The 144,179-nt window shown below is 46.2% G+C and overlaps 1 protein-coding gene across 1 annotated transcript; it reads right to left on the reverse strand.

The window, feature by feature from the left end:
- Positions 1–3,123: 3,123 nt before the first annotated feature.
- On the reverse strand, positions 3,124–98,860 carry NR2F6 (nuclear receptor subfamily 2 group F member 6). The gene is made up of 4 exons (XM_029613747.1): positions 97,007–98,860; positions 91,281–91,375; positions 71,523–72,047; positions 3,124–6,422 (listed from the first exon to the last, which is right to left on the reverse strand). Exons 1-4 carry the CDS (start codon positions 97,276–97,278, stop codon positions 6,148–6,150), a joined length of 1,167 nt encoding a protein of 388 aa, XP_029469607.1. The 5' UTR covers positions 97,279–98,860; the 3' UTR covers positions 3,124–6,147.
- Positions 98,861–144,179: the final 45,319 nt, after the last annotated feature.

The following is a 144,179-nucleotide window of genomic DNA, read 5'->3' on the forward strand; positions in this document are numbered from 1 at the left end:
CTATGAGGAAAGTGCATAGTGAAAAAACCCATGGCCCGACAATGAAGAATTGAGGGGCTGAGGTTATGGAATATGCGCGCAGGGACATGTAGGAATTTATTAGAATGTCTGCGGGGTTGCTGGACAGGAAGGTCATTGTGACTATGGTGTCCAGAAGTGTTCTATAAGGGATTTATGGCAGTGACAGTAATCCCAGGTAGTAAATTTATAGTGAGTCATGAAGACGTTAGAGCTCCTTGCGTGGAATGACTATGGTTATGCAGCTGTCCATGCAAGGAAAAACGTGAATGATGTTGCACTCCGTAGAGAAACAGCAGTGATCGATAGTGATTCAATGAAATATCCCAGTTGCCGGAGCTGGTGCAACCGGCAGAGCTTGGGATTGTAATATTGTTGACTCACCATGAAGCACATAGAAAGATTAGAGGTAATGTACTTATTGCGATATGGAAGCATGGTGATGAGAGATACCATTTTACCTGTGCCTTCTGAAGAAAGTTGGTATTTCTGAGGTCCAGGATGGGCGGAGAGTAACTACTTTCTGTTGAAAGAAAGAATAGTGTAATTAAAACTCCCCAACCCCCCTCCCTCCTGCGCTTTGTAGCGTCTGGGGGAGTGTACCGGGAACCTTGGTTCAAAGTGGGGTGGCCGCTCTGATATCCGGCCAGTTGGGAGACCAGGAGGTGTCCAACTGGCGGGGCTGATGTAATCTGGATATCATGTAACCTCCCACGGGAGCATGAATTAGGAACCAGAAGCCAGAGCATTAATCAGTACAGAGTCCCGTTGCTGAAAACGGGAGGCTGTCCTGATGCAATCCCAAAGAGATGATAGAGGGGTTCTCTTGGTATTGTGGCTGACATAGCTGGCAATAGCGATATGTAACACTAATACGGTTCTTGGAAGGTAGATGACCTAGAACTTTTCTAACCATGTGGTTCGAATTAGAGAACACAACTCAATGGGAATGCCGCAGAAGCGGGTACTTACCATCTGACGTGGATTGCCGAAGGACGAGCCGGTGAAGATTGCTGGCTCCGTGGATTTCAGGAGTCATCGAGAGGTAGCCTGTCGGACGTAGACGTCAGTCTCAACTCTGATGCCTGGTATGGTGGCGCAGGTATAGCGGAGACAGGCTGAGCGTGGCTGGCACTACCACAGTAATTTGTGTAGGGACACAATCCCGCACCAATGTCGGTGGAGCACACCTCGGGAACAGGGGAGCCATCTTTGGCTCGTGAACCCGGCCCTCGTCGCAGCGGCTCGATGTCTCGTGATGCCAGTGCAGAATTCTTCGGAACTCGTTCCGGTGTTTCTGGAGCACCAAGGACTGCCAGCACTGTGGAGAACAGTGGCAATGGCAGTGGTGATGTTGCTCAGCCCAGGCATTCTCCGCACCGAGAAGGATAGCACCAATGTGCTGGATGGCGTCGGTGGTGGACGATCACCATGTCGGTGACGATGAGTGCCATGGTGCTCGGCCCGGTCTTTCCCCAGCGCCGAGGTGGATGACCTTGCTGTCTTGGATGGCGACTGATGACGGACTGTCAGCATGCCTGCACTGCTCCTGGCACTATGTAGTGTCATAGGCTAATAAGGGGCTTTAATAAGAACCCAAAGCATGGAGCACTGTGTTTAAGCGAGGGCATTACGTAGAGGTGCTATGTCGGTATCGACTGTGTCGATGGCGGCAGAAGCGGCCTCTAGGGTATCGTCAAAAATATATATAAAAATACGTCGATGACCCGGGCAGAGCAACGATGACAGTGGCGGAAGCACTGATGGCATCGGCGTAGGTATCTATGGAAATGATGTGGCATCGAATAATCGAAAAAACATCGTTGGCATCAGAAAAATGATACCAGCATCGACGGAGTCGATGACTGCATCAATAGGAACGTCGAAGACAACAATGGAAACGACGTGGGTGTCAACTGCATCGATGTATGGAGGCGGGTGCCGATGGCATCGCCATGGGTGTCGATGTATCGATTGGATTGACTCGGGCAACAATGGCGTCGATGGCGTCTATGCCGATATAGGCAATGATGGAATCAATGTTGGCATGGACTCTATCGATGGAATTGACATTGGCATCGATGCCATCAGTGGAATCGACATTGGCATCTATGGAATCGACCCTGGCATCGATGCCACTGACGGAATCGACTCTAGCATCGATGTCCCGATAGAATCGACTTGGGCATCGATGCCATGGACCATGGCATCGATGGAAATGTCCTGGGCATCGATGACATTGATAAAATAAAGGATGGCATCGATGGAAATGACCCTAGCATCCATCTGGGCAATGATGGCGCCGATGAAACCCAAAGAAAAATCAGTGCCATGGATGAAAAACATGGATGGCACTGATAAAAACGATGCAGGGACCAATGGCATCCGAATACCACGGGGGGGTACCGATGGCATCTAAGATTCCAGGACGGTCTGAAGGGGGTACCGACGGTAGCGATGGGGGCATCAACTGCGCGAGGGTACTGAGGAAATCGAAGGACCTGAAATCGACAGGGGTCCTGGCGGCAACGGAAACTGTGGAAGTCCCTGTCCCACTAGCGCTAATAACCAGGCAAAGTGTCACAGAGGGACACTCGCAGGCTATGTGTGGCTAACTAAAACATAGGGAGAGGGAAGGCCACAGTCGGTTGGCAGGCCAGGAGGCGACAGGAACTGACCGAAAAACAGGGCATAGTATTCACCGAGCGTCGAATAAATGTATAAGAAGGGAGACCCGTGCAGGGAAAAGTGTTTGTGAAGTAAAAGTTTAAGTGTTTCCGTGATGAAAAAGTGTTAGAATTTCTCACAGAGCTCCTAACCGCTATGCTTACTGCAGAGCGGAAAAAAGAAGACTAAGGGAGACACCTGTGATCACAGGGATAATAGCAGGCTGAGTATGCTCAGTGCACTTAGTGTGCCAGTGTCAGTCAAAGCTTTACAGAAACTTTGACAGAAAAGTTTTCCGTACAGGGCTCCATCCTGTGATGTCACCCATATGTGAGGACTACCATCCTGCTTGTCCTGGGAGAAACTAACTTGCAACACTAGGAGCAAAAACAGTATGGAGGATGGTTATGCATAACAGACAGCACACAAGACACCAAGTATAAAAACAAATCTTTAATTTCTGTTTCTTTGGCTATACCCCCTCCAAAACAGTTTTTGGCATAACACAGTGTTTCAGTTTAAGACATTCAATGAGGTTCTTATAGATTTTGTTTAAAAAATTACAATATTTTTCTTACATGGTTCTAGTATAATGGCGAGAATAGAATATTGAATCCATTTTATAATTCAGTCACCCAAGAAAGAAAGCTGCAAGAGAAAATAATACTATCCAAGGTTAAACACATTCACAACAGTGTAATATGCTGGAAGAGGTCAGAATTAGTCTTCTACATATTCTGGTTGGTTAAGCTCATTCTTCTGCTAAGGGCCATCTTTCCTGGCACTCCTTAGTTATGTTTACAATCTGACAAGATTACAGGTCAAGTAAATAAATCTATAAAAAGTTACTAATCCTTTCCTCCTCTATCCCTTGCTTCGGCTTGTTCAATGTTCCCCAGAGAAGCAGGAAGATGGCATGGAGAGGAGGATGATGCTGTTAGGACACAGTGGATTGGGTACTGTACAGCAGGAACAATGTGCAGGATTCTTCTTCCAAGGAAGCAGCTGCTGGACATCCCAGCCTTGGGTGCTTGCTCTGTGGCAAGGTTTTCTCTGTACAAGTAGCAGCAACTGCACTATTATATAAATACCCTTTGTATATAATCAGGACTGGAATTTTTTTTTTTTTAAAGAAAACCTAGGTGCCATCCAAAATACTTACATCCAGTTGAAAAAATGATTGTATATTTTTCCCCTCCTTTTTGAAAATCTATATTATTTTACTCACTTTTCCTGTTCCTTAACCCTCCTAAAATTTTTCTCTTTACTGCATCTTGCCCCACCCTACCTACTACTTCTTCTACAGTCCCAACAGCTGCTCCCAGTTCCACGCCATTGCCATGGCTCTTTGGCCCTGGTTCTGGTTCCTCTATCCGGCTCCAGGAATGAGTTTTAGGCACCTGGGTTTTTTCCAGCCCTGTAAATAACCATATCATCAATGTCCTGAACTATATACAACCCCTAAACTAACTTTTTTCTCCTACATAAAAAAAAATAATTTCCAAACCTAACTCCATTAAAAACTTAGCAAATTTAGATCTGGATTTTTTCAGCTGTAGTCAAATTATAATGCTGAACAAACTTTAATATAATTTAACTTCAACTCCCTATCACGCTATAAAAATATACATGTATTTCCCCAACAACTAGATTTGTTAAAGCTATTAATTAACTGGACTTGCACCACACATCTTGCCACCTATTCCACGTGCAGAGCTGCCAAGTTATCAGGTCCAGGAGGGAGAATTTAGGCCAGTCCTATATTTCTGACAACCCTATCCTAGAACATTATGGGACTTGCAACACTGATTTCAATAGGCATAATCAGGGAATACAAATACCACATTGCTTTGCAATGTAAGCTCAAATCCAAGACTGGCCAAAAAGTCTCCCTCTGGGTACTCAGTAGCTTGGCAGCTCTACAAGTGTTCAAACTGAAAAATAAAAGTCTAGGTTGGTTGATAAATTTTCCAGAAATGAGCAAGGGTTCTGGCATGCAGAGAGCTATATTGCTGCACAATTGTAATCAGTCTGTCTGTACCTCTTCAAGCAGCAAGCTTTAGTGACATTTAGCAGTATTTCACTGGTAACTAGAATTCGTTTATAGGATTTGGTGTCTGAACTTATGCACCAACAACAGTAACCAAATAATCAAAAAGATATATATAATTCACTTGTCGATTTGGTATTTGAAATATATATGTATATATACACATATACATACACACACATATCAGAAAAGAGAAAAAAAATCAAAAATCAGTATTACAAGACCGAAGGCCAGCAAGATGCCTTTTTCACATCACTCAGTTTATACCAGGATTCCTCACTATACCAGCAATGTATGCACATGTTCATGGTAATGCAAGGCCATTGACCTACAAATTGATTTTGGCCCACTGTGACTTCATGTTGTGTCACAGTTCAATTAATTATATAAAGTAATCAATTCAAAATATCAGTCCTCATGGTTTGCCAAACCTTTCCATAGTCTGTAGATTTTAAAAATTCAACTTTTGTCTTGCATTTCAGTGTGCTGAAAAAGCAACAGTAGCTTAATACCCAGAAAGTTGAAGTGGTTACAACACAGTATGTGGCTTTGTCATACTGCTTCAGTGAATGGGGAATTGTGTCATAATATGTGGGGAGTAGAGGATTATCCATGCTTTTATGTGCACCAGAAAAATCATCTTTTCACCTGATAGATCCTACTAAATAAGAATCTGGAGCTGATATTCAAAAAATGAGGGAACCTCATGATTGCAAAACTCACAGGGGGTGTAGAGTTATTTACAAAGAGTTCTCTGTAATCCAGTAACCTAGTAATCTACTCTTTTTAGAGTGACAAAGTTATAGAATCTCAATTATCTATTAAAAGAAAAACAACCCTCCCTCCCCCATCTGAAGAAAACTCCTATTCCATCTGTATTACAACCTACAAAGTCTAGTTTTCTCCACAATCAATACAGCTACTAGAATTCTACATTTGAGGGAGAAACTATAATGTAGTGGTCATCAAGGAAAATTCTGCTTGAAAATGGATGGACATGCTTAACTTTGCAACCAATGCAATCTCTGTGCGAAGGTTTCCAAATAACTAAGAAAGCTTTAAATCTTCAATGTGAGATTCTAAGGTTAGAAATGAGCCCAAAGTATATAAAAAATATTATATTATGGCATTAACATGAAGACAACATAAAAAAAGTTGTCATCACTATTCTCTGGAAACATGCCAAATAGTAAAGGGCTATATAGCAGATATATAGAAAGGAGGCAAGAAAGTTTAGTGGACTGTAATATTGCTATTGTTGGAAATTCCACACAAGCTGGAAGGTTTATGTTTTCAATCGACTTCTTGCATTACTCTAAATGGGATCAATGGCTCCAGTTGGGCTGGAAGCTGTATGTAACCAAGGATTGGAAAACTCCCACATTTTGTACTGGATCTTTCCCATCTTGTTTTCACTGGCCTGCTGCATATGGCCAGTTGAATGTACTGCCAGACAACAGCATGTCCCTAATCAGTGTTTCAATGGGAGTCTTCCCCACCAATCGCATAAAGAAGAGCTGTGAGATGAGAGAGGCTGGAACAGCTCGAAGTGCTGGCAGTCGCAGAAGAAGCCGGCCAAAGCGCTGTGGCTGTGAAGGATACTGGGAGCGGACGTACTCTGTGAGGGCCACTTGGGCCTTCTCCTGCAAATTCTCTACATGACTAGGGTCAGTGAGTCCACATGCATCTGGAGAAAGGCATTAAAAAAATAATTAGTGCACACACAACACATCAACAAGAAATCCTTAAGTATTAAAGTCTACAGTAATGTACTTACCTGTAGCAGATGTTCTCTGATGACAGCAAGATTTAAGTCCTCATAAGTAGGTGATGTCAATGGACAGAGCCTCAAGCAGAAGCTTGACTGCACAGCTTCCAGAACTTTTAGAAATTCTTCTAAAAATGTGTGGGATTGTCCCGCATCACAGCAATCGCACAGGAACCCTCCCAGTTCTTTAATTTAGCTAACAAGGAGGCCATCTTCTAGAGGAAGTGGTTGTGGACTGTGAGGACATCCTGCTGTCCTCGGAGAACACTGCTGCAACTAAGTAACTTATGCTTTCTCCAAGGACAAGCAGGATATGAGAGTCTTCAGAGGTGGGGAACCCCTAGCTGTAAGTTCCTTTAAATGAAAAAGGGAGATACATCATGACATGCCAATGGGCAGAAAAATGTTTTTGCTGGCAACCAGCCATTCTGAAATTTTTTTTTTGCAACAACCTGAAAATAAAAAGAAAGGGCCTTATGGAGAATGAAGTTGATTCTAAATCTCAAATAAATCTTTCAGGTCAGAAAGACCAAACTTACTGTCACGTCAGGAGTCTCTGTCCAAACAGTAATGAGATGTGAACGTGTGGACTGAACACATCACAGCCTTGCAGATATTTTTCATAAAGGCTGCTATCAGGTGGGCTACCAAAATCACCATGGCTTCAATACTGAATTTTGAAATGCCCTACCAAAGTCAAGCGTGCCTGGGCATAACAGAGCCATAAACGACCATCCAATTAGACAGTGGCTACAACAGTTCAAAAAGTGGGGTAGACTTTTTAAAGGCTAAAGCTCTCTTGCACTCTAAACTGTGTACAGACTGTTCACCCGTGTGGACAAATGTCTGGAAAAAAATACTAGAAGGGTTATTGACTGGTTAAGATAGAAGTCTGACACAATCTTAGGAAGGAAGGGATATATGCACAGAATCACTATTATGAAAAACCTTTGTATAAAGTGGATAAGTCACTTAAGGCCTAGTAATCATTAACTCTGCATTTCAAAGTGACCACTGCCAAAATTTGACCTTCCAAGTCAGCTACTTCAGCTCACAGTAGTCTAATGTCTCAAACGGAACTTTCATCAGCTGCAATTGTAACATACTGAGGTCCCAAGAAACAGTAGGAGATTTTAAGAGAGGCTTTGCAAGAATTTGACAACTAAAGGCAATACAGAGATGTATCTACCTTCTACATGTGATAAGCACCAACTGTTCTTACATGAACCTTAACAGAGTTAGTCTTGAGACCAGACGCAGACATGTAGAAGGTATTCAAGCATTTTTTATGTGGATTAGGAGAAATGAACTAGAGCCTTTCCCTCATTCCAGAAGGTGAACCTGATTCTGTGTGATGAGTGTGGGAGAATTCCTCAATCAAACTGGATCCCTAGACAGGTCCCAAAGAAGTGGAAACCAAATGTATCTCAGCCAATATGGAGCTATAATGATCATAGTCTCTCATCCCTTCCGAGTTTTAGGAAAGTCTTTGTTACTAAAGGAATTGGCGGATGTGTTATAGAAGAACCCCCACCCTCCAATTCAGAGAGAAAGCATGTGAAGCTAGTTTGTCTTTTGACTCTCTTCTCAAATACTAAGGGATGTTTTTGTTTAGAAAAGTTGTAAAAAAAAAATCCATATCTGTTTCTCACTCATTAGAATAACTGGTTTGCTACCCTCCTACTACCCACTCCTCCTTCCACTTCTCCCTCATGTGGTTCTAAGTACCTGCTCAGGTTGTTCACAAGATAGGCTCCTTGCCTGGCAGGTATGTGGCATTGATGGTCATCCCTTGTGAAATGGTCTAGTTTCACATCCTTACTGCTTCCCAATACAGGAGGTATGATCATGTTCCTCCCTGCTTGTTCAGGTAGAACATAGCTACCAGGTTGTCCATTTGGACAAGGATGACTGTAGGCCAATTCATCTCTGAAAGCCTTTAGAGAGTGAATGTTTAAACTTCCTAGAACTAAGAGTAATCCTAATCTGATGACGTTTTTCCTGGAACAGACCAAAAGGCCTTGGGTATGGAGCCTCTTGACACCATCAGGCCCACATCCTCAACATTTCTGCTTTCTCTTGTTGCTTCCACAGTGAACATCAGAGTGATGGCCCTTTCTTATGGAAGAAAGACTTTTGCAGAGCTACTATGAATTCCAATTGAGGTGACAGTCTCAGAAGAGATTTGGGTTCATTTCTGATGAGCCCTAGCAACTCCAGCATCTGAATGGTTTTGCTAACTGATTTGTTTGCACCTTCCTGAGAGATACGCTTGACTAGCCAATCATCCAGATAGAGAAGCTCATGTACTCCTTGCATGCATAGGTGCACTATAAACACCCTCTACCCCCCATGTTACCTGAAGTCACCATTTGTTATACAGTGCTCTACCCAGTTTGTATTCGTTGTTCCCCCTTAACCTCACCCTAACTCAGTTCTCTGCTAGGGTGCCCCAGTGTTACCAATTTTGTTACCAATTTGTTACCAATTTGTATAAGTTGTTATCTCGTAAACCGGAGTGAAGGCAACCCGCTAAACTTCGGTATAAAAAAGCCCCGAAATAAAAATAAAATAAAAAAAAATTTTGTGAATACTCATGGTGTGGACACCAGGCCGAAAAACAGGATATGGTACTTCCTATTTCTTATGACTTGGATGCATCTCTATGTGGGTGTATGCATCCTTTAAATCTAGGGGAGTCCTCCCATTTTCTTTGGTACCTAGAAATACTTATTTATCTGATTTATACTCCAAGTTTTGGCACTTCAAAGCAGATTACATTCAGGTACTGTGGATATTTCTCTGTCTAAAGAGGGCTCACAATCTAATTTTGTACGGGAAGCAATAGCGGATAAAGTGACTTGCCCAAGATCACAAGGAGCAGCAGTGGGATTTGAACCCTGGTTTGTAGCCCAGGGCTCTAATCACTAGGCTACTTCTCCACTCCTTGGAATAAAATCCCTACTATATTTCCCTGATGGAGCAGGCTTTACTGCTTTGGTCTTCAAGAGGGAGGAGAGCTCCTTTAGCAGTAGTAGCAATAGTTTCTCAATGGGCATGAAATCTAAATGATGGTGAGAACCCACTGGGCCAACAGTTTAGGAAAACTTTAGCCTTCTCCCTATAGAAAGATTCTGTAGGATGCAGGCTGTATATTCCTGCATCCTGTCAAAACCCCATCCTGCATTTTGGTTGGGGAGTGGTCTGTCTGAATCATTGAGGACCCTCTTAAAGGGGGATGAGGAAGCAGAGGATAATGCCGCTTTGGAAGACAGAAATGTCTCCTGGGCACCCAACTTTAGTACCTCCTTGATTATGTGCAGAATGGGTTAGAAGTGATGTAGAGAAAGCCGAAAGCATGGTGGTAAGTCTTATTTGATCCACTGCATCCTTGATTTTCTCTCTCTTACAAGGAGAGTCAGCAAGCCTATTCTGAGCATCTAGTTTAAGGTCATAAGCCTATAGTCATAACAGTCTGTGAGTGCAGATTCCAATGGCAGAGGCTCTTAATATATTCTCAAAACTATAGGTGAAGAAGACCAAGTGTTTTCCACAGTCTTGACCCTTATCCACTACTGCTTTTAGGTCATCCAATGCCTTTTGAAGAAGACCATTTGAGAGTGCCCTGATCTTTTCCAGAATACTATGCAAGTACTGACTCATAAAAGGTCAGTAGGATGCTATGAGGGCCATCAGAATAGCATTCTGGTAAAACTTGCTCTCAAGTGTGTTAAGGGTACAAGAGACTTTCCCAGTGGGGACAGAGGAGTGCATCTTGGTCCTTTCTGCCTTCTTAAGAGCTTATTCGACTACTACAGATTTATCTGGAAGCTGTTTGTCAAATCCAGCAGCTTTTTGAATATAATGCATCAGCCTAACGAGGTACAGAAAGGGGGGAGAGGAAGGGCTTTCCGACATTATTATCTGTGCTTTCTTAAGGATAGCATCGACGGGCATTGCCAAAATTTCCTTTGGGGGACTGAGTAATTGCAGGATATGCAAAAATTCAGCCTCATTCTCTAAATCAATTCAAATATACTTGGACATTTGTCTTACAAAGTTGAAGAAAAGGTCCTCAGGTGGGGACTTTTTCCTTTCTTATGAAGGATACAGGTTGGAAGGAAGACCTGTGGATTCCTGCTGTTCAGAAAAATCCTCATATGTATAACCCTATCCTAAAGAACCCTCATTCAAATCAGATGGTGAGATTGGTGATGTGGCCTGAACTTGCACCTGTCTTTCTAACACCTAAAAGATTTGAGTAGATCCCAAAGTAATTTGGTGTGTTAGAGAGGCTTCCCCCTCCTGACGCACTGGAGATAGACAACTGTATGGGTAGCATAGATACTGATGTCCCTCTGGTTACCAGTACTGATGCCATAGGTGCCAGAGCACTGAGAGCCTCCAAAATAGGTTGGACCTCATTCTGCATCAATGTTAATGCTGGTGCACCGAATCAAGCCAGTTGATGCTCCAGCATCTTCTGATATTCTTAAGTTCGGCCTCAAAGATTGCAGATGCCAATATGGAGTTAAAGGCAGGAGAAGACATCTTTCTGGATTATCTGAGGGGTCTTGGAGGTTGTCACATTCTCCCTGACTGTCTTGAAAGTGAGCAACCTTCTCTATAAAGGTCACTTGGGAGGAGGTATGGCTGCTGCTAATGCTTCCCTGCGCTTGTCACGGTGCATCTACCAGGACTTATGTCAGCGCTTCTTCACTTGATGCTCTGTGTTAATGTTTCTCAGTATCAATATTGAATATTGTTTCATCGGGTGGGAAAAAGTAGCAGATGCCGTGTCTCCTCAATCTCAATGTTGATAAAGTTTAATGCTTCCTTGATACCAATGCACCACCAGTGTCTGGTGTATCTCCTGGGCCCTTTATGATGATGCATAAGATGCCAATGGCTTGTATTTATCCAACCCGCAGAGCTTTTCCATGAGCTCTAAATGCTTTCGATGGCCTCTGAAATTCATCCTCCTACATGTTGAGCATCCCAAGATGGTGTGGTTCTGCCCAAGGGACAGCTTACGTTGGTCATGCAGCTGCACACTTGGAGCACTTTGAGAAATTACTGGTCCTCTTCTGCTTGGTGGACACTGGGTGAAAAAATAGCTGATGCAAAATCAAGCGACTCGATTTTTGCAAACAAAAGTGACTCAATAGTTGCTGCTTCAATGCACCAGTATCTGTGTTGATGCAGCTGAAGAAAATAAAGAGAATTTTAAAAAGGATGAAAACCCTAACTAGGGAAATAAATGGCAAGTGAAAAAATGTCACATCAAGGGTCCCACATGAAAAGAAAAACAGCTGGAGGGCAGCAGAAAGCAGAGGGGTTTTTACTTCAGCAGTTGTGCAACCAACTGGCTTTGCAGAAAAAAGAAGAGAAGAACAGAGGGTCCCTGTAAACAGCTGCAATAAAAGACAAAAGACGAGCTTCTGAAAGCTCTAGAATCTGTGCAGTTAAGCTTCTGACCAGGGCTCTGTCTGATGACATCTCCCAACTGGGAGGATTTGCAACCTTTTTGTCCTCGGAGAAAGGAATTCTTCACTACAAGCAGCAGTTTCACTAAAGACATTTTTGCCACCTATCAATTAAGCATTACCCCCATAAATGTACATAACAAATTAGTGGCACTAACATTTTTTTTAAATGACCCTATTGGTTTCTAGCATGTAAAAGTTTATTTCTTCTTAAAGATCCACTACATGATCCATTACCATAATCAACTACAAAAATTACATGGACAGCATCATTCTCAGATCAAAGAGTCAAGTTTTAATAATTTAATCCTAGTATGGATCAAAAAGCAGTTAAGGGTCTTGCAGGGAAACCCTGAACACACAAAATTAATTATGTCTAGTTTAAAAGCACAGTACAATACAACCTCTACAGAGCAGTCAATTAACAATTTTACATTATTTCTTGCTGATTTTGACTACAGTAGTTGGGGGGTAGCTAACAGGTTTGGGGACCAAAGACTAGATTACAGGAATGTAACTGGATAATAGCATGTAAAACCAGAACAGGCAACATAAGAAGTACCTTTTAAAACCTGGACTGTCTACTTCCTATTTACTCTTTAGTCATTTACACATTCTTAACCAAGAGAAAGATGCTTTCTAGGTATCTGAAAAACAAGGCATGAGGATCATCATAAAAAAACAGCATGTCTAATCCCCTCAAAATTTAAAAGTATAATATATTGTGGAGACAAAAAATAAAGATGACCTAGAGATAAGACCAGCAAGACAAACAAAGCCAAGAAATGTGTAAGTTGATATTTTGAGGATTGTGGATAAGTATTGGAGGTATGAATCTGAGAAGGAAAAATTTGGTTCTTACCTGCTGTCTTTTCTTGAGTCCTAGCAGGCCAGTCGATTTTGCACCCTTAACAGCAGATGGAATCAGAAAAAAAAGAAATTGTTTTGATGTCACCCTTATAGGAAAGTATCGGACTCGTTCTCTGAGAGACAGGAGCTCTTTGCATTTCATGCACATGTACAATTTCTCAGTGGCGGGTAAAGTGTCACATGTATGATTTTTTACCCGCCATTGAGAAATTGTACATGTGCATGAGATGCAAAGAGCTCCTGTCTCTCAGAGAACGAGTCCGATCTCTGGAGGCTAGAGAGGCAGACCTGGAGGAGCTGAGGCAGACAGAGACGTATATAGATGAGACCTTCATGGACATAGCAGGCAAGTCTCAACTTCAGACTGGCAGCCCTGGTGCTGCCTTGGAGGAAGAAGGTCTCATGATCGAAGAGCATCAATCTGGTGCAGCAGGAAAGAATCCTGTAGCAAGGACCTGCTCTCCAGGTGGTGCATTGTCCTTTTGCACCGAGGATGTGTCTCCAAGGGCTACTGCCCAGGAGTACTGCCCAGGAGGGAAGGGTTAGGTCGGCCGTCATAGTTGGTGAATAGATTATTAGGAATGTAAACAGCTGGGTGGCTGGTGGGCATGAGGATTACCTTGTAACATGCCTATCTGGTGCGAAGGTGGTGGACCTCATGCGTCACCTAGATAGGATTTTAGACAATGTTGGGGATGAGCACGCTGTCGTGGTACATGTGGGCACCATCGACATAGGAAAATGTGGGAGAGAGGTTCTGGAAGCCAAATTTAGGCTGTTAGGTAGAAAGCTTAAATCCAGAGCCTCCAGGGTAGCATTCTCCGAAATGCTCCTGCTCCACGCACAGGTCCCCAGAGGCAGGCAGAGCTCCGGAGTCTCAATGCGTGGATGAGACGATGGTGCAAGGAAGAGGGAATCAGTTTTGTAAGGAACTGGGGAACCTTTTGGGGAAGAGGGAGTCGCTTCCGAAGGGATGAGCTTCACCTTAACTAGGGTGGAACCAGACTGCTGGCGCTAACCTTTAAAAAGGAGATAGAGCAGCTTTTAAACTAGAACAAAGGGGAAAGTCGACAGTTGCTCAGCAGCGCATGGTTCGGAGGGAGGTATCTTCAAAGGATACTAATGATGTATTAGAATTAGGGCATCCCAACAGTGAGGTTCCAATAATAAGAAAAGTAGTCCAAGAGCCTGTAACTAAAAACTCACCTCAGCTAAAAACTTCTAACGTATCCCTATCAATTAAAAAGCAGAATGAAAATACAAACAAAAAACACACTTTGAAATGTTTGTATGATAATGCCAGAAGTCTAAGATGTAAGATGGGAAAATTAGAATGTATAGCAGTGAATGATGACATAGACTTAATTGGCATCTCAGAAACATGGTGGAAGGAGGATAACCATTGGGACAGTGCTAAACCGGGGTACAAATTATATTGCAATGAAGAGGGGACATCCGGGAGGCAGTGTGGCACTTTATGTCCAGGATGGCATAGAGTCCAACAGAATAAACATCCTGCATGAGACTAAATGCACAATTGAATCTTTATGGGTAGAAATCCCTTGTGTGTTGGGGAAGAGTTTAGTGATAGGAGCATACTACCGTCCACCTGGCCAAGATGGTGAGACTGACAGTGAAATGCTAAGAGAAATTAGGGAAGCTAACCAAATTGGTAGTGCGGTAATAATGGGAGATTTCAATTACCCCAATATTGATTGGGTAAATGTATCATCAGGACATGCTAGAGAGATAAAGTTCCTGGATGGAATAAATGACAGTTTTATGGAGCAATTGGTTCAGGAACTGACGAGAGAGGGAGCAATTTTAGATCTAATTCTCAGTGGAGCACAGGATTTGGTGAGAGAGTAAACGGTGATGGGGCCGCTTGGTAATAGTGATCATAATATGATCAAATTTGAACTAATGATTGGAAGGGGTACAGTAAGCAAATCCATGGCTCTCGTGCTAAACTTTCAAAAGAGAAACTTTGATAAAATGAGAAAAATAGAAGAAAACTGAAAGGAGCAGCTACAAAGGTAAAAAGTGTGCAAGAGGCGTGGACATTGTTAAAAAATACCATCCTAGAAGCACAGATCAGATGTATTCCACACATTAAGAAAGGTGGAAGGAAGGCAAAACGATTACCAGCATGGTTAAAAGGTGAGGTGAAAGAGGCTATTTTAGCCAAAAGATCTTCATTCAAAAATTGGAAGAAGGATCCAACAGAAGAAAATAGGATAAAGCATAAGCATTGGCAAGTTAAATGTAAGACATTGATAAGACAGGCTAAGAGAGAATTTGAAAAGAAGTTGGCCGTAGAGGCAAAAACTCACAGTAAAAACTTTAAAAAATATATCCAAAGCAGAAAGCCTGTGAGGGAGTCAGTTGGATTGTTGGATGATTGAGTGGTTAAAGGGGCACTTAGAGAAGATAAGGCCATCGCGAAAAGATTAAACAATTTCTTTGCTTCTGTGTTTACTGAAGAGGATGTTGGGGAGATACCAGTTCCGGAGAAGGTTTTCATGGGTAATGATTCAGTTGGACTGAACCAAATCACTGTGAACCTAGAAGATGTGGTAGGCCTGATTGACAAACTGAAGAGTAGTAAGTCACCTGAACCGGATTGGTATACACCCCAGGGTTCTGAAGGAACTCAAAAATGAAATTTCAGATCTATTAGTAAAAATTTGTAACCTACCATTAAAATCATCCATTGTGCCTGAGGACTGGAGGGTGGCTAATGTAACCCCAATATTTAAAAAGGGCTCCAGGGGTGATCCAGGAAACTACAGACCAGTTAGCCTGACTTCAGTGTCAGGAAAAATAGTGGAAAGTGTTCTAAATATCAAAATCACAGAACAAATAGAAAGACATGGTTTAATGGAATAAAGTCAGCATGGCTTTACCCAAGGCAAGTCTTGCCTCACAAATCTGCTTCACTTTTTTGAAGGAGTTAATAAACATGTGGATAAAGGTGAACCGGTAGATGTAGTGTACTTGGATTTTAGAAGGCGTTTGACAAGTTCCTCATGAGAGGCTTCTAGGAAAAGTAAAAAAATGTCATGGGATAGGTGGCGATGTTCTTTCATGGATTACAAACTGGCTAAAAGACAGGAAATAGAGAGTAGGATTAAATGGACAATTTTCTCAGTGGAGGGGAGTGGGCAGGGGAATGCCTCAGGGATCTATATTGGGACCCGTGCTTTTCAATATATTTATAAATGATCTGGAAAGTAATATGACGAGTGAGGTAACAAATTTGCAGATGATAGCAAATGTTGCTTACCTGTAACAGGTGTTCTCACAGGTCAGCAGGATGTTAGTCTTCACAAATGGGTGATATCACAGGATGGAGCCCTGTGCGGAAAACTTTTCTGTCAAAGTTTCCACAAAGCTTTGACTGACACTGGCACACTGAGTGCACTGAGCATGCTCAGCTTGCAATTATCCCTGTGAGCCACAGGTGTCTCCCTCAGTCTCATCTTATAGCTAAAAGCGCAAGCGAAACTAAAATAAACGTGAAAACGTATAGAGACCCAACTCCGCGGGGTGGCAGGTGGGTTTCGTGAGGACTAACAACCTGCTGTCCTGTGAGAACACCTGTTACAGGTAAGCAACATTTGCTTTCTCACAGGACAAGCAGGATGGTAGTCCTCACAAATGGGTGAGTACCGAGCTGAGGATGCCCGAGAGTGCACCAAATGCACCCAAGACGCGCGAAGGGTGTGATGACGTGGGTGGAGGTTGGAACGGAGGGCATCCTGAAATCCTTAAAGGGTTGGTGGAAGGATGTTGGGTAGTTAACCCGAAAGGAATAGGAGTAGACGGATTGGCCAAACATGGAGCATGCCGGCTAGTCATATGTAAGCAATAATGGGCTGCGAAGGTATGGAGAGAACTCCAGGTTGCAGCCTGATAATATGTGCACAAGCAGCAGTGGCCGAAGGGAAGCTATTAAGGCTGAGGCGGATGCAACAGAGTGTGGTTACACACAGTGTTGTAGTGAAATGCCTGCTTGTTGGTAGGAAAAGAGATACAGACCATTTATTAGGAGGAATAGGTCTGTTTGCCAACTGGAACTCGCAGCTTGGCTCTTGCCACAGAAGGAAAGAGTTAGGTGGAATTCCTATGGAATGTAGGCAAGCTAGGTAGAATGCAAGCATAGCCTTTTCTGTCCAAGAAATGGAAAGAATCCTCTCGCTCTGGTGAGAGAGAGGTGTTGGAAAAAATGGGCAGAGTATATCCTGATTAAGGTGAGATGCAATGTCTACCTTAAGAAAGATAGAAAGTTGAACACGTGAAAACCACTCAGTGACGGAGGAACGCAGGGTCAGATGAGTATGTAACTAGAAGTGTATAACTCATTGACACTGCTGGCAGAAATGACATTTATGAGGGAAGAATTTCCCATGCCAAACTGTGAAATGAGAGGAATGGAAAGGCTCGAACGGAGAATGTATGAGACTTATAAGCATGAAATATATGTTCCATTCCGTGACTAGTGAAAATAGAGGCGGCTTGATCAGTGGATAATCCATGGTAAGCTGACTCAGAAGGGATGTACCGTAAATCGGGTATCCCCACTCCCAAATGATACACCAATTGGAATAGAGGTGTACATATGTGGAGGATGTCTGGGGAGCACAATCTGAGGGAGCAAGAGAAAAGAGTGGTGTAGAAAAAAGAAAAAGGGTAATACCCTTTTGTATGCGTCATGGACTGAATCAAATCACGGTGAACCTAGAAGATGTGGTAGGCCTGATTGACAAACTGAAGAGTAGTAAATCACCTGGACCGGATGGTATACACCCCAGAGTTCTGAAGGAACTAAAAAATGAAATTTCAGACCTATTAGTAAAAATTTGTAACTTATCATTAAAATCATCCATTGTACCTGAAGACTGGAGGATAGCAAATGTAACCCCAATATTTAAAAAGGGCTCCAGGGGCGATCCGGGAAACTACAGACCGGTTAGCCTGACTTCAGTGCCAGGAAAAATAGTGGAAAGTGTTCTAAACATCAAAATCACAGAACATATAGAAAGACATGGTTTAATGGAACAAAGTCAGCATGGCTTTACCCAGGGCAAGTCTTGCCTCACAAATCTGCTTCACTTTTTTGAAGGAGTTAATAAACATGTGGATAAAGGTGAACCGGTAGATATAGTATACTTGGATTTTCAGAAGGCGTTTGACAAAGTTCCTCATGAGAGGCTTCTAGGAAAAGTAAAAAGTCATGGGATAGGTGGCGATGTCCTTTCGTGGATTGCAAACTGGCTAAAAGACAGGAAACAGAGAGTAGGATTAAATGGGCAATTTTCTCAGTGGAAGGGAGTGGACAGTGGAGTGCCTCAGGGATCTGTATTGGGACCCTTACTGTTCAATATATTTATAAATGATCTGGAAAGAAATACGACGAGTGAGATAATCAAATTTGCAGATGACACAAAATTGTGCAGAGTAGTTAAATCACAAGCAGATTGTGATAAATTGCAGGAAGACCTTGTGAGACTGGAAAATTGGGCATCCAAATGGCAGATGAAATTTAATGTGGATAAGTGCAAGGTGATGCATATAGGGAAAAATAACCCATGCTATAATTACACGATGTTGGGTTCCATATTAGGTGCTACAACCCAAGAAAGAGATCTAGGTGTCATAGTGGATAACACATTGAAATCGTCGGTTCAGTGTGCTGCGGCAGTCAAAAAAGCAAACAGAATGTTGGGAATTATTAGAAAAGGAATGATGAATAAAACGGAAAATGTCATAATGCCTCTGTATCGCTCCATGGTGAGACCGCACCTTGAATACTGTGTACAATTCTGGTCGCCGCATCTCAAAAAAGATATAATTGCGATGGAGAAGGTACAGAGAAGGGCTACCAAAATGATAAGGGGAATGGAACAACTCCCCTATGAGGAAAGACTAAAGAGGTTAGGACTTTTCAGCTTGGAGACGAGACGACTGAGGGGGGGATATGATAGAGGTGTTTAAAATCATGAGAGGTCTAGAACGGGTAGATGTGAATCGGTTATTTACTCTTTCGGATAGTAGAAGGACTAGGGGACACTCCATGAAGTTAGCATGGGGCACATTTAAAACTAATCGGAGAAAGTTCTTTTTTACTCAACGCACAATTAAACTCTGGAATTTGTTGCCAGAGAATGTGGTTCGTGCAGTTAGTATAGCTGTGTTTAAAAAAGGATTGGATAAGTTCTTGGAGGAGAAGTCCATTACCTGCTATTAAGTTCACTTAGAGAATAGCCACTGCCATTAGCAATGGTTACATGGAATAGACTTAGTTTTTGGGTACTTGCCAGGTTCTTATGGCCTGGATTGGCCACTGTTGGAAACAGGATGCTGGGCTTGATGGACCCTTGGTCTGACCCAGTATGGCATTTTCTTATGTTCTTATGTTCTTATACCATTTTGAAAAGAAAATTATTACTTACCTGCTAATTTTCGTTCCTGTAGTACCATGGATCAGTCCAGACCGTGGGTTATGTCCCCAATCCAGCAGATGGAGTCAGCCAAAGCTTTGAGGGGGCGTCACCATAAGTAGAACTACCCCCTCTGCAGGAGTTCAGTATCGAGTATATCAAAGCCCGAGTAGAAAAACCGAACCCCCTCATTGAATCAAGTTTATCAAGTTTATAGAAATCGGCAACAACCAGCCATGTAACTGTAGTAACCAACTAACAGTGAGCGTCCTACAACGTGTAGGAGGCTGCAGAGACAACAAGTCAACTTGTGAGGAGCTGGGACAACAGTGAGAAACTGACAAGTGGTGAAGTACAGATACCCTTACCGTTCCCACGAGCAAGGTGGAGCAGGATTAGAAACCCAAAAGTGGTGGGCGTCTGGACTGATCCATGGTACTACAGGAACGAAAATTAGCAGGTAAGTAATCATTTTCTTTTCCCTGTACGTACCTGGATCAGTCCAGACCGTGGGATGTACCCAAGCTTCCCTAAATCGGGTGGGGCCCTGCGAGGCCTGCTCGGAGAACCTGTTCACCAAAATGTCCCGTGGCTGAAGAGGCGAGGTGTAGGCGATAATGCCTCGCGAACGTATGCAACGACTTCCAGGTAGCCGCCCGACAGATCTCCTGGGGTGAGACCGAGCGAACCTCTGCCCAGGAGGCCGCCTGAGACCTTGTAGAATGCGCTACAATGCCGGGCGGAGGCGTCCGCCCCGCCCCCACATAGGAAGCGGCAATACCCGCCTTCAGCCATCTTGCAATTGTTGTCTTGGAGGCCTGGGAGCCTTTCTTCGGACCGGACCAAAGGACAAACAGATGATCGGAAGTCCGGAACTCGTTGGTAGCCTCCAGATAGAAACGCAGCGTGCGTTGGACATCCAAGAATCGAAGAGACTTCGGCTCGGAGGCGGAGAAGGACGGCAACTCCACCGTCTGGTTCACATGAAAGGCAGAGACCACCTTCGGTAGGAAGGAAGGGACGGTACGGATCGAAACTCCAGAGTCGGAGAAACGGAGGTAGGGCTCCCTGCACGACAGAGCCTGTAGCTCTGATATACGCCGAGCAGAACAGATTGCCACCAAAAATACCGCCTTGAGGGTGAGATCCTTAAGTGTCGCGGTGCGCAAAGGCTCGAACGGAGGCCCCGAAAGGGCACGAAGCACCAGGTTGAGACTCCAGGAGGGACAAGGATCCCGTAGCGGAGGCCGTAGATGTTTGACACCCTTGAGGAAACGAGCAATGTCCGTGTGCTGCAAGAGAGATCCCCCATCACGCAACAGCGAACCAAGCGCGGCCACTTGAACCCTCAACGAGTTGTAGGCTAGTCCCTTGTCCACCCCGGCTTGTAGGAACTGAAGGATCTGAGGAACCGAAGCCGTTGTGGGACTGGTGTCCTGGCTGGCACACCACAGCTCGAACACCTTCCAGACTCGAACGTAGGCCACCGACGTGGACGTCTTGCGCGCCCGCAGCAGCGTGGATATTACCGCCTCCGGGTACCCCCTGCGCCGGAGGCGTCGCCTCTCAAAAGCCAGGCCGCAAGACAGAAGAGTTCTGCCTGCTCGAAAAATACCGGGCCCTGGTGTAAGAGGAAGGGGAGGTGCCCCAGCCTGATCGGGCCGTCGACCACCAGCTGCAGCAGGTCCGCGAACCAGGGTCGCCTGGGCCATTCCGGGGCGACGAAGATCACAGCCCCCCGATGTCCTTCTATTCTGCGGAGCATCCGTCCCACTAGGGGCCACGGTGGAAATGCATAGAGCAGCAGATGTGCCGGCCATGGGAGCGCCAGGGCGTCCACCCCCTCCGCCCCGCGTTCTCTTCGCCGGCTGAAGAAGCGGGGAGCCTTGGCGTTTAGAGCGGATGCCATCAGGTCTAGGTGGGGGGCCCCCCACCGATGGACGAGGAGTTGCATCGCCTCGTCGGACAGAGACCACTCCCCGGGATCCAGCCGTTGGCGACTGAGGAAGTCCGCTTGAACATTGTCCACTCCGGCGATGTGTGACGCTGCTAACCGGACGAGATGACGCTCCGCCCATTGCATGAGCAGCGCTGCTTCCAGCGCGACCTGTGGGCTGCGCGTGCCTCCTTGGCGATTGATGTAGGCCACGGTGGTCGCGTTGTCCGATAGCACTCTGACTTCCCGGTTTCGGAGGAGCGGGAGAAAATGCCGCAGGGCGAGTCTGACCGCCCTGGTCTCCAGACGGTTGATGGACCATGTCGCCTCCACCGCCGACCACGTTCCTTGCGTGGCGCTGCGATCGCAGACCGCGCCCCAGCCCGCTAGACTGGCATCGGTGGTTACCACCACCCAATCCGGTAGGTCGAGGGACACGCCTCGGGCTAGGTTCACCGGATCCAACCACCAGCCCAGACTGTCCCTGGCCTTCTGAGGGAGTGGAAGAATCATCTGGTAGTCCTGCGAGACCGGCTTCCAACGGGAGAGGAGCGCCCACTGTAAGGGCCGGAAATGCGCAAACGCCCAGGGGACCATATCGATGGTGGATCCCATCACCCCCAGGAGTTGCAGGTAGTCCCAGGAGGTGGGCTCCGGTAACGCAGAGAATCGTCGTATGTGATCCCGCAAAGAGAACGCTTTGTCCTGTCGCAGGAAGACCTTGCCCAGTCGGGTGTCGAAGGTCGCCCCCAAGAAATCCAAGCGCTGTGAGGGCACGAGGGAGCTCTTGGAAAAGGTCACCACCCATCCCAGGGAATGCAGGAACTGTACCACCCTGGACACGGCTGCCTGGCCTTGGGTGAACGACTTCGCGCGAATGAGCCAATCGTCTAGATAGGGATGAACCAGGATACCCTCCCTCCGGAGAGCCGCAGCCACGACTATCATGATCTTGGTGAAGGTGCGTGGTGCCGTCGCCAGCCCGAACGGGAGAGCTATGAACTGGAAGTGCTGGTCCAGGATCTTGAATCGAAGGAGACGATGATGATCCGGGCGGATGGGGATGTGTAAGTAAGCCTCCGTGAGGTCCAAGGAGGCGAGGAACTCCCCCCGATGCACCGCTGCAATCACCGACCGCAGCGTTTCCATGCGAAAGCGGAGCACTCGGAGGGACTTGTTGACCTCCTTGAGGTCCAGAATGGGCCGAAACGATCCGTCCTTCTTTGGCACAACGAAGTAGATGGAATAGTGGCCCAAGCCCACCTCTCCGAAGGGCACGGGCGCAATAGCGCCTATCTCCTGAAGCCTGTTCAGCGTTGACTGCACCGCTTGCCGCTTGAGAGCCGAGCCACAAGGGGAAAATACGAAACGACTCTTCGGTGGTCGGACAAATTCCAATGCGTAACCTTGCTTTACGGTGTCCAAGACCCACTGGTCTGAGGTAATCCGCGCCCACTCCCTGTAGAAGAACTTCAGCCGCCCCCCCGATCCTGGGGACGGTGGAGTGGGCGAACCTGGCATCATTGCGAGGACTTGGGGGAGGGGTTACCTGTCCCGAGAGCGGGGCGCGCGGGCCTGCGGCCGCGAAAGGAGCACGACCAGGGCTGGGACCGGGAAGCGGCCGGCCTGGAGCCCCCCGGCCTGTAGTTCCTGTAACGCCGTTGCGCTCTGGCTCTAGTCCGGGACGAAGCGAACGCCCGGGAAGGGCGATATCTATCCTCCGGGAGGCGGTGAACCGCATTTTCCCCCAGCGACTTGATGAGCTGATCCAGATCCTCCCCAAAGAGGAACTTACCCCTGAAAGGCAGGGAGCCCAGACTCGATTTGGAAGACGTATCTGCCGCCCAGTTGCGAAGCCACAGCAGCCGTCTGGCCGCCACCACCGAGACCATGGACCTTGCCAGGACGCGAAACAGGTCATACGAGGCATCCGCCCCGTACGCCACTGCAGCTTCTAACCTATCCGCCTGGGCGGCCTCTGCCGCTGGCAGATCCTGGGAGGTGAGAAGTTGTTGAACCCACAGGAGGCTTGCCCGCTGGGCAAGGGAACTGCACATCGCTGCTCTCATACCCAGCGCGGAGACCTCGAAGACTCTCTTCAGGAAGATCTCCAATTTGCGATCTTGCGTATCCCGCAAGGCCGTGCCACCTGTCACCGGTATTGTCGTCCTCTTCGTAACCGCCGAGACTGCGGAGTCAACTCTCGGAACCTTGATGAGATCCAGGAAATCTTGCGGTAGCGGGTACAGCCGTTCCATGGCACGACCCACCTTCAGAGACGCTTCAGGGGTATCCCATTCCCTCGTGAGAAGCTGCAGGAACGATTCGTGAATGGGAAAAGCCCGCACCCTCGGGCGCAGGGCCGCCAGGACCGGATCTCCTTTCTTCGAGGATGTGACCACCGCCGGCGCTACTGGAGCGGGCGGGTCCGGCGGCGGATCCAGATCCAGCTCCTGAATGATGCGTGGTATGAGCTCGTCCAGCTCTTCCCTCTGGAAGAGGCGCAGCGTACGCGGGTCGTCCCCCTCCGTCGTGGCGTCCCCTTGCCCCAGATCCGTGAAGTCCGGGTCCAGGTCCACTGGGTCCGGCATCGCTCCCCCTGTCGCTGGCGAAACCCGGGCACGTGCGGGAAGACGAGGGGCCCCCGCTCCCGCCGCAACGGGGGGGGCCTGAGCCGAAGGCGAGGTCCGGCATAGCTTGGCAGGGGGGGGGGGTCCACCGGCGCATCCAGACCCTGCAGGTATGCCGTGTGCATAAGCAGGACAAACTCCGGGGAAAACCCCGGTCTCGCCGCGGGGGCTCTGGAGGGGGGCACATCCGCGCTCTCCTGCCCCTGCGGGCCTTGCTCCGGCCGCAAGGTCGGGGGCGAATCCGGTTCCGACTCCCTGTCGTTCGGCCTCTCCTGAGGTCCCTCGGGGCGCCGGGTGTTCAAGATGGCCGCCGTTCCCGCCAGGACTGGGGGAGGGGCCCGCCCACGGCGTCCGGGCAGAGGCGCGAGGAAAGAGAAATCGGCGACGGGCTGTGAGGTGCCTTCCCCCTCGGGAAGGCACCGGGCACAGATGCCCTCACGGGAGATGCGGGACCCCGGTTCGCCGCAGGCCGCGCAGTGCGTGGGCCGCGGCATCGGATCGTCGAAAAAAAAAAAAAACCGCGAAAAACGAAACGCCACAGAGAAAGGCAAAAAGTGAGCCTCGGGGTCCCGCGAGCCGAAACGCCGCCGCCGCGGGGGGGCCCGATGGCCTGCACTGCCCGCCGACGTGAGGAACAAGAAGCCGCGGGGGGGCCCTCCTGGCCGCACTACCCGCCGAGAAAAAGGTGCCTGCCTGCCTGCCTTCTCGAGCCGCCCACGAGGCGCTCAAGATGGCCGCTGTCAGTGTGGCAAGGGCGGAGAGGCCGGTGCTGCCGGCATCCGCGAGGTACCAGAGGTTTTTGGGGAGCTGAAAAGCAAAAGGCACATAAACTTACCCCGTCCGTAGAATAGGAAAAGAAAGGACACACACAGAGGGTAAGCCACGCCTCCCCAAAGTTGAACCCCTTAATTAGTTAATTAACTTAATCAATCCTTTTTTTTTTTTTTTTTTTTTTTTTTACAAACTTGATTCAAAATAAATAGGCAGTAGCCCAAGCAAAACAAGACCAAGGTAAAGGCAAGAGCTTATGCTGAATTGGGAGCACTCCAAATTCCCTACTCGCATCTGCTGGAGTCAGAAAATACTGAACTCCTGCAGAGGGGGTAGTTCTACTTATGGTGACGCCCCCTCAAAGCTTTGGCTGACTCCATCTGCTGGATTGGGGACATAACCCACGGTCTGGACTGATCCAGGTACGTACAGGGAATGGTAGGATTTGTGTGTGGAAGGTTTTGTGACGCTACCAGAAACCTGAGAACATCAGGCAGTCTACGATTTGGGACTGACTGGTGAGAAGGTAGATTGGTTACTGGTGTGATAGATTGAGAAGTATGGGAAGCATACTGGTCTCGGTCAGGGCGAGAGTTAAAGGAATAGTGAACCTCGTCCCAGTTCAACATTAGAAGAGTGCTGGCTATGAGAGTCAGCAGAAGAGATATATTTAAGAAGCCCTTGATGGAAGAAAGGCATCTATGGGAACGCATTGGAAACATGTGTAGGGACTAGAATCTATGCACCGTATGATTCGATTCAGACGCAGAGGGCAAGTTCGGTTGACCTCAGCGTTAAAAGATTTTTCTCTTTATACATGTAGTCGGAGACCATTCAAGAGAATAGAAACCTACATGGAGAAGGTCTGCTAGTGCGTTCAGAAAATCTCTTAGATGAGTGGCCTGAGGATGCATGAAGCAAGCAAGGGCCAAGGATAGAGCTGCGTAGCTTCTCAGCAGGGCAGCTAAGGTAAAGCAAAATTGCTTACCTTGTAATAGGTGTTATCCCAGGACAGCAGGATGTAGTCCTCACATATGGGTGACATCAGTAATGGAGCCCTATATACGGAAAAACTTCTCTCAAAATTTCTATGAAACTTTTGACTGGCACCAGAGTGCCTACTGAGCATGCCCAGCATGCCATGATATTCCCCAGTGACAGCAATCCCAGTTAGGAAATGTATAGTGAGTCATGAAGAAGTTAGAGCTCCTTGCATGGACTGACTGTGGTTGTGCAGTTGTCCATGCAAGGAAGAGAGTGAATGATGTTGCAGTCCGCAGAGAAACAGCATTCACCAATAGTGATTCAATGAAATATTTCGGCTGCCAAAGCTGATGCCAGCGGCAGAGTTGTTGACTCACCATAAAGCACTTAGAAAGATTAGAGTAATGTACTTACTGCAATCTGGAAGCATGGAAACAAGAGTTACCATTTTACCTGTGACTTCTGAAGGAAGTTGGTACTTCTGAGGTCCAGGATGTGCGGAGAGTAACTACTTTCTGTTGAAAGAAAGAATAGTGTAATTAAAACTCCCGACCCCCCCCCCCCCCTCTCTTCCCCCTATGCGCTTCGTAGCGCTTGGGGGAGTGTACCGGGACTTTGGTACAAGGTGGGGTGGCCGCTCTGATATCCGGCCAGATGGGAGACCAGGGGGTGTCCCAGTGGAGAGGCTGAAGTAATCTGGATATCATGTAAGCTCCCACAGGAGTGTGAGCGGTAAAGTCGTACCCGCATTTCTGTGTGCTGTACAAGGCGACACTAAGACCTGACGTCAGGCTTCAAGGTGGACTTGTACTTGAGGCAATATTTGCTGAAGCTCGTGTTTAGCAGATCAGCAAACGCACCTGAACCTTGGTTTTGAAGCAGGAACCAGAGGACAGAGCATTAATCAGTACAGAGCCTCATTGCTGGAAAGGGGAGGAAGCCCTGACGCAATCCCAAAGAAATGAAAGAGGGGTTCTCTTGGTATTGTGGCTAACATAGCTAGCATAGCGATATGTGACACTAATACAGTTCTTGAAAGGCACATGACCCAGAACTTTTCGAACCATGTGATCCGAATTAGAGAACACATCTCAAAGGGAATGCCGCAGAAGCGGGTACTTACCATCCAACGTGGATCGCCACAGGACGAGCCGGTGAAGAGTGCTGGCTCCGTCAATCTCCGGAGTCCTCGAGGGGTAGGCCGTGGACATAAACGTCCGCCTCACTCTGAAACCTGGTATGGTGGCACAGGTACAGAGGAGACAGGCCGGGCGTGATTGGCATTTCGACTGCTATTGAAAACAGAGGGCCAGAATCCCACACCACTTGACGTTGGGGCACGCCGGGAACAGGGGAGCCGATTAATGAGCTCATGATCCCCTCCCTCGTCGCAGCGGCTCGATGTGTCATGACGCCAATGCAGAATCCGTCGGACCTTGATCCGGTGTTTCTGGATCACCCAGGGTTGCCAAAACTGTACGGATCAGTGCTGATGGCAATGGTGATGTTGCTCTGCCCGAGCATTGTCCAGCATCAAGAAGGATGGCACCAATGTGCTGGATGGCGTCAGCAGCGGACGATCACTGTGTCGGCAACGATGGGTGCCATGGTGCTCGGCCCAGTCTTTCCCCAGCGCCGAGATGGAAGTCCTCGCTGTCCTGGATGGCGATTGATGACAGATTGTCAGTACGCCTGCTCTGCTAATAAGGGGCTTGAAAAAGAACCCAAAGCGTGGAGCATTGTATGCAGGCGAGGGCATTACGTGGCGGTGCTATGTCAGTATTGACGGTATCGATGGCAGCTGAAGCGGCCTCGAGGGCATCGTCAAAATTGGATATGAAAAAACATCGATGACTCGGCCAGAGTAATGATGGCAGTGATGGAGCACTGACAGCATCGGCATAGGTATCTATGGGAACGATGTGGCATCGAATAGTCGAGAAAAACATCGTCATTATTGAAAAGAGATACCGGCATCGACGGAGTTGGTGACCGCATCGATAGGAACGTCGAGGACACCGATGGGAACAACGTGGGTGTCGAGGGCATCGATGTATGGGGGCGGGCGCCGACGTCCTCTGTGGCATAGCCACGGGCATCGACAGTATGTCCAAGGATGTCGACGGTATCGATTGGACCGACTCAGGTAGCAAATGTGTGCGTGGAATCGGCGCCATGGACAGGGGTGTCAATGGCACCGACCTGGGCACCGATGGAATCGATGTTGGCATGGACCCCATGGATGGAAGAGACACCGACATCGATAGATCCATATTGGCATCGATGCCAGCCATGAAATTGGCATTGGCATCAATGGCATCCATGGAAAAGGTATAGGCATGGATGCCCATCGATGGAATCGACCTGGAATCGATGTCCATCGATGGAGAACACCTGGGCATCGATGTCCATCAATGGAAACCACCTGGCATCGATGGCCATCGATGGAAACCATCTGGCATTGAATAATGTCCATCGATGGAATGGGCCCTGGCATCGATGTCCATTGATTGAATCGACCTGGCATCGATGTCCATCGATCACCTCGATGGAAAGGCTCTGGACATCGATGGCATCCATAATTTAAGGGATGGCATCGAGAAAAGTGACCCCGGCATCGATGGAAGAGTCCCGGGCAATGGTGGCATTGACCTGAGTATGGATGGCAGCGACGAGACAAAGTGTGCGTCGATGGCATTCACCGGGTAAGGCGGCACCGAAGAAGCCCAAGGAAAAAACAGCGCGAAGGAGTAAAAAACCTGGCAGCACTGATAAAAGCGATGCAGGGAGGATGGAATCAGAGTACCGCGGGGGAGGGGTATTGATGGCACCTAAAAATCCAGGGCGGTCTGAGGGGGGGTACCTAAGGTAGCGATGGGGCATCGACTGCGCGAGGGTACCAGGGAACAAAGGACCCGAAACTAAAGGGGCCCTGGCGGTAACGGAAACCGTTGAAGTCCCTATCCCACTAGCGCTAATAACCAAGCAGAGTGACACAGAGAGACATTCGCAGGCTATGTGCAGCTAACTGAAAAAATAGGGAGAGGGAAGGCCTCAGTCGGTTAGCAGGCCAGAAGGTGACAGTAACCGACCGAAAAAATAAGTCAAAGTACTCACCTAGCGTCGTAAAAACGTACGCGGAGGGAGACCCGTGCAGGGAAAAGTGTCTACTGAAGTAAAAAGTAAAGTGTTTCCATGAGGAAAAAAGTTAAAATTTCCTCACAGAGCTCCAACCGCTATGCTTACTGCAGAGCGGAAAAAGGAAGACTGAGGGAGACACATGTGGCTCACAGGGATAATTGCAGGCTGAGCATGCTCAGTGCACTCAGTGTGCCAGTGTCAGTCAAAGCTTTGTGGAAACTTTGACAGAAACGTTTTCCGTACAGGGCTCCATCCTGTGATGTCACCCATTTGTGAGGACTACCATCCTGCTTGTCCTGTGAGAAACAAAATTATTCAAAGTAGTTAAATCACAAGCGGATTGTGATAAATTGCAGGAAGACCTTGTTGCGCCTGGTCGAGGATGGCTGAGCCCTCTATTGCTCACCTTTTTTCTGCCTGACTCAGTTCCTTTTGGGAAGATGGCTGCCTCTGCTTCTCAATGCTGACCCCTCCGGCGTCCACAGTTCAGCATGGGCGATTGCATTCACCATCTTTCTCCTGGAATCACCTAGGTCACGTGAGCGCGTGCAGCCCCGTCCTTTACGTGCGTTATGGCGGGAACCTCGGGGGCTCTGGTATTTACATTCCGCTCACGATTCCTAATACGAGTTAGCAAGGAATCCTCCATGCTGATCTCTCTACGTTACCAGACACTCCCGCTCTGTGTACTCTCGCTCCAGGACGACTTAGGTATCCGCTCCACGGGGGTCTTGCCTTGCTCTTCTCCACCCTTTGGGGTTACCTGCTACCCACAAGGACGCCTAAAGTACCCGCTCCTCGGGGGCCTTGCCTCACTTCTATCTACCCTCTGGGGTTACCTGCTACCAACAAGGACGCCTAAGGTGCCTGCTCCTCGGGGGCCTTATTTTGTCCCGGACCTCTGCTTCTCAGGGGTTCCCACCTACTACAATGGCGAAGCACCAGAGTGAGTACTACCGCTCTCTGCATTGTCTCATCTCCCTCTTCATAGATCCTCGGCCTAACCTGCATCGCGGACCACTACCGGATTTACTCTTGCTGGCCTTTCCTTCTAGGCCTGGGGTTGGCCTACCCCGCTTCACAGACCATTACCAGACCCATCTTCCTCTCGGGACCTGGTGAGACTATGGAGCTGCCTTTTCCACTCTGCTGCCTGCAGACAGAACATAGTCATCTGACATCTCCTCTGCTGGTTGGGATCATTACCCGTTCCTCAGGTTACCCTCTACGTTGCAGTATAATGAAACCTAAATTCTCTGTGTCCATCTCTGCTCCGGAGCTAGCCTATCGCTGCAAGTCCCCACAGGGCGGAGCCCTGTGGGAGGTGCCATCTCTTGCAGCAACCAAGGGCCCACTCCTCAATGTCCAAAATACAACAGATTGCTAACTCCATGGACCCGGCTCAGCTCGTAGCCTTACAGGCCATTCCTAGCCTGGCCCAACAGATTACAGAACAGAAAACTCTGGAGACACTAGCTGCTGCTTTCAACCAGTTGAATGCCCAACTGAATATGCCAATGGTTCCAGAGAAAGATTCTTCTCCTCAAGTGGTTGCAGTCCGCACCACTGTACCGCTTCCAGCTCCTATCCTCTTCTCTGGTGATGCCCAGATGTGCAGGGGTTTTATTAATCAGAGCTGTTTGCACTTCTCATTGCAACCAAACTACTTTCCTAATGCTGTTTCGAAGACTACCTATATCCTATCGCTACTCGATGGAAGAGCCCTGGCTTGGGCTTTGCCTCTCTGGGAACACAAATCGGTATTTGATGATCCAGCACATCAGACCATCGCAGGGTCTACTCTGCTTCACCTTCAACAAGGAAGTAAGCCTTTGCCAGACTATGTTATTGAATTCAAGACACTAGCATCTGAGCTCCATTGGGACTTGGGATGTCTACGTGCTATTTTCTTAGAGGGCCTCAAAATCCGTATAAAAGACGAACTAGCGGCTCGTGACTTACCAGACACTCTGGAATCTCTCTCATTGATTTGGCTGGGAGAGTTGATCGCAGGATACGCAATCGGAACCAAGAGGCAAAGTGTCACAAGAAGCACTCTACGGGAAGTAATTGCCCTTGAGTCTTGCACACGACTTCAGCCCAATCTTCTGCGCCCAGTGAAGAAGAAGAACCTATGCAGTTAGGACACAGTCACCTGACTTCAAAGGAAAGACGTTTTCGCAGACGCTCAGGTCTCTGTATGTACTGCGGCCAATCCGGCCATGCTGTCCAGACTTGCCCTATCTGTCCAGGAAAAGGCCAGACCTAGGATCTGCTGGAGGACTTCTCCTAGGTCTAACTGCACCTTCTCCTCCATTATCTCTCCCCGTCTCTCTCATCTCTGGAGACCTTGAATTTTCAACACTCACACTTGTGGACTCAGGTGCAGGAGGAAATGTTATGCTAAAGAGAATCGCAGACCATCTGCGAATTCCCACTACACCAATAGCTACCCCATTACTACTCTCTTCTATACATGGAGAACCACTTCCAGGGGAGGTCTCGTTTACCACGCAACCCATATGCCTTCACACAGGGGCCTTACACACTGAGAGCATCTCCTTTCTGCTCCTTGAGAAGGCCATTCACCCAGTGGTACTTGGCTTACCGTGGCTACAGGAACATATACCTCAGTTCAATTGGACCACCATGGAGCTTTCTGAGTGGGGCCCTGGCTGCCATGATCGTTGTCTTGCCAAAGTTTCACCGCTGCCCAGCATGACAATGACTCCCTCTCTACCACCACAATATGTGTCTTTTCAGGATGTCTTCTCCAATCAAGCAGCAGACGTATTACCTCCACACAGGACCTTTGATTGTGCGATAAATCTCAAACCCAACTCGGAGCCTCCCAAGGGAAGAGTATACCCCCTCTCAATAACCGAGACTGAGGCCATGTCGGCCTATATCCAAGAGAACCAGCAAAAAGGGTTCATCAGACCTTCTAAGTCCCCGGCTGGCGCGGGGTTCTTTTTTGTTGGTAAAAAGGACGGATCCCTTCGCCCTTGTATCGATTACAGAGGTCTCAATGAAATCACCATCAAGGATCGCTACCTCTACTGTTGATAACCGAGCTGTTCGACAGACTCCAGGGGGCCAAGGCATTTACTAAGCTGGATTTAAAAGGGACCTACAACCTGGTCCGAATCCGTCACGAGGATGACTGGAAAACAGCTTTTAACACCCGTGACGGACACTTTGAATACTTAGTCATGCCCTTTGGATTGTGCAATGCACCAGTGGTGTTCCAGAATATGATGAATGATATTCTGCGAGATCTATTGTACCAGTGCGTGGTAGTATATTTAGATGACATCCTGATTTTCTCTCAGGACATCCATATACACCAGACAGATGTGATAAAGGTACTCCAGGGGCTAGGGGACAATCACCTATATGCAAAGCTCGAGAAGTGCGCTTTTCACCAGGAATCAGTGCCCTTTCTGGGGTACATTGTTTCCAAGAACGGCTGCCAGATGGATCCTCAAAAGCTGAAAAGCATTCAAGAGTGGCCTCAACCCACTGGCTTAAAGGCATTGCGCCGATTCCTCAGCTTCACAAACTATTACCGTACCTTCATCAAGCACTATTCCTCTCTAACAGCACCACTCACGGCCATGACCAGAAAAGGGGCTGATCCATCTCTATGGTCTGCTGAGGCTGTAGCGGCCTTTCGAACTCTCAAAGAAGCTTTCCAAAACAAGCCTTGTCTTAGTCATCCCAATCCTCAGCATCCTTTCATCGTCAAGGTTGACGCCTCCGACGTCGGCGTAGGAGCAGTACTCAGCCAATACAGTGATGCCAATGTCCTCCATCCCTGCTCTCTCTTCTCACAACGATTTTCTCCCGCTGAGAAGAATTATGGAATTAGAGATAAAGAACTGCTAGCTATAAAATTGGCCTTTGAGGAGTGGCATCCTTGGTTGAAAGGTGCGCAGCACCAAATAACGGTGTATACTGACCATACAAATTTGGAATATCTATGACATGCCCAATGCCTTAATCACCGACAAGCGAGGTGGTCGTTGTTTTTCAACTGCTTTGACTTCCTACTAAAATACCGTCCTGCAGAAAAGAATGTAAGGGCAGATGCCCTTTTGCGCTCCTTCTCTACGGTGGATGTACCCAACGAACCTCGTCACATCTTCAATCCGGACAAGGTGGTGTTAGCGGCCACTCACGCCGAGCCCGCTGGGAAAACTGTGGTGCCGCTGGGAATGAGAAAAATTACTAAAGTGGGCACATGACTCCCGCCTGGCCGGCCATCCCGGGCAAGGCCATACATTAGCCATACTTCAATGTTTCTATTAGTGGCCTACCATGAAGACTGATGTCCAAGCCTACGTGGACTCCTGCACCACCTGCGCAAGACAAAAACCTCCTGCTGGACGTCCCTGGGTTCTCCTCCAACCTCTGTTTGTACCAGAGGAACCTTGGACACATATCCCGTCAGACTTCATGGTGGACTTACCCCCTTCTGTCGGAAACACAACGATCTGGGTGACCGTTGGTTGATTCTCGAAAATGGCACATTTTGTGGCCCTGCCAGGATTACCATCCGCTGCTGAATTGGCTAAATTATTCGTGAAGCACATCTTTCGCCTTCATGGCATGCCCAAACACATTTTGTCTGATAGAGGCGTCCAGTTTACCACAAACGTCTGGAGAGCTCTGTGTCGGATGTTTGACATCGTATTAGATCTGACCTCGGCCTACCACTCGCAGTCTAATGGCCAGAGCGAATGAACCAGACGCTCAAACAATTCCTACGCTCCTATGTGAATACTAGACAAAGTGACTTGGCAGAATTACTCCCTTGGGCCAAATTCGCCCTAAACTCACATCCTGCTGCTGCCACGGGATCGACACCTTTTCAAGAGGTGTATGGTCATCAACTATTACCTCCGCTACCTCTGCCACTCTCTGTGATGTCTCCAGCAGCTCAAGTCACCGCAATGGAATTACAATTGTGGAAACAGACTAAAGATCTACTCCTCAAGGCAGGAGAAAGGGCCAAAAAGATTTACAATGCTCACCACAGGCAGGCATCCCAATTTCAGCCCAGGGATAAGGTATCGCTTAGTAGAAAGTTTCTCCACTTAAAGCTGCCCTCTGCACGTTTCGCTCCGCGATACGTCGGACCTTTTTCCATCCTCCAACACCTTGGGAGCTTGACTTACAGTCTGAAGCTACCACCATCCATGAAGATTCATAATGCCTTTCACGTGGCACTACTGAAACCTCTCGTCCTGTCTGAATTTTCCAACAAAGCCCCAGAGCCAGCACTACTCGATGCCGAAAAGGATATCGCATATACTGTTGACGACATACTGGATGTACGCAAAAGAGGTAAACGTAGGGAGTACCTCATCTCCTGGAAGGGATACGGACTGGAGGAGAACTCCTGGGAGCCCTTGGCCAATATCCTGGATAATGACATGCTCCGTCGCTTCCATCAGTCTTCCATCAGTCGCTTCCTCGTAAGCCGAAACCCCCTGGGGGGCCCTTGGAAGGGGGATACTGTTGTGCCCGGTCGCAGACGGCTGCGCCCTCTATTGCTCACCTTTTTTCTGCCTGACTCAGTTCCTTTTGGGAAGATGGCTGCCTCTGCTTCTCCACGCTGACCCCTCCGGCGTCCCCGGTCCGGCATGGGCGATTGTGTTCGCCAACTTTCTCCCGGAATAACCTAGGGCGCACGCTCAACCCCGTCCTTTACGTGCATCATGGCGGGAACCTCGGGGGCGTCCCCACCTCATGACGTCACAAGCTCTAGTATTTAAACCCCGTTCACGATTCCTAATATGAGTTAGCAAGGAATCCTCCATGCTGATCTATCTACATTACCAGACGCTCCCGCTCTGTGTACTCTCGCTCCAGGACGACTTAGGTACCCGCTCCACGGGGACCTTGCCTCGCTCCTCTCCACCCTTCGGGGTTACCTGCTACCCACAAGGATGCCTAAGGTACCCGCTCCTCGGGGGCCTTGCCTTGCTCCTATCTACCCTCCGGGGTTACCTGCTACCAACAAGGACGCCTTTTGGTACCCGCTCCTTGGGGGCCTTATTTCGTCCCGGACCTCTGCTTGTCAGGGGTTCCCACCTACTACAAAGGCCAGCACCAGAGTGCTGGCCTTTGTAGTAGTTCTGTCTCTGCATTGACTCATCTCTGCATTGACTGTCTCTGCATTGACTGTCTCTGCATTGACTCATCTCTCTCTTCATAGATCCTCGGCCTAACCTGCATTGACTCATCTCTCTCTTCATAGATCCTCGGCCTAACCTGCATCGCGGACTACTACCGGATCTACTCTCACTGGCCTTTCCATCTAGGCCTGGGTTCTCTGTCTACCCCGCTTCACAGACCACTACCGGACCCATCTCCCTCTCGGGACCTGGTGAGACTGTGGAGCTGCCTTTTCTACTCTGCCGCCTGCAGACAGAACATAGTCATCTGACATCTCCTCTGCTGGTTGGGATCATTACCTGTTCCTCGGGTTACCCTCTATGTTGCAGTATAATAAAACCTAAATTCTGTGTCCGTCTCTGCTCTGGAGCTAACCTATCACTGCAAGTCCCCACCGGGCTCCGCCCTGTGGGAGGTGCCATCTCTTGCAGCGACCAAGGGCCCACTCCTCAACGAACAAAATACAAAAGACCTTGTGAGACTGGAAAATTGGGCATCTAAATGGCAGATGAAATTTAATGTGGGTAAGTGCAAGGTGATGCATATAGGGAAAAATAACCCAAGCTATAGTTACACAATGTTAGGTTCCATATTAGGAGCTACCACCCAAGAAAGAGATCTAGGTGTCATAGTGGATAACACATTGAAATCGTCGGTTCAGTGTGCTGCGGCAGTCAAAAAAGCAAGCAGCATGTTGGGAATTATTAGAAAGGGAATGGTGAATAAAACGGAAAATGTCATAGTGCCTCTGTATCGCTCCATGGTGAGACTGCACCTTGAATACTGTGTATAATTCTAGTCGCCGCATCTCAAAAAAGATATAGTTGCGATGGAGAAGGTACAGAGAAGGGAGACCAAAATGATAAAGGGGATGGAACAGCTCCCCTATGAGGAAAGTCTAAAGAGGTTAGGACTGTTCAGCTTGGAGAAGAGACAACTGAGGGGGGGATATGATAGAGGTGTTTAAAATCATGAGAGGTCTAGAATGGGTAAATGTGAATCGGTTATTTACTCTTTCGGATACTAGAAGAACTAGGGGGCATTCCATGAAGTTAGCATGTGGCACATTTAAAACTAATCGGAGAAAGTTCTTTTTCAATCAACACACAATTAAACTCTGGAATTTGTTACCAGGGGATGTGGTTAGTGCAGTTAGTGTAGCTAGGTTTAAAAAAGGATTGGATAAGTTCTTGGAGGAGAAGTCCATTACCTGCTATTAATTAAGTTGACTTAGAAAATAGCCACTGCTATTACTAGCAACGGTAACATGGAATAGACTTAATTTTTGGGTACTTGCCAGGTTCTTATGGCCTGGATTTGCCGCTGTTGGAGACAGGATGCTGGTCTTGATGGACCCTTGGTTTGACCCAGAATGGCATGTTCTTATACCACCTGCAGCTTCTCAGTATTTCTATATCAAAGCACATCAACACTTTAAAAATATAAACTTCTATCAAATAAGGAGGTTAACATAACCGGCCCCAACTGAGCCTAGATATCCAAACCTATGACCCCGACCATAGAAGAAGTAAACAAACAACTCACCTATATACAACAAAATAAGGTATAACCATCATGCTGTAAGGCAGGCTAAAGGCTACAGATAATTGGGTAGGATCCTGCACTGGTCTCGTAGGACTCAAGGAAAGAAAATTAGCAAATAAGAACTAAATTTTTCCTTGTAACCCATCAGACAGGTCCAGCAAAGGGGAGGTACCCAAGCTGCCTTTTCACTGGGAAGGGACCTGCCCTCAGAACACCCGCCCAAAAGGAGGCAGATTCCTAGGCAAGTATATCCAATCTGTAATGTTCTGAAAAAGTACATCAGGAAACCCAAGTCACTGCATTATAAATCTCCTCTGGAGAGACTAAATGAAATTCTATCCATTAAGCAGCTTGCACTCTTGTAGAATGTGCCTTAAGCCCCTCAAACACCACCAGGCTTTTTTAATCCATTTAGCCAAAGTGACCTCTGAGGCCTCGTCTCCTTTTTGTTGCCCAGAAAAGAGAATGAACAAATAGTATGATCTTCTGAAGGAACTGGTCACCTTCAAATATCTGAGACGAGTTCTGTGGACATCTAAAAAAAAAAAAAAAACTACAGTCCCCCTCCTTTCTAAAGGCAGTTCCACAGACTGATCTAAATGGAAAGTAGAAACAACCTTTGACAAAATACACAGAACAGTGCGAATCAATACCCTGCTCTCCGAGATCTTTTAAAAAAGGGTCTCAATAAGATAAAGCCTGAAGCTCTGAAATTCATCTCGCCTAACAAATTGCTATCAAAAATATTGTCTGCAGAATCAAATTCTTCACTGTCTAGTCCCTGATGGGTTCAAAAGGGGGCTTACACAAGGCAGACAAGACCAGATTATGATCCCAAGATGGAAAAGATTTACAGAGTGGAGACAAAGAAGTTTCACACCCTTCAAAAACCAGAAAATATCCAGATGAATTGAAAAAGAAATATACCATACCCTACCCCTATAACAGGAAATGGCTGACACCTGCACCCTGAAGAAATTCAACACCAGACCCATCTCTAAACCCCTTTGCAAAAAGGAAAGGATCAAGGGGAAACCTTTCAGACCCTGCTATAGGCAAAAGACTTCTTTCGCGTTTGAAGTAGGAAAAAGCAAGTTTGCTTACCATAAACAGTGTTTCCGTAGATAGCAGGATGAATTAGCCATGCTGACGGAGAGCATCGACGCAACCGGAGCAGGCGGCGTTTCTCTCAGGTAGTGACAGAGTTTTTGACTCTGCGTCTGCGCGGTCGTCTTCCCATGCAATTCCATTTTTTCTCCTCAGTCTCTTTGTAACTGAGCGAGGTGTATCGTAGAAAAGGTGTTGAGTAATAGTGGACTGTCTAGGGCGGTGGGAGGGATCGCATGGCTAATTCATCCTGCTATCTACGGAAACACCGTTTACGGTACGCAAACTTGCTTTTTCCCGTCAATAGCAGGCTGAATTAGTCATGCAGTCTGGGAGTCCCAAGCTCCCGGGTTGTGTCCGCACAAGTGTGTTTGAAGTTCAGGACGACAACCCATAAGTTGAGTAGACAGTCCTAAGGTTCAGTAAGGGTCGACAAGACTGCTGTGCCAAGTGTCGCATCTAAAGAAGCTTGCTTGTCAATGCAAGTGTCGTGAAGGTATGAAGAGAAGACCAAGTTGCCTCTTTGCATATGTCCAGTAGCGGAACCATTCATAAATGGGCAATTGATGCTGCTGTGGCGCGTATCTGGTGGGCCTTTCACTTGCTGCTAAGTTTGGTAGAGCGTTTATTATAACAGAATTCTATGCATTGGCTCAACCAGTTTGCTATGGTTCTCTTAGAAATGGGCTAACCTGGTTTGTTTGGATTGAAGGAAAGGAATAATTGAGATGGTCTGGATGGAGAATGTGTTCTCTGTTTGTAATAAGCTAAAGCTCTCTTACAGTCTAATGAGTATAGGAGTTTATCACGGTCATTAAGATGAGGCTTTGGTTTGAAGATTGGTAACGTAATTGTTTGATTGAGATGGAACGACAACCATTTTTGGAAGGAAAGTGGGATGAGTGTGGAGAGTGACCTTGTCATGGTAAAACTCCAAGTAAGGAGAATATTGGACCAAGGCCTGCAGTTCACTTACTCTCCGTGCTGATGTAATAGCCACAAGGAAAACAGTCTTCCAGGTTAGGTATTTTATGTGGCATGAATCTAAAGGTTCAAAGGGGGAAGCCATGAGCTGCTCGAGGACGACGTTCAGATCCCATTGTACAGGAGGTTTCGTTACTGGCGGCCATAATTGTAGCATGCCCCGCATGAATCTTGAGATTAACGGGTGATTAGAAATTGGAAGACCATGATGATAGTGGTGAAACGCTGCAATGGCGCTAACATGTACTCGAACTGAAGTATACGGGCGACTGGAGAGGTAGAGCGTATGATAGTGGTGAAACGCTGCAATGGCGCTAACATGTACTCGAACTGAAGTATACACGAGACTGGAGAGGTAGAGCTTATGAAGGTATTCAAGTAGCTGGGTCGATGTAGATGAAAAGGGATCTAGGTGTCGTGACTTGCACCATCCTGCGTAACGATGCCATTTGCCAGCATAATTGCATCTAGTCAAGGGTTTTTTCAATGCGAGCAGTATGTCTTCTAGATCTGAAGAGAGGCCCAAGTCGTTTAATACCTGCCTTTCAACCTCCATGCTGTCAGATGGAGGGATTGGTGCATTGGATGGAGGAGGGAGCCTCCTTCTTGAGTTAACAGCTGTGGATGGTTCTCCAGGGGAATCGGTGGCCGTAGAGTTGCATGAGATACACATACCATTGTTGTCTTGGCCACACTAGAGCTATGAGGATCAAGTCCGCTACGTCTTGAGTGCATTTCTGAATCGCTCTGGAGATTAGCGGAATGGGGGGATAGGTGTATAGCAAGCCCCTCGTCCATGGAATGAGAAAGGTGTCTGGAGTGTAATGAAGTTTGCTTGGGTAAATGGAGCAAAAGGTTCATGTTTGTCGATTGCTTTGAGTGGCAAAGAGATCGATTGTTGGAAAACCCCATTGTTGAAAAATGTTCCGAGCTACCTTGCGATTCAAGGTCCATTCGTGTGGATGAAAAATTCTGCTGAGGCGACACGCTGTGACGTTGTCTAGACCCGGTAGGTAAGTGGCGTGAAGTGTTACATCATTCGCGTTTGCCCAAAAAAGAATGCGAAGAGCTTTCCAACACAGTGTCCATGAACAGGACCCTCCTTCCTTGTTTATGTAGAACATTGCGACTTGGTTGTCTGTGTATACCATGAAGCTTTTGCACCAGACTTGATGAGAGAAGTTTGAAATGCTCTCCAGATTGCGCGAAGTTCTAGGAGGTTGATCTGGTATGTACTCTCCTGAGGCGACCATCAACCTTGAGTTTTTAGGTCCAACAGATGGGCTCCCCAAACCTTTCTGGAGGCATCCGTTGTGAGTGTCAGTTGATGTGGAGGCAATCGGAAGGAAGCTCCCGAGGATAGGTTGGAGGGGGTTATCCACCATTGCATATCCATGCGCATTTGTTTGGTGATTTGATTTTTGTGGAGAGGGGTTGGAGGAACTGTAACCATTGATTCTTTAGGCCCCATTGTAGACATCACATGTTTAGTCTCGTAAATGGGACTACATGGATTGCCGCTGCCATGTGACCTAGTAGTTGGAGAACTTGACATGCCGGAGCATGGGATTGACTGAGTAATCTCTGAGCTAGGGCAGAGAGAGTTTGAAAGCTCTCTCTTCTTTTGTGTCGATGAGCGCCCCAATGAACTGAAGTGTCTGGGTTGGTTGCAGATTGGATTTTTCGTAATTTATTAGGAAACCCAGTGTCTGCAGACAACTGATCGTTTGGATCGTGTGTGCACGAGGAGTGGCTGGATCCGAAGCCACTAACAGCCAATCATCAGGTAGGGAAAGATCTGGATCGATAGTTTTCTGAGGTGAGCCACCACCACCGCCAAACATTTTCTGAAAACCCTTGGGGCTGAAGAAAGGCCAAAAGGCAGGACCTTGTATTGGTAGTGCCCATTCAGAGCCTGGAAACACAGGTATCGCCACGAAGAAGGGTGCATGGGTATGTGTGAGTAAGCATCCTTCAGATCTATGGAACATAGCCAGTTACTGGATTGTAGAAGTGGTAATATGTTTTTGAGAGAGGATCTTGAACTTTTCTCTTTGGATGTTTGTTGAGGCTCCGTAAATCTAAGATCGGATGAAGGCCTACGGACTTTTTTGGAATGAGAAAATAATGGGAGTAGAATCCCTGATTTCTTTTTGATAGGGGAAGTTTTTGAATGGATTTTTGGATATGTAGATTCTTTATTTCTTCTTGGAGATAGGAAGCATGGGATGATGTTCCTCTGAGAGGAGGCACATAGGGAATTTCTGGAAGAGTTATGAAATTTAGATGATAACCTTCTCTGATGATATCTAATACCCAACGATCGGTAGTGATTGCTATCCAGTTGGTATAGAAAAGCTGAAGGCGACCACCTATGAATAGAGGTGGGGGTGGCTCGGGAAGGCTCAAAAAGCCGGTGCTTGTTTTTGAGGCGCAACAGTTCCTTGTTTTTGTGGATGCTGTTGACGAGAACACCCACGAGATTGGTGAGGTTGAGACTGGAATCGTTGCTGATTATATTGAGGACGATAAGGATGGTAAGACCAGTAAGATGCTCTTGGGTACAACTTCCTTCTAAAGCTAGGATAGAATTTCTTGTAGGATCTGTTGGTGCAGTGAGGGAAAGCACTGCAGAATTTTGTTCCTTGAGAAGTGCTACAGTTTCAGCAAATTTATCGCCAAATAGATTGTCTCCCATGCTGGGAATATCAGCTAATTTATCATGAACATCTTCTCTTATCGAACTAGCCTTCAACCAAGCTATTCTAAATGCTGCTATAGCTGCAGCAGAACATCGTGAGGTAGACTCGAAGGACTCATAAACAGTTCTGAGTAAATGTCGAAGTCCTTCCTCCATGTCAGTAAGGGTTGCGGCAAGGAGTTGTCAGAGGCTAGACAGAGTGGACACAATCTTTGAAGTCTCGAAAAGGTATTGGATTATGTAAAATTGATGATGTTCAATTTTGGTGGTCAACATCGAGGAGTGATACACCTTTCGTCCAAAGTCATCCAAAGTTTTATGGTCTTTACCAGGTAGCGAATTAGCATGGAGTTTTGACTGCTTTGCTTTGGAGAAAGATGACTCTACAACATTTGAGTTATGAGGTAATTGCATGGAGTCTTAAAGAGTGGAGTTGCGCATTCTATATTTCAGATCCATTTTTCTAGAAGTGGGTCCAGGAGAAAAAGGTTTTTCCCAGATCTTGTGAAGTACCGAATTCAAAACTGTATGAAGGGGGGGTAAAGCTTTAGGTTCTGGTGACATTTCAAAAATGTTTTAAATTCCTAATCTTCTGGTGCGGAATAAGGCTCTGGAAGACCTTCTGGAGGGTCAGAAGTTATGCCCGTGGACGAACTTGGTGAAAATGTTGACCACTGAGAATTTGGGCTATCTGGATACTCCCGAAGCAGAGATTTTCACAGGTGGTTGAGCTGGTTGTGAAGGACCTGGTGCATCTGCTGGTGAAGATGGAGTTGTGGGTCGAGAGTGTGCAGATTGTAAATCCTGAAAAATGTATTGAGTGCTTGGAAATCTGAAGCATAGCTTTTGACGCTAGATGTGGCTACGGTTGTAATGGAAGTGGTGTTTGAGGGAGTGCTGCCAAAAGAAGGTCTTGAGATGATGCTGACGACTTCTTATGGTTCAGCTTAGGTGGCTCTATGTGGGGGGACTGTGGTCTACTATGAGCCCCTGACGACCAGCATAAGATGGAATCACCACTAAGTGAAGGAGGTCTGGAGGATTGAGATCCTGTAGAGAGTTCAACGTCTACTTTAGAGTCCTCATTTGGTTGGCCTGAAGCAATAGAAAGGAATGGTGCCTGAAGTATGTGTTTAGTCTTCTGGGTTTTCTTATGAGGTTGTTCCACCCCTGGAAGCAGTGTATGCTTCGAGGAAGGAGTCGTATGCACCGGTGTTATAGGATGCACCGATGCGCTGTGATGCGTCGGTTTTTTATGGCACTTCGAAGAGGGAGACTTGGATGCGTCGTGTTCTGATCTCGTTTCACGCTTTGGCTCCTGTTGCATCGATTTTGCTTTTGGCGCATGGGGGTGGACGGGAGCAGGTCCCTTCATCCCGAGAGGCTCATGAGGGGGTTTATGAGGTATACCCTCAAACCCTTCTTTCGGCGCTTTAGGTTTCTCAAACCTGGCCGTCGCAGCCTGATGGTCCCCCAGCTCCAGCAACGCAGCTCTTTTTGAGGCCTTCCTTGGTTTCTTCGCCAGTCCCGGAGAAGACTGAATTGAAGGCGATCTCAGACGCGCTATTTTTTCTGCGCGTTGCCTCTGGGCCCAGGGAGACATCCGACCACAGTCTCTGCACATGGCTTGGTCGAGATCCGGGCCCAGGCATATGTAACAATAATTATGTTCATCTGTTATGGACATAATCTTGCCACATTGGCAGTATTTAAACCCCGATGGCTTGGGAGCCATCACTGCCAGAGAAAAACAAAAAAAATTGCAAAAATCGCAAAAAATATGAGACGAGGAGGTAGAGAGAAAAAGAGAGAGAAAAAACCCTGCGTGCTATCGGCTCGCAGAAAAAAAGAGACTGAGGAGAAAAAATTGAATCGCGTAGGAAGACGACCGCGCAGACGCATAGGGTCAAAAACTCTGTCACTACCTGATAGAAACTCCACCTTTTCCGGTCGCATCGACGCTCCCAGACAGCATGGCTAATTCAGCCTGCTATCGACAGGAAAGCTATCACTTCATTCAAATATTCTTTATCCTTAAGCCTTTTACTCTCAATAGCCAGGCCATAGGACAAAAAGGAAACCATGTCTTCCATCACAACTGGACCTTAGCACAATAACCCAGGACTGGGGGGGGAAGGGGGGTTTCGAACCTCAGAGTCTCCCATTTGAGCCTCATGAGATCTCTATACCAGGTGTTGTGGGAGTCTCAGTTTAGTGGACCCTTGGGCCGACCTGCTGGAGACTGGGAATAGATGGTCAATGTCTCTAATGAATAGTAGGCCGGGAGGCAGATGTTCAAGCGGGACGTAGATGCTCTTCACCCTGGAAGCTGGTACTCCCCCGGGAAGAGCCCGTAGGAGCCCAACAGCTGGGACTTAGATGGCTTCACCCTTGGAAGTCGAAGCCCCCCTGGGAGGAGCCCGTAGGGGCCCGGCCGCTGGGACTTAGGTGGGTTGTGGATCAGGTCAGGTAACTGGAACCAGACTATGACAGTAGCAATATTGTAACTGGGTTCGGGTTCTGGAACCAGGCAGGAACTGTAGCAAGACTCGGGTACTGGAACCAGGCAGGAACTGTAGCAGGACTCAGGTACTGGAACCAGGCAGGAACTGTAGCAAGACTCGGGTACTGGATCGAGGCAGGAACTGTAGCAAGACTCGGGTACTGGAACCAGGCAAGAACTGTAGCAAGACTCGGGTACTGGAACCAGGTAGGAACTGTAGCAAGACTCGGGTACTGGATCCAGGCAGGAACTGTAGCAGGTAAACAGGAACCAAGCTGGTACAGTAGCAAGCAGACATGAACCAAGCAGGTACTGTAGCAGGAACGGAGCGACGAAGCCAAGCGAGTCACTCTGGGGCACAGCGCAACAGGAAACCGGGAAGCTAACCCGTTGCAAGGCGAGGACTGGATGGCCGCGGCCGGCTTATCAAGGCCACGGCGTCTGACGTCAGGAACTGGGCAGAGTCACCACTGGCGGGAAATGGGCTAGAAAGGCGCCCAAGTGGCGCGTGCCTAGGAGCAGGACGTCCTCAGGCACCTTCGTGGCGGCGCAGCCCCAACAGGGACACCGCCAAACAGGCCGCAAGCCAGGGCTCCAGAGGCGGGAGCAGGTCCAGGAACAAGAAGGTAAGGGCCTGGTCGCGGTGCTCGCTGCCAGAACCGCAACAGTACCTCCCCTCTTACGCCCCCTCTTAGCCGGTCCAGGTTTACTTGGGTGATCCAGATGGAACTGCTGAAATAAGTCCTTGTCGAGGATATTACGGGCTGGTTCCCAAGAGTTATCCTCGGGTCCACAACCCTCCCAGGCAACCAAGTATTCCCATCGGCGTTGGTGGAACCGGACATCCAAAACTTCATGTACTTGATACGTAACCTCGTCCGGTACTGAAAGGTCCGAGGGTTCAGGAGCCTGGGAGTGGTATCTGGACAACACAAGAGGCTTCAGCAATGACACATGGAATACATCATGTATGCGCATGGAGGAGGGTAGGCGTAGACGGTATGAGACTGCTCCCACTCATTCGGCGACTCGAAAAGGCCCACAGAATTTCGGAGCTAGTCTTCAAGATGGAATTTGTAGCTGTAGATTTCTGGTGCTAAGCCAGACACGGTCTCCTCAGAGGAAGATAGGTGCTGGCTGACGATGCCTATCCACCCACTCCTTGGCGGGCAGGGCGGCTTTACGGATCTTTTCCTGGGTAGAGATCCACAAGGACCAAAGCTGGCGGGCTGAGAGTTGTACTGCCGGGAGTGCACTAGGTTCAGGCGAAGGTAGGGGCGGTCGAAGTTGCTTCCCATAAACAACGAGGAACGGCAAACTTCCAGTAGCAGCATGCGTGTGATTATTATATGAGAACTCCGCCCACGGGAGTAGATTGGACCAATTATCTTGTCGTTCGTTCACAAAGGCATGGAGAAAAGGCTTCAGGGTTCGATTGGTTCGTTCCGTCTGCCCATTACTCTGAGGATGGAACGCAGACGAAAGACTAAGTTGCACATTGAAGCGTTTGCATAGGGCTTTCTAATAGCGAGCTGTAAACTGCGGTCCTCGATCGGAGACTATATCCTGCGGAGACCATGAAGTCTAAAGATATGCTGAGCGAACAGGCTAGCCAGAAGGTAGTTTTGGCAAGGGAACAAAGTGCGCCATCTTGGAAAATCGGTCCACGGTTACCCAGATAACCGAATTACCCTTGGAGGCAGGAAGATCCACGACAAAATCAGTGGAGATGTGTGTCCAAGGCTCCACTGGGATGGGCAATGGTTGCAACAAGCCCCTGGGCTTCCCGATGAGCGGCTTTTGAGCAGCACAAGTAGGGCATGAGCCCACAAAAGCTTGGACGTCCTGTCTCACCGTTGGCCACCAGTAGAAACGGTTTAACAAGTCTAAAGTCCCTTTCCAACCAGCATGGCCCCCAGTGAGGGAGTCATGGGCCCAAGCGAGAACTGCTCTCCGGGAGCAACGCGGAACGACGGTCTTCCCTTGGGAGGACACCAAGGTTGCAGCAAGACTTACTTTCACGGGGTCCAAGATATACTGAGGTGTGTCAGTCAGGAGTCTCTTCGACCTCAGAAGAGCGTGAAAGTGCGTCAGCTCGAACGTTCTTAGAGCCGGGTTGGTAGCGTAAGGTAAAGTCAAACCGATCAAAGAACAGCGACCACCAGGCTTGTCTTGGATTCAGGCGTTGGGCTTGCTTCAAGAATGCTAGGTTTTTGTGATCGGTGTAAATCGTAACCGGATGGTTGGCTCCCTCCAACCACTGTCTCCATTCCACCAGGGCAAGTTTAACGGCTAGCAACTCTTTGTCACCAACACAGTAGTTGCTCTCTGCCGGGGAGAATTTTCTTGAGAAATATGAACAGGGCAACAGTTGTCCAGAATCAGAGTACTGGCTCAGTACGGCCCCAAAGGCCACATTGGAGGCATCAACCTCCACCACGAAGGGCCGGCTGGGATCCGGATGATGAAGGCAGGTGTCTAATAAGAAGGCTTCTTTGAGGGCCTCAAAAGCTTGGCAGGCAGAAGTTGGCCAATCCACCGCGTTAGCCCCCTTTCGGGTGAAGGCGGTTAACGGAGCCACAATACGAGAGTAATTGGGAATAAAGTGACGGTAGAAATTGGAGAAGCGTGGAAGCGTTGCAACGCTTTAAGACCCCTTGGCCGGGGCCAATTCTTAATAGTCGCCACTTTCTCAGGATCCATTTGAAAGCCTGCAGCAGAGACTATGTAGCCTAGGAACGGCAAGGAGGTCTTCTCAAAGCTGCACTTTTCCATTTTCGCGTACAAGCCATGCTCCCTAAGTATCTGGAGCACTTGACGGACATGCTGACGGTGTAACGGCAGGTCCTGGGAGTAGACTAACACGTCGTTGAGATAAACAATTACGCAGGTGTTCAGAAGGTCCCGTAACACCTCATTCCTCAGGTACTGGAACACCGCCGGGGCATTACATAAGCCGAAAGGCATCACGAGATACTCGTAATGCCCATCTCGGGTATTAATTGCGGTCTTCCACTCATCTCCGGGACGGATTCTGACCAAATTGTATGTTCCTCGTAAGTCCAACTTTGTGAAAATCTTTGCTCCTTGAAGCCGATCAAGGAGCTCCGGGATTAACGGGAGCGGGTAGCAGTCTCGCTTGGTAATCGAATTTAGGCCTCGATAGTCTATACACGGCCTCAGTGAGCCGTCTTTCTTGCTGACAAAAAAGAAGCCTGCCCCTGCAGGCGACTTGGACAGGCGGATAAACCCCTTGGCCAAATTCTCTGCAATGTACTCAGACATGGCCCGGGTCTCAGGTATAGATAAGGGATAAACCCTTCCTCGAGGGGGCATAGTACCAGGTAGCAAGTTAATAGCACAGTCATACGGATGATGCTGCGGAAGGATCTCCGCCTTGGTCTTGGAGAATACATCCGTGAAGTCCTCGTAAGGTGCAGGGGGACCCAAGGCAGAGTGCATCAACGGAAGTGCGGGAGTCTTAGGCACTTTCATACAATTAGCCAGGCAAAAGGGACTCCACTTGACAATCTGTAGCATATCCCACTGAATCGTGGGCGAGTGTTTCTGTAACCACGGCAACCCTACCACCACAGGGTGGACAGCCTTATCCAACACTAGGAAGGCTATCTCCTCCGAATGGATCACCCCAGTGCAGACCGTAATGGGTGCCGGGAACATCTGGACGGGACCAGGAAGGAGCATCCCCTGGATAGAGGTAATTCGTAGCGGGACCTCCCGTCTATGTGTAGGAATCCGCAACTGGGAGACTAGGTCGTGCAGGATGAAATAACCTCCGAATCCGGAATCCAGGAACGCCATTGTCTCAAAGGAGCCTCCGGGATATTCCAGAGTAACAGGAACGGTACATTGAAGAGCTGTAGCACAGCCTAGGAGGAACTCCTCCCGACCTCCTAGGCTTTGGCGTTTTCCGCATGCTCCTGGCAGCGTGCCAAGAAGTGGCCCTTCTGGCCACAATATAAACACAACTTCAACGAACAGCGACGTTGTCTTTCTTCAGCAGAAAGCGGGGCCTGTCCCAGCTGCATGGGTTCGCGGGAGGAGCGTCTGGACGAGAACTCTTAGGAGAGGGCGCAGGTCTTGGCCCACGAGTCGGACTGTGGAGAGAGGAGCGCTGCTCCTTGGCCCGTTGCAGTAGGCGGCGGTCAATGCGAGCAGCCATCTCAATCAAGGCGTTGAGGTCCTCCGGCAGATCTTGAGCCGCAATATCATCCTTAATGTGTCTGGAGAGGCCTTCCAGGAAGATGGCCTTAAGACTACCATCTTGCCAACCTACCCTGGGCTAAAGTCCGAAACTCTATTGCGTAATCTGCCAAGCAGCGAGCCCGCTGACGAAGTTGCAGCAGATCAGATGTAGCCGTGGCTACTCGGCGGGCTCAAAGGCCTGGCGAAAGTTCGTGATGAACAGTTGTAAATCCGTTAGCGAAGAATCATTGTTTTCCCAAAGGGGAGAAGTCCATATCAAGGCTTTCCCATCCAGCAAGGACAGGATATATGCCACTTTCACCGCATCCGAGGGAAACTGCCGAGGCAACAGGGAGAACCGTACAAAACATTGGTTCAGGAAGCCGCGGCAGGTCCTTAAATCACCAGCGTAGCGGGAGGGTGCCGGTAACTGAGTCACAGAAGAGCCGTGACCCTCGGGGGCCCTGCCAGCGGGAGGCAAGGACTCCAGGCGCGAGGATAGCTGTTCCACCGTGGCTGCCAAAGTATCAATAATGCAGCTCTGGTGCTGTAGCATCTGCCGGGCCATCCCGGGCAGATCTGAGGGAGCGGGTGCATCCGCCGAGTCCATGGCCTTGCAATCTGTTGTGGGGGTCTCAGTTTAGTGGACCCTTGGGCTGACCTGCTGGAGACTGGAAATAGATGGTCAATGTTTCTAATGAATAGCAGGCCGGGAGGCAGATGTTCAGCGGGACTTAGATGATCTTCACCCTAGAAGCTGGTACTCCCCTGGGAGGAGCCCGTAGGAGCCCAATTGCTGGGACTTAGGTGGCTTCACCCTTAGAAGCCGACGCCCCCCCCCCCCGGGAGGAGCCCATAGGGGCCCGGCCGCTGGGACTTAGGCGGGTTGTGGATCAGGTCAGGTAACTGGAACCAGACTAGGACAGTAGCAATACTGTAACTGGGTTCGGGTTCTGGAACCAGGCAGGAACTGTAGCAAGACTCGGGTACTGGAACCAGGCAGGAACTGTAGCGAGACTCGGGTACTGGAACCTGGCAGGAGCTGTAGCAAGAGACTCGGGTACTGGAACCAGGCAGGAACTGTAGCAGGCAAACAGGAACCAAGCTGGTACTGTAGCAGGCAGGCAGGAACCAAGCAGGTACTGTAGCAAGAAGACAGGAACCAAGCAGGTACTGTAGTAGGCAGGCAGGAACCAAGCAGGTACTGTAGCAGGAACGGAGCGATGAAGCCAAGCGAGTCACTCCGGGGCACAGCGCAACAGTAAAACGGGAAGCTAACCCGTTGCAAGGCGAGGACTGGATGGCTGCGGCCGGCTTATCAAGGCCGCGGCATCTGACGTCAGGAACTGGGCGGAGTCACCACTGGCGGGAAACAGGCTAGAAAGGTGCCCAAGTGGGGCGCGCACCTAGGAGCAGGCACCTTTGCGGCGGCGCAGCCCCAACAGGCCGCAAGCCTGGGCTCCAGAGGTGGGAGCAGGTCCGGGAACAAGAAGGTAAGGGCCTGGTCGCGGTGCTCGCGGCCAGGACCGCAACACCAGGGACACCTGGGCAAATCTGAAGCAACCAAGCAACATCCCCCGATGTTCTATCTTCTGAATTACTCTTCCAATCACTGACTATGGAGGAAAAATGTATGGCAGACCTCCCAACGGTCACCTCTGACACAGAGCATCCAGTCCCTTGATCCTACTTTTTTCCTTCAAATGAAGAAACAGAATACCTTGGCATCACAGGCATTCCCAACCTATCCATAATCATCGCAAAGGCTGAATCTGCCAACTTCCACTCTCTGGGGTTTAGGGTACGATGACTCAAAAAATCTGCTTGCACGCTGTCTACTCTCTGCAAATCTACCATCTACTGGAGACATCAAAGTTGCTTATATGTAATAGGTATTCTCTGTGGATTGCAGAACAGCCAGCCACACCAAGATGGGTAATGTCATCAGACAGTGTCAAGTCTATTATCTTCCTCTCTAGGCTCAGAAAGTTTAACTGCACTTTCTGAGCATGTGTGGTAGTTCATTCTGCCATTGCCACGGACCTCTTCCTCAAACTATTTCATAGCTAGTATCAATTTTCCTGGGCAGGAGGGATGTCTTGTGTGGCTGTTTTTTTCTGTTGTCCACAGAGAACTCGTAATTATTCAGTGGGAAGTTGAGAATCAATTTAAAAATATTTGAGTATAGATTGTTCAAAGGTACTATCTGTGCGTGATTCTTGTTCCAGACAAGATTTGGGTAAAAATGTGTATTGTTGACCAAGCTGCTTTGCAGAGATCTTGAATGGATGTCAAATTTAGATATGCCATTGTAGCAGCAACTGCTCTCACTTGATGGGCTTTTATCAGCTGTGAAATGTTGTAGTTCACTGCTATATAACAATGGGATATACAGTACGTTAGCATTCTTCATTAAAAATTTGCTTTTTAACTGAATTCCCTTTTTTATTCATACCATATGATAAATAACTGAAAGAATTTTCTATATGATTTAGTTTCTTCTAAGTAGAATAGGACTCCTCATCTACAATCTAGTTTCCTCATCTACAATGCTAGTTTTGGTTGAGGTTTTGTAAAAACAGTTGGCAACATTGCTTGGTTTAAGATGAAATTGTAATACTACTTTTGGTAGAAACTTTGGATGTGTCCTGAGCACCACTTTATTTTTGAATACTTGGGTATTCAGAGAGTATGTAAGAACTTGTAGTTCACTTACTCTTCATGCTGAAGTTACACCAATTAGAGAAAGTGTCTTCCAAGTAACGAATTTTAATTCTGCTGAAGCTTTCATTAACTGCTGAAGCACTCTATTCAAATCCCATTGAGGAGGTGGTGTCTTTTGGCAGTTTTAAATTAGCAAGACCTTTCACAAATTTTGGTATCAATGTTTCTTGAAAGATTGGTTGGCCTCCTACATGCTGATAAACAGGATGTTATAATTAGTGAGGTTTGGGTGGACCCTTGGATACTGTGGCAGCTGACCACATCCACGGGGGGAAGTCCCGGGAGGGGCCACAGGTCAGGCTCAGCTTACGACACACAAACACAGAGATTGATCTTTTATTAGACAATGTGGTGAAGCAACCAGAGGATGCAGTGGTGAGCAGCAGAGGTAGTCCGGCTGGGTTAGTATCCCTCAGGCGCTGGAACAGCGACTCCTCCGGTAGCAGTGCTGTAGTGGAAGGAACTGAGAATAATGAGTACAGAGGTATATGCACAAAGCCCTAGTATGGAGAACCCCAGGATAGGGAGAGCAGGCCCTCGAGGAGCGAGTACCTGATCCCTGAGAGGCTTGAAGGTAATGTACTCACAAAGCAGTTCCTCTTAGGACATGGCACTAGGGCTGGAACAGAGGCAGGCCCTCGAGGAGCGAGTACCTGGTTCCAGGGAACAGCTCTGAGGTGAAGATGGTAGTACTCACTGGTGTTGAAGATAGCGAATCCTTCTAGGCAGAAGAGAAGGTAGGAGCAGGCAGCGAGTCAGGGAACATGGGCCCTCGAGGAGCGAGTACCGGTTTCCTGATAGCGACCTGAAAAGCAAGTGAGGCCCCCGAGAAGCGGATACCCCGTTAGCGTTAAGAGTCCAATGGAAGATTGGAGAGGCAGAGTAGCTGGGTACAGAGAGCGAATCCCATCCGTAAGATACCCCTTGCTAACTCAAAGGCTAGCAAACATTGTAGACTTTAAATATCTGGGCAGCGTGACATCATCACAGGGGGATGCCCCTGAGGTTCGCGCCAAGTAGGAAATAAGAGTGAGGGCCGCGCGGCGCGCGCGCCCTAAGGTACCAGCAGAGGATGGCGGGAGGCAGTGCCCAAGCCGGTCTGGGGATGCCGGAGAGGACGGCAGGCAGACGCTGTGGCAGCCAGGCATCCATCCACAGTGAGAGGAGGTGCAGAGAAAGAAAGGTAGGCGGAGTGAAGCCATCGGGAAGGGACAGTTGCAACACAGGAATGGCACTCAAATGCACTCTTACTGAGTTATGCTTTAAACCTGATTTAACCAGATGTAAAGTAAAGCTGAGATAAAACAGCTGAAGGCAATCTGTCTATTGCATCTGATACCAGTATATTAATCTCTTCCATTTATAATTATATGGTCCTGCTGTCGCTCCTTGTGACCTTGGGCAAGTCACTTTACCCTCCATTGCCTCAAGTACAAAACTTAGATTGTAAGCCCTTTGGGGATAGAGAAATACCTACAGTACCTGAAAGTAAACCGATGTGATATCTCAGGTTGAACGTCGGTATATAAAATAATTAAAAATATATATATATGGTCTCCTGGTAGCTGGTTTTCTTGCTGCTAATAGAATTTTCTTTATATCTTGTGGAAGGTGAAGTTTTTGAACTGCTTGGCCCTCAACATCCAAGTTGTTAATGATAGCAATCGAAGACTGGGATGAAGGAATGATCCTTTGAGTTGCATCAAGAGTGTTGGAAATAATGGTAATCTGCTTGGTGGAGCTATTATTAGACCGTGTAACTATGGAAACCAACTTTGACATGGCAAGCATGGAGCTACAAGAATCATTGCTCCTTTGTCTTTTCTTAGTTTTAGAATTGTTTTTGTTATTAGTGGAATTGGTGGGAAAGCATACAGTAAGCGCTTGTTCCAATGGATGAAATATATCCATTGTTACTGCTTTGCTGGATGACCTCTTGGAACATTAACAAAGAGGTCCACGATCGGTGCTCCCCAAAGTTTGAAGAGGTACTTCAGCACACTGTCAATGAAATCACTCATGTGGTTGGTGGCAGGTTAGCCTATCTGCAGGGATATTGCCCTTTCCTGAGAGATGTATAGCAAAGATATGCATTTATCTTATGATTGTCCAGCTTCATATGGCTAGGACTTCTTTGCAAAGAAAGGATCCTATTCCTCATTGTTTGCTTATATAAAACATAGCTTCAGGGATTGACGGTAGCTACGGGCTTTTTGTTTTTCTTTGCTTCATATTGTTGCACTATCTTTGTTGCTGTGATGCAATGTCAAGGTCAAGATGTTATGCGCCTGTGTGTGCTGTTAATAAAAAGTATTTTGACAAAAAAAACCAAACAAACCATAGCTATCTGATTGTCCATTCAAATCTGCAGCGTTTTGTTCTTCAGCCAAGGTTTGAAGACTTGTAAGCCATTGATAATAGCCCTTAATTCCAGGAGATTGATGTGCAGAGTTGACGCCAGCTGTGAATAAACGCCTTGTGTACAAATCAAATAGACATGTGCTCCCTATCATTGATGAGATGAATCTTAATATTTTTTTGGATGTCCAAGGAATGTATGTTTTGACAGCAAAGAATGTTCTCCTTTGCCCACTAGTTCAGGGAGTTGATTAGTTCCTTGGTGACAGGGATTTTGTGACTTAGAGGTTGAATGTGCTGATTCCAACTGTTCTTTAGTTGCCTCTATGCATGTCTCATCTTCAGTAATATTTATTCGCCAAACACGCTTATGATGCTTCTCCATGGATACAAGAACACTTAGATTTTGTAAAGTATAATTTTTTTTATTGAGCAATATAAGTATTCTTGGGATATGCTGGATGCCACTTCTCTGACAAACTGACCACCAGCATCTCATCGTATATATGAACTGATCCTTCTTTTATAGGTAAAATAAATACAGTACTAAGTCAGAAATTCTTAAGTTGCGTGATCACTTGGAGTATCATTTACATAGGTTGTCATGTCAACAGCATGATACATTATCCCTAAATTACCCTGACCAGTTCTCCAAGTTGGGGCCCATTTACCATCACTCTTTAGATAATCCTTTGTTCTGTTAAAATCTTGCTGCTCAGGGAAATCGTTATATCTTAGGCTGTGTGCTGTGTTTACAGATGCCCCTGTAATGACATTCTAGCTTGAGGTTCTAACCGTTGCCTTCTGCTCATGTGATCCTATAATTAGGCATCACAAATTGTCGCCAGCTTCAACTGCTGTACAGGTGTCCTTGAGATTCCTCCAGGTCAGGTTCAGTAGGGCATTTAAAGTTCACATAGCCAGAAAGGCTAAGATAGCAGAGGATTCTGGGTCAGTTGCCGTCTCCATGTTGGTCTCAAGCTCAGGCACACATATCACCATTGATATTATATGCCCCAACACCTTTATATGTCTTTGAGCAGTTATTCATTTTTTTGTGAATAGGGACTGTGCCACGCACAGTAACTTGATCATGCTCTGGGCTGGAAAGTAGGCTCACACCTTGATATCTAGGTGTGCACCTATGAACTCCAATTTTTGATTTGGGATCAAACTGTGAAATTTATTATAAATCCCAGATATTGCATTGTCTTTATGACTGGGCTTACATCAATTATAGAGTTTTGTAGGATATACTCGATATTAGCCAGTCATCTGACTTGCAAATTCTGGTTCCTCAGGTGAACACTTACCATTTCTAGATACTTCGTGAATACCCTATGTGCTGCCGCTAGTTTAAATGGTAATACCTTGTATTGATAATGGTGATCCTCCAGGGCGAATCTCAAGTATTTTCTGAACTTGTTATTGATTGGGATAAGAGCATAAGTATCCTTGAGATCTAAGGAAGTTAGCCAGTCTCCCTTTTGTAAGAGTGGAAGAACTGTACCCAATGAGTTCATTTTCAACCTCTCCTTTTTTACATAGGTATTTAAATCTCTGAGATTTAAAACTGGATGGAGATCTCTTATTTGTTTAGGATTAAAAAGTATCTGGAATAGAATCCCTTCCCTTTCTGATTCTGAGGAACAGGCTGAATCGTTTCGGACTGCAGAAGAGACTGCAACTCCTGATCAAATTTGCCCAGTTGTTGGCTGGAATGATGTTGGTAACATGGAGGTTTTTGAGGTGGTAAATTTTTGAAGTTTAGGAAATATTCTTGGTTTACGATTTTCAAAACCTTTTTGTCTGTAGTGATTTGACTCCATTGTGTTTTGAAAAATTGGGAGTTTCCTCCTACTTCTTTATTTGGACATAGGTTTTGATTAATGCTTATTTGCAGTCAAAAAAGCAAGTTTGCTTACCGTAAACCAGGGGTCGGGAACCTTTTTGGCTGAGAGAGCCATGAACGCCACATATTTTAAAATGTAATTCCGTGAGAGCCATACTAACTACAACCCCCTACTCTCCTGACGCCCCCAAGACCTGCCAAATTAATTTACTACAACCCCCCATCCTCCTAACCCCCCCCCCCCCCCAAAGACCTGCCAAAAGTCCCTGGTGATCCAGCGGGGGTCCAGGGCTCGCAGACAAATCTTTAATAAAAAAGTAAAAATCTAACAAAAACCCCCACCCTCCTGACGCCCCCCCAAGACCTCCAAAATTAATTTACTACAACCCCCCACCCTCCTGACCCCCCCCACAAGACCTGCCAAAAGTCCCTGGTGGTCCAGCGGGGGTCCGGGAGCGATCTCCTGGACTTGGGCTGTCGGCTGCCAGAAGTCAAAATGGCACCAACGGCCCTTTGCCCTCACTATGTCACTGGGGGTCGACCAATGGCGGCGGTAGCCCCTGTGACATAGTAAAGGCAAAGGGCCGTCGGCGCCATTTTGACTACTGGAAGCCGATAGCCCAAGTCCAGGAGATCGCTCCTGGACCGCTCCTGGACCCCCGCTGGACCATCAGGGACTTTTGGCAGGTCTTGGGGGCGGTCAGGAGGGTGGGGGTTGTAGTAAATTAATTTTGGAGGTCTTGAGGGGCGTCAGGAGGGTGGGGGATTTTGTTAGATTTTTACTTTTTTATTAAAGATTTGTCTGCGAGCCAGATGCAGCCATCAAAAGAGCCATATCTGGCTCCCGAGCCATAGGTTCCTGACCCCTGCCGTAAACGGTGTTTCCGTAGATAGGATGAATTAGCCATGCTGTCATGGGAACTGTCCATCAGGGCCCAGGAGGCGGAGCTTTAACAAGCAGAGATTAGAGCTTTTGAGTCTCTGCGCCTGCGTATATGTTCCCGTGCTGGAAAGTAACAGACTCTCCTCAGTCTGTAATAAAGCTTGCATGTATCGAGATAGATGGTCAACTACCAGGGAGGAGGGCGGGGACGCATGGCTAATTCATCCTATCTAGGGAAACACTGTTTACGGTAAGCAAACTTGCTTTTTCTCATTGATAGCAGGGCTGAATTAGCCATGTTATCATGGGAGTCCAAAGCTCCCGATCACGTGTCATGAGTGTACATGTGGTTATGTTTGCATGATCTAGTAGTGTAGTAGTCGGGTATTTTAAGGTAATAAAGTACTGCTTGTCCCAACTTCGCATCCCCCGCTGACTGTTTGTCCAGGCAGTAATGCGACGTGAAGATATGACAGGAGGACCATGTTGCAGCTTTGCAAATGTCTACTGGCTGCATATTCCGGAGATGTGCTATTGATGTCGCTGTTGCTCTGACCTGGTGAGCACGAGGATTAGATGTGAGGCACAACTTTTGCTTGTCATAACAAAATTTTATGCACTGCACTATCCAACTGGAGATGGTGTGCTTAGCTACCGGTATACCTGGGTTGTTAGGGTTAAAAGAGACAAAAAGAGTTGCGATGTACGAGAGTCTATTTTGGTCCTGTCTTTGTAATATGCCAACGCCGCTTACAATCCAAGGCGTGCAATAAGCGTTCCCTATCATTAGAATGAGGCGTTGGGAAGAAAGTTGGTAATTCTATAGATTGGTTGAGATGGAATTATGAAACCATTTTCGGTAGAAATGCTGAGTGAGGTCGGAGAACTACCTTGTCGTGGTAAAATTGTAAATATGGCTCGTAGTGGACTAAGGTTTGTAGTTCACTAACTCGCCTCGCAGATATGACTGCTATCAAAAATACCACCTTCCAAGTTAGGTATTTGGGATGCACTGACTCTAAGGGTTCGAATGGAGGAAGCATAAGTTGTTCCAGTATTACATTTATGTTCTATGGAACTGGAGGTTTAGAGACTGGTGGGCGAAGATGAGTTAATCCTTTGATAAAGGGAGATAGCAAAGGGTGGACAGCAATCGGGTGATTATTGACTAGTCAATGGTAAGCCAAAATGGCACTAAGGTGCACTCTGATAGATGATGTCGCTAGACCAGACTTATAAAGTGAATGAAGGTAGTCCATGAGAAGCTCTGGTGAGCAGTCCACTGGTGGAACACCGTGAGTAGTACACCAGGAGGAATAACGTTTCCATTTGAAACTGTAACTACGTCTGGTAACTACATCAGGATCAGTTGGGCTGACGCTGAGATACCTTGCTCAGTTGAGGACCCGCTCAATCTCCATGCAGTCAGATGGAGGGAGGAATGGAGCAGGTGGAGTAACAGTCCATGCTCCTGAATTAGAAGATCTGGAAAATCCGGGAGTCGAATTGGAGGCTGAATCGATAGGCGTAAGAGATAGCTGTACCATGGCTGTCTTGGCCACGCTGGGGCAATTAAAATCAATTGGTCCTGTCTTTGTAATATGTCCTTGTGATAAGTGGAATCGGTGGAAATGCATAGAGGAGATTTGCTGTCCATGGAATTAGGAAAGCATCTTGAGCGAGGTGAAGATGACTGTGTGTCTGATGGAGCAGAAGCGAGGAAGTTGAGCATTGTCCTCCGTGGCAAAGAGATCGATGGATGGCACACCCCATTGTTTGAAGATCTCCTGTGTTATCCGTGGATTGAATGACCATCCATGGGGATGGAAGATTCGACTCAATCTGTCTGCTCTGGTGTTTGCTACACCCGGAAGGTACGTGGCCTGTAAATGTAATGAGTGATGATGAGCATGATGGAATATCTGGAGAGTTTCCTTGCAGAGGGACCAGGAATTACCGTAGACCCTCCTTGTTTATATAAAACATTGCTACTTGGTTGTCCGTGTAGATCATCACTCTTCAACCTTGTAAGTATGCTTGGAAGGTTTGTAGGGCATTGCAAATCACTCTTAGTTCTAGTAAATTTATCTGTAGGTTTTGTTCCGGTACTGACCAGAGTCCTTGGATCTCTAATGTGTCTAGATGCGCTTCCCAACCCTTGCGAGACACATCGGTGGTCAGGACTGCGTTGTGTGGCAGGGTTTTGAACAATGCCCCTTTGGTCAGTGTGGGGTTGAGTAGCCACCAATTGATAATCTGTTTCATTCGAGATGTGAGTACTAGGCGTTTGTACAATGGTTGTGAATGTTGCTTCCATTGACGTTTGAGTCCCCACTGTAATTGTGTCATGTGAAGTCTTGTGTTGGGCACCGTAAAAATTGCCACCGTCATATGGCCCAAGACTTGTAATACTTCTTGAGCTGTAGGGTGACGTGTTGTTGCCAGGGAACGTAGAAGTCGACAGAGCACCTGTTTCCTGTCGTCCGGAAGAAACACTCTGTTGCGTGTAGTATCCAGCCGAGCTCCGATAAACTGTAGAATTTGAGTAGGTTGCAGGATCGATTTTTGAAAATTGACCACTAGTCCTAAAGTCTGCAGACAAGTAATTACCTTTGCAGGTGTTCCAGCAGAAGGTTTGGGGATGAGGCCACTATCAACCAGTCGTCCAGGTATGGAAAAATAGTCAGTCCCTGCTGTCAAAGGCGGGCCACCACCACGCATTTGGTGAATACTCTGGGTGCCGAGGAAAGGCCAAAGGGGAGAACCTTGTATTGGTAATGCTGGCGGTTGTGGTGAAACAAAGGTATTGCCAGGAGGACTTTTCAGCTTGGAGAAGAAATGGCTGAGGGGGGATATGATAGAGATGTTTAAAATCATGAGAGGTCTAGAACAGGTAGATGTGAATCGGTTATTTACTCTTTCGGATAGTAGAAAGACTAGGGGGCATTCCATGAAGTTAGCATGGGGCACATTTAAAACTAATCGGAGAAAGTTCTTTTTTACTCAACGCACAATTAAACTCTGGAATTTGTTGCCAGAGGATGTGGTTAGTGCAGTTAATTTAGCTGTGTTAAAAAAAGGATTGGATAAGTTCTTGGAGGAGAAGTCCATTACCTGCTTTTAAGTTCACTTAGAGAATAGCCACTGCCATTAGCAAGGCACTACACGACTTGGCACCACTCGAGCTCAAAATCCCTCTCCAATTCCACACCTCCACCAGACCAGTACGACAAGCCTATAAAAACAACCTGCATATACTACCGATGAAGTCAGCATTAAGCAAAAGAGCCTTCTCCACAGCGGGCCCCAAAATCTGGAACACTCTCCCACGAGTACTCAGATCAGTGCAATGCTCCTCTACATTTAAAAAAAGACTCAAGACCTGGTTATTCAACCAAGCTTTCCCATAACAGCAACCTGCGGAACATCCCTGCCAATGATCCTTTCGGTGGTAATCCACTTGAGAGCTATTTAGATCATCTATAGAACTCACGTATACTTTGGCAGTCGAAGATCATAACCTAGTCTTATAATTAGCAACTGTTTATTTAACCTACATTAGGCACTGTATCTTTTACTTATGCCTACATTAGGCAATATATCTTTTACTTGTTAACCCCACATATACTTATCCAAGTTATATCGACCTGTTCATTGTAAGACATTTACTTGTCAATGTTATTGTTACTGTTAAAATGTAATCCGAATTGATCAGTAATTCTGTTATTGGAAAGTCGATATATAAAAATGCTAAATAAATAAATAAATAACATGGAATAGACTTAATTTTTGGGTACTTGTCAGGTTCTTATGGCCTGGATTGGCCACTGTTGGAAACAGGATGCTGGGCTTGATGGACCCTTGGTCTGACCCAGTATAGCATTTTCTTATGTTCTTAGGATGGGTGTATTGGTATGTGGGTATAAGCATCCTTCAGATCTATGGCGCACATCCAATCATTTGGTTGTAAGAGGGGAAGGATTGATTTCAAAGATACCATCTTGAATTTTTCCTTGAATAGTAATTTGTTCAGTTCTCGAAAATCCAGAATTGGACGCAAACCCCATTTCTTTGGAATGAGGAAGTAAGGGGAGTAAAAGCCCTTGAAACGGGCTTTCGGTGGAATTTGTCTGATTGCCCGTTGTTTGTGAAGTATTGCTATCTCTTGGGCGATCTGAGGATGAGATAGTTTCGGTGTTCGCATGGATAAGTAAGGAAGGTTGGGCTTGGATTGGAAATGGAGTTGATAACCGGTTTGGACTATGTTGAGTACCCATTGGTCGGACGTTATGGCCTTCCAGGCAGGGAGATGAGATGTGATTTTGCCTGGAGGGGCTGTAGGGGATGGTGGTGGCCGCACACTTAAAAAGACTGTTGTGTCTTCAGAGTGGTCGTTGATGGTTACGATTGTTGTCTTTGCGACCTTGATTTACCTCTCCTTTGTTGTTGAGGTTGATGTGGCTGTGGTCTCTGATAAGCGGAGTAGGATTGTGTTCTATATGGTTGGTACAACCGGTATGGTCTACGTGAGAATTGTTAGCGATGCGAACTGATGGGGTACCGTCTAGCATTTGAGAAGTTTGTTGGAGTGGTTAATGACTGCACCGCTAATGCTTGGTCTTTAAGATCACTAACTGCTTCCTGGAAGCAATCTCCGAAGAGATTATCTCCTGTGCAAGGTAAGTTAGCTAGTTTATCGTGCAATTCCTCCTTTATGGCACTGGCCCTGAGCCATGCCAATCTGTGTGCTGCAATCGCCGTAGCAGAGGCTGTAGACGATGTCTCGTAAGCTTCGTAGACGGCCCTTAGAAGATGACAAGAGCACTCTTCCATATCCTGTAGCAGGGATGAAACATTCTGCCACGTGGAGGAAAGCATGCCCTTAGTTGCCTGTATGCATTCGTAGATGTATTGAATCATGTAGAATAGATGATTTTGAATGCGGGCAGACAGCATTGCATTTTGATATATGCGTCTGTCGAAGTCATCAAGAGTCTTATTGTCGCGGCCCGGTGGAGCAGAGGCATGCGATTTTGATCGTTTAGATCTTTGAAGTGCAGACTCAACCACAAGGGAAGCATGTGGAAGTTGTGGAAGGGAATATGGTGGAATGTTACGCATTCTGAATTTTAAATCCATTTTTCTTGACACCGCCAGCAAAGAGTGTGGATTTTCCCAGGATTTCTGCAATACGCTATGCAAGACACTTTGTGGGGGAAGAGATGTAGGTTCCCCCGGAGTGTCAAACATTTTTAAAAGACCAAGTGTCTCCGCTCTGGGACCTGGTAGTTTTTGTACTTCCAGATGTAGTATAGAAGCCATTTTATCCAAAAATTTAGGGTAAGAGAGGTCCTCCAGAGGAGAATAGGGTTCTGGTGGTTGCTCCGGCGGGTCTGAAGGATAACCTATTGAGGAGGTAGGAGAAGTTGAGGGGGACGTGGTGTCTCCCTGCTTGGGTTCAGTGCGAGTTGGAGATTCGGTGATCAGGGGTGCTGGATGGGGTAATGGTTCTATAGACAAGTCCCTTGATGACTGTCTTTTCTTGGGGCTCGGCGGGTACTCCTCCGGTAAAGCAAAGGAGGATTGTAGGGACTCAAAAAATCACAAGAGTGATTGAGACTGCTCCAAAAAGGCCTGTCTAGCTTGTGGTGGCATTTGAGATTTTCCATATTGTGGCGACTGTGGTATTGCCAGTCGAGGGGGAGGTTGCGGTGTTACGTGTCTCGCTCTCTTTTTGAGCTAGAAATACTAGGGTCGTCGTGTTTTGAGTGAGAACTAGACCGTTCCGTCCACTCCGATAAACTGCGAGAGTGGGATGAGGCTGAAGAAGATGGTATAGGAATAATTTCTTGTTCGGACGGACCTAGCAATCTTGATGTCGATGGTTGTCGGGAAGATCTAGATGTGGAAAGACTGACCTCTGATAGTTGAGTCATGGAGTGTTCCCAATGATGTCTGTGACCATGCCTGTGACCATGTTTATGGTGGTGACTGCCATGGCTGTGATGGTGAGTCCTGTGTTGTCTTGAGCGTTTAGTATCCCTTAGACGAGATAGGGACTTGTGGCCAAGACTTGATGTGGAGCCACGGGAGGTGGAATGTCTCGACGATGACCTCCGTCTTCTTTATGAACTTGGTGCAACTGTGTTTCCCCTGGCATCAATTGTTCAGAGTGCGCTTTTCTTCAAGTGTGCAGTCTTCGACGCTTTGTTTTCGCCTTCCGGCGTCGTATATGTGTTTCCAGGTTTGATTGCACCGTCTTTGGCGCCCAGTGCTTCGGCGCCAGCTGTGTTGTCTTCGGCGCTGGGCTCGGCATCGATTGTGTCATGTACGGCGCTGGTTGCACATACTTCGGTGCCGGTTGCGACATTTTCGGCGCCGGATTTCGCGTCTTCGATGTTGGATGTTCAGATTCTTGCAAGGGTGCGCGGTTCCATTGAGTCAGTGTCGACGCTCCGTGTCTCTGTGGCGCCAGTTGGGTCAACTTTGGTGGTAGTTGCTCCCCAGGTCCCTGGGTTTGAGCAAAGCTCTTACCTCCCATTTTTAAGGCCTGAGGGTCCCATGATGATGCTCTTCGTCTGGTGCGGCCCGGTTTTTTAGTTGGTCCCGGGGATGAATGGGCTTTGGAGCTCTAACATTTTGTAGGCCCAATACTGCTGGGCCCTTGGTGACATTCTTGAACAAAATTCACAGTCTTTTTGATTGTGAGAAAGTCCCAGGTGTTATGAAAGTGGACCCCTGTTTCGAGGTAGATACTACCGTCGAAGGGCGAGGCCGCTTGGAATGAAGAAGTTTGATAGAAGACTTCACCCTGGAAGCACACAACCCCCCCAGGAGGAGCCTGTAGGGGTCCGGCTGCTGGGATTTAGGTGACTCCTCTGAAGACTGTAGGAAGGTCTGGATGCAGGCGCCTCCTGCAGGTCGTGGGTTCCCAACGGCTGGCGCCCCCAGCAGGTCGTAGCAGTCTGAGGACGGAGTCATAGAAGAGTCCAAAGCCGGTCCGAGGTTCGATACACAAGCGGGGTCCGAGTCCAGCCCAGGGTCGAAGCAGAAGGTTCCAAAGCCGTACCAGGATCAAGCCAGGAGAAAGGTCCAACGCCGTACCAGAATCAAGCCAGGAGAAGACACGTCCGAAGCCAAGAATCAATCCACGGAGCAGGGGAGCAGAGCGGGATGAAGAGCGAAGAACCAGGAACACACTCCAGCAGGAACCTCAATACCAAGGCAAGAACTGAATGCTCAGCCCTTGCCTTAAGTACAGGAAGCCAGGGGAGGAGCTTCAGGGGGAGCCATGACACTTCCTGTCATGGCTCCTTTAAGAATCTCCCTTAGCCGCGCACGCGGCTCCAAGAGCAGAGGGGGAGGAGCCGGATGATCGCGGAGCCACGCTGCCGAACTCCGCAATGGCAGCGGCCGGGAGAAGGAAAAGGAAAGGGCTGCCTGCCACCGCAGGCACCCTCGACCATACCCGGCGACCCGGGTAAGCTATGTTTGTTGCGCCCATTGGCCTGGCCTCAGTCGCGGCCGGCCACGGCCAGCGGCCATAACACCCGGTCCCGGTCGCAGCTTGCCGCGGCCGACGCTGCTAACACCAGGCAGCAGTAACAACGGTCATGTCCGTCGGTTACGGACATGACCTTACCGCAGGGACAAGGTTTGAAGCTGGATGGCTTTTTCAATTTAGACATGTTGAGGAGAGAATAAGCTCCGCGTGTGTTCCCGCGCACGGAAAGAACAGACTGAGGAGAGTCCGTTACTTTCCAGCACGGGAACATACGTGCAGCCGCAGAGACTCAAAGCTCTAATCTCTGCTTGTTAAAGCTCCGCCTGGGCCCTGATGGACAGTTCCCATGACAGCATGGCTAATTCAGCCCTGCTATCAATGGGAAACCAGAGGATAGTCTCTGCGGAGGCTGCTGGGCCTGCCTCTTCTGTTTATATTGATATCTTGGTCTGGACTGTTGCAGCATTCGTTGTGGCAGCTTAAGTTGCGGCAAAAAGATTGTACATTGTTTATAAAGTGATAAGGGTTGTATCATTCTGTTGGAGTAGAATTTTGTTTTTTTATGTTTCTTGTTTAAATCTTCTTTGAGCCAAAGTATGCATTTGTGTTGAAGAAAATGACTGGAGAGCAGAACTCGCTTCTACAATTTCTCACTTTATCTCCAAACAAGTTGCTCCCTGAACATGATATGTTTGCCAGTTTCTCATGCATATCCTCCCCCCGCCCTCGTCCAGATGCCCTTAGTCAAGCTAATATCCTTGCTGATGAGACACAGTTTCGCCTTCCGTTCACCCTCACCATGCCTTGATCCTGTTCGCTATGATACCTCCCCACCAGCATAAGCCTCCAGTGAGCTCTGTTCCGAGCCATCTCATTTCCTGACTCAGCCTTTGGTATAGCCTCCTCTCCACCAGGGGTTCTCAGTGAGCTTCACCTCTGGCCTTGCCAAGCTCCACCTCATTGCTCGAACCATACCCAAGCTCCAGCCCCATTTAACCTTGCCTTGCCAGAGCCTAGATACCATTTCATGGAATCACCCTTTGTTCTCTGATCTGGCCCCTCTTATCTTGCTTTATGGCCTACTCAGGCTTACCTTGCCTTGTGGCCTCCAGGCCTTATCTTACCTTAGGCCTTGCTCTGTGGCTTACTCAGGCCCCCCCCCCTTGCTTAGTGGCTTCCAGGCCTTCTGTGTTGGTGCTTTCAGGCCTCAGTGTTCTCTGTTCTGTGTGGTCCTTGTTTGCTCCTACCCTAGTCTGCCTTTTCTAGTCCTACCCTAGTCTGTCTTGTCTAGTCCTTTCTTAGTCTGGTTTTGTCGTGCTCTGCCCAGTCCAGCCCTAGCATCCGTTTCCTGCTTTACCTTGCCCAAGCCTGTGTTTGTATCCAGGGCCAATCCCTGCTCAGAATCTTTCCCAGCCTACGTCTGTATCCAGTTCCTGCCCTTGTTCAATATTCTGCTACACTCCTGTCCCAGTATCCAGTCCTCAGCTCCTTACCTGTTCTAGTATCCGGTCCTCAGTGTGTTCCAGTATCCATTTCTCAGCTACTTCCTTGTTCCAGTACCCAGACCTCTGCTTCTAATCTGTCTCTGCCCACAATATCCATCCTATGTCTTAAGTTCCAGCTTGTATCTGCTCCACCTTGTCCAAGCTTGTGCAGTTAAATCGTGCTGGCCCCCAGAACTCAAGGGATCAATCTGTGGGGGAGGGAGCTGGCTAGACAGAAGATAAACTCAGCTCATGCCTTGTGGTCCTGCCCTACACTCCTGAGAGGGTGTCTCCAGACTCCAGCCTCCATGACACTGCTATAGCAGATGCTAATATTCTAGAAGTAGTATCAAATATGTCACAGAAGGAACAAGTCATATGTTTTGCACAATCTTCTATTTCTGTCATTGAAAAGTCTCAAGTTATCCTCTGGTAATTTACTGGAGTGTTAATTCAGTTTTTGCAGCTTATTGTACAGATATTGAATCATCTGCAATTGATGTGCATTAATCCTTGATTGCAATTTTGGCCCCTTGGAATACCCTTTGCCCCACTATATCTAATAATCTGATTCAATGATCAAAGAATCATGTGGAAGCTTAAATTTGTTGTGAACAGGATATTTCTCAATTCTATATTTGTTTAACGTTTCTCACCATAGGTGACACAGAAAAGGGTGTTTTTCATAATTTAGTTTGAACGTCCAACAAATCCTCATGCATTGGTACTGCTTTAAATTGCTTTGGTGGCTGAATGAACTTTAGAACTCCTTGTAGTTCAAACAAATTCACATTATCTTCTTCCAGACTAGAAGGTATAGCATCTGACATTTTTTGTAGAAATGCTGGTTATGTTATATCTTTCAGTGAAGCAGAAGCTCTATCTGGTTCTGGGGCCAGGTCAGATGGTGGATCAGGAGATGAAATTCTTGACACATACTCCAATGAATCAGGAGAGCTTTGCAAATCCTCTGATAGTAACTCAATGTGTGACCCAGACAGTGATTTTGAGCCTTCTTCCAATGACTTTTCCTTTTGTTTTTCAAAATAGGATACAAGAAGTTTAGCTTAGCATTCTTCTTTCAACTTCTCAGAATAGGTTTCTGGAATTTTTTTTCTTTTAAGGTATTTTCTTTATATATGTTCTGACAGCATCTGACCAGAGCTTCTGTACAAACAAATGAAAATCAGATAATGCTGGAAAAGGAAATATGGGTTCCAATATTGGTGGTGATTCTAACCTGCTTCTTGAAGCAGTTCTGTCACTCTCTGCATCATTTTTATGCTCTGAAGATGCTGTGCTTTGATGCTTTGAGGTCAATTCTTCTGCACTAAGATGTTTCATCAATGATATCTCTACACAATGGTTTTTCAGCACAATTATATGTGTGCTGTGTTTTGGCTCCAATGCCTCTGCGCTGTGATGTTTTGGCACTGAAGCGTGAGTGCCATATGCCTCAGTGCCTTGGATATCGAGCCTTGATCCCGAGGTACCAAAATTTCTCGGGGATTCAGCGCTGAATGTTTCTTCTGCACAGAACTTTTTTGATGAGGTATCTGAAGAGGATCAATGATGGTTTTTTTTATCACAATGCTTCATTCTATTTTGCTCAATTGAGCTTGTGAGATACTTGAGATTAAGTTCCATGGGAACATTTTACCACAGGAGCCATAACTGGCACTATCATGATCCAGTCCAAGGCTGTGCAGATCCGCTATTGCTATTTTATGTCATACCTTTCACAAGATTTTAAAGGACTTTTGCACTTTTTGTCCAAAGAAGGATTTAGTAGTTGACATTTTTAGTTCTTCAATGATTGCCAAAAACAAAAACATTGTGATGAGAGAGAGAATATTTTGACCTTTTGTAAAGTGGATGATAAAAGACTATGGGAAAGGTGCATAGTGACAACAGCATGGGAACTCCCATACATGTTCAGAAAGTGCAGTTAAACAGACTTGGTGCCATCAGATCACGTCACCTATCTTGTGCAGCTCTATTGTTATGCTTGCCCACGGAAAAAGAGAAATACTAAGGGGCTACAGGTGGCACACTTCCCTATAAAACGGGTGACACCATCAAATCAATTAATTTTTTTCTCTGGCTCCATCTGCTGGTAGGGGAGCAATACCCACTGGTGGGAGAATAAGGAAACCTAATTAATTAAGATCAACAAAACATTGGTCATTTCTTCTAATGTATCATTCAGGCCTTCCCATTCAGTGCTCCAACATCCAAGAAGCTACTAGCTTTTGGGTGTACACTAAATCTCTGCAATTCTGTAGGAATATGCATTAGAAAACTATGCAATGCCTCTATACTAGCAACCTAAAGTGCACTGCAATCCTAAAGGACTGAGCTGAAAAAGACTACAGTTCCCAGGTATCAGCAGGGCTTGATAACTCAGATTACTATGTACAAAATTAAAGGCACTTGTTAAGTGTTTTATATTCTACTTCAAAGTCATTAACAGCTGCACTCTTGGCTTATCTGTTCAACAGAAAAGAAAGTACATTCCAATTTGTCCTTGAGACAATGCTAAGCATTAAGGCTGTGTGAATAACTTGAATGCAAAGTCAAAGTGAATATCACCATATTCACATCTGAAACAGTATTTGTAAAAATGTTTAAGGTAAAACAATGTTTTTGCAACCATCTGTCATAGTGGCTTTAAGAAATTTACATAAAAGCACTGTAATATTCCCTCCTGGCTGTTTCTGATTCCCAAGGTCATTCAAGGTTCTGGAAATGAACTTGAAATTTTGCTGGTTAGCAAAGGTGTGAGTGTGATTTTTTCCTAGCTCTATACAGGGAAAGAGACAGGCCCAAGAATCAAAGATTCTGCCCTTGCCTCACAGTAATACAGATCCCAATTCCTATGCCCCTGCAATGTTCAAGTGTATCTCAGTTTTCTCATATATACACTGGCATATATCTCATACATATACATGCAGAAAAATGGCTGAACTGGCACAAGTTTGAAACCTGTACGTGATAGCCAATCTTCAAAGCTAAGGGCCAGATTTTAGTAGCTACGCGCGAGCGTAGCTTTTATAACATGAGAGCGCAGCCGTGCACATGTTATAAAATCCGGGGTTGGCGCACACAAGGGGGTGCACACTTGTGCACGCCGAGCCCTAGGGGAGCCCCTATGGCTTTCTCCTTTCCCTCTGAGAGGGAACTTTCCTTCCACCCCCCCCCCCCACCTTCCCCTCCCTTCCCCTAATTAACCCGCACCCCAGCCCTATCTAACCCCCCCCCTGACCTTTGCTAAATAAGTTGCACCTGCCTCTGGGCAGGCGTAGGTTGCGTGCGCCGGCCAAGTGCCGGCATGTGATCCCCCGGCACGGCCGCTGTGCCGGAGGCCTCGGTCCCGCCCCACCCACTCCCCGCCCCTTTTTTCAAGCCCCGGGACATGTGCGCGTCGCCGGGCCTATGCAAAATAGGCTCGGCGCGCACAGGAGCAGGTTTTCGCGGTTACGCATGTAATATTCAAATATTCAAAAAGGCATATCCAGAATAGTTTCCCTCATACTCTATCCCTGCACCACCCCTGGTGACCACATCCTCCTTATATTAAGGAACTAGTTATATTGTTTATTTATACCTGTTAATGTTACGTTACTCTGTTTTTCCACTCTGCGCCTTGTTATCCCCCCTCCCAGTTCACTCCCCCTGTTAAAATGTAATTTTAAGCCTTCATTGTTCAAATGTAAACCGGTATGATGTCCCCACTAATACCGGTATATAAAAGTTTCTAAATAAATAAATAAATATGCAGGGAAAGAAATATACGCGCATAACCCTTTTAAAATCTGCCCCTAAGGATTTTAATTGATATATTTTTTAATTTTTAAAAATAACAATTATGAATGCTTCTGAAAGATGCATAAATGGACAGTAGCTACGGCTGAAACCTTAAAGGAGAATTTTAAGAGTTGCGCATATAAAAAATGAGAACATGCATGCACAAACAGTATTTTCACACAAGTGCTATTTTATAAGCCTCAAACATACACGCTCAAGTATTGATGCACAAATAAATGCTTGTATAAAAAAGGGGCAGGCTAGGAGTGGTCCAAAACCAACATTTAAATGTGTAAGGTGCTATTTTATAACCTGCAGTACACCTGTTAATTATCTGTGTAAGTCAGAATGGAATTCTTTATATCCAAATATTGACTGGATGAGGGATCTGGATAAACTGGGGGTGCAGGTGAAGAACCGGGGGGTCTTGATGACTTAGAGATAGACTGGGCAAATAGGTGGACTAATTGGTAAAACTGGTAATTCCTTCATGCACACATTATAAAATTTGAGAATTTACAGGAAAATATGTGAATTACATTTCCTTGTGTAAATGATTAAAATTAGGAGCACAAATACACGCTCATAGCAGGTCTGCTACTTATCTGGATAAATTGACTTATTACGATAAGTGGTTGTATAATTGCCACTTAGCCAGATAAGTCTTAAAAAGCACTACTTAGCGGATAAATAAGATAGCTGGATAAATCTTCAAAAGCTAGCTATCTTACTTATCCAGTTAAGTATCGCTTTTCTTTTACTTATCCAACTATCTTACTTAGGGCCTCATTTTCCAAAGTATCACAGGCCTGCGATACTTTAGGTAATGAGGGGCGGGGGGCGGTCCTGTGCTAGCCGGCAGCGATCGCACCGCCGCGGTGCGATCGCTGCCGGTTTCGCACCCAGTAGCGCCACCATAGAAGGTGTAGCTATTGGGCACGAAATAGGACGTGAAAAGGCCCTTACCTTTTCGTCGTCCGCGGCGTCTTCGCGGAGTCGGCCCCAGTGACGCCCCGACTCCTCCTCTTCCGGGGCCGACTCCGCCCCCATCTTGGTATCGCATTCGATAAGGGACTTTTCGCATGCCAAACGTCCCTTATCGCGTGCGATCAGTCTGGTAAATGACCCCCTTAGCCAGATAAGTCAAAACTTATCTGGCTATGTTTAAATATATGCCATATATTTTTGGATACACATGAATGTTGAGTAGATTTACCCGTATTTTATATAGTGTGCATGCATTTGTGCACACAATATAAAATCTGTGTGCATGCATGTGCACATTCATATAGCTGCATATATAGGTGCGCTCGTGCATGTTTTAAAGTTATCACATTATGAATGGTACTATTTCTCATACAACTTCCAAAACTCTGCTAATTCAAACTAAGAGGACTGAAAACTGCAGCCTCAAATGCAGTTAAAAGTATGTGCAAGTTGCATAGTGAGAATACTTTTAGCCATGAGGAAAAAAGGCATTCTTTAGGTTGAGGAGGAAAATAGTACATGTACATTCAATTTTCAAATGTACAAGTGCTATTTTTCACCTTCTTAGCTCCACATAAAAATAGATTCAATGTTCTGATGCTTTCAGCATACACACTTTGCACTTGTTAATTTTCAAAAGGAAAGACATGTAATTTCTCTTTGAAAATGTACATGAAGTACACACTTTAGGAGTGCACACACAGGCTAGCCTGGTGGCTGGGTGGTAGTGCTGTGTACTGCTATATGGCAGGTTCTCAGTTCAATCCTTGTGTCAGGTCTTCCGCATCCCAAGTTGGCTGGGACTCCTGCAGAGGCAGCACCCACACATCTGAGTGGAAGAAGTTGTGGTCATTGCTTAAGGGTGACGAAAAGTGGCTGTATTCAGGGCCCAGGAATACAGAGTTCCAGGAGGAACCCTAGTGCATGGCCATATGAGGGCGAGAGAATAAAATATAAGGGAAAAATCCCTGGATAGTTGTGAATGAAGGCTCATAGCACCAAACCCCAGCCCTGGTTCTGATTGAGCTAGAAGTATAAAGGAACAGGAAGAAAATTCCAGGTCAAAAATAGTGCCCATTAGTGGCCTAATTTTAATCCCCCAGTGCGCGCCAATACCAGGAGATATGCGCGTGGGTGGGCCACGCACATTTTCAAAGTGGCCTGGCCATGCGCGTATTTCCCAGTACGCATGGGAGAGCCAGGTTTTGAAAAAGGGGCGGGCCTAGGAAGGGTCTGGGCGGGGCAGGGGCCAGCCGGGACAGCATCATGCCGGCGCGTGGAACTTACTGCTGCTTGGGAGAACAGGTAAGTTCAAAAATAAAAAAAATTAGGTTAGCTAGGAGGGCTTTAGGGGTCAGGCAGAGAAGGGAAAAAGGAGGAAGGTTAGCTAGGGGGTTTAGGAGTGGACAGAGGGAACTGGGCAAAGGCCTAGTCGCGTCAGCGTGCATTTGTTAAAAAATCCCCCCTTGCGCGTACGAGTTGGCACCCGCCCGCACATGCATGCGCTGACATAAAAATCGGGCATGCATGTACACGCGGGTATTGGATTTTATAACGTTACAAACTCATGTTATAAAAATCGGCGTGTTCATTTTTGCACGCCAGGAACTACGTGCATATGGACACCCGCATACCCTTTTTAAAAATGTACCCTTAAATTTGCAACTATGTGGGCTATATGAAAATTGCCACCACCATGTGTGTACCCAATATATATACTGTTATGTATATTTTTCTTTCTAAAGGATATGAATAGTTTCCAACACCAGATGGCGCCAAAACATGATTCAAAGATAATAGTTGAGGTTCTATTTTTCGCAAGCCTTAACCAGAGGAAATTTCTGCCAAACAATGTGCCATTCATACAGCCTTGCTCAACACTAAAGTAGTAGTTAAAATAGTATTTTACTACTTCACAATACCAACTAACCTGGTGTGAAAAGAGCTATGGCTTTTAAACAGCTGTATTCAGCAGAATCCACTTGCAGTCTGTTCAGTTTTTCCACTTGATCCTGAAAGATTCGAATCTGGTCCATGAAAGAGACCACCCGGTCGGCAGACATAGGAGAAGCATGGAACCCTGCAGCAGCAAGCAGGGGTGCCATATGAAGTGGAAGAGCTGACTGTGCTGCATTCAAAACAAACAATTCACTCCAGCTCAGGCGAAGCAATGCTACCTGGTCCGAGACTGCTAGTTCAGGAAAGAAAGGGATATTTCTAGCCCATTCCACTGTACTGAAGAGAAGCCGAGCTGCCAGCTCACAGATGTTGTCAATGCCCATGACTGTGCTCTGCTGAGCATACTGAGAACCAAAGCGAGCTGTGGGATAAGGCTCTGCCCGCAGAAGTTGGGAGATAAGTTCTGAAACTGGCTGGCCATTGAAATAATCCCCGCTGGGTATGGCACTGGGACTGGTGCTGGCGTGAGAGGGCGGAATCCTTCCCCTCTGGACAGCTTGGAAACAAAAGGAAGAAATTAATCAACTTTAATTTTTGTATTTTCATCAAACAAAAAAGAACACTGCATGTAGAAAGTTTGCGATAAGAACAGATGATTTTTAGGATGTGAAGGTAAAGCTCTAGATCGGGTAAGCTCTATGGTGTTACAGCAGGAATGGGCAGACTAGATTGGCTTTATGCATGCAGACATATACAGGCCCCTATCTACCATCATTTTCTTAATGACAAGGAAATAAAAATGCTTTGAAAGTATATTAAATACACTGTCACACATACTATGTGCCAAACTGTATTAACAGCATCTTGACTTACAGACATCAGTAATATGAATAGCAGTTTATTTGCTGAACCACAGTTCAGTTGCAAAATGCTTTTATTTATACTATTGTGAGAAAAGCAATTTCAGTATGTGTGTTTACAGCACACACCATGTTTACATGCTGGGGCTGACTTTAAAAGACATGATTTCCTAGAACAGAACATTAAACATTATCTGTTATATTATAAGAGAGGTGGAAGGGATTAGTTCAATAGCACCTTAACGTTTTTAGGGGCTATGCTAAAGTCTGCAACAATTTCGGCTGGATTTTTAATGGCCCGCGCGTGTAAAACACAGGGGTTACACATGCGGCCGGGCCTTGCGCACGCTGCGCGCATTGCCCAACCGCACGCTTAACCCGTTACGCACACAAGAGCCAGGCCTTGGCAGAGGAGCGGTCCGGGGCAGGGCTAGAGGCACCCGGTACAGCGGCCATTTGCCACTGTGCCGGCCTGCGCAACTTGCTCCAGCTCCTTTGCAGGAGCAAAAAGTAAGTAGAAAATATGGGGGGGGGGGGGGGATAGGATAGGGGATAGGGAAATCCCTTCCCAGTCTACTCCTTAAGCGTATTGGGAGGGAACTGGGGAAGCCTGACGATGTGTCGTCACGCGAATCCACAAAATTCTACCCCACCCTTGCACGCGCCAACCAGGATTTTATAACATGCGCACGCACACATGGACGCGCACATGTTCCTTTTTAAAATCTACCCCTTAATGCACAGGACTATAAGTACTGCAGTGTTTCATAAAGTTACCATTTTAACAGACCGATACAGTAAAGCGTGGCCGCAGTTACCCCGTTTCTAACCTGCTGTTTACTCACAATTTGGCCGCGTAATCCAACCCACGATTCACTATCCCTTTTAACCCATCCTTACCGCTTCTTTAAATCAACGGGTAACCCTTTCCGCCCGCGGCATGTATATGATATGTAAACGATCGGTTTAGCTATTCCCTCCCATTCAGTAACACGCGCCCCGACTATCGCCTTTTTAACCTGCAGTTTAGCCACGTCTTTAACCTGCTAAATTACCGCCTACCCTTACCCCTGCGTTAGAGGCAGGGGTAAGGGTAGGCGGCAAACTTTCCCCCAGCCCTCGCTCACCTGCCCTGGCCGCCGGTCTCCGGGGCAGCCCCAGTCCTCTCTCCCCTTCTCATGAAGCAAGGCGCAGGGTGAAAAGCGACTCGACATGCTATTAAAATATTTTAAATAAAGTGTAACAAAAGTTAACTTACTTTTTCTTACAGTCCTCTCTGCCCTCCTCCGGAGGCGTGTACTGCGGCTCTCCTGCCTCCCGGGGGCAGCCGGTGGCAAAAGTGGCTTCCAGCGGCCCCCGCCGGCGAAGATGGATGAACGCACGCCCGTAGTGCACGGGCGCTCGTCAGCAAAGGCGCATGAACGGGCGTGCGTGACGTCACGGCATACATTCATAAGCTTTCGCTGACTTGGACGCCCGTCAATTTGGGTGCTCAAGCCAGCGAAAGTGTATGAACGGGCTTGCGTGAAGTCACGCACGCCCGTTCATGCGCCTTTGCTGACAAGCGCCCGTGCACTACGGGCGTGCGTTCATCCATCTTCGCCGGCGGGGGCCACTGGAAGCCGCTTTCGCCGCCGGCTGCCCCTGGGAGGCAAGGGAGCCACGGTGCGCGCCTCCGGAGGAGGACAGAGAGGACTGTAAGAAAAAGTAAGTTAACTTTTGTTACACTTTATTTAAAATATTTTAATAGCATGTCGAGTCGCTTTTCGCCCTGAGCCTTGCTCGCCTTAGGTTTTCTTTTGATTAAAGTTGGGATCCACTTCCTGGTACCTGTCATTTCAAACGTCATTTGAAATGACGTTTGAAATGACAGGTACCAGCGCACCCAGGATGCTGTATAGGCACTGTATAGCGCCTATACAGTAAAATGGATTGCGCTTCATGGACGCGCGTTGGACGCGGCTTGCATTTGCATGCCATTTAAATACAGTATCGAGCGGTAGGTGATCCAAACTGTGCGTGCGGCAAACGCGGGTGCGCCGGGCACTAACGCACCTCTTTCTACCACACCTTACTGTATCGGCCCGTAAGAGGGGGGGGCAGAAGATAACTCTTTCACTGACACTTTTCTTTGATGTGTACATTGTTTTATTTTTAAATGCAAAATTATTACAGCAATTGACAAAATGGTGAGTGCAAGGAATACTCGCACTAAAAGCCTGCTTGCAGTAGTCTCCTTTGTGAACAGCAGTTCTGAAACATTTAACGAGTTTTAAGGCGCTTTTAGGTGGTGTAGTACAAAAGGGTGTTCAGTCAGGGATAAACTATGTACCTGACCGAAGCATAAATAAGCAGTACATTAATTTCATCTCAGAGCTCGATAGTAGGGAGTATTATCGCCCTATAAGAGTAAAGTAAACTTTACTGACAGAGGCTTCAAAGCCTGCTGGCTCAAAGCCAGCAGAATATTATTAACTGTTTACACTTGCATAATAAAGCTTCATGGTACACAAAATATTAAGACAAAAACAGGTCACTATTCTGACAAAATGAGCAGGCTTGTAGAATTTTCTTTATATCATAAACAAGTTGATGGGGGGGGAACAGAACAACAGCAGTCCAGAGAAAGGAGAGGGGAGATCTATTATGTAATTTCACATGCTCCAACTAATACTTGAAAAATCAATCAACCAGAGATTGATCACAAGGCCTAGAGAAGGGAATTATGAACCTTCAATAATTTCAATGTGAACAATGAAAAACATACTATTACATTATATTAAGAGGGGTAATTGGGCAACAGCCTGTATTAATTAAATTAGACAGCAAATACACAAAAATTATGCAATTTTTCAAAAAGTAAAACCTGCATTTATCTATGCAAACATCGACCCATAAACTAACTGCACACCATTACATCTGCTAAATTGTGCAAAGAAATTTTTCAGGAAATGTTATGTGCATGTTTTTGAAAATACAAAAAAACTTTATACATTAAAGTGCAAGCCCCTCCTTGTCCCCAGGAATGCCTCTGCTCAGTCCGAGTAAACTTGTGTGCAAACAAGACATATCACAAAAAGGATACGGAAAAGAAGCACAAAGACCCGAGTTTTGCAGTTCAAAAACACAGACTTTGATGAAATGGGGAAGTACCTGGAGGAAGAATTAAAAGGCTGGGAGAACGAGAGAGATGTGGATCAACAATGGGCCAATCTAAAAGGAGCAATTACCAAGGCAACTAATCTATATGTTAGAAAAGTAAAGAAAAGCAAAAGAAAAATGAAACCTATCTGGTTCTCAAAGGAGGTGGCTGACAAAATAAACGCTAACGGGTGGATTTTAAATGCCCTGCTCGCGTAAATCCGCCCGGATCTACGCGAGCAGGGCCCTCGTGCGCCGGCGCACCTATTTTGCATAGGCCGCCGGCGTGCGCAGAGCCCCGGGACGCACGTAAGTCCCGGGGTTTTTTAAGGGGGCGTGTTGGGGGCGGGGCCTAATGACAGCGTTTCGGGGGTGGGACTGGGGGCGTGGCGCCAGCCCGGGGGCGTGGTAGAGGCCTCCGGACCAGCCCCCGGGTCGGATGACGGCGCGCCAGCAGTCCCCTGGCGCGCGTAGATTTACGTCTGCTTCCAGCAGGCGTAAATCGAGGGACAAAGGTAAGGGGGGGTTTAGATAGGGCCGGGGGGGTGGGTTAGGTAGGGGAAGGGAGGGGAAGGTGAGGGGAGGGTGAAAGAAAGTTCCCTCCGAGGCTGCTCCGATTTCGGAGCGGCCTCAGAGGGAATGGAGGCAGGCTGCGCGGCTCGGCGAGCACAGGCTGCCCAAAATCGGCAGCCTTGCGCGCGCCGATCCAGGATTTTATAAGATACGCGCGGCTATGCGCGTATCTTATAAAATCCAGCGTACTTTTGTTTGCGCCTGCTGCGCGAACAAAAGTACGCAATCGCGCTCTTTTTTAAAATCTACCCCTAAAAGAACAGCATTCAAGAAATATAAAAGATCCCAAAGGGAGAAGCACAAAGAAGAATATCTGGTAGAACTGAGGGAGATGAAGAAATTAATCAAATTAACCAAACCACTACAAATGGTTCAAAATACGGCAGCCAGAATTCTAACAAATACAAGGAGAAGAGAGCACATCTCCCCAATCCTTAAAGATTTACACTGGCTGCCAATCCATTTCAGAATTCTTTATAAGTCAATCACCATAATCTACAAATCCATCCAACAAATCGCTCCTCTCAACCTTCAAATCCCTTTCATAAAGCATACTTCCTCCAGACCCATAAGAGAGTACTACAAAGAGTCTCTGCAAGTACCGCCTTCCAAAACTTCCCTCCACATAACTTACAGAGATAGGGCTTTCTCCACAGCAGGACCCACTCTTTGGAACTCCATACCAACGGAACTTAGACAGGAACCCTACTTACTGACATTCAGAAAAAGACTTAAAACATGGCTTTTCAAACAAGCCTTCCCAGATTCAGATTAAAAACAATTCTATCCGATATTCAACCTCCAAGCAACATCTTTCTTATTATAACCATCCTGGTAACCTACCCCTAAGCATTATAAACATCCAAAATTTTCATTTATGATTTCTTCTTTATTGTTAAAAACTAAATATTTGTACTGAACAATTCATTGTAAATCACACACTTCCATTTTTGGAAATTCTACCATTCTACGGGTTTATACACTATGTTAAAGTTACTATCTTTTCTTCTTCTTGCTCCTAGTTGTACGACTCCTTGTTTATTGTAACTGCATCTATAATATGTATAGCACATATTATTTCGTTCTCTGTTCCGGTTATCACCCCATTGTTTATTGTAAACCGGCTTGATGTGATATTATCACGAATGCCGGTATAGAAAAAATTAAAATAAATAAATAAATAAATAATCAAGACAGCAAAAAGTCAAGCGGAAGAGAGGATTGCCAAGGAGATAAAGAGAGGTGACAAAACTTTTTTCAGATACATCAGTGAAAAGAGAAAAGTTCAAAGTGGTATAGCAAAATTGAAAGGTGGAAAGGATCAATGTGTGGAGAGAGATAAAGAAATGGCAGAAATATTAAACGAATACTTCAGTTCTGTGTTCACTAAAGAGGACCCTGGAGAAGGACCGTCGCTAGTTAACAAGAAACTGGAGGGGAGTGGAGTAGATGTAAAGGAAAATTAGTTTCTTACCTGATAATTTTCGTTCCTGTAGTACCAAGGATCAGTCCAGGACACCTGGGTTGTGACTCCGCACCAGTAGATGGAGACAGACTAAAACTTGTGGGCGGAGCCATATATGCCCCTGTGCCAGTCACAGCCCCTCAGTCTTACGGAATGTCAAAGTAGAACACAACCAGAGAAGTGAACAAAACTAGATACCGCTAACTAACGGGGAAGAAACACCCCTTCTGGAACCGGGCTCTCCAACCGAGAGAGCGAACAAGCGAAACAGAGCAAATGAAAAACACAGAGCGGACTCTCCGTTACTTCAGCGCAGCACTGCGGGCGGGATCCTGGACTGATCCTTGGTACTACAGGAACGAAAATTATCAGGTAAGAAACTAATTTTCCTTTCCCTGTACGTACCAGGATCAGTCCAGGACACCTGGGATGTACCAGAGCAACCTACTGAGGGTGGGAAGCAGAGAGTCCCGCTCGGAGAACCCTCTCTCCAAAACCCCCGGAATCGGTAGCCCGGACATCCAGCCGGTAATGCCGGATAAAAGTATGCAACGACTTCCAGGTGGCCGCCCTACAAATCTCTTGAGGCGACACCTGAGAAGCTTCCGCCCAGGACGCTGCTTGAGATCGAGTCGAGTGAGCCCGCAGCCCCACAGGAAGAGGTTTTCCCCTCACCAAGTACGCTGAACCAATGGCCTCCTTGAGCCAACGAGCGATCGTTGTGCGGGACGCTGCAGCTCCTTTCTTTGGTCCAGAGAAGAGGACAAACAGATGATCTGTGACCCGAAACGGATTAGTGACCTCCAGATATCGGAGAAGGGATCTCCGCACGTCAAGCTTCCGTAACTCCCTCTCTTCTGTAACAGAGGAGCCTCCGCACGCAAAAGCGGGCAACTCCACCGATTGATTCACATGAAACGACGAGACCACTTTCGGAAGAAAGGAAGGAACCGTCCGTAAGGAAACCCCCGAATCGGAGATACGCAAGAAAGGTTCCCTACAAGACAGGGCCTGTAACTCGGAAACCCGCCGTGCCGAGGCAATCGCCACCAAGAATGCCGTCTTTAAAGTGAGATCCTTAAGAGTTGCGCGTTTCAAGGGCTCAAACGGCGCCGTGCATAGAGCGGAAAGAACCCAATTGAGGTTCCAAGCCGGACAAGGAAGACGTAACGGGGGGCGAAGGTGCTTAGCACCCCGAAGGAAACGAGCAATATCCGGGTGAAGCGCCAGCGACTTACCTCGCAAACACCCAAGCGCCGCCACTTGGACCCGTAGGGAACTGCACGCCAGACCTTTGGCCAGACCCGCCTGGAGGAACGCCAGAACATCAGAGACGGAAGCCGAAGTGGGGACCACCCCGCGCTGCACGCACCAGTCCTCAAAGACTACCCAGACACGGACGTAAGCCAAAGACGTCGACTGCTTCCTGGAACGCAGCAGCGTGGCCACCACCGCATCTGAATAACCTTTTCTCTTCAGACGATTCCTCTCAAAAGCCATGCCGCGAGACAGAAGTGATCCGGATCCTCCAAACAGACGGGGCCCTGATGGAGTAGGGCCGCCATTCCCTGGAACCGAAGGGGTGCCGCTACTGCCAGTTGTACGAGGTCTGCGAACCACGGCCGGCGAGGCCACTCCGGTGCCACCAAGATCACGTTGGCCGGATGTAACTCTATGCGCCGTAGAATCTTGCCGATCATCGGCCACGGGGGAAACACGTAGAGCAGCACATCCGTAGGCCAGGGAAGCACCAACGCATCGACGCCTTCTGCCCCCCGCTCTCGACGTCGACTGTAAAAGCGCGGGGCCTTCGCGTTGTGCCACGTGGCCATCAGATCCATGTGGGGCACCCCCCACGTTTCGCAAATGAGAAGAAATGCTTCGTCCCCCAGCTCCCACTCTCCGGGATCCAGACGATGACGGCTGAGATAGTCCGCCTGCACGTTGTCGACTCCCGCTATGTGAGACGCTGCGAGGTTGCTGAGATGTAGCTCCGACCAGGCCATCAAGCGCTGAGCTTCTTCTGCCACCTGGGGGCTCCGTGTCCCCCCCTGCCGGTTGATGTATGCCACGGTGGTCGCATTGTCCGACAACACTCGGACTGCCTTTCCCCGCAGCAATGGTAGAAAAGCCTGCAGAGCCAGACGGACCGCCCTGGTCTCTAGGCGATTGATAGACCACTGGGCTTGCGACACTGACCACAGGCCTTGAACTGAGCTCCCTAGGCAGACCGCTCCCCAACCGGAGAGGCTGGCATCCGTGGTCACCACTGTCCAACTGGGCACCAGGAGAGAGACTCCGGCGGAAAGATGACTTGGATCCAGCCACCACCGCAGGCTGGACCTCGCGTGTCCCAGTAGAGGAAGCGGTAAATGGAAGTCCTCCGAGACCGGCTTCCAACGGGAAAGCAAGGATGACTGTAAGGGTCGCAGATGAGCGAACGCCCAGGGAACCAGCGCCAGCGTGGAAGCCATAGACCCCAGGACCGTAAGGTAGTCGCAGACCCGCGGCTGGCGAAGAGACAACAAGCGGTGCACCTGAATTAGCAGTTTGCCCCTCCTTTCGAGCGACAGAAACACCTTGCCCTGCTTCGTGTCGAAAAGAGCTCCCAGATATTCCAAGGACTGCGTGGGTGTCAGATGACTCTTGCTGAAGTTGACCACCCATCCCAGGGACTGCAACAGATGGAGGACCCTGGCCACCGCCATCCGACACTGATCCTCGGACTTCGCCCGAATCAACCAATCGTCCAGATAAGGATGGACCAGAAGACCTTCTCGGCGCAGTTGCGCCGCCACCACGACCATCACCTTCGTGAATGTACGAGGGGCCGTTGCGAGCCCAAACGGGAGCGCCCGAAACTGGTAATGCCGGCCCAGAATGCAGAATCTGAGGAAGCGTTGGAACGACGGCTGAATGCCTATGTGAAGATACGCCTCCGTGAGGTCCAGGGAGGCCAGGAACTCGCCTGGCCGGTCCGCGGCGATGACTGACCGGATCATCTCCATTTTGAAGCGAGGAACGCGAAGGCATCGGTTCACCCCTTTGAGATCCAGAATTGGTCGGAACGTGCCGTCCTTCTTTGGTACGATGAAGTAAATGGAGTAACGGCCTTCGCCGTGCTGGCCGACCGGAACGGGGGAGATGGCTCCCAAGTCCTCTAGGCGGCGGATGGTGTCTAGCACCGCCGCCTTCTTCTCGGGAGCCTTGCAGGGTGACACAAGGAACTTGTCCACTGGAGTGCGAGCAAAATCTAACGCGTAGCCGTGTCTTATCACGGTGAGGACCCACTGGTCCGACGTTATTCCGGCCCATCTCTCGTAGAACGACAGCAACCGCGCCCCGACGTTGGGAACGGCGTGCTGAGGCTGCGGCGGGAGAAGGGCCGACCTCCTTTCATTGTGAAGATTTGGGCGCCATGATGGCCAGGGCACCTCCTGGTCTACCATAGCGCCTCCCACGAAAGGACTGCTGGTGAAAAGACTGCTGCTGCCGCCACTGTGGGGTACGGGAGGAGGAAGACCTGTACGATTGCCCCGACGACCTTTGAGGGCGCGCCTTCCTGGGCCCCCGAAAACGGGACCTGGATGCAAAGGAAGACCGCGACCTGGATCTATCTTCAGGCAACCTGAAAGCCCTATTTTCCCCCAGGGAAGCCATTAAATCATCTAATTCCTTGCCAAACAGTAACTTACCCTTGAAAGGCAGCGCCCCGAGGTGAGCCTTAGAAGAGCCATCCGCCGCCCAGTTGCGGAGCCACAGGAGGCGGCGCGCCGAGACAGCCGCCACCAGGGATCTAGACGAAGTGCGCAGTAGATCGTGGAGTGCATCTGCACCATATGCTATTGCCGCTTCCAACTTATCCGCTTGTGCTGCCTCCTCCGCCGAAAGATCCGCATTGGCTTGGAGGACCTGAGCCCAGCGCAAGCTAGCTCTCAAAGCGAAATTCGTACACATGGCGGCCCGAATTCCTAGCGCTGAAACCTCAAAAATCTTCTTGAGCTGTACTTCCAGCTTCCTGTCCTGAAGATCCCGAAGGGCTGTCGCTCCCGTAACTGGAATAGTAGATCTCTTGGTTACCGCCGAAACCGCTGAATCCACCTTGGGGAACTTGAGAAGGTCCAGCGCATCCTCCGGGAGAGGGTAAAGCTTGTCCATGGCCTTGCTGACCTTCAAACCTAACTCCGGAGTGTCCCATTCCCGGAACATGATGTCCGTCGAAGAAAAATGGAACGGAAAAGCCACTGCCGGACCCGTGAGGCCCAACAGGACCGGATCCATGTTCGCTTCTTGCCGAACCACCGCCGGAGGAGGGGGGTCTATTCCCAGTTCCTGGAGAATGGCTGGAATTAGAGGTGGCAATTCTTCCCTACGGAATAGTCGTACCACCTTGGGATCGTCGCCCTCCGCTGCCTGTGACGCCTTTCCTGCTGCAGCTGGAGCGGATCCGTCCCCTGCCACGTCATCGGTCCCTTTTTGTGGCTCTTCAGAGGCATCAGTGTCTGCCCCCGTGGAGGAATCCAGGTCCGCCTCCTGTGGGACGCCACGCGGAGGACGTTTCCCCCTGGAAGCACTCGGGGCCCCACTGTTGGACTTCTTCAGCGGCGGAGCCCTGCGGGACTCCCTCCGGCCGCGCTTGCCCTTGCTTTTCCTGCATTTCAGGACTTTGCGCAGCAAAAGCGCAAAGTCCTCTGAAAAAGAGCTGGAACCCGAATCAGCCTCCGCTGGGCTCCCCGGGGACCCCGGGTCCCCCGAGGGACCCCCCCCCGCCGGGTCCCGCTGAGGAGACAGCGCCGGAGGCAAGGCCGCAGGCCCTGCCGCTTCCCGCGCCATTTCGCGGCCCGTGGCTAAAATGGCCGCCACTCCCGCGCTGAGCGGGAACAAATCCTGGGGCTTCTCCAACGCTCCCCCCCCCGCTCGGCGGTGGTCGCGCGCGCCGCACACGAGCCCCCCGAGACGCCCCGGACGACCCTTCATCGCCCGGGATGCAGGAAGCGCAAAGACCGTCGCGAGAGAGACGCGCGCGCGCCGAGCCGCAGGCTCGGCAAGCGGAGCCACGAGGCATGCCGGCGAAAAACGGCGCGAAGAGGGCCGCAACAGAAATCAAGATGAAGAAAACAAAAGTCGCGCGAACGGCCTCCCCCCTGTCAGCGGCGCCCCCCCCGAGAGCGGCGACGCAAGGAGCAGCTTCCCCCCTGTCAGCGGCGCCCCCCCCGAGAGCGGCGATACAAGGAACAGAGAGCCGGAACAAAAAACAGACAAAACTTTTTTTTTTTTTTTTTTTTTTTTACAAAAAACAAGGCCTGTCGCTGTCCGCGGTCCTGGAGCCCTAGTCCAGCAGGGGTGAGTGAACCGGGCTCCCCGGTGTCACCCCTGACACTGCTAAATGGCAAAACTGGGTCCTCGACCCTAGCAGTGGCCTCAACCGGGGGGGGGTAGTCCCCTCAGGACCTCTCAACCCCCCTGGGAGGCAGGGCAAACGGACGTCAGTGACAATTTGGCAACAAATTCCAATTACAAAACCAAAAGCCTAACCTGGCCTAACCCAAAGGAAAGAAAAACCAACCCTGACGGAGTACCAGAATCAGGGCAGGGAGGAGCTGTGACCGGACCTGCACCATCTACTGGAGACAGAGTAAGACTGAGGGGCTGTGACTGGCACAGGGGCATATATGGCTCCGCCCACAAGTTTTAGTCTGTCTCCATCTACTGGTGCGGAGTCACAACCCAGGTGTCCTGGACTGATCCTGGTACGTACAGGGAACTCCATTTACAGTAGAAAATGTATGGGAAGAGCTGGAGAAGCTGAAAGTGGACAAAGCCATAGGGCCTGATGAAGTTCATCCCAGGATACTGAGGGAGCTCAGAGATGTGCTGGCGGGTCCGCTGTGTGACCTGTTCAATAGATCCCTAGAAACAGGAGTGGTGCCGAGTGATTGGAGAAGAGCGTTGGTGGTCCCGCTTCACAAGAGTGGGAACAGAGAAGAGGCTGGTAACTACAGACCAGTTAGCCTCACTTCAGTGGTGGGAAAAATAATGGAGTCACTGTTGAAAGAGAGAATAGTGAACTATCTACAGTCGGGAGCATTGCTGGACCAGAGGCGGCATGGATTCACCAGGGGAAGATCCTGTCAGACAAATCTGATAGACTTTTTTGACTGGGTAACCAAGGAATTGGATCAAGGAAGAGCACTCGATGTCATCTACTTGGATTTCAGCAAAGCTTTTGATACGGTCCCGCACAGGAGACTGGTGAATAAAATGAGAAACTTAGGAATGAGTGCTGAGGTGGTAGCCTGGATTGCAAACTGGTTGACGGACAGAAGACAATGTGTGATGGTAAATGGAACTCTCTCTGAAGAGAGAGCAGTTTTAAGCGGTGTACCGCAAAGATCGGTGTTGGGACCGGTCCTGTTCAATATCTTTGTGAGCGACATTACGGACAGAATAGAATAGAAGGTAAGGTTTGTCTTTTTGCAGATGACACTAAGATCTGCAACAGAGTGGACACGCCGGAAGGAGTGGAGAGAATGAGACGGGATTTAAGGAAGCTGGAAGAGTGGTCGAAAATATGGCAGCTGAGATTCAATACCAAGAAGTGCAGAGTCATGTATATGGGGAGTGGAAATCCGAATGAACTGTATTCGATGGGGGGAGAAAGGCTGATGTGCACAGAGCAGGAGAGAGACCTTGGGGTGATAGTGTCTAATGATCTGAAGTCGGTGAAACAATGTAACAAGGCGATAGCTAAAGCCAGAAGAATGCTGGGCTGCATAGAGAGAGGGATATCGAGTAAGAAAAGGGAAGTGATTATCCCCTTGTACAGGTCCTTGGTGAGGCCTCACCTGGAGTACTGTGTTCAGTTCTGGAGACTATCTCTGAAGAGACAGGGACAAGATGGAGGCGGTCCAGAGAAGGGCGACCAAAAGGGTGAATGGTCTTCATCGAATGACTTATGAGGAGAGATTGAAGAATCTAAATATGTACACCCTGGAGGAAAGGAGGAGCAGAGGTGACATGATACAGACTTTCAGATACTTGAAAGGTTTTAATGATCCAAAGACAACGACAAACCTTTTCCGTCGGAAAAAAATCAGCAGAACCAAGGGTCACGATTTGAAGCTCCAGGGAGGAAGACTCAGAACCAATGTCAGGAAGTATTTCTTCACGGAGAGGGTGGTGGATGCCTGGAATGCCCTTCCAGAAGAAGTGGTGAAGACCAGATCTGTGAAGGACTTCAAAGGAGCGTGGGATAAACACTGTGGATCCATAAAGTCTAGAGGATGTGAATGAAGAGTGGGTGGCTCGCGGGAATGACGGCTACTGCCTGGGGATAATACCCTTATTCAATAAACATACACACGGTTAAATGCGACGCCAACATTGCTCTAAGCTTCAACAGCAAGAGGAAACGTGGAAAAAGATTTGCATTCACAAAAAAAGCAGGGAGTAGCTTGCTTGTTACAGCAGTTACTACCCCAAACCAAATAAGCCTGGTACTTCACTTTCAATGCATATCCAGCATAGCTCTCTGCTTCAACAGCAGGGGAGAAAGACTGATACATCACGCATATCCAGCATAGCTCTCTGCTTCAACGGCAGGGGGAATGAAGAAAAGTGGATCTATATACAGACAACAACCAACAAGGTCTGAATTATTTAGTCTGGGTAAACAAATAAGCATGGGTATAGCTTGCTTATTGCGGCGGTTACTACCCCTAACTAATTAAGCTAGATATTTCACTTAGAGGCAGTTCCAACACTGCTCTCTACATTAATGGCGGGAGTGGAAGGGAAATAGAACCAAAAGGTTACTAAGAGCCAAGAGTAACAGATAAGTATGAGAAAAAAAAAAAGTGCAAAACTTGCTGGGCAGACTGGATGGGCCGTTTGGTCTTCTTCTGCCGTCATTTCTATGTTTCTATATTTAAATTTACCCATATATCATGCGAGTAATTTTGTACAAGGCCATATTTGTACATAAAATTATTTTACCTGCAAAATTCCCTTTAAAAAATTACACTCTCTGTGTGAAAAGACATAAAACAACTGAACTGTGTACCATGCAGCTTAAACACTAGTGCTTTACAGTGTGCCAGGACAAAAAAGAAAGGAATGCCATAATGGCAGGGAAGGAAAGAAAGATAGTATGGGTGAGAATAAGAGTCAAAAGAGGGAATGCTTAAGACCCTGAAAATTAAATAAATGTTTCATTGAGAACTAAAGGAACCTCTTTCCAGGATGTGCAGGTGTCTGATCTGCACGTGTGTATGTGAATCCAAAAAACAAATACCCTCGACAGAGTCCTCATGTCTGACCTGACATGTCCTGAAAATTTGGAGTGGATAGGACATCAAACAAAGAAGTTATTATGGGGACATATATACACAAAGGGCTAGATTTTAAAAGCCCTGCGCGCCTATTTTGCATAGGCCACCGGCGTGCGCAAAGCCCCGAGTCGCGCTTAAGTCCCGGGGCTTCGTAAAAAGGGTGGGAGGGGGCGTGTCCGGGGGCGTGGCGATGGTTCGGGGGCAGGCCGGGAGGGCAGTCCCGAGTCCCCCGGCACTGCGGCCTGTGTCGGGGGATGCTGAGGCGGCGCGCACAAGTTACGCCTGCTTCAAACAGGCGTAACTTGCACAACAAAAGGTAGGGGGGGGGATTTAGGTAGGGCTGGGGGGCCTCAGAAGGAAAGTTCCCTCCGAGGCCGCTCCGATTTCGGAGCGGCCTCGGAGGGATCGGAGGCAGGCTGTGCGGCTTGGCGCACACAGACTGCCGATTTTGCGCAGCCTTGCGCGCGCCGACCCCGGATTTTATAAGATACGCGCGGCTATGCGCGTATCTTATAAAATCCGGCGTACTTTTTTAAGATCTACCTCAAAGTGATCTCATAAGCCTACTTTTCCTTTGGAAAGTAGGTTAAAAGTGTCACAAGCTTTGAGTGGTTATGATGGAAAAGGGAAGAGAGAGCAGAATGAACAAAAAAAGAATGGGGGGAGGAACGAAAGGCAAGCAAAATAAGATACAAAACTACCCAGAGTTTCTATGCATTATTGTGCACTACAATTATTAGAACCATCCACATAAGAAAAAACAACACACATCCAACAGAGTTATGATTATTAAAACATAAGATTCAGCAGAAAATCCTGCTGTTTTATCTTCATGTTGTATGCAGCATAACAACTACTTTCAAAAGACCTGAATGCAAGACACTAAAAAGCAAACTTTACTCTAGACAACTGCTCTCATGATGTTCATTCATTAAATATACACTACATCACATTTTTATAACAGTACCTTCTCTCTTAATTGATAAAACTGACAGAGGAATAGGCAAAACTGAATAGCATGGGTCCTCAACTGTACCTTCATGTCAACAGATAATACAGTTTTACAAGTTGGTACTTTGTGGTTTGTTTTTCTTTCATTAAAACAAAATTCAATCTAAAGCTTTGTGAAAAAAAAAAAAAACCGAATAGGTACTGCAGTCACGTCAGGGGAGAGGTTATCACAGATCTGCAAGTAACGCTGGTAAGCCCAGCATTAAATAGATGCATTATTTATTTATTTATTTCCAAATTTATAGCCCACCTATAAAGAAATCATGCTAGGTGGGTAACAATGCATAAAATATTCTAACAATCTTATTAAACATTTTCTAATACTGACATGTATATAATCTAAAACACTGCTGTAAAACATTTTAAAATCTAAGTAAAACAAAACAAAAAATAAATAAATACATACAGAGTGGCAAAGTAGACTTAACTGTTGCCGAAAGCTTCGATGAATAATAACACCTTCAATTTTTTCCAGAAAAAAAACTTTAAAATCAGTTAATACTTTCAGTGGTTTCCCCAAACAGGCAAAAATGCATGAACAACAGGGTCAGATTTAAGACTATGGTGCTCATAGACAAAGAACCAAGTCTGGGAGATTTTACCTCCAGAAATCAGACATCAGCAAAGGGGGTCCCAGTTTTTAGGTGCCTTTAGACCAAATTTTCGATGGCCTGCACGCGTAAAATCCGGGGGACATGCGCATGGTCAGGCCGTGCGCATTTTAGAAACTGCCCGACCACGTGCATATCTCCCAATACGCGCATAAGTGCCAGGCCAGCGAAAAGGGGTGGGGGCCGACTGGAACAGCAGCCATTAGGCCCTGTCTCGAGGAAGTTATTTCTGCTCCGAAGGAGCAATAAGTATTAAAAACAAAAACATTAGACTGGCTACGTTGGGTTTAGGGGGTTAGGAAAGTTCCCTTCCAGTCCATTCCTTAATTTGAGCGGACTGGGAGGGAACAGTGGAAGGGTTACTCGCGTTGCCGCATGTTGGTTTTTAAAATCCCCCCCCTGCGCGCGCAAGTGAGTCCTGACCCGTCTGCACATGCGCACATGGATATTAAAATCCGACGCGCATGTGCACGTGGAAACTGTATTTTATAACATGTACACAGTGACACACGCATGTTATAAAATCACCACGTCCATGTTCGCATGCTAGGAACTGCACGCACATGGATGCCCGCACGCTTGTTTTATAATTGACCCCTTAAGAATTTGGCACTCAAGGCACATGCCTATGTTGCTTATGCATAAATCCGATCCTGAACAGTCATATAAAAACAACAACAACAAAAAAAAAAGAAATTAGACTATGCTTATGTCCTATTAACCTGTTCCATCATTTCCATGCAAACTTGGGGAGCATGAATGATTAGAACAGTAATGAATGCTCTATATTTATCTCAGATTTAATCTATGACCTTTAAATTCCATACTGGTCATGTGGTACAGATTAGAAGAGACTGCAGGTGTGTCATGTGATGCCACGACAAGAGGGTTTTTATACTCTAAATAAACAGCACCTGTTTTACCAGTGTGTCAGCTGCCCTAGGCAGTTTAAAAGGCATAGCTAAGTCCTATTTGGTTTTGTGGTAGCCGTGCACCAACTAGTTCATTTCACATACGCCTCTCTCAACTCATAGCATCATATACTGATATATCACACACTGAATTTTTATCTATAAACACACAATATATTAGTACTAGCAAAAAGTGCCTGATGTTGCTCAGGTAGTCTGGTCTATAACAGCCTGTGTGGGGAGAAGGGGAGAAGGAGCCTGTGCTTGCATGTGTGTTTGGGGGAGCCTGTATCTGTCTGCATGCAGGCGCGAGCCAGTGTATATGTGCATGCATGTGGGGGCCTATGCACGCTTTTTCGATTTTGAGCACACTTGCAAGCATGTGTGCGTTTCTGTGAGCTTGAGTGTGCGTGCCCAAGCTTGTGTACGCTGATGAATGTGAATTTGTTCCTACCTGTCCCTGTGTGTGGGAGAATGAAAGACAGGGCTTCACAGACAGAGCATATTAGTGAATATTACCTGGTGTTGCTCAGGTTATTTGGTCAATAACAGCCTCTTTATGTGCAGCTGTACCTTTGGGTGCCTCTGCTTGTGTGTGGGTTTGTTTGGGGGGAGCCTTTGTGTGTGCCTGTGTTGGTGTGTGGGTGCGTGTATGTGTGCATGTCTGTACATGCCTGTGTGCATGCCCGTGTGTTTTGAGACAGTGTTTTGCAGAGCATATTGTTTTTTGCACATTGCATTTTCCACTGTTCTGGGTACCACTTGGTGGCCACAAACAGACATGACAGTACGACTGACAAGCCCGATTGACACAAGCCTTTTATAGAGAGATCATGTAACATATTCCATCCAGCACTCTCATACAGAACATCTTCCTGATATTGCAGGGAAGATTTAACTATAGAATGTAAGTCACATTGGTTAATGACACTTACGTTAAATATTTACAGCCTAATTTACTAAAGCTTTAGTAAATCAGACCCTTAGTCTGTTAAAATGTAACTTCACAAGTGAAGCAAGATGCCGAAGCAGCATATTATAGATGCAACTTGAATCTAACATCACATAAATAACAGCAACACTGGGAACTAAGAGAACAAAGCTGTGCTACACATAAGAATCGAACTCTGCCTCACCTCTACAATGTAAAATAAGAAGCCTAATTCTTATTGAATCTGATACACAGTAAACCGATGTGATATGCCAGATTGAACATCGGCATATAAAAACAAATAAATAAATAATAAATAAAAGGTTATATAGTACTGCAAAGCTCCACAGACAAAAACTGCAACATCAAATACAATCAAGCAATCAGATAAAAATACAATAATCAATATAAAATAGTCTATGCAAAATAGCCCTATCCCTGCTCTCACTGGGAGACAGGCCTAACCTGTAAGAAAATAAAGTTGTTCAAAATAAACACGCAAAATCCCATCCCACACTGCCCATCTAAATACCAAAGTAAATATAGTAAACTACAAAAACCTCAGCAAACCTAGTATTTAGCATTAACATTTGATATTGCTTGTTCGCACTCATCAAACCTAACCCCCTCTATATGAATTACATGTTCTAGTTTTTCTCTACTTGGGTTTAAATGCAGCACGTATAGGGGCAGATTTTCAAAGGGTTACGCGCGTAACCCCGAAAACCTGCTCCTGCACGCACCAAGCCTATTTTGCATAGGCTCTGCGACACGCGCAAGCCCTGGGACGCGCATATGTCCCGGGGCCGAGGCCTCTGGCACAGCGGCTGTGCCGGGGGATGGCGAGCTGGCAGCCGGCCAGCGCAACTAATGAAATAAAGGTAGGGCGGGGATGGGTTTGATAGGGGAAGGGAGGGAACTGGGAAAGCCATCAGGCCTCCCCTAGGGCTCTGCGCATGCAAGGAGCATAAGTGTGCACCCCCTTGCTCGCGCCGACCCTAGATTTTATAACATGTCTGGTTTCTACAATTTTTCACTTGAGGACAGAAACTGGATTAAAATTAAAGAAATGTTCTCATCACAGAAGTTTAGTTGCCAAGTTGATTTGTATGGCTAGAATTCATTACCGTACAACATAATAAACTGCACCCTTTCAATCCCTGGACATAGCTGTCTTTATTGATGAGTTCCAAGAAATGACCTTTTAAAGCCTATCATCTCATTTATTTTGTAGTGGTCAAATCATGCAACTAAAGGAGAACTTTTTTCTCTAAATATATTAGATTACTTATCCACACACTGAGGGGTAGATTTTCAAACTTGCGTGAGTGCGTCCATGTGTGCGCGCTACCCGGCGCACACGCATGGACACGCGATTTTATAACATGTTATAAAATTGGGGGTCAGCGTGCGCAAGGGGTGCACAATTGTGCACCTTGCATGTACAGAGCCGCACTGCCTTCCCCCGTTCCCTCCCCCCCCCACTACACCTTCCCTCTCCTTTCCCCCCTACCTTTGTCGTCTTTTTTTTTTTTTGTTTTAAAACTTACTTCAGCCCTGTGCTGGGAGCCTCTGACCCAGTCCCCTTTTTGCAAGCCCCGGGGCTTACACGCGTTGCCGGGCCTTTTGAAAATAGGCCCAGCACACGTAACCTTTTGAAAATCCAGCCCTAAGAAACCAAATTAATTTTGAAAATAACAAAAAGCACACTTATAAACAAGCTCCCACCCTATTGCACTAGAATTATAAAGTGGTCTCAATGTAAGAAAAATCAATACAGGAACTAAAAACTATGGTTTGTGATGGTTTGATATACATTCATTAGTTAGCAGATAAAAATCTAGTTTCACAATTATGAGGAATTTGCATCTAAAACTATTCAGCCATAACTTTGTACAACAATACCATTTCTTCCATTTCACTCAACACACCCTATCAAGCCTATGTATATCTTACCTTCTTTTCTCATTCCCACCCGGAAGCATTTCTTCAGGCGGCAGTACTGGCATTGGTTCCGATGATGTTGATCTATTTGGCAGTCACGGTTTGACCTGAAAGTAATTAAGGTTTTAAAGATGATTTTTTAATTATAAAAAGATTTCTTAAAGGAGGAAAAATATTTCAGAAAGGGAAACAAGCCAGTTTTGATAGGCTACTAAGAATAAAAGATGGTGCACATTCTGCATAAATTCCATATATAGTATTAACAGATGGCTATAATTTAAGGGGAATAAAGAGTCTTGTACAAAACTGGTATGGTTGTAACTTTTTTTTTTTTTTATAACTTACATTAAAATCTTAATAAATTTGTTTTTCAAGCCCAGGGAGTAAAGCATGGAATAAACACAGGGGATCTCAGAGGCAATGGTAAGAATTATAAAGCTGAATAGTTGGTGTGGATGGACAAACTAGATAGGCTTTATGGTCTTTTTTTGCTGTCATGTTTCTAGGCAACATGCTATTCATAAACATTATCAGTAAAGTGTGTATAAATTGTTCATTTTTTTTAACATAAAATATTCCCTATATATTTATAAAGAATACAAAAATAAAATAAAACAAATCAGACCATTATTTTCTTTGATAAATTAAATTATTTTTGTAACAGCCTGCATATTTTCAAATATATGCATAAATTACATCACTTGTCAAAGTACAAGCCTACTTTCATTTTGAAAGTTATCCCACCAAATCTACCTGCACACAGAACATTTTTGAGAATATTTACACAGATACTCTTGAAAATGTAGGAAGTAGGCAATTAAGTGTCAACCTTTCTCCAATTCCACCCTCAAGAACACCTCTGCTCACTATGCAGAAACATATATACAGGCCATACATGCATAAATGTACCCCCCATATTGGACCAGCAATTTTATAACAAGCCATTTCTGCCAATAGAACATTGTTTTACCTGCAGAAATGCTTTTGAAAATTACCCTTCGTAAGGCAATTAGAATTATCTGAACTTCATTCATATCACTAATAAATTTGAGATACAAATTCTTAGTGGATTTTTAAGGTGAGTCACATTTCATGGTTAGATCACGATACTCTTTTTGGTTTTTTTTGATAAAGCAGATATTTGCTTGGTTGCTATAAGGTACAATAATTGCATATTGCTAATAGTTCATACAGAAAGAAAGTTTTTTTCTGCTTAATTTTACCTTGATAGAATTAGAAACAATATAAGAAAAAGATGAAAAATATAGGTTCTGGACAAAAAAAAAATTTAAAACATATTGCTTTCTATGTTGATGCAGCAGTACAATCACTAGTGCCTGATTCTTTGCTGGGACTACTTCCACTTTCAGTCTTATTTCCAGATTCCCTTATTTTACTTCTTACATTTTACATTTTTTAGAATAAAAGTCATGCACTTTTTATTACAGTTGCATATTATATTGAGAAATCTCCTCAATATTCTCTTCAGGTCATCATGCTTCACACACATCAGTATGATGCCTGCATGAGGCTGTCAGCCTCATGACAATCAGCACTCCAGCACCCTAGTTTATTTAACTTCATGTTAGTGGCAATGAACAAGTTGAGAAGCTTTCAATAACTTTTATTAATATCTTCTCAGAAAGTAAAAAACAGCAATGACTGTAATTGCTAACCAATTAAGATAAACTACTTTGCTTGTATTACTGTTTTAATACCATCTAAATTGCAAGTGTCCCCTAAACTATGATATTGGTCCAAGAGTACTATTTCATAATCTCAGTTAATAAACAGTTATAATTTGGGGTATATTTTTTGGGCCCCATCAAATTGTCCTAGTTCTTCAGCATGACAAACTCATTGGGGACTTCTGAAAAGAAAAGTAGCAGGAAATGTCTTCAAGCAGGGATGGAAAGAGCTAAATAAACTGTCCTTTTGTACAAAACCCTTTGCCAGAGATTTGAAGAATTTCAACTATTTCCCAGGAGAACACTGGTGTCATTTTAAACTAGTCAAGAGAAAAGGACTTCTCCTTTTCTTGCACATACAGCTAATTTACCTGCAGCACAAAATAAATAGCAAGACATTACCCAATAATCCCTGCACTGGGAAGAATGTGATGCTAGCCAAAACAGATTTTCTAATTTTGTAATCAACCAATGGTCACCAGTGATCCTATTATTCATCCGTCTTCCTGAAGAATCAAATACTATAGTCAGGCTCAGTCCTGTCTGAAACAACTATATTTTGAACCCAACAGCCAAAATAAGTCTGAGAGCAGCCTTCTTTCATTGATATTTTTTATCTTTGTTTCTCTTATTTAGCACCTGCAAGGTGCTAAATAAGAGAAACAAAGATAAAATGGGTATAACATAATAACAGCAGATAAAGCCCCAAAATGATCTATCCAAACTACCCAGCAAGGTGCTCAGGGTTGCAGCAGATGTTCTAAACTTAGAATCCTTCAAATCTTACCCGATCCCCCTCCAAAAATTAAAAAACAATGGTAAGTTCAGAAGCTTTTCAAGCGTCCTAATAGAACAAATCTATTTACATAGCACTCTGTACTGCAGATTGTTTTATTACCATCAATATTTTAATATACTTGAACATTCAAACACAGTAAGCCTAATCAACATCATGAAAGATTGTTTTAAAAAGAACTCCTAATGACTAAAAACTGAAAAAATGTTATGTCCTTTAGGGAAAAACCTGATATATTTAGTGCACTATACGTATATTTATATTTACCAGTTTTCTTCATTATTTGTACATTCAAAATACATCCATTATATTTTACAGCTAATATTAATGATTTCTTATTTCTGAGATAAATCAGATTAGATTGTTACCTCTCCTGGAAATTTTTGCAGAGGTCTACCTATACTTAATGTTAGTAAAATTAGTAGCAGGTTTCATTTAAAAATCTGAAATGGGAAAAAAAACATTCAGGCAGGAATTGTAACTATTTAGAGGTGCAAAATGTTTGTAAATGAACACAAATACTAGACAGGACCTGTAACTCTCCAATAGCATTCCAACTGAATGCCATGGAAGTTCTGAATAGGGGGAAATAGTTAATCAGAATGGAAATAAACAAATAGGATCTTTAGCCCAGACTCCTGCTGCTCTTATCAAAAGTTCTAAAAAAGTAAAACAAAAAAACCCCCATTTTCAGCAGCCCCCAAACCCTTACTGTGCTGTTAACAAAAGGTTAGTAAGGATGAAAGAAACCTTGGATCCAGAATGATGATCTCAGTGTAGTAGCGTGCAGGGTTTTCTTCGCCCAAGACCTCAGCTGTATTCCCTTTGTCAGCAATCAAAACACTTGTTTGGAGGGAAACACACCCCCACCCACCCAGCATTTCCACATTTCTGATATATAATTCTGATTACTATTTTGTGTAATCTGAATGAATTAAGTTAAACTATGTGAGGGATTTTTTTTTTTTAAACATAGCAATTGGTTCCAGCAAGAGAGCAGCAAATTACATTCACTCTAGGAAACAGTGCATGTTTTTTGTGACATTTAGGAAATCTGCATTCTGTTGTCTAGCAGCAGGAAGGAAATGCAAAAAAGTAGGGGTACTAGGGAAACATAATGCAATAATAAACTGCATCAAGACTGCTGTTTTCAGTTTATAGCAACCATTAGAAGTAGCACCCGCTGTTACCCTCAGAATTCTAAGCATCACCTATATTGTGATACTTTCCAAAGAGTACTATTTCATAATCATGGTTTATACTAAAAACTCTAATGAGTACTACATTTACCAAAAGTAGTCACTATTTGTACATCAGTAGCTACCAGATAAATAGCAAATATTTCTATTCTGTATAGGCCTGTATTTCTTACTAACTATAGTCAGATGGTCAGTAATTTGCACATAAAGGAAATGGCGGAAGAGAGGTTAATATATAAGAAACTATAAATAAAGACAAAACCATATAAAAGGAAAAACCGCTGCAGATATAAAGTAAAGTAATTTGTTTACAAAAAAAAGCGAGAGCAAGTAAATTATGATGGTACGTGCCTAAATGTCTTAAAAGAAAATTGCCATTGTGTATATTGAGGATCCAACAAAAATCTTCTCTTTTTTTGGCATTAACCGTGTCCAGATGTACAACATGCTGTGAATAAATCATAGGCCCTGCTAGAAAGGTTCTTCCTGGTATATGTACCCATACATCATTGAGTTCTTTAATGAAGAAATGTACTCTTCAGTAGAAGTACTATATATACAAAATATTCAGGCTAGCATTAATGTATAAACTGCAATAGTAAGAAAAAAAAAAAGCACTCATTTTATCTTATAAGCCAATTGTGGGTGCCAAAAAAGCAAAGGGAGCATCAACATTTCTAAAAAATGCATGAAATACTACTCTGAAATGCAACAGAACATATTGTTATACAGAGTGTAATATATAAAATCTTCACTGTTTATAACCAAAATCTTTGTTACAATATTATTCCACAGACATCCTCACTAGGTTATGACTTTGAACTGCAGCACGAAAAGTGAAGCACATTTTACCATTTTAATAAAGGCAAAACAAAAAACTGGGTGAATTTAGGTTTAGCTACAAAGCAGCATAGGAAATAATACTATAAAGCACAGAAACAAACAGCTAATATTTGGGGGGGGGGGTTCTTTAAGAAAAGAGTTTTCTTTTTTATACTTTAACCTCCAGATATAATCGTTTGATCAGAGTGCAATTCGTTCATTTTTCCTATTGTCAAAGTGGAATATAAAAATCAAATAAATAAAAAATGAAATTCCCAACAACATTTTACCAGCAAGTTCTGCATCACACAACTGCCCAATTTTGCACCAATAAAATTAATGTATAACTTCAAATAATATTAGCTGATGACCTCTATGAATCTTTAGATGACTGAAGTCAGAGTTTAATCAATCTAGAACTTCCAAAGTAACAGGTAAATGAAATTATTTTCCTTCTGCTTTATCCTTCTAGCTACATCTAAATCTTGCATCTTTCCTTTTTTTGGCATAAAGTCCATTTCATGGCCAATTTTGACCCATGTCAAAATAATTAAACAGAGGTCAAAACTTCTATACATAGCCTAGCTAGGGTTTATTGTAGTAAATGCTGAACAAGGACCAATTCCATTCACTGCTGCAAAACCAAGTGTCATTTACACTACATTCAAATGTGATCAATCCAGATCCAGTACATTAACTGCACTTCCCTACCCTCTTACCCTATAAGTTCCATACTATCTAGGCTAGCTCATCAATTATTTGGATGCATGCAACTAAAAAACTCTGAACCTCACTGAATACTATGCTAACAGAATGAGTAATAAATCCTTTAAATATTCCAAAAAGAATAGGGATAATGCAATTTTAAAAGATCAAAGCAGTTATTACACTTTGAGAATTAACCCAGGACCTAAAATACTATCATGAACATAATTAAGGGTGAACACAGCATGTATCATTAAAATTCCTGAATATCCAAACATAGGCTAACTTAAATTAACATGTTTTGCAAGAAAGATATGGAGAGAAATATACATTTGTGCCCACACTTTACAAATTGTGCACTGCATGCTCAATTACACAATGCCACATTGTCTAATCCTCCCTAGGGTAAATGAAAGCCCAGCTGAGTTTGCTACTTGGCCTACAGGTCCCTGAAATGCTATAAGGTATTTATAAAAAAAAAAAAAAAGCAAGCAAAAAAGAACTGTAATCATGACCGAGGCTAACTACCTGCAGGTATAGCTTAGGTTCCTCCTGATACTTCTCTTGAAGAAGCTTTTGCAACCTTCGCAAGTAAAGACTCCATAATGTTTGCCACTGGATCTGTCCCCACAAACACCACAGTCTACCTGGATGCCAGGTTTATCTTCCTCTCCATGCTCCTGATCGCTCATTCCCCCTTGGGGAGATGCCTCTTCCTCCTCTGAATTCCTGGGGTAACCTTTGCCAACCCCATTAGTGTCTCCATTAGGGTCTCCCCAGCCTCCAGCCACCATGGCCATATCTCCTTGGAGCACTAGCTCCAAAACAAAAAAAATCACACCCTTCTGAGTCCAATATAAAAAGGGTAGGGTGAGGAGAACTAGATTCAAAGTGGCGGGGGGGAGACACCAGTCCTTTACAAAACTGTGAATATAAAACAAAACTAATATTGAATGATTAAAACGTTATGCATTTCTGCTTTGCAAGAAATGAAGTTGAAAACCTTTGAAGGCTTCTCATCAAAGTCTGGTAACAAGCTAAAGGCAACTTTCTTTACAGATCAAAAGTTCAGAGTTGAATTCAGTTATTTGAAGACAGGATGGAGGAAAAACTGGGCAGAAAAGTTAAAAATGAAAATGGAATTAAAGCTCAAGTGCAGAGATAGTTCAATCGTTGAACACTGTCAGCCTCAAGTCTTTTAGGAATGAGGGTGGGTGAAAAAAACAAAATAAAACAGAATTTCAATAAATATTTCAGTCCATTCACTGGTGTCAATCTACCAACAAGTTGGATCAGATCTTTATTCTTGGAGCAAAGCTGAAGAGTATGAAATTGCAACTTCCTATAACTATAACCAAAACGTTTGTTTAAAAACAAAAAAACCCACACATACAAACCGGCAGAAATATTGATTTTGTCGAAATACAAAGAAAATATATATTTTTTAAATTTCCAAGCGATAAGCGACAGTTTTACCGTTGGATAAGTTTAAAGTTGCAAAAGTTGTAATACTTTCCTGGGATGCAACTTGTTTTATCCCATAAAATGTTTAAAAGAAAAACATCCAGGCTGTGCAGGTTCAGTTTCCGTCTAGAGGTGCTGGTGCAAAGCCCTATATGTGGCTGGGAAAAGGTATGGGAGAGGCTCACATCTTCTGATACTCGTTCTCGCAAGGCAAATAAATAAAAATATCAGGCTGGAAGATATATAAATTTTTTTAAAAAGTCACACCCGTAGTTCTTCTTACTCTGCTGCAGAAATGACGGGCTGTCAGCACTTCCCAACTTTTCCTATGCAATACAGCAAAAGGGTAATCTTCAGGCATATATAATGTTTTTTAAACCTTATTTCAGAATATGGATGGCACTTTTTCTTTGCAGATGCTACACTGAATTCCTCATTTTTTCTCTCCCTCTTCCTTGACTGCAACCGGATACCTCCGGGCCTGAAGAGCCTCCAGAGCGCAAAGTTCAAAGCCTCCCTCACAGGATGACTTCAGCTCTTTCGCAATTTCACCTTTCAAAGTAAAAAAAAGAAGCCAAACAGAACCAACGAAGCCGAGAGACAGAAAAGCTTCCGCCCCCTCACGGGAACAGGCCGAGAGGTCAAAGTTGTGGGGAGTGGCTGATGCGACTCCCTCTCGCCCGTCGGGGCCCTGCCACTGTGCCCTCGGGCAGTCGTTTTCTCTTCTCGGCCCCACCGCAGTAAGGCCAAGGGGTAGAGGGCTCTCCCGCGGCTCCGTCTAAGGCCCGGACCGGCCCGTTCCGATCGTCTCCAACCGTCGTCGCCCTGTCACACCACCAACTCCAGCTCGCGCCCCCTCCCGCTCGCTCGCTGTCACCCCTGTCCGCGCGCCAGCCAGCCAACTGCTCGCTCCGCCCCGCCCACCACAGTCCTCCAGCCGCCAATCACTGTCCCCGCCCCCTCCCTGTCCCCTTACTCAGCTGTCAGAAACCGCCGCCCGCGCGCTGTCAATCATTCTCCCGCCCACCGCTCTCTGTCCGCGCGCTGCCCTGTCCGCGCGCAGCCGCAGTCGGTCACCTCACGCTGACACGCATTTGGACACGCTCAACTCTACTCAGCCACCAAAGCCCTATCTCAGCCTCCTACCCAAAAGAAAGTCACGAGCCGGTCGTTGCCTTGGCGACGCAGGCAGCACTAGAGCGACGGGGGGCGGGGCTTAGTCTTGGCTCCCCCTATACTCTTTCGTCGCCGGGTGCTAGATAAGGTACGGAGTTTCATGCAGGGAGATTATTGAGAACGTTTTTCTTTGATTACTTGTAAATAATTGATTTTGAAATACATTTTCTAAAAAAGTATTGGCTCTAGGTGAAAGGTCTGTGAGGGCTCGAGCACCCCCAGTATTGAGCAAACCCTTTCACTTTGCCCAGGAAAGGGTAATTTGTGTTGAGTTTAGCACCCTCGACGATTTTGAAACGTTGCCAACTTTTAACCGTGGAATTTCCGAACATTTGGAGACGCTGTTTAATGTTTTCACTAGGGGTGGTTATTGGGGTGGGTGAGCTAGGCGGTTGCCCGGGGTGCTTCTAAGGGGTGCTCTGAGCACCAAAGGGACAGAGGAGGAGAGGCCAAGCGTGGCCACAGTCAAAGAGAGTGATTGCTTGGTTATGGTGGATCCCATCCGGCTAAGACCAAACATACATTCAGCTGACTGTGGCAGATTTCTCCCTGCTAGGACTGAAAACAGGTCCAGCCTGGCTGTGACCAAAGACTGAAATCAAATAGCAGCAGCAGAGGAGGGAGGCGTCATCAGTTGAGGGGGGAGGGGGGGGGTCGCTTTTCACCCAGGGCTTTGCCTTAATTCCGACTCTGATCTTCACTGAAGGGGTTTACGTACATGCGACTTTTATTGCCACTCTTCACCTTTACAAAAACACAGAAACATATTTTATTTATTTATTTGTTGAACATATAATATGATAGCAGATAAGGACCAATCTAGTTTGCTCAGTTAGCTGCTGCTAAAGTGTCTTAGACCCCAGTTGATCTCTGGTTTTTCCTCTATCACCTCCACTAGGAGGTTGTTCCATGCATTCACCATCCTTTCTGTGAAAAAAATATTTTCCTATCTTACTCCTGAGTCTACCCCTTCAGAGCCTCATATCATGACCACTAGTTCTCAAACTTCTTTATTCTGAAAAAGGTTTACTTTTACCAGCCCAGGGGCCAAATTACTGTTTTGTAACATTATTTAGTCATCTTATTAAATCAGGGACTGAAGTCATTGGAAGTGACACAAAATAAATATATTCAACACATTGAATATACAGTAGCTACCAAAGCACACGCTATATTTATTGATCTTCATTTTCAATTTTTATTGTATTTTTCTTGGGAATTTATCAGTGTTTATTACAACCAACAAAAAGGGAGAAAATCAGTGGAAAACAATAGTTTGTTTTTTACACCGATTTCTCAGATTTTGTTGTAATAAACTGTTAAATTCCCAGGAAAAATATAATAAAAACTGAAAATGAAGGTCCCTAACTATCGGGCCGATTCAGTAAAGTCCAAGGGAGAGCGGGCGAACACACACTCTCCCGGCACGCGCACAGGCCACTTGCCTGTGCGTGCAATTCTGTATTTAAATGAAGCCCGGCGGTAGAAACAGGCAAAAGGAGGCGCTAGGGACACTAGCGCGTCCCTAGCGCCTCTTTTTGGCCCGGAGCGGCGGCTGTCAGCGGGTTTTTGCCGGCGTTGGTTCTCGAGCCCGCTGACAGCCACGAGCTCGGAAACCGGATGCCGGCAAAATTAAGCATCCGGTTTTCGACCCGACAGCCGCGGGCCGACTTCAAATTTTTTTTTTGTTTATTTTTTACTTTTTTTACCCTTCGGGACCTCCGACTTAATATCGCCATGATATTAAGTCGGAGGGTGCACAGAAAAGCAGTTTTTTCTGCTTTTCTGTGCACTTTCCCGGTGCCTGAAGAAATTAGCGCCTACCTTTGGGTAGGCTCTAATTTCTGAAAGCAAAATGTGCGGCTTGGCTGCACATTTTGCTTTGTGAATCGCGCGGGAATACCTAATAGGCCATCAACCTGCATTTGCATGCATTTGCATGTTGAGAGCGCTATTAGGTTCGGCGGGTTGGACACGCGTTTTCGGCCCCTTACTGAATAAGGGGTAAGGGAAAACGCGCATCCAATGTATCGGCCCGTTAATTGTATAATTGAAGGGGAGGATCAGATGCTAAGGGGCCGAGGCAATAAATTAACATAGAAAGCGGGCACTGAACAGTCAGCGCCCGCTTTCTTAATGCGCCCCAGGAACCTCCAAGGGGGGTGTCATGCAATATTAAAATTAGGGGGTTGCGTTAGAAAGGAGGCGCTAGGTGTGACCCTAGTGCATCCTTGCTAACGAGAGCCCAATCAGTTTTCCTGACTCAGCTGTCCGCCGGTAAGGAAAACCGATGCCGAGGATTCAGGAAATCAACGCTTGTCAGTCGAGCATCTGTTTCCAGAACCCGACTGTCTTTTTTTAACTTTTTGTTTCTTGAATTTTTCATCTTAATATCACAACGATATTAAGTAGGAGGCAGTGCAGAAAAGCAGTCTTTTCTGCTTTTCTGTACTTGTTTTAGATGCACTCAGCTATTAACGCCTGCTCCAGGTAGGCGTTAATAGAAGACAGTTAAATGTGCATTCGAGATGCACATTTTTTTTTGCGCATCGGGAGTGAATGCCTAATAGCCTCATTCACATGCATTTGCATGTGATGAGCGCAGGTAGATGCACTCCGCGTTGGATGCACGTTGAATAGGCACTAATCCCCTTATTGCATTAGGAGATTGATTAGCTCCTATTCAACCCGTGTCCGACTGCGGGTTATACAGTGTGCTCGAAAGCGCACTGTATTGCATCAGCCCCTATATTGTATAATTGAAGGGGAGGATCAGATGCTAACCTGTAGAATGAGGGCTAAAAATCAGGACATTTCCGAACATTTTAGCCCTCCTCTTTTTTTCAGGACAGTACCCCAAAAATCTGTACAATCCAGAAACATTCAGAACAATTGGCAACTCTAGCTCCTATGTCTATGTGTTGTGTATTCTTATGAAGGGAGAGCGCCTTTCCACTGACTTGAAACAGTCACTTACCTCTTATCCCCCCTCTCTGTGAGTCACTTAACCTGATATTTATTTTATTTTTATTTATTTATTTAGAGTTTTTATATACCGGCAATCATGAAAACATATCTTGCTGGTTTACATAGAATGGGGGTGCAATAAAATACATAGAACTTAAGAACAAAGAACTAGAACTGTGGTGACAGAAGGTACAGTTACATTTAACAAGGTGGCCAAACTTGGAGTAGGAAAAATAGAAAAGAGGATAGAAAATGGTTATGATCATGGGAAGCTTGCACTGCTGTAAAATACCTGTTCTGTAGTGAGGCAGTGTGTGTGAGAGAAGCTTGTGCAACTACCCAGGCTCTGTCTGTTCTGTGGTGGGCTAATGTGTGAGTAGGAAGCTTGACTGGCACTACCACTGCCCCTATTTTGTAGTGGGTCAGTATGTGTGAGGGAAGATTGTGCCAGTACCTGTTCTGTGGTGGAGCAATGTGTACCTAAGGGAAGCTTGCTTTGCTGAGGCCTGTATTGTACCTGCTGCTTTGTGGTGGGGCAGTGTGTTGGTGTTAGGCAGGAGAGTGGCCTAGTGGTTAGCCCAATAGGCTAAGAACCCTAGAAGCCAGGATTCAAATCTCCTCCCCCTGATATTCCTTGTGACTTTGGGCAAGTTACTTTGGGCAAGTTACTTTATCTCACATTATAAGTTCTTTGGGGAAGGGACTTAACATACTTATTACCATTGTAAAGTGCTGTGTAGGCAAGAAGAGCTTCCAGCGGTGATCCTAGATAATGACACCAAAATTAAACCTTCTTCATATGTCAAAGACCTGTGTGTTACAATAGATTCTGAAATGAACTGGAATAAACATATTGCGACCAAACTCAAAGATGGTTTCTTTAAATTGCTAACTCTCAGAAAATTAAAACCGTTGTTGGAATTAAATGATTTCAAATCTGTTCTCCAAGCACTGATATTTGCAAACATTGACTATTGCAATACCTTGTTATTGGGTTTGCCATACAGTTCCAACCGACCACTCCAGGTACTGCAGAATGCTGCTGCCCGGGTTTTAACGGGTAACAGAAAATTTGACCATATAACCCCAGTACTCATGTCATTGCACTGGCTACCAATCAATTTCCGAATACAGTTCAAAACGGCCTGTATCATCCATAATATAATATATGGTACCAATACCGAATGGCTAAATACATCCATACGTTTACATGTTCCTCAAAAAAAATTTGCGGTCAGCTCATAAAGGTCTCCTAACTGTTCCAACAATCAGATCAGCTCGGCTAAGCCAAGTGCGTGAACGAGCAATCTCTATAGCTGGTACGAAACTATGAAACACTCTCCCCACAGATATAAGACTACAAGCCGATATGAAAAAATTTAAAGCACATCTCAAGACCTGGCTATTTAAGTGTGCATATGCAGAATCACAATGATAAAAACAAGGATAGCCTTAACCAAGCACTGATGTCACTTTATCTACTACATTGATCTTATTTCTAACTTAATTTTAAAATTATTAATTATAATTATATTTTATGTTGTTTTAACTGTTACGATGCTTCTATTATTATTATATTCAGTTTTGTTTTTATTGTCTGCCTTTTATTGTATTTTCAAGATGACGGTATAGAAAATTAATAAACCTTAAACCTGTGTCTGTCCAATAACACTGTAAAAATAAATATTACAATCCAAATCAAAATAAAATACAATGGTTACATTCAAATCATATACATATGAAATAGCAAACTTATGTTTGAGGTGGCCCTTGCATGAATATTTAGAGGGAAAAGCAGAAAATATGATTGCTTGCTGGCTCAACTCAGGAGTCTGCTTACACCCCTTCTCATGCTGTTTATAGTGCTCTGGTGGAGTGAGCCAACCAGACACCCTAAAAAGAATTCCCTGCAAGAGGCTGAGCATTTCCCTACACACATTTTATGTTTTGGCTCCTGAAAAAGCTGTGCTTATTGAGGGCAGTTCATGGCTTTCTCATATTTTCTGTACTGACATTGCAACACAGCAAGTGACAGCATGAAAATTTGTGGCCTTTATCACTGGACGGTATGTACTCTGAAGAAGAACAACATGCTTGTGGGTGAGAAGCCAGGGGAAGAGTCACCAAGTGTAGGAAAAAAAAGAAGTTAATGAATACCTTGAGAAAAAAATGTTTTGGCAGAAAAATCTACAAGTTGCTCGCTCCTTCTTTCTGCGATATCATAGGTAAAAAGATGAGAGAATCTTTTCTAATCCCCACAAGTGAACTGTTGCACTTCCAGAAGCTCAAAAGCTTTTTCCTTCTGGAGCTCTGGCACAATTTAATCTTGACTGTGCTAATAGGGAGAATTCTTGCCTGTGTAGTATTCACTGCTTTGATAAATGGCTGCCTTCTTGGTGTTACCAGTGCAGTGCAGTAAAGCCATGCTGTCAAGGCTGTGCAGCATATAGCAGACAGAGAGATCCGAACTTGGGGCTCCCAGTTACCAGCTCCATTTGCATTTCCCCCAGTTTGAAAGGGTAGTAGCTGCTGGAGACTTCAGGAGCAGTCCAGCAGTAAACCAGCCAGCCTGTCCTGAGCATATGTTTTGTTTTTTTGTGCAGTAATCTGAAAAGCAATGAATTTACCAGTTTCTCAATCACTTTGTCTGCCAAAAAAAACTCCCCAGACTTTTTTCATGTTCCCTGTCCTAGAAGTGTTTGATCTTTTGAAGAGTTCTGCTGATCCTAGAGAGATTCCCTGTTTCTTTGTGCTGTCTGGCTTCAGTGTTTCTGACACAGATACATCACTACCCCAGAGCCAGAATGCCTCAGCACAGAGCCAGGGGCCACAAAGGAGCCTCAGCACTCAGCAGCATCTGGTACTGCCAACTCTGTTAGTGTGTCAGCTTGTTCCACTTTCCAGCCACGCATCCAGGCCCCCACCAGGACTTGGCTTTTTTTGTAATCTCTGCCTGTATATGTGATGGAGTCACAAGGGCGCAACTCAAGTGTATAGTGTTACAGAGAAATAGATTCTGCCTATGTATAGTGCTACAAAGTAACACTCTGTCTGTGTGTATAGTGTTACATAGTAACATGGACACTGCTTGCGGATGTATAGTGTTACATGGAGCCTGTGAATATAATGTTACCAAGCAGCATAAGCTTGCACTTGTGTGCATAGTGTTTCCCGTCGATAGCAGGGCTGAATTAGCCATGCTGCCTGGGAGCATCGACGCGACTGGGAGTAGGCAGAGCTTCCCTCAGATAGTGTCAGAGTTTTCAACTCTGTGCGCCTGAGCGGTCATCTTCCCGCGCGAATCCGTTTCTCTTCTCAGTCTCTTTTTTTCTGCAAGCTGATAGCATGCGGGGTTCCCTCTCTCTCTGTCAAATTTTTTTCGATTTTTTCAGCAATTTTTTTCTCAAGACTTTTTTCGGGCAGTATGGCGCCTAAACCTTCCGGGTTTAAGTACTGCCAATGTGGCAAAATTATGTCCATCACGGATGGACATAATTATTGCTATATTTGTTTAGGCCTGGAGCACAACCAGTCCTCTTGCAGGGACTGCGGTTGGATGGCTCCCAGGGCCAAAAGTCAACTCACGGATCGAATAGCACATTTGAGAGTGCCCTCCACACAATCTTCTCTGGGACCGGAGAAGTCTCAAAAAGGCCAAAGAAAAAGACCTGCGTCGGCGGAACCAGGAGATTCAGCTTCGGTGAGGACAGCCAAATGCCCAGCGCCATTGAAAGGGGTCGAGGTTCTTCCTCCTAAATCCCCTCAAACAACTACCGGAAATCAAGGCTCTGTTCCCGCTATCCCCCCTTGCGTCTCAGAAACATTTGACGCACTCTAGTTTCAGGCGAAGCCATGAAGGTAGATGCTCGGAGCATGGTGCATCGAAACATCACGAAGCGTCGAAGCACCATGGCGCATCGGCGCACAATGACACATCGGCGCACAACGCAATATGGTGCATTACCTACACAACACGACTCATCAAAACACCACGGCGCATTGAAGCAACATGAGTAACGAAACATCAAGGCACATCCGAACACCATGAACGCATTAGCAAACATGATACAACAACTACCCTTCAGCCTCGGAAAAGTACAGAAAAAACAAAGCATGTACTTAAAAAGCCGTTTCTTTCCATTACACCAAGGCCAGATTCGGATGCAGATGTGGAACTCTCTTTCAACTCAGATTCATCTAGGGCTCCATCGTTCAGTGGTATTTCACTTTCCAGTGGGGCATCTACAATGCATCCCACTCCAAAAACCACCCAGGAGCATACAGTGCCTTTCACGGTGCCTCCTCTATCACCTGTGCCACAAATGCCACAGACTCATCTTGCCTCCATGGCAATGATACAGATATTTCAAGCATTGAATACCTTTTTTGAAGATTTACAATCTACTTATCCAAGACCTGTGACCCCATCTTCACCACCTGCTTCTGGGCCTTCACAACCTATTCCACCGGTGATGTCTCTAACTCCAGCAAGACCAGATAGCCCACTTTCTCACACTTCCACGTCTTCTCCCAGTTCATCCATGGGCATGCCTTCAGACCCACCAGAAGGCCTTCCAGAGCTCTATTCCCCACCAGAAGACTTAACCTACATGAAATTCATTGAGAAGGTGGGGAATCTCTTAAAAATACAAACAGCAACAATTCCAGATCCTAGGTCAGAGGTTCTTGGCATTTTAAAATTTTTCAATACGCCACCAGAACCTATAGCTTTACCCCCACATGACATTTTAAACTGTCTTATACAAAATGTGAGAAAAACCATACTCAACAGGATCTGCATCCAGAAAGATTGATTTGAAATATAGAATGCGAAATTCCACCATATATGACTCGGACCAATTACCTCATAACTATTGTAGTAGAGTCCACTCTATCTAAGTCTAAACGCTCTAAATTACATGCTAGCTCCCCTCCAGGAAAGGAGCATAAATCCATGGATGATTTTGGTCGCAAAGTCTACCATTCCTCCATGCTTTCTACAAGGATTCAGTATCATCAGTTCTATTTGATCCAGTATTTGTTTGAAACTCTGCAAAACTTACGCCCCCTTTGCATAGCTCCTGACGACTCTTTACCTCAGCCATTTACTGATATGGAGGAAGGGCTGCGGCACTTACTGCGATCAGAATATGAATCTTTCGAATGTTCCTCACGTTCGTTTGCAACAGCCATCGCAGCCCGCAGAATGGCCTGGTTAAGAGCTAGCTCAATATGGGAAGACGTGCACGACAGATTGGCTGACATCCCCTGTATGGGGGACAACTTATTTGGTGAGAAGTTTACAGAAACGGTTCCACATCTTAAAGAGCAGAAAACTGCAGTGTTGGCACTCACAACACCCACGGATTCTCAATCATCCTACAGGAAATTTTTCCCTAACTTCTGAAGAAGGTCGTTCCCGAGACCTGCCTTCCAGCCCTACCAGTCCTATCGCCCACAAAGTTACTCGCAACAGCGATATCAGGCTCCAACTCAATCACATGGACGCCCTTGGCAACAACGTCCACAAAAGCAACCAACTCCGGCACCTCAAAAGCAGACACCGGCTTTTTGAGCAACCCCGAGCCACCCCCACCGTCTTTCATCGGAGGTCACCTGCTGAACTTCTATACCAATTGTACAACTATCACCACAGATCATTGGGTGTTGGATATCATAAAAGAAGGTTATCGCCTAAATTTCATTTTCCCTCCAAGGATTCCATACGTTCCTTCTCCTCGGGGAACATCATCCCAATCCATGTACCTTCAATCAGAGCTACACACTCTCTGCATCCAAAACTCCATTCACAAACTTCTCTCATCCCAAAAGAACCAAAGGTTCTATTCCCATTATTTTCTCATTCCAAAGAAATCTGGGGGACTTCGTCCAATCCTAGATCTCCGAAACATCAACAAATACCTTCATAAGGAAAAATTCAAAATGACCTCCCTAAAAAATATTCTACCTCTCCTACAATCAACGACTGGCTATGTTCAATAGACCTCAAGGATGTATACTAACATATACCCATGCACCCTTCCCCCTGGCACTACCTTTGTTTCAAGGCCCTGAAGGAACATTACCAATACAGAATCCTGCCCTTTGGCCTCTCTTCAGCCCCGAGGGTCCTCAAATGTTTAGCGGTGGTGGTGGCTCACCTCCGAAAATGATCAATCCAAATTTTTCCCTATTTGGACAATTGGCTACTGGTAGCTTCAGATCCGGCTACCCTTCGAGCTCACACAAGTCAGACGATAGATTGTCTACAGTCATTGGGATTCCTGATAAATTATTAGAAATCAAATCTGCAACCGACCCAAACGTTGCAGTTTATTGGAGCATTCCTCAACACGTTGGAGGTGAAAGCCTACCTTCCGGAGGACAGGACGTTCACTCTCACCTCCCTAGCTCAGAAGTTGCACAGGTAGCGACAAACATCTGGACGTCAGGTCCTTCAGCTCTTAGGACACATGGCGGCAGCTATCCATGTGGTTCCTTACACAAGACTCCATATGAGACATCTTCAGTGGGGTCTAAAGAGTCAATGGTCACAGTTCCAACAACCTCTTTCCTCCCATGTACGAATCACCAATCAAATGAAAACGGATATTCATTGGTGGATGACTCCCGTCAACTTGTCAGGGGGAGCACCCTTCTGCTTACCTCCTCATCAACTCAACCTTACGATGGATGCATCCCAGAAAGGTTGGGGAGCCCACCTTCTACACTTAAAAACTCAGGGCCGCTGGTCTACTTGAGAAAGTATACTCCAAATCAACCTCCTGGAACTTCGAGCAATTTGGAAAGCTCTACAAACCTTCTCTCCACACCTCACGGGAAAAAGTCTGATGATTTACATAGACAATCAGGTCACGATGTTCTATATAAACAAAGAAGGAGGGTCAGGTTCATGGATACTTTGTCAGGAAGCACTTCGCATCCTACATTGGGCAACTGCGAAGGGAATTACGCTTCAAGCTACTTACCTGCCAGGCCTAGACAATGTTACAGCGGATCGCTTAAGCAGAGTATTCCATCCACACGAATGGACTCTAAATCGGGAAGTAGTCCTAACAATTTTCCAACAATGGGGTTTCCCGATGATCGACCTCTTTGCCACGCAAACAAATCGTCAAACGGAAAACGTTTGCTCAATCTACCCCAGCAGTCTCCGATAAGCTCCAGATGCCTTCCTCATTCCGTGGACAGGGAGCCTTCTGTACGCCTACCCTCCCATTCCACTCATCTCCAGTACAATCCAGAAATGCATTCAAGACGTAGCAGACTTGATCCTCATAGCCCCGGCGTGGCCAAGGCAACTTTGGTATGCATATCTCATGCGTCTCTCCATATGCCCTCCGATTCCACTGGGGAATCACCCACGCCTTTTGACTCAGGAAGAGGGCACCCTCCTCCACCCGATGCACCACTCCTTCCATCTGACAGCATGGAGATTGAAAGAACTGTATTAAACCACTTATGCCTCCCTTCGTATCTAGAAGATGTGTTAATTGCCTCTAGAAAACCGTCTACTAGACGTAATTATGCAGGAAAATGGCGCCGCTATGTAGACTGGTATGCACCTCGTCATCTAGATCCTTTCTCATCAACAGCAGCCCAGCTGCTAGAATACCTCCATACGCTTTACCTTTCTGGTTTAGCATATGCTTCAGTCCGAGTACATATCAGCGCCATTGCAGCGTTTCATCATTGTCATAACGGTCTCCCAATTTCTAATCATCCCCTCATCTCCAGATTCATGCGGGGCATGCTACATTTAAAACCACCGACGACAAAACCTCTGGTACCATGGGATCTCAATGTGGTGCTAGAGTAACTCATGGCTCCACCCTTTGAACCTTTAGATTCCTGTCACATCAAATACCTCACCTGGAAAACAGTTTTTCTTGTCGCCATTACATCTGCATGGTGAGTTAGCGAACTACAAGCTCTGGTTCATTATTCTCCTTATTTAGAATTTTACCTTGATAAGGTCACTATGTGACCCCACCCATCATTCCTACCTAAGGCAGTTACTCCATTTCATCTTAATCAAACAATTACCTTACCCATTTTCAAACCAAAGCCTCATCTCAATGACCGGGAAAAGCTCCTACACTCATTGGACTGCAAAAGAACTTTGGCTTATTACAAGCAAAGAACTCACTCTCCATCCAGGCCATCTCAGTTGTTCCTCTCTTTATCCCAGGACAAGCAGGATGCTAGTCCTCACATATGGGTGACGTCACCGAACGGAGCCCAGCGCGGGAAACCTTTCTGTCTAAGTTTCTAGAAACTTTTGACTGGCCCTGAGAGGCCACTGAGCATGCCCAGCATGCTATGATATTCTCTGCCACAGGTGTCTCTCTTCAGTCTTCGCTTTTCCTCGCTGCCTCACGCATCTCGGGACTGGAGCCGTTGCGTTCTTTGCGAATTCTTGTGTGACTAAAACTTAGAATTCTCAATTTCTCGATATTCTCTCTCATAAAAGTCTCTCACGGGTTTTTTCTCGCCGTCTGGTGAGTACCGTTCACATTGATTTCTCATTTTTTCACTCTCACGAATTCACATTCATCGACGGCCGTCAATCCCAAAATGGCGACAGGATTCAAAAAGTGCCCTATTTGTAATAGAAGAAGGCCAGGCAGGAGAAGATGGAACATTTGTTCCAACTACAGTTAATTCCCTCTCCTTCCAAATCATCGAGGTTGTCTCCGGCTGGAGCAACCAAACGAGCACTAGTTAAAAAGCCGCGTCTGGACGGATCCGGTGATCACCCGTCCTCACCATCGGTGTTATCTACAAAGTCAGCGGACCATCAAAAACCTAAGCATTGGCATCACCATCGACGTCCGTCATCCTCCACGATGTCCCAGGAAGAATCGATGCCGAAGCGGCCCAGAGAACAGGAAACACCGGCACCTTCCGCGCCTGGGCCCTCGTCTACGCCGATTCCAAGCACAACTCAAACTACGTCGCAGGATGTTTCCTTACCGCCACCGCTTACAACTTCAATGACTACATCAGTTGTACAGCCGGAATTGTCTATTTTAATAAGACAAGCGGTCCTCCAGGCTCTTCAAGAGCAAGTTGTCCTGGCGATTCCGCCAATGCCGATACCTCCAGTATCGATGCCGATGCCCCCAACATCGATGCCGGTAGTAATACCGATGCCGGTGGGTACACCGATGACGGCGCCTTCATCGACACCGAGGACATCGATCGATTCGATCACAACTACGCCGAGGCTGTGGACATCATCGACATCGATTTTTGCCCATATTCCATCAGGCCCGATGACGTTCCCTATTCCATCGACGTCGATGACTTCGATAACGCTTCCGTCGATGACAACATCGAGGACACCCTCGATACCATCGAGGCAACCTTTACTTGAACCACCAGAAGTGCAAGATGAGGCTTTCTATCGACGCCTCTTACAAAGGTATCAAGATGTAATCGATACTCTACCATCTACGAGGCCACAGGACACTTCTGCAGCATTTTCCATCGATGATTCACAGCCAGGCCCCTAAGGCCTTCACTTCCCACCTAAAGCAACACCAGAATCTCCTTACAGAGAAGATTCTGAGGATTCTTGGGATGAGCAACACTCTCAATTTTCTTCAGAAGAGTTTATGTCCAACCCTTCTTCTCCAGATCAGAGAAAGAAGTCACCCCCAGAGGATCTGTCATTCTCCTCATTCATCCAAAGCATGGTTGACTCTATCCCATTCAAGCTCACAGCAGAGGAAGACATCAGGGCACAAACCCTTGAGGTTTTACAGTTTGTTGACCCACTCAAACAAGTACTGGCAGTGCCAGTCCATGAGGTTCTATTGGATCTTCAAAAACGAATTTGGGAACATCCATCTTCTGTTCCTGCAGTGAACAAGCATGTGGACACTACTTATATAGTCCAGCCAGCCCCAGGCTATCAGAAACAGCAATTACCACACTAGTCTGTGGTAGTGGAGTCGGCATAGAAAAAATCCAAACATGTGCGCCCACACTCATCGACCCCACCTGGTAGGGACCATAGATTCCTAGACTCATGGGGAAAAAAGGTCTATCAGAGTTCTATGTTAAACACCAAGATTTCTGCCTACCAGCTGTACATCACTCAATACCAGAGGAACCTCTGGAAACAAATGGAAGAATTTGTTACTTCCCTACCCACACAATTCCAAGAACCAGCACAAACTGTAATCAACAAAGACCTGGAGGCGGGCAAACATGAGGTGAGAGCAGTCTACGACATTTTTGAGACTGCCTCCAGAACAGCAGCAGCTGGGATCACTGCCTGTAGATGGGCCTGGCTCAAGGCATCTGACCTCAGGACTGAGGTGCAAGAAAAACTCGTGGATCTGCCCTGTCTTGGTGACAACCTCTTCGGGGACAAGATTCAGGAAGACATACAACAGCTTAAAGACCACACTGAGACCCTACGTCAGCTGTCTCAAACCCCACAAGAGCCTGCTATTCAGTCTTCTCGTCGTCCCCCACGAAGAGAAACTCGACGCCTTATTACAGGCCACACAGATACTACCCCCACTCTTCTAGGGGTAGGTCTACCAGACCACAACAATGATCCCAGGCCAGGCAGTCTAGGCCTGCTCGTCCACAACCTCCTGCACAGACAGGCCCTGCAGCAGGTTTTTGAAACACAGACCAGAGAACAAACCCAACCTTGCAATCCCAACCCAAATTTACCAGTGGGAGGAAGAGTATCTCACTTTCACACAAATTGGCAAAACATAACATCAGACCAATGGGTACTCTCCATAGTCTCTCGAGGCTACAAACTAAATTTCATCTCAGTTCCTCCAGAATTTCCACCAACTTCCTGCCCACGACAAAATTCTCAACTACATCAATTACAAATAGAATTATCCGCCCTTCTGAGAGCCAGGGCCATACAACCGGTGCCCCGGACACAGCAGGGCAGAGGATTCTACTCCCGATATTTCCTCATTCCAAAGAAAACCGGAGGTCTACGGCCCATCCTAGATCTCAGAAATCTCAACAAATTTCTGAAGAAAGAAAAGTTCAGGATGGTTTCTTTAGGCACCATGCTTCCACTTCTTCAAGCAGTAGATTGGCTTTGTTCTCTGGATCTTCAAGACGCTTACGCTCACATACCAATATTCCCTCCTCATCGCAAATATTTGCGCTTCATGGTAGGCAATCAACATTTCCAATACAGAGTTTTACCCTTTGGACTGGCATCTGCTCCCAGAGTCTTCACCAAATGTCTTGTAGTAATAGCAGGACAATTGCACAAAGAAGGTGTCCATGTCTTCCCATATCTAGACGACTGGCTCATAAAAAGTCAGTCTCAACAAGGAGCTCTTACCTCTCTAACACGAACAATCACTCTACTTCACTCCATGGGATTTCTCATCAATTATCAAAAATCCCATCTTACTCCAACTCACCTGCTTCAATTCATAGGAGCAGAATTGAACACCAATCTAGCAAAGGCCATTCTACCTGTAGATCGAGCAGACTCACTCATTCTACTAGCAAAATCCATCTCCTTACAGGAACAAGTGACAGCCCATCAGTTTCTGATTTTGCTGGGTCATATGGCCTCCACGGTTCATGTTACACCTATGGCAAGGCTTGCCATGAGAGTTACCCAATGGACTTTATGATCGCAATGAATCCAAGCCATTCAACCGCTACATTATCCAATTCAATTGACCCAACAACTAAGATCCTCTCTACGTTGGTGGACAAACAAGGACAACTTGTGCAAAGGCCTCCCTTTTCAACAACCAGTCCCACAGATTACTTTAACTACAGATGCATCCACCTTGGGTTGGGGGGGCTCACATAGACAACCTCCAAACTCAAGGGACTTGGACGAAACTTGAAGCAACATTTCAAATCAATTTCCTAGAGCTTCGAGCTATACGTTATGCGCTGCATGCGTTCAAGGACTGCCTTTCACACAAAACTGTTCTGATCCAAACGGACAACACAGTAGCCATGTGGTACATCAACAAGCAGGGAGGTACGGGCTCGTATCTCCTTTGTCAAGAAGCTGCACAGATTTGGGACTGGGCCCTAAACCGCTCAATGTTCCTCCGGGCCACTTATCTGGCAGGCATACACAATGTAGTAGCAGATCGACTCACTTGTCAGTTCCAATCACAAGAGTGGTCCCTGGATCCCTCAGTAGCGACCAGGATATTTCAGCGTTGGGGACAACCAACAATGGATCTCTTTGCATCACATCTGAATCACAAAGTGGACAAATTCTGTTCTCTACACAAACAGAAGAACCAGCCAGCCAAGTGCGCCTTTACTCGCCCTTGGAACTCAGGCCTACTATATGCGTATCCTCCGATACCATTTATAACCAAAACTCTAGTGAAGCTACAACAGGACAAAGGGTCCATGATACTTATAGCCCATATTGGCCTCGACAAGTATGGTTTCCCACACTTCTAGACCTCTCAATCAGGGATCCCATTCGCCTGGGAGTAGCTCCCACACTCATAACTCAGGATCAGGGTCGGTTGCGCCATCCCAACCTTCAATCCCTATCTCTGACAGCATGGATGTTGAAAGCTTGATCTTACAACCACTCAATCTTTCATCCAATATATCTCAAGTGCTTATAGCTTCACGTAAACCTTCCACACGGAAGAACTATGCTTCCAAATGGAAGAGATTCACTATGTGGTGCAGACAAAACAATTTGGATCCATTCACCTGCCCCACAACTTCTCTCCTAGACTACTTATACCATCTTTCAGAATTTGGTCTCCAGACTTCATCTGTAAGAGTACATTTAAGTGCAATCTCTGCTTACCATAACAAGATGGGAGATGCACCTATTTCCATACAACCTCTTGTAAGCAGATTTATGAGAGGTTTAACTCACCTTAAACCACCAATTCGACCACCTGTCACAGAATGGGATCTGAATCTGGTATTAACAAGACTCATGCGCTCTCCTTTCGAACCCATAGATTCTTGTGATCTTAAATTTCTCTCATGGAAAACTATCTTCCTCATAGCCATTACATCAGCTAGAAGGGTTAGTGAGTTACAAGCACTTGTCACATATCCACCCTATACTAAGTTCCTACATGACAAAGTGGTCCTCCGTACACATCCAAAATTCCTCCCAAAGGTAGTTATGGAATTCTACTTGAATCAATCCATTAATTTACCCACCTTCTTTCCAAGGCCTCATTCCCATCCGGGAGAAACAGCCTTGCATACCTTGGACTGTAAGCGTGCATTAGCCTTTTATATAGACCGCACTGCAGTTCACAGACAATCCACACAGCTCTTTGTATCCTACGATCCAAACAAACCGGGTAAAGCAGTGGGTAAACATACTCTATCCAATTGGCTAGCAGATTGCATACAGTTCTGCTATGAAAAAGCAGGCCTCCCTCTCCAAGGGCGAGTAAAGGCACATTCAGTAAGAGCAATGTCAACTTCAGTAGCACACTATCATTCAGTGCCAATCCTGGAAATATGTAAAGCAGCAACATGGAGTTCTCTTCACACGTTTGCATCTCACTACTGTTTGGACAAAGAAGGACGACAAGATTCTGCCTATGGACAATCTGTCTTAAAGAACTTGTTTCCAGTGTAATCCCAACTCCTTCCACATCCAACCTGCTGTGATCTTCGGCTGATTCATTTCAACAACACTACTCCACTATTGCCTCAATGTAGAATGACTCAGCCTCTAGCTTGCTATTCACCCATATGTGAGGACTAGTATCCTGCTTGTCCTGGGATAAAGCAAAATTGCTTACCTTGTAATAGGTGTTATCCCAGGACAGCAGGATGTAGTCCTCACAGAACCCACCCGGCACCCCACGGAGTTGGGTTCTCTTTTCTTTTATTATTTTATTTTTGCTAACGCTTTTGCTACATACGAGACTGAAGAGAGACACCTGTGGCAGAGAATATCATAGCATGCTGGGCATGCTCAGTGGCCTCTCAGGGCCAGTCAAAAGTTTCTAGAAACTTTGACAGAAAGGTTTCCCGCGCTGGGCTCTGTTCGGTGACGTCACCCATATGTGAGGACTACATCCTGCTGTCCTGGGATAGCACCTATTACAAGGTAAGCAATTTTGCTTTCAATCCGAACAACCCAGGTCAACTTGTTTCCAAACGAACCATAGCGAACTGGTTATGCTATTGCATTGAATTTTGTTAAAGCAAACGTTCGTCCAAACTCATAAGCAAACCGAAAGTGCACCAAATACGTGCGACAGCAACCTCAATTGCCCATCTTAAATGAGTATACAATAACTGAGAGAAAATAATCAAATATTGGTTCCCCAACATACACAATTACCCCATATACAAGGAGAACCTTAAATAATATAACATAAGTAATTGTAAAACACACATTTATTAAGAATAACACATCTTAATACAACCCCACTAAACACATATACAACCACACATTTAAAAACATCACAAAAATGAATGTCATATAGGCAGTGAACATTTATAAATATAATATAATCATAAAGTAAACCACTTTAAATAGAAACAACTTGTTCTTAATAAAATAAACAATATGTGTTTCAAATATCGCTCAACTGAATCTTCACATATATTCTACTAAAGTGCTTATAAGTGCAGATTCTCGTAGTTTTCAACTCCACGGCTTTCCTCCATTAGTCACTGCCATAATGTGATTCACTTGAGTACTGCCCGGTACTACTCCCCGACGAAGATCTCCGTTTCACCTGTCAAGCAGGCTTCCTCAGGGGGAACTTCTAATATCCCGTGTGAGTCCAACGAGGGACCTCACAAAAATTTTTGTATCCAAACCACGAATTTCTCAAAGAGTTTAAATTCACTTCAACTTCATCAATGCTTTATCTCAATTCTTCAATTTGGTCACGAAACTTCAAACAGCGGAAGTGACATCATCACTTCCCTTCTGCATAGATCTCCCAAGGAGATCCATGCAGAAGGGAAGTGATGATGTCCCTTCTGCATGGATCTCCCAAGGAGATCCATGCAGAAGGGAAGTGATGATGTCACTTCCGCTGTTTGAAGTTTCGTGACCAAATTGAAGAATTGAGATAAAGCATTGATGAAGTTGAAGTGAATTTAAACTCTTTGAGAAATTCGTGGTTTGGATACAAAAATTTTTGTGAGGTCCCTCGTTGGACTCACACGGGATATTAGAAGTTCCCCCTGAGGAAGCCTGCTTGACAGGTGAAACGGAGATCTTCGTCGGGGAGTAGTACCGGGCAGTACTCAAGTGAATCACATTATGGCAGTGACTAATGGAGGAAAGCCGTGGAGTTGAAAACTACGAGAATCTGCACTTATAAGCACTTTAGTAGAATATATGTGAAGATTCAGTTGAGCGATATTTGAAACACATATTGTTTATTTTATTAAGAACAAGTTGTTTCTATTTAAAGTGGTTTACTTTATGATTATATTATATTTATAAATGTTCACTGCCTATATGACATTCATTTTTGTGATGTTTTTAAATGTGTGGTTGTATATGTGTTTAGTGGGGTTGTATTAAGATGTGTTATTCTTAATAAATGTGTGTTTTACAATTACTTATGTTATATTATTTAAGGTTCTCCTTGTATATGGGGCATCTTAAATGAGTACCATTCATAGACATTTGCAAAGAAGCAACTCGGTCCTCTCTTCATACCTTTACGTCACACTATTGTATTGACAAACAGGCAGCCTTGTCAACCACTACCAAGCCTTAGGACTGTCAACTTTTACAAGGGTTGTGATCCTAAATCTTTAATTACAACCTAGGTGGACACAACCCAGGAGCTTGGGACTCCCAGACAGCATGGCTAATTCAGCCCTGCTATCGATGGGAAAAAGCAAGTTTGCTTATCGTAAACGGTGTTTCCGTAGATAGCAGGATGAATTAGCCATGCGATCCCTCCCACCTCCCTAGACAGTCCATATTCTCTACGGTTCACTTTTTGGTCATACACCTCGCTTGGTTACAAAGAGACTGAGGAGAGAAACGGATTCACGCAGGAAGACGACCGCGCAGGCGCAGAGAGTTGAAAACTCTGACACTGAGGGAAGCTCCGCCTACTCCCGGTCGCGTCGACGCTCCCAGACAGCATGGCTAATTCATCCTGCTATCTACGGAAACACCATTTACGGTAAGCAAACTTGCTTTTACAGAGTAACACATTCTGCTTCTCTACAGTGCTACAATGTGACAATACTATATATCAAAAATCACTGTAGGTGGAGAAATTCCAAACTGATACTAACATATCCACCAATCAAGGTAAAGGTGAACTTATATATTGAATACCATCAGGGGACTTTCATACGTGACAACTGTACTCCACCTCATCTTTCTTATCCCAGTCCTTTTTTTAAATTTTAGAATTGCAATAAAAAGTAATTTTATATAAACTTTATCATAACTTGGATAGTGTTATTATTTGAATTGTGTATTATAATTGTACAGTTACATACATTAATCCATTTTGTCTTCTAAATGCTTCTATTTGGGAGTGAACAATGTAACAGATTCTGCCCGTGTGTATAAGTGTCCCAGAGCCACACAGACTCCTACAATGTTCATGATATACATGGGCAACAATAAAGTTCCAGGACCCCATAAAAAAGAAGGGTGAAATCTAAAACCTGTTTCCTAATCAGTTAACCATGAAAGTTTAGGACGACGTATATAATTTTTCCTATCAGCTGCTCTGGGGTTGCCGAGGTCACATAGGGCCTGCTGTACTCGGTAAGATCAGATGTGCTGGAAGGAAGGAGCCATAATCCCCAGCATTCCTTTTCTCTTCCTTCTCCTCCTCCTCCCCCACCTTCTTTCTCTGACTTCCACCTCCTCATAGCCCTTCTATGCAGCCTCCACAGTCAGTGCTCTGCCAAAGTCTCTGCCAGTATTGTCACCCCTGAGAGTCCCTTAGATGCAACTAAACGCCTGAAAAATATGTTGAAATCTCCAGTAGTGCTCACAACTGTTTGTTCTTGTTTTGCTGTTTATATTATCAGTTCATTATTGTGTGCCTCACCTTTATGTTTGACTCTGCTATTCGTTATGTGTATTGAATGAGCATGATCTATATTTATATTGAGGTGTGTAGTCTGGCAATATATAAAAAGGATGAATAAATAAAGAAGAGGTTTCTGAGAATATGTCTCTTTCCCCTCCTTTGCAACTCACACAAGCTTTTTCTTTTTGACCATTTTAACCTCTGCCCTTTGCACTGCTCATCCTGCAAGGCCAGCTTAACATCTGACCTTGTTTGGAATGAGACCTGCAGTCAGACACTGAAGAACAAAAGACAAACGTTCTGGGGAAGTTGTCAGAAAACATCTGGTAGGTGCTAGCCTATATGAGAATAGGCAGCCTGCATCCTTCTGACTTTCCACAGTGGTTGTGTTAGAGTCTGACCATCATTAAATTCTGTAGGAATGTACAAGCTGCTCCCTCATATTGACCTTTTCCAAAAGAACAGCATGGAGGTCTCTCCTCCTGTGGCCTATGCCCTCTTTCCTGATCTGGCTAGAAGATGAGAGATTACATTAAAGCCCTGTAAAGGACTGTTTTAAAACTTCCCTTCCACTCATCTCCATACTGAAGATCAAGGGCTGCAGAGCTTCCTGCCTCAGCAGAGCCTGCATTTGGAGCCTCAGCCCTAAGTCCCTCTTCCTCAGACACACTCTGAACTGAACCTGGGTAAAGCCTGACCTATAGATGCACAGCATTGAATGTGGTTACAGCCTCACTCTAGACACCCTCAGTGCAGAACCGTGGGTACAGCTTGAACCCCAGACACAATTTGTACTTAATTAGGTACAGTTGGATGCCTCAGATGCACTCTTTGCTGAACATGGGTATATCCTGACCCCCAGATGCACTCTGCACTGAACGTGGGTACAGTCTGACCTTACACACACTCGGTGCTGAACATGGCTACAGTCTGATTCTATACACACTCAGTGCTAAATGTAGGTACAGCCAGACCTCTCACATGCACGCCATGCTGAACATGGGTACAGCCTGACCCCCAGATGCAGTCTGCACTGACAATGTGTACATCCTGAACCCCAGATGCACTCTGCACTGAACGTGGGTACAGTCTGACCTTACACACACTCGGTGCTGAACATGGCTACAGTCTGATTCTATGCACACTCAATGCTAAATGTAGGTACAGCCAGACCTCCTAAATGCACGCCATGCTGAACATGGGTACAGCCTGACCCCCAGATGCACTCTGCACTGAACATGGGTACAGTCTGACCCTATACACACTCAGTGCTGAACATGGGTACAGCCAAACCTCCAGATGCATTCTGTACTGAACTCAGATGCACACTGTACTGAACACGGGTACAGCCAGGCCCCTAGATGTATTCTGTACTAAACGTGGGTACAGCCAGACACCCTCAGATGCAATCTGCTCTGAAGACGGGCTCAGCCTGATCCCCAGAAGCACTCTGCACTGAATGTGGGTACAGTCTGACTCTGTGCACACTCAGTGCTGAACGTGGGTACAGCCAAACCCCCATATGCACTCGGTGCTAAATGTGGGTAAAGTCTGACCTCTAAAATATGCTTCAGACCACAGCCTTAACCTTGCCAATTCCCGTAATCAAAGGACAAATCAAGTATTCCCCACACTACATGCCTGACCCATGAAACCAGAGGAATCATTGTAACATAGTAACATAGTAATGACAACAGAAAAGGACCAAATAGTCCATCCACTCCACTTAGCAAGCTTCTTATGATAATATCTGCCACGCCATTCAGGTTACCCCCAAGTTTCTCTTAAGGGTGGTTTGTGCAGCTAACCCAAAGCTTTATGATAAGGGTAGTAATGTTTATAATCAAAAACCAAGCAACTGCCAAATCCATACAAAATTACTGCTAGCAACATTTTTACTTGGTAAGGAGCCTTCTTGAAAATTCAGGCAATGTTGCTTGACTTCCTTTGCTTTTGGACTTGGCTATAGAAGCGGTCCTGTGCTTTTTCCCTTTTGTCTGCATATTAGTACCCCAGACTATAAAAGTTGGGGCCTGTGTTGGTTGCTGTCTGAATCCAATTCCCCCCCCCCCCCCCCCCCCCCCGAACCATCAAAGTAAAGAGTGATGTTGCGGTTATGTAAAAAATATGAAGGCTTATTGGTTGAGGGTAGTAATTCCAGTGCTTCTGCTAAGGATAGTAACTGTCGCACCAAGCGGGTTACCCTCATGCACCCTTTTCTTCATTTACATCCTTTAGGGACCCACAGTGTTTATCCCATGCTTCTTTGAATTCTTTGACTGTTTTGGTCTTCACCTCCTCCTCTGGAAGGGAATTCCAGGCACCCACCACTCTCTTTGAGAAGACATATTTCCTGACTTTGGTTCTGAGTTGTCCCCCCTGAAGTTTCATTTCATGACCTCTCGTTCTACTGTTTCCTTTCCAATGGAAAGGGTTCAAAGTTTGTGCATCATTAAATCCTTTCAGATATCTGAAGGTCTGTATTACATCTCCCCTGCACCTCCTCTCTTCCAGGGTATACATAGTTAGGTCCTTCAGCATATCCTCATAAGTCATTCACTGGAAATCCTACATCATTTTGGTCACCCTTCTCTGGACCATCTCCATCCTGTCTCTATCCTTTTGAGATATGGTCTCCAGAACTGAACACAGCACTCCAAGTGAAGCCTCACCAAGGACCTGTACAAGGGGATTATCACCTCCTTTTTCTTACTAAGCAGCCCAGCATTTTTCTGGCTTTAGCTATAGTATTTTCACATTGTTTTGCTGTCTTCCATTTGCCAGACACTATCACCCCAAGGTCCCTCTCTTGGTCTGTGTACAACAGTCTTTCACCCCCCATCACATACAGCTCTGTTGGATTACCGCACCCCAGATGCATGACTCTGCACTTCTTGGCATTGAATCCCAGCTGCCAAGACTTTGACTGCTCTTCTAGCTTTCTTAAATCACTTTTCATTCTCTCTACTCCTTCAGGCATATCCACTCTGGTGCAGATCTTAGTATTATCCGCAAATAGACAAACTTTATCTTATATCCCTTCCATAATGTTGCTCACAAAGATATTGAACAGAACTGGTTCAACACTGGTCCCTGTGGCACTCCATTTAACACCGTTCTCTCTTCAGAGTAGATTCTATTTACCATTACATGGTGTCTTCTATCCGTCAACCAGTTTGTAATCCATGCCACCACTTTGGCGCTCACTCCCAAACTTCTCATTTTATTCACAAGCCTCCTATACAGGACTCTATCAAAAACTTTGTGAAATCCAAGTAGATCATATCGAGTGCTCTTCTTTGATCCAATTCTCTAGTCACCCAATCAAATCTATTAGATTTGTCTGACAGGGCTTTCCCTGGTGAATCCATGCTGCCTCGGGCCCAGCAAGCCACCCAATTGTAAATAGTTCACTATCCTTTCCTTCAGCAGAGTCTCCATTAATTTTCTCATGACCAAAATGAGGCTAACAGGCCTGTGGTTTCCAGCCTCCTGTCTGCTACTACTCTTGTGAAGCGGGTCCACCACTGCTCTTCTCCAATCCCACGACACCACTCCTGTTTCCAGGGATCTATTGAACAGGTCATTCAGCGGACCTGCCAGCACATCTCTGAGCTCCCTCAGTATCCTGAGATGTACCTCATCCAGCCTCATGGCCATGTCCACTTTCACCTTTCCTAGCTCTTCGCATCCAATTTCTTTTGTAAATGGAGTTATGTCTACCCCATCTCCATCTATGGCCTTGTCAATCGCAACTGTCCTTCTCCAGGGTCTTCCTTAGTGAACACCGAACTGAAATATTTGTTTAATATTTCTGCCATTTCTTCATCTCTCTCCACACAGTGCTCCTCATGTTATGCTCGGCTTGTAAACCCTTGGACCGACGGGAGGATGGTATACCTTAGGAGAAGATCCGTAGGTTCTCCCGTCGGGTGGCGAGGCAGAGCAGGAGACGTGACCAGCTGACCCTCGGCACTGGAGATTGAGGCGACTGTGGAGGCGGATGCAGAGACGAGAACAGAGGAGCTGTGTCTTCGCCACTGGAAGTCTGTGGTCCCCCCAGGAGGAACCCGTAGGGACCCAGACCGCTGGGACTTAGGTGGACCTTTGAGAGGTCAAGGAACTCAGTGCAAGGGCTGACTGGAGCTTCACCCCTGGAGGCCTGCGGTCCCCCCGGGAGGAGCCCGTAGGGACCCTGGCCACTGGGACTTAGGCGGGCCCTTGAAGACGGCGGTCAAGAAGGAGTCCAAGGTCAAGTGCCAGAGGGAAGTCGCTTACCAGTCCGAGGTCACACACCGAGGGATCACCACTTGCCAGTCCAAAGTCACACACCAGAGAATCACTGCTTGCCAATCCGAAGTCAATACCAGGAATCACCACTAGCCGATCCGAAGTCAGGAATACCAAGACAAGACAGGAACAGATCCAAAGCACAGAAAGACTCACTGAAGCAAGCAGACCTGACGAACGAAGGACGTTGCCAAGTCAAGGAATGAAAGGAGGAAGCTGGCTTTTATATTTCCCCTGCTCTGGCTGATAGGGAACAGCTGCAGCTGGTTAAAGGGATCAGGTCCCTTTAAATCAGCCAAGGAGGCGCGGCCTCGCACCTAAAGATGGCGGGGGCCATCTTGGATTTCCTCCGCGGAGGAAAACGCTGCTGGACGCCATGAGGGAGGAGCAGGGACGGCTCCCCCTGCGGTGAGTAGCACGGGGACCCGTGCTGGAGCGACGGGCCTCAAATCGGGACCTTCCCCCGGGACTCCCGAGGTGGTTCGCAGTCGCGGGCAAGGTAGGGGGACCGCGGTCGTGGCCTACCACGGCCGAGGAACACAACAGTACCCCCCTCTTTAGGGCGCCTCCCTGGAGGCCTGGGTTTAGCCGGATAGTCTTTGTGGAATTGCTCCAGCAGATTCCGATCCAGGATGTTAGCCAATGGCTCCCAGGAGTTTACATCTGGACCGAAGCCCTAAAAGGTACTCCCACTTTCTCCGATGTTTCCTCACGTCTAAGACCTCTCGGACTTGGTAGGTGAGGTCATCTTCGGAGGCAATCGGTTGGGGAGTCGGAGGCGTCCTGGAAGGCCATGATAAGGCCAAGGGCTTCAGGAGGGATACGTGGAACGTATTGTGTATCTTAAGGGAAAGCGGAAGACGAAGTTGATACGAGACAGCACCCACTTGCCGGATGATGGGAAATGGCCTGATGAATCGTGGAGCTAGCTGTGCTGTTGGTAGCTTTAGGCAGATGAATTGCGTGCTCAACCAAACCTTTTGGCCCGACCGGAGCGGCGGGTATGGTCTTCTTCGTTGGTCAGCATACCTTTTCGCTGCCTGACTGGCCTTGATCAGGGCGCGTTGAGTGGATACCCACAGGTGGTGGAGCTCATCTATAGAGATGTAAAAGAATTTTAGAATGAAGGCATTCAAAGTTTGAGGCTAATTAATGTATGAGTTCAACTCCCGATAATGATGTTGAACGTGTCGAGTTCATTAAGTTAACTAAGAATTTTTGTTCCATAAGAATCGCATCAACACTGCTCACACAAGTGACTTATGAATCACAAGTGACAAGTCGGGATTCGGTGTGTTTACTCATGTTCCTTCATCCTTGAAAATCAGCAAAAGTATATAGAGCCAAGTTTCTGGTTCAACAAGGTACAAGACTAAGTTTTACTATTCTTATACACTACAATCTATATGAATTTTTAACGCAATTATTTTATTAATAATTATATACATTGATCTCCTCAACAATACATTCCATTTCATATTTTTTTCGTTTTCTCACCTTCCTTTTACTACAAATTTTGCATGTATTAGTCATATGCTGTTTGATGAAGTGCATTATGCATTGTGATGATTGTCATAGACCATGTCTTTTGCAAGATTTGTTTTCACTCTTCTCCACAGTTTTCAATTGATTTTTCAGATATCGGTATCTGTACTTTCAAACACGTAATTTTTTATGCAACATCGTCATTTTATGCACACAAAACATGTATTGTCCCCTTGTTTAAGCGTTTGTGTATTTGTATTATTTAATATATTTTTTTAATATATTTTTTTAAATATGTTTTATATCATATTTATATGTTGATACAAATATTTATGTTTGTGTGTATTTTTAATTGTTTATATTTATGTGCCACAGCCCCTGAGGCAGCTCGGCAGAGCGAAACTCGGCCAGAGTCGGGCAAGTTTCAATAAAGTCCATTTTAACCGATCCATCCTTTCATTCTTTTAAAGAACTTGTTTCCAGTTTAAACCCAACTCCTACCACATCCATCCTGCTATGATCTTCGGCTGACTCATTTCCATCAAAAAGACAGCAAGTTTGCTTCACTACAAATGACTCAGCCTCTAGCTTGCTAATCACCCATATGTGAGGACTACCATCCTGCTTGTCCTGGGATAAAGCAAAATTGCTTACCTTGTAATAGGTGTTATCCCAGGACAGCAGGATGTAGTCCTCACAGAACCTACCCGCCACCCCGCGGAGTTGGGCCTCAAACCTTTATTATTTTATTTTTGCTAACGCTTTTTGCTACATACGAGACTGAAGAGAGACACCTGTGGCAGAGAATATCATAGCATGCTGGGCATGCTCAGTGCCCTCACAGGGCCAGTCAAAAGTTTCTAGAAACTTTGACAGAAAGCTTTCCCGCCTTAGGGCTCCGTCAGTGACGTCACCCATATCTGAGGACTACATCCTGCTGTCCTGGGATAACACCTATTACAAGGTAAGCAATTTTGCTTTCTGGGAGATATTTTGATTTTTTTATGAAAGGTTTTCTCCAAGGTTTCATGAGACGATGTGCTAGGATTCTTTATCCACATACTGCCAATAGTAACTACATTGTTTACCTGGCCAGGAGCAGAGCACAACTAATTGAACAGGCTGATGTTTTTTTGTGAAGCAGCTGGTCCGGTAGCTGTGCAACAGGGGCAAGGTTTGCCTGGGGATAATAGGCTAGGGATACAGGACCATTTCCACCATCCTGGACTAGGAGTGTTGCAATTCAAGCATTCTTTCTTTGACAGTTACTGCATACCCAGGATTCCTGATCTGAGAGCTGACAGGCTAGACAGATTTGATAACTTGGATAGTTCAGGGTTTGGCAACAAGCACATGTAAAAAACTGTTGAGACTGAGAAATGTTGTGTGCAGTGGAAAAAAAAGTTGACTCACCGAATGGGTACAGAGTCCTGACCTTCTCTCTGGAGGTGGATGGCTTCGGCATGCTGTTATGGTTGGGCGATATCCAGGTGTGGTGAACACCACCTACAGGGGTGACTCAGGATAGGGAGAACACGAGTCCCAACAGAATCTCTGATAATGGCTGGAGAGGAGTCTCTGGTGCTGGCTCTGAGGAGTCTCTGATACCAGTTGCAGGCTAGGAAGGAGGCTCTGGAGCTGGGTGCAGGCTGGGAAGGAGTCTCTGGAGCTGGGTGCAGGCTGGGAAGGAGTCTCTGGAACAAGATGCATGGGGGTAAGGGTGAGCTTCGGGAAACACTGGAACAGCATGGGGGAACACATGGATGTGAGTGTGGGTAAGCGTGGTCTGAACACAGGAACTGAGTGCGGGTATGGGTGGAGTCAGGATAGCGTGCAGGTAAGCGTGAGACTGAATATAGGTAAATGTGAGCTGGAATGAGAGAACCAGGGAGAGCAGGACAGACAATGACTGGACTAGACAAACCAAGACAAGACTTACACTGAACAGAAAACACAAAAGCCCAAAGGCAGCGAGGCAAGGAAGCAGGAGGAAATACAATGGCAACAGGTAAGGTAGCAGGCAAGGCAGAAGACTACAGGACAAGAAGAGCAGGGGCCAAAGGCCTCGGAGCAAGACAGGTAGCGAGAAGCCTGGAGGCGCACAGAAAGTAACAGGAGGCTAGAGCAGGGAGCCCAAAAGAACTCAATGCCAAAGCACTGAGGAATGGGCTAGGCAGGATTAAATAGGGAGTTTGGGACATGGAGCAGACAGGTAGGACAGACTGGGCCAGCCAAGAGAGCGTGCTCATGAGGGGCCTCTGGTGGTGAGGAGGCTGCACAGCAGCCATAGTCGTAACACCTTGCTGTAGTTACACAATGTTAGGTTCCATATTAGGAGCTACCACCCAGGAAAGAGGTGTCATAATGGATAATAAATTGAAAACGTCGGCTCAGTGTGCTGTGGCGATCAAAAAAGCAAACAGAATGTTAGGAATTATTAAGAAGGGAATGATGAATAAAACAGAAAATGTCTATTGCTTCATGGGGAGACCGCATCTTGGATACTGTGTGCAATTCTGGTCACCACATCTCAAAAAAAGATATAGTTGCACTGGAGAAAGTGTAGAGAAGGGCGACCAATATGATAAGTGGCATGGAACGGTTGCCGTATGAGGTGAGGCTGAGGAAGTTAGGGCTGTTCAGTTTGGAGAAGAGGTGACTGAGGGGGGATATGATAGAAGTCTACAAAATCATGAAAGGACTTGAAAAAGTTAATGTAAATTGATTATTTACTCTCTTAGATAATAGAAGGACTAGCGGGCACTTAATGAAGTTAGCAAGTAGCTCATTTAAAACATATCAAAGAAAATTCTTTTTCACTCAGAGAATATTTAAGCTCTGGATTTCATTGCCAGAGGATGTAGTTACAGCAGTTAGTGTAACTGGGTTTAAAAAAGGTTTGGATAAATTCCTAGAGGAAAAATCCACAAACTGCTTTAATTAATAAGCAATAGTAGCTTGAGATTTATTTAATGTTTGGGTACTTGCCAGGTACTTGTGACTTGGATTGGCCACTGCTGTAATCAGGATACTGGGCTCGATGGACCCTTAGTCTGACCCAATATAGCAATTCTTATATTATGTTCTTATTTGAAATCACCAGAAGGGCCAGATTCCAAGGGGGCTCTCTGCCCCCCATGACTTTCTCGAAGATTTGACCTGTGCTGTGCCTTTTGAGGGGAGGTGGGGGGAGGCGTCATCTCATCCCTTGCCTCAGGCAACAGATTGCCTTGAGCTACCCCTACGCAGAACCAAAAAGTATCCAAATCGTTCATCTACCAGCTCTGCCATCTACAACCCTTCCTAGATGATAATGCCTTTTGCAACTGTTAACCAAGTTCTGATAATCGCTCACCTAGAGTATTGTAACATCCTCTACACCGGAATTCCCGCCACCTTCAAATTACAAAGAATGTCAAAGCTCACATGATTATGAAGACAAGGAATTTTGACATCACCCCATCCTAAAAACTCTATACTAGCCCAAAATTCAAATTACTAATACTAGCCTATAAAACACATAGAGGCCAATACTGAAACACAGCAGGGTGGCGCTTTATGTCCGGAATGGCATGGAATCTAACAGGATAAAGATCCTGCAAGATACTAAATGCACAATCGAATCTTTATGGGTAGAAATCCCTTGTGTTTTTTGGGAAGAGTATAATGATAGGAGTATACTAACATCCACCTGGCCAAAATGATGAGATGGACAGAGAACTTAGGGACGCTAACTGTTATTGATCTGATGCATGATGGGAGGAGCAATCAGATAGTAGTTAGCATTCTGTTCGAGATCTGTAGTTATATATGAGAGTTGAGTGTGGATCCTTGGACCAGTGGCAGATGACCATGCCCCCGGCAGATGATCCCGAGAGGGACCACCGGTCAGGCTCAAGTTAGGAGACAAGCACACACTAGTTCTTTTATTAGACAGTATACTGAACCACCAGAGATGGCAGTAGTGAGCTGGTAAGCCTGGCTGGGCTGTAGTCCCTCAGATACTGGAACAGCGATCCCTGGAGGCTGAGCTGAAGAGAGACTGAGATATAGTGAGTAGGCAGGGTATGCAGATAGTAACACTCACACAATGTCCTAATGAAGCCCAGAAGCTGGAAAGTATAGGCCCTCGAGGAGCGAGTACCTGGTTCCAGGGAAAGCTCAGAGAGAATGATGGTAACTCACAGATGTAGCTGATATAGGGGGTCATTTATCAAAATGCGGTAAGGCATTTTCGCATGCGTTAAGGGCTTATCGCATGCGAAAAGCCCCGTTTTCGCATGCGATAGGCCTTTAACGCATGCAAAAACGTGTTTACCGTATGCGATCGTATGGTGCAATGCAAATTCCAAAAATAGGTGCAGTGTGGGCTGGGTTAGCCTGCCTGCAAAGAGCTAATGCACAGCCATAATGCTGATTTTAACAACACCTCTTTAGATTGTGTTAGCTGCTCTGACCATGTGTCCTGTAAGGCTTATTCAGACAATTTGAGTGAGAGAGAGAGTGAGAGAGAGAGAGAGAGAGAGAGAGAGAGAGAGAGAGAGAGAGAGAGAGAGAGAGAGAGAGACTGGCCATAATAGCATGGCCCATAGGCAGGTATTTGTATCTCTAGGGTAGGCCCACCTAGTAACTCGAGGTGGTGATTAGGTAAGTGTGTAGGGGGTTAGGGGCCACTTTGACATGCTACGTGACCCCTACGAACAGAACAGTGATCTCTTGTGAAGATTTGATGGCCTTCGGAGTGAGGAAACTCACTCCAAGATGAGATTTGGACAATGTTCTCTCCACCTAGCTTGATGTTACCCAGGTAGAGAGTCCATCAAGCTAGGTTGAGAGAACCTTGCCCAAATCTCATCTTGGAGTGAGTTTCCTCACTCCGAAGGCCATCAAATCTTCACAAGAGACCACTGTTCTGTTCGTAGGGGTCACGTAGCATGTCAAAGTGGCCCCTAACCCCCTACACACTTACCTAATCCCCACCTCGAGTTACTAGGTGGGCCTACCCTAGGGATACAAATACCTGCCTATGGACCATGCTATTATGGCCAGTCTCTCTCTCTCTCTCTCTCTCTCTCTCTCTCTCTCTCTCTCTCTCTCTCTCTCTCTCTCTCTCTCTCTCTCTCTCTCTCTCTCCATTAACAATGGTCCACTGGTGGTTGAAATACAACAGGTCTGGCACTTATCACAGAATCTGAAATGGTATCGCACACCCCTTTTGCTATCGCAAGCGGTACTTACCGCATTTTGATAAATGACCCCCATAGTTGGTAGTGAAGACTTCCAGGCAGAAGAGTATACGAAGTAAGTCTGGGATGAGGGCCCTCGAGGAGCGAGTACCAGTTCCAGACTGTCATTTGAAACAAACAAGAAGAGAGCGAGGCCCCCGAGGAGCGGGTACCTCTGGTACGTCCGAGGAGGCAGAGTAGCTTAGACAGACAAAGCGAGTCCATTGTCAATCCTTGCTAACGCGACGTGTTAGCAAATTCCAAGACCTTAAATATCCGTCGTGGGTGACGTCATCTTCGGGGGACGCTCCTGAGGTTCGCGCCAATGCCGGTACTTCAATCGGGGCCTTAGGCCTCCAGGAAACATGGCGGTTGCAGCGTCAAGCCGGTCCGGGAACGCCGGAGGGTCCTCGGCAAATGGACGCCGCGGCAGCCAATCTTCCCACGGACTGAGGGAGGCGCCAAAGAGGTAAGGAGGGCGGAAAGAGGGCGTCAGGCACAGACGGACACAACAGTACCCCCCTTCAAAGGGCGACTTCCTCTTCGAGTACCAGGCTTAGGTTTTGAAGGATGCGTGAGATGGAACTGACGAAGCATCTCTTTGTCCAGGATATTGGTCTGAGGCTGCCAAGAGTTTTCTTCGGGGCCGAAACCTTCCCATATTAGAAGGTATTCAAAAGTCTTGCCTCTCTTACGAACATCCAGGACTTCGTCAACTTTATATTCCAAGTCGTCTTCTGCATTCATGACAGGTGGATCTTGAGTCTTGGAAGAATATTCACTGAGTATGAGTTGTATCAGCAGCGATGGATGAGCTGCTGGGGACATCACTGAGAACTTCAGTGGAAGTGGCAAAGTTGGGGAACATCCAAAGCCTACTTCAAAAGATGATATTGTAGTGGATCTTTCAGCTTATTGAGAGGACTCCTCACGTCTTCCACTAGACGTTTGACAATGAAGTTGCCTCCTGCCCCTGAGTCCACTAGGGCAGGAGTCTGAACCATTATTGAAACATAGAAACATAGAAATGACGGCAGAAGAAGACCAAATGGCCCATCCAGTCTGCCCAGCAAGCTTCACACATTTTTTCTCTCATACTTATCTGTTTCTCTTAGCACTTGGTTCTATTTCCCTTCCACCCCCACCTTTAATGTAGAGAGCAGTGATGGAGCTGCATCCAAGTGAAATATCTAGCTTGATTAGTTAGGGGTAGTAGCCGCCGCAATAAGCAAGCTACACCCATGCTTATTTGTTTTACCCAGACTATGTTGTACAGCCCTTATCGGTTGTTTTTCTTCTCCCCTGCCAATAAGCAAGCTTCTCCCCTGCCAATAAGCAAGCTACACCCATGCTTATTTGTTTTACCCAGACTATGTTATACAGCCCTTATTAGTTGTTTTTCTTCTCCCCTGCCGTTGAAGCAGGGAGCTATGCTGGATATGCGTGAAGTATCAGTTTTCTTTTTTTCTCCCCTGCCGTTGAAGCAGAGAGCTATGCTGGATATGCGTGAAGTATCAGTCTTCTCCCATGCTGTTGAAGCAGAGAGCCATGCTGGATATGCATCAAAAGTGAAGTATCAGGCACATTTGGTTTGGGGTAGTAACCGCCGTAACAAGCCAGCTACTCCCCGCTTTGTGAGTGCAAACCCTCTTTTCTTCTCCCCTGCCGTTGAAGCAGAGAACTATGCTGTATATGCATTGAAAGTGAAGTATCAGGCTTATTTGATTTGGGGTAGTAACCGCCGTAACAAGCCAGCTACTCCCCTCTTTGTGAGTGTGAATCCTTTTTTCCACATTTCCTCTTCCTGCTGAAGCTTAGAGCGATGTTGGAGTCACAGTAAGCATGTGTATGTTTATTTAATAAGGGTATTGTCTCCAGGCAGTAGCCATCATTCTGGCGAGTCACCCACTCTTCATTGGCGGCCTCTTGACTTTATGGATCCACAGTGTTTATCCCACGCCCCTTTGAAGTCCTTCACAGTTCTGGTCTTCACCACATCCTCCGGAAGGGCATTCCAGGCATCCACCACCCTCTCCGTGAAGAAATACTTCCTGACATTGGTTCTGAATCTTCCTCCCTGGAGCTTCAAATCGTGACCCCTGGTTCTGCTGATTTTTTTCCTATGGAAAAGGTTTGTCGTTGTCTTTGGATCATTAACACCTTTCAAGTATCTGAAAGTCTGTATCATATCACCTCTGCTCCTCCTTTCCTCCAGGGTGTACATATTTAGATTCTTCAATCTCTCCTCGTATGTCATCCGATGAAGATCCTCCACCTTCCTGGTCGCCCTTCTCTGTACCGCCTCCATCTTGTCTTTGTCTTTTTGAAGATACGGTCTCCAGAACTGAACACAGTACTCCAGGTGAGGCCTCACCAAGGACCTGTACAAGGGAATAATCACTTCCCTTTTTTTTACTCGATATTCCTCTCTCTATGCAGCCCAGCATTCTTCTGGCTTTAGCTATCGCCTTGTCACATTGTTTTGCCGACTTCAGATCATTAGACACTATCACCCCAAGGTCCCTCTCCTGCTCCGTGCACATCAGTCTTTCTCCCCCCCCCCCCCCCCATCGAATACAGTTCATTCGGATTTCCACTCCCCATATGCATGACTTTGCACTTCTTGGCATTGAATCTCAGCTGCCATATCTTCGACCACTCTTCCAGTTTCCTTAGATCTTGTCTCATTCTCTCCACTCCTTCCGGCGTGTCCACTCTGTTGCAGATCTTAGTGTCATCCGCAAAAAGACAAACCTTACCTTCTATCCCGTCCGCAATGTCGCTCACAAAGATATTGAACAGGACCGGTCCCAACACCGATCCTTGCGGTACACCACTTAAAACCGCTCTCTCTTCAGAGAAGGTTCCATTTACCATCACACATTGTCTTCTGTCCGTCAACCAATTTGCAATCCAGGTCACCACCTCGGCACTCACTCCTAAGCTTCTCGTTTTATTCACCAGTCTCCTGTGCGGAACCGTATCAAAAGCTTTGCTGAAATCCAAGTATATGATATCGAGTGCTCTTCCTCGATCCAATTCCTTGGTTACCCAGTCAAAAAAGTCAATCAGATTTGTCTGACAGGATCTTCCTCTGGTGAATCCATGCTGCCTCTGGTCCATCAATTCTCCCGACTGTAGATAGTTCACTATTCTCTCTTTCAACAGTGACTCCATTACTTTTCCCACCACCGAAGTGAGGCTAACCGGTCTGTAGTTACCAGCCTCCTCTCTGTTCCCACTCTTGTGAAGCGGGACCACCACCGCTCTTCTCCAATCACTCGGCACCACTCCCGTTTCTAGGGATCTATTGAACAGGTCGCACAGCGGTCCCGCCAGCACATCTCTGAGCTCCCTCAGTATCCTTGGATGAATCCCATCAGGCCCCATGGCTTTGTCCACTTTCAGATTCTTTAGCTCTTCCCATACATTATCTACTGTAAATGGATTTTCCTCTCTTTCGCTTCCCTCCAGTTTCTTGTTGTGTAGAGATGGTCCTTCTCCAGGGTCTTCTTTAGTGAACACAGAGCTGAAGTATTCGTTTAATATTTCTGCCATTTCTTCGTCTCTCTCCACACATTGATCATTTCCACCTTTCAATTTCACTATACCACAACCCAATGACACAATCCAATGACTCCTAAAACACCTTGCCGTTTGTATATAACAGTTATTTTGTATACTACAGTTAAATTGTATATTGTTTAACCATTTCTATCCTCTCCTCTCTTCTTCCTTCTCCAAGTTCGGCCACCCTTGTTAAATGTAACTGTACCTTCTGTCACCACAGTTCTAGTTCTATGTATTTATTGCACCCCCGTTCTATGTAAACCAGCAAGATATGTTTTCATGATTGCCGGTATATAAAAACTCTAAATAATAATAAATAATAATAATAATAATAATACCACTTTGGACTTTTCTCTTTTTGCTGATGTATCTGAAAAATGTTTTGTCACCATATTTTATCTCCTTGGCAATCCTCTCTTCCGCTTGACTTTTTGCCAACTTGATTAATTTCTTAGTCTCCCTCAGTTGAATCAGATATTCTTCTTTGTGCTCCTCCCTTTGGGATCTTTTGTATTTCTTGCCTCTATTGGTGCGTAGGTTATTGCCTCTATTGGTGCGTAGGTCAAAGAGACTGGGAGAGAGAGAGGATGAGATGTCACGGTATGGCCTAAGAACAGTCCTCCTGCAGGACTTAGGCTCGTCTGTTTCCCGGACGAATGGAGCATGTAGAAATATCATGGCGGGGTTGACCACAGTACATGCAAAATCTGCGCTTCTTCCGAAATCTTCTCTCCTTTGAAGTCAAGCGTCCATGACCAATTTGCATAGGTTCATCTGTATCAGCAGCAGGGATTACTGGAACCATCCGAGGTGTAGAGACAGCACTGACCTGTTTCAACCCGGGTAACACCCTAGGCCGGAGTTCCTTCACCTTGTCCCGGAGTCATTAATCAATCCGAGTAGCTAAGGCTATTAATTCATCCAGCGAGTCAGGTGTTTGGCGAGCGGCCAGCTCGTCCTTCAAACGGTTATCCAGGCTTCTGCAGAAGAGAGTCTTGAGACATCTGGGGTCCAGCAAAGTTCTGCCGCAAGAGTTTTGAACTCTATGGCAAATTCAGCCAATGATCTGCTGCCTTGCTTCAAATCCACTAAAGCAGAACCGGCTACAGACATTCAGGCAGGGTCATCGAAAATGGATTTAAACAAGTCCATAAATCCTTCTATGTCCTGAAAAATAGAGTCCTTGTGTTTCCACAAGGTAGATGCCCACGACAAAGCCCTACCATCCAGGTATGAAAGGATGTAGGTAGTCTTGGAGAGAGCTGTAGGAAATAGAGACAGCTGTAAGGCAAAGTGCATGCAGCACTGGTTCAAAAAAGCCCCGGGTCTTCTGGATTTCTCCAAAAAGCGGATTGTAGCCGCCAGTGGTACAGCAGTCTTCAAAGTTACCTCCAGTGACTGACCTTCTTGGTTGGAGGTTGTGCCTTGAACCTTCTGTGTGTGTAGTTGATGAAACGCTGAAGTAAGCTTCTCCAAAGCGTCTTGCTGCTCCACAATGCTTTGGGCCAGGCCCGGTATGGCCAGCAAAGCACTGAGTTGTGCCGGATCCATGGAGTTAGCAATCTGTTATTGATCTGATGCCTGATGGGAGGAGCAATCAGATAGTAGTTAGCACTCTGTTCAAGATCTGTAGTTATATATGAGAGTTGTGGGTGGATCCTTGGACCAGTGGCAGATGACCACGCCCCTGGGGGATGATCCCGAGAGGGACCACCGGTCAGGCTCATATTAGGAGACAACACACACTAGATCTTTTATTAGACAGTATACTGAACCACCAGAGATGGCAGTAGTGAGCTGGTAAGCCCGGCTGGGCTGTAGTCCCTCAGATACTGGAACAGCGATCCCTGGAGGCTGAGCTGAAGAGAGACTGAGATATAGTGAGTAGGCAGGGTATGCAGATGGTAACACTCACACAATGTCCCAATGAAGCCCAGGAGCTGGAAAGTATAGGCCCTCGAGGAGCGAGTACCTGGTTCCAGGGAAAGCTCAGAGAGAATGATGGTAACTCACAGATGTAGCTGATATAGTTGGTAGTGAAGACTTCCAGGCAGAAGAGTATACAAAGTAAGTCTGGGATGAGGGCCCTCGAGGAGCGAGTACTGGTTCCAGACTGTCATCTGAAAAAAACAAGAAGAGAGCGAGGCCCCTGAGGAGCAGGTACCTCTGATAAGTCCGAGGAGGCAGAGTAGCTTAGACAGACAAAGCGAGTCCATTGTCAATCCTTGCTAACTCGATGTGTTAGCAAATTCCAAGACCTTAAATATCAATCGCGGGTGACGTCATCTTCGGGGGACGCCCCCGAGGTTCGCGCCAATGCCGGTACTTCAATCGGGGCTGCGCCACGCATGCACCCCTAGGCCTCCAGGAAACATGGAGGTTGCAGCATCGAGCTGGTCCGGGAACACCGCGGCAGCCAATCTTCCCACGGATGGAAAGGGAGGCGCCAAAGAGGTAAGGACACAACACTAACCAAATTGGTAGTGCAGTAATAATGGCAGATTTCAATTACCCAAATATTGACTGGGTAGGTGTAACATCAGGACATGCTAGAGAGATAAAGTTCCTGGATAGACGAAATGACAGTTTTATGGAGCAATTGGTTCAGGAACTGACAAGAGAGGGAACAATTTTATATCTAATTCTCAGTGGAGCACAGGATTTGGTGAGAGAGGTAACAGTGGCAATAGTGATCACAATATGATCAAATATGAATTAATTCCCTGGAATGGGGGCAGTAATTAAATCCACAGCTCTAGCACTAAGCTTTCAAAAGGAAAACTTTGATAAAATGAGAAAATAATTGAAAAAAAAAAAAACTGAATGGTGCAGCACAAAGGTTAAGAGTGTGGAACAAGCGTGGACTTTTTTTTTTTTCAATACTTTTTTATCAACTGTATTGTGTGCATATCACATCTTAATATACAGGACAGAAATCAGGGTAATGCACAATTGAAACAAAGCAGTGCTGTATTCTGACAGGTGTTAGAGTAGCCATTTGGCTGTTATTGGCAAAGCTCCAGCTAGCCTCTGTCTCCTCATGTGCTCCACCTCCTGGTGGCAGGCGCTCTCTGAGTCCGACCAGAGAGCCGTACCAATCCTGCACTAAGCAAAAGGTCCACCTCCAGTGCAACAAATTTCATAGAGAAATTACATAAAATCGTTGCCTATAAGCCATACAAAAGCTTCTGATTTTTTACAATTAATTTTTAATCCTGCAAATTTTCCAAAGGCTTGCTGAATTTCCAGAATTACTGGTAATTCTTTCTGTGGCTGACTGAGAAATATAAAGACATCATCAGCAAACGCTGCTACAGTAAAATTGCTATCTTTGTATGGAGTAACCTTGTATCAGTGAGGAGTTATCAATTTTCTGGAGCAGGGGATCGATAGTTAAAATATAAAGTTGTGGAGAGAGAGGGCAACCCTGGCGAACTCCTCTTTGGATTCAGACAGGATATATAGGAAATATATAGTCGTTTGCAATAATGTGTGATGTTGGGGTCTGATATAAGATTTCTATATAATTTATAATTGGGCCTTGAAAACCAAACCTCTGCAAAACCGAGAACGTATATTCCCAAGACACACGGATCTGGAACACAGACACAGGAACCAAGCAAGAGCCTCAATACCAAGGCAAGGTCTGAGTATCAGACCTTGCCTTATATACAGGAACTGGAAGGAGGAGTCTCCGGGGGAGCCATGACAATTTCCTGTCATGGCTCCTTTAAATTTTCTCTTCAGCCGCGCGTGTGGCTCCTAGGAGGCTGAGGTGGGGGGGAGCCGGACTGCCGAGAACCATGCGGCCGGGTTTGGCAGTGGCAGTGGCCGCGAAGAAGTTGAACAGAGGGCTGCCTGCTGCCGCAGGTGCCTCTGATACTCCCAGTGAGTACTTACTAACGCCGTGGCCGCCGGCTCGACCCTGGTCGCGGCCCTCCGTGGCCGGTGGCCATGACACCCGGCCGCGGGGTGCCGCTGGCGTTTCTAACATTTTTGACTGGGGGATGAAAGGAGTCCTTTTGGTTCCCAGTGCGGGGTGGCTAACTCTCTTTAGGTATCCATGGGAGAGAGGTACTTTTCTGTTTGGTGTGCGCTGAATGCCAAATAACCATGCTGGAGTCAGTGTCCAAGAAATAATTCTTTATTGAAGACAATAATTGGAAAATGGCTCAGCTCTTTGATCCAGAGCAGCACAATGAAATAGTCTGTTACAATGTCCTCCCAAATCTGTGCAGGAATATCTCAGGCCAACCAGGGGAGTTCTTACCATCCAGAGCTTGGAAGAATAGGTTCCCCAGGTGGGCAGGGTGTCCTATGAATGGGCAGAAGCACCCCTTCCAAATTGGCAAAAATACTCTATTTCTGTCTCTGCACAGAAAGATAAATCTCTCTCTCTCCCCAGGGTCTGAAAATTCACTGGATGGGTTTCTTTTTGAATGGTAGGCTTTGCCTTCTGTCACTGTTAGATGATTCAAACCTTCTTTGTTCTTATGCAGTCCTTGTTCTTTCCTTTGAATCCCTGATAGAAGGGATCCCTTGGATCAGGATTCTCAATGTTCACAGCAGGAAGAAAGGGAAGTCAGAACTTCCAACCTGGATCTTGAGCTTACAAAACTGAAGATAACTTTGGGGTGACTCACAACAGGTCACTGGCACCCCCTTCCTCACTGAGGCAATGGGAGGCAGGTCTTCCCTAACCTGCTCAGGCCCAGACCCAGGGTTCCTTGTTCCCAGGAGCTGAATAGGCTCCAGGAAGGCCCCTATACTTAAAAGGTACAAGTTTAAAAATGCACTCAGAGAGATAATTCCCATCAGACAGGTTGTGTACTGGCTGGGCAGAAACCCTCCTGATCCTGGCCAGGACCACCAAACAGGGCTTGCTTGGCTAAAACTGGCTAGGCCTGTAAAACAATAAATCTAAACTCCTCTATGCTTTCTGTACTTAGTACTAACTCAAAAGATTTCCTCTCAAGTTGTAGCAAGAGCGTGGTTATATACTGTTTCAAGAGGGCAGGCCATTCCAGACTCCACAGAAGGAGTCTGGAATGGCCCTTCATCATTCTACTCTAGCTAATGGACACTTCTCTAACCCAGGGCTTACTGGTAACCCGAGGAGTGCACTAGGTTACACTGTTATCTACCGAAAATATTATTTTAGGTAAATAAACTTGCTTTTCCCATCAATAAGCAGGCTGAATTAGCCAATGCATATGGGGAATTCTGAGCTGAGGGTTGCAGTGGAGCAATTACTTAGTAAGCAGCCCAGACTTCACTGTAGAGAGTGGTCTACAGCATGAAAAAATTACACAAACTGCTTGTCCAAATCTACTGTCAGTCTTTGAGATGTTATCAAGACAGTAATGAGATGTGAATTTGTGGACTGAAGACCATGTCCCTGCTTTGCAAATATCTTTGATGGGTACTTCTTGCACATGAGCAACAGAAGAAGCCACAGCTTGTACCTGATGAGTGTTAATTGAGTCTGTAACTTGCAATTCTGCCAGGTAGTAGCAATGATAGATTCAATCAGCAAACCAACTGGATAAAGTTCACTTAGCAACTGCTACTCCAAGGTGGTTAGGGTCATACAAGACGAAAAGCTGGTTGGTTTGACGATGAGTCTGAGTCTATCTCTTATATTATGCCAAGGCCTGTTTGCAGTCCAGAGTATGGAGGGATTTCTCACTCTTGTGTGCATGATGCCTTGGGAATAAGGTAAGTAATATGATATCTAAAGCAGAGACTACTTTCAGTAGAAACTGAGTGTGTTTGGAAGATCACCCTGTTGTGATAAAACTGCATATATGGAGGGTAGTGGACAAGTGCCTTGAGTTAACTAGCGCTTCTCGCAGAGGTAACTGTGATAATGAAAAGCACTTTCCAAGTCAAGAACTTAAAAGAAACAGACTCTAGTGATTCATAAGGAGGATTCATCAGTTGGGAGATGACCACATTGATCCCGTGCAACAATAGGCTTCTCTGTTGGGAGTTTGATGTATTAGTCCTTTCACAAAACAAGATTGTCATGGTGGGGATACAGCTGGATGGGGGATTTCCCAACAGGAGCAGGGCAGGACTCTAGGGCAAAGCCGGAGAGCATCTTCTGCCTGACCCGCCAACTTCCCCTTGGCTAGAGCCCACAGGTTCTGGTGGCCAGCGGGTCTTTGGCTGGAACTGGAGACAAGTTGGGTCTAGAGAAAGGGGAGGTGCTGGAAACAAGGCAGACATAATGCAATGAAACAAGAACCGGAGACAAAGCTGGAACTGGAAGTAGGGACTGGAACCAGCAGCACAGGTGAATACTGAAGGCAGGCAGGAGCCGGAGACAGACAGGGGATGGAGACAGAGCTGGAACAGGAGGCAAGGCCTGACCTGAAGACAGGGCTGGAACTGGAGGTTAGGGCTGGAGAGGGTAATACCAAAGGCCCATTGGGAACTGGGGCCTCAGGGAGGACTAGAGAGGACGAGACGAGGACTAGAGAGGACGAGACAAGGACTGGACAGGACTAGACTAGACAAGACAAGGAAATACAGAAGGCCTGACAGCCAAGGCAGGGCAAGGACATTCAGAAGATCCAATGGCCAAGGCAGGGCAAGGAAATACTAGAAGGCCTGAAGGCCAAGGGCAGAACTGAGCAGGTCAAATCCACTTAAAAGCCACAGGGCAGGGTGAGGAGGGCAGAAAGGCTCCAAGCAAGACAAAAGGCCAAAGAGACCACAAAGCAAGTCAGAAGACCACAAAGGCCACAAAGTGGAAGGCCATAGGACAAGGCAGAAGGCCAAGGAGGCCACAGGGCAAAGCAAGGCAAGGTGGGCCAATGTATAGAGCCAAGGTGACTCAATGAAGAGGCAACAAGTTGTGGGAGAGGCTGGGCTAAATAGGACTGGCCTTTCTAAATCATGGGTGCATACTAGAAGGCCTGACAGCCAAGGCAGGGCAAGGACATACAGAAGACCCGATGGCCAAGGCAGGGCAAGGAAATACTAGAAGGCCTAAAGGCCAAGGGCAGAACTGAACAGATCAAAGCCACTTAAAAGCCACAGTGCAGGGTGAGGAGGGCAGAAAGGCTCCAAGCAAGACAAAAGGCCAAAGAGGTAAAAAAGCAAGGCAGAAGGCCACAGGGGCCATGCAGAAAGAAAGCAAAGCAAGGTGGGCCAATGTATAGAGCCAAGGTGACTCAATTGTTGGAATTTGTGGGAGGGGGCGCTCCCAATTCCGGGGAGATGTGTGCCCATGGACCACGATGAGACTGCAAAGAGGAGCTCATTGGAAGCGCCGCGGGAGACAAGACGTGTCCCATCATGGGAGGAGCAGGCTGACTACTGCCCTAACCTCTGCCGAACCTGCACGTACCGGTAGAGACCCAATCAACGCAATGCTGATCTCTGGGGTAACCCTCCGGCCATTCGATAGCCCTTTCAGACCTGCCACTGGGTAACGGCAGATGCAGCAGGACGGACAGAGGTCGAGGACAGGCGATGGTACTGGAGCTGGGAACAAGACGAGACCTCGGCCTTAGACTAGGCTGACGGCTTGAAGGAGGCAAGGAAGCTCGGAGGCTCAGATGAATGAAGACACGTGGAGCTTGAGACTCAGTCGAGACGAGAACACTTGGAGACTCAGACGAGACGAGGATGCTTGAAGACTCAAATGAGACGAAGGCGTGAGGTGGCTTGGAACTCAGACGCAAGAAGCTCAGACGTAGGTGGAGATCAGAAGTGGATTTTAGAGAGTCGGGCAAAAATTCCGGATACTCCGATGAGGATTTGGAACTGGGAAAGACCCAGATGAGTCTTTCAGAAAAAGCCTAAAAACATGGCTATTTAAACAAGCTTACCGCAAAGAGAATGGAGAATAGAATCCAGGGAATTGTAGAGAGTAATGAGTTTGTACACTAACGAAACACAACTAAGCAACACGACTTTGTTGTACTTTTAAGCAGTAACAGATTACATGTAGATTATATATATTGTTAAAAACTGTTCTAATAAATCTAAGCATATCTATCGCACTTATCACCCTATAGTTATTATGAAACTCTGTACCGTAACTTACAGGCACCTGTCTAGTTGGTATAATAAACGCATTTAGCAACATTAATTTATGTGCCTCTTTGTTAACCATTGTGACGGCTCCCAGCTTAATGACGGTATATAAAAGAATTTAAATAAATAAATGAGGATAAGGACTTAGGAAACTCAGACAAAGACAGAGGCTCAGGAACTAGAATATGCCAAGTTGGCACTCAGATTGACTCTCACTGAGGAAGTGGCAAGGCCCAAATTAGAGAGGTGAAGCATGTATTGTAAGAGTTGTAGAGGCTCACATGAAAAAGGATCATAATCATGTTGTTGGCACCAGATGGATAATCTTTTCTATTTGAAGGCATAGTTTCTTCTGTGAAAGGATTCCTAGAGGAAACTGATATGTCTTCAGTTTCCGATGGTAAACAGAGATTTGCAATCACTGTGTGCTCAACATTCAAGCTGTGAGGTTAAAGGGTGAGAGATTGGGATGAGAGTCCCATCATCTTGAGTTAGAAGAACAGGTCTTACCCTAGAGATATAGGAGGATTGCTGGAAAACTTGACAAGATTTACATACTAAAATGTGTCTGGGCTACGCTGGTGCTATAAGGATTAGGCTTTCTGCACTCTCTTAGCAATGAGAGGTATTGGCAGAAAAGTGTGCATGAAGATTTGTCCCCAATTGATTAGGAAAGCGTCTTGGGCTAGTCTGCAATTGCTTGGTAGGTTTGAGCAGAATTGATTTAGTTTTGTGTTTTGCTGCAATGCAAACAGGTCCACTATCGGTAGACCCCAGAAGTCAAACAGTCTATTTTCTACTAATTGATGCAGAGATCATTTGTGAGGTTGACAAACACTGCTCAGGCAATCTGCAAGAGTGCTGGATATGCCTGGTAGGTAAGTGGCCTGAAAAGTCACCTGATATCTTTCCACCCAGTTCCATATCTTCAGTGCCTCTCAGCAGAGAGGCCATGATCCTGTTTCTTCCTGCTGGTTAACACAGGACACAGCAACCTGATTGTTTATTTTAGGATGCTTTTTCCTTGGAGAAGATGCATGAAGGTGGTGAGAGCATGACATATCTCTTAACTCCAAGAAATTGATTTGAAAAAGGGTTTCCTGAGGAGACCAAATGCCTTGGATGTGGAAGGATCCCAAACTGACCTCCAAACTTTGGTAGAAGTGAAGCTGAGCTGATGGGAAAGTAGTCGAATTGGTGCCCCTTTCCAGAGTATGTGGGGCTGAAACTTCCACTGCAAGTCCCTTGCCATTGGTGGTGTGATCCACAGTACTGAAGACAGGGGTTGTGTGAGTTTATCCCACTGAAATCTCAGACCCCCACTGTAGATGATGAATGTGAAAGCAAGTTAGTAGAATTCAATGGACAGCCACCACCATCAGTGGCATGCGGTGACATTTATAGTTAGGGATTCAGTCTCGCACCATCAACCCCCTTTCCGCTTCAACTCCCCCCCCCCCCCCCCACCAACTCCCAACAATCTTGCTCTCTCTGTTCCCTCTACTCTCATTCATCCCCCCCCCCCCCCAACCATTTAGCAGTCTCATTCCTTCTGTCCCTTTTCCCCAACATACAAAAGACAGTTGGAACTCATATGGCATTAAGCTTTTTGTTATATGCATTGGGTGTGGGTTTGGCTCTCAGAAAGCCATGAATAAACAATTGTAATATAGTGAACCTCCCATTCTGAAACAGCACTAACTGCCAATACTCAAACAGTAAAAACCTTACATATAAAAAGGCCACAAAGCAAATATTACATCAGGCCCTAAAACACCAATACACCACCTATTAGGTAAACAGAACAAGCAAGACTGCCGAAAAATACCTGTAAAATAAATACTTTACCTAAAAATATTGTACAAGAGCTTTTGAAACTACACATGCCCCTTCTTCATATGTCAGATCAAAGATATTCACATATAAAGACAGGTCCTATATTGTCTCAATAGCTTATGTACAGATTTTGGGATAATACTTGCACAGCTCCAATAAAAACTATCACAGCCTGCCAAGAATACAGTTTACCCCAACACACAAATCTGCCATATCAAAACACTAATTCTCAGGACTCAAATAGCAACAATGCTACCCAGGAAAGCGCACCACTGGAAATATTATATCAATAAACATTTTACAACAACAGTTATATCAAACAACATCCAATAATTAAAACTAATAGGGATAAAATCTATCCTCTGCTCTCCATACCTGGGAACTTTTAATTTCCAGTCACCTTGAGCTTGTCCTGGATTAGTTGGGGGAGGGGGGGAGAGAGTGTACAAACTTTATCACCCACACCCCCCCCACTCCCCCCCATACACAAGGGTTCCCAATCTCTTACTCACATACACACTCATTCACCCTTTCCTCTCTCAATCACATAGGCTCACATGCAGTCATTCTGGACCTCTCCCTCTTCAGCTGCCTGCGGCTATCTTGCCACTG

This window comes from Rhinatrema bivittatum, chromosome 8 (assembly GCF_901001135.1).
Source record: "Rhinatrema bivittatum chromosome 8, aRhiBiv1.1, whole genome shotgun sequence".
NCBI classification, from domain to species: domain Eukaryota; kingdom Metazoa; phylum Chordata; class Amphibia; order Gymnophiona; family Rhinatrematidae; genus Rhinatrema; species Rhinatrema bivittatum.

What these genes read in the sequence shown, in the direction of transcription:
- NR2F6 (XM_029613747.1), bottom strand. Translation starts at nt 97,278, where the DNA reads ATGGCCATGGTGGCTGGAGGCTGGGGAGACCCTAATGGAGACACTAAT. An exon ending in AACCTAAGCTATACCTGCAG is followed by an intron (nt 91,376 to 97,006) that starts GTAGTTAGCCTC and finishes AATTACTTTCAG; the next exon opens with GTCAAACCGTGACTGCCAAA. An exon ending in CATAGCTCTTTTCACACCAG is followed by an intron (nt 6,423 to 71,522) that starts GTTAGTTGGTAT and finishes GCCTTTCTCCAG; the next exon opens with ATGCATGTGGACTCACTGAC.